The 144,179-nt window shown below is 48.8% G+C and overlaps 1 protein-coding gene across 1 annotated transcript; it reads left to right on the top strand.

The window, feature by feature from the left end:
* Positions 1 to 29,349: 29,349 nt before the first annotated feature.
* Positions 29,350 to 137,197, top strand: IHH (Indian hedgehog signaling molecule). The gene is made up of 3 exons (XM_075332251.1): positions 29,350 to 30,788; positions 106,546 to 106,807; positions 135,669 to 137,197. Exons 1-3 carry the CDS (start codon positions 30,486 to 30,488, stop codon positions 136,334 to 136,336), a joined length of 1,233 nt encoding a protein of 410 aa, XP_075188366.1. The 5' UTR covers positions 29,350 to 30,485; the 3' UTR covers positions 136,337 to 137,197.
* The last annotated feature ends 6,982 nt before the right edge of the window (positions 137,198 to 144,179 follow it).

Genomic DNA, 144,179 nt, shown 5'->3' with positions numbered 1-144,179 from the left:
CAATGTATCTGTGGTGTATCCTGCACTGGGCGCCCTCTCAGTGATACAATGTATCTGTGGTGTATCCTGCACTGGGCGCCCTCTCAGTGATACAATGTATCTGTGGAGTATCCTGCACTGGGCGCCCTCTCAGTGATACAATGTATCTGTGGTGTATCCTGCACTGGGCGCCCTCTCAATGATACAATGTATCTGTGGTGTATCCTGCACTGGGCGCCCTCTCAGTGATACAATGTATCTGTGGTGTATCCTGCACTGGGCGCCCTCTCAGTGATACAATGTATCTGTGGAGTATCCTGCACTGGGCGCCCTCTCAGTGATACAATGTATCTGTGGTGTATCCTGCCCTTGGCGCCCTCTCAGTGATACAATGTATCTGTGGTGTATCCTGCACTGGGCGCCCTCTCAGTGATACAATGTATCTGTGGTGTATCCTGCACTGGGCGCCCTCTCAGTGATGCAATGTATCTATGGTGTATCCTGCACTGGGCGCCCTCTCAGTGATACAATGTATCTGTGGAGTATCCTGCACTGGGCGCCCTCTCAGTGATACAATGTATCTGTGGTGTATCCTGCACTGGGCGCCCTCTCAGTGATACAATGTATCTGTGGAGTATCCTGCACTGGGCGCCCTCTCAGTGATACAATGTATCTGTGGAGTATCCTGCACTGGGCGCCCTCTCAGTGATACAATGTATCTATGGTGTATCCTGCACTGGGCGCCCTCTCAGTGATACAATGTATCTGTGGAGTATCCTGCACTGGGCGCCCTCTCAGTGATACAATGTATCTGTGGTGTATCCTGCACTGGGCGCCCTCTCAGTGATACAATGTATCTGTGGAGTATCCTGCACTGGGCGCCCTCTCAGTGATACAATGTATCTGTGGAGTATCCTGCACTGGGCGCCCTCTCAGTGATACAATGTATCTATGGTGTATCCTGCACTGGGCGCCCTCTCAGTGATACAATGTATCTGTGGTGTATCCTGCACTGGGCGCCCTCTCAGTGATACAATGTATCTGTGGAGTATCCTGCACTGGGAACCCTCTCAGTGATACAATGCATCTATGGTGTATCCTGCACTGGGCGCCCTCTCAGTGATACAATGTATCTGTGGAGTATCCTGCACTGGGAGCCCTCTCAGTGATACAATGCATCTGTGGTGTATCCTGCACTGGGCACCCTCTCAGTGATACAATGTATCTGTGGAGTATCCTGCACTGGGTGCCCTCTCAGTGATACAATGTATCTGTGGTGTATCCTGCACTGGGCTCCCTCTCAGTGATACAATGTATCTGTGGTGTATCCTGCACTGGGCGCCCTCTCAGTGATACAATGTATCTGTGGAGTATCCTGCACTGGGCACCCTCTCAGTGATACAATGTATCTGTGGTGTATCCTGCACTGGGCACCCTCTCAGTGATACAATGTATCTGTGGTGTATCCTGCACTGGGCACCCTCTCAGTGATACAATGTATCTATGGTGTATCCTGCACTGGGCGCCCTCTCAGTGATACAATGTATCTGTGGTGTATCCTGCACTGGGCGCCCTCTCAGTGATACAATGTATCTGTGGAGTATCCTGCACTGGGCACCCTCTCAGTGATACAATGTATCTGTGGTGTATCCTGCACTGGGCGCCCTCTCAGTGATACAATGTATCTGTGGTGTATCCTGCACTGGGCTCCCTCTCAGTGATACAATGTATCTGTGGTGTATCCTGCACTGGGCGCCCTCTCAGTGATACAATGTATCTGTGGAGTATCCTGCACTGGGCACCCTCTCAGTGATACAATGTATCTGTGGTGTATCCTGCACTGGGCACCCTCTCAGTGATACAATGTATCTGTGGTGTATCCTGCACTGGGCACCCTCTCAGTGATACAATGTATCTATGGTGTATCCTGCACTGGGCGCCCTCTCAGTGATACAATGTATCTGTGGTGTATCCTGCACTGGGCGCCCTCTCAGTGATACAATGTATCTGTGGTGTATCCTGCACTGGGCGCCCTCTCAGTGATACAATGTATCTGTGGTGTATCCTGCACTGGGCGCCCTCTCAGTGATACAATGTATCTGTGGTGTATCCTGCACTGGGCGCCCTCTCAGTGATACAATGTATCTGTGGTGTATCCTGCACTGGGCGCCCTCTCAGTGATACAATGTATCTGTGGTGTATCCTGCACTGGGCGCCCTCTCAGTGATACAATGTATCTGTGGTGTATCCTGCACTGGGCGTCCTCTCAGTGATACAATGTATCTGTGGTGTATCCTGCACTGGGCGCCCTCTCAGTGATACAATGTATCTGTGGTGTATCCTGCACTGGGCGCCCTCTCAGTGATACAATGTATCCGTGGTGTATCCTGCACTGGGCGCCCTCTCAGTGATACAATGTATCTGTGGAGTATCCTGCACTGGGCACCCTCTCAGTGATACAATGTATCTGTGGAGTATCCTGCACTGGGCGCCCTCTCAGTGATACAATGTATCTATGGTGTATCCTGCACTGGGCGCCCTCTCAGTGATACAATGTATCTGTGGAGTATCCTGCACTGGGCGCCCTCTCAGTGATACAATGTATCTGTGGTGTATCCTGCACTGGGCGCCCTCTCAGTGATACAATGTATCTGTGGTGTATCCTGCACTGGGCGCCCTCTCAGTGATACAATGTATCTATGGTGTATCCTGCACTGGGCGCCCTCTCAGTGATACAATGTATCTGTGGAGTATCCTGCACTGGGCGCCCTCTCAGTGATACAATGTATCTATGGAGTATCCTGCACTGGGCGCCCTCTCAGTGATACAATGTATCTGTGGTGTATCCTGCACTGGGCGCCCTCTCAGTGATACAATGTATCTGTGGTGTATCCTGCACTGGGCACCCTCTCAGTGATACAATGCATCTATGGTGTATCCTGCACTGGGCGCCCTCTCAGTGATACAATGTATCTGTGGTGTATCCTGCACTGGGCGCCCTCTCAGTGATACAATATATCTGTGGTGTATCCTGCACTGGGCGCCCTCTCAGTGATACAATGTATCTGTGGAGTATCCTGCACTGGGCGCCCTCTCAGTGATACAATGTATCTATGGAGTATCCTGCACTGGGCACCCTCTCAGTGATACAATGTATCTGTGGTGTATCCTGCACTGGGCGCCCTCTCAGTGATACAATGTATCTGTGGTGTATCCTGCACTGGGCGCCCTCTCAGTGATACAATGTATCTGTGGAGTATCCTGCACTGGGCGCCCTCTCAGTGATACAATGTATCTGTGGTGTATCCTGCACTGGGCACCCTCTCAGTGATACAATGTATCTGTGGAGTATCCTGCACTGGGCGCCCTCTCAGTGATACAATGTATCTGTGGAGTATCCTGCACTGGGCGCCCTCTCAGTGATACAATGTATCTGTGGTGTATCCTGCACTGGGCGCCCTCTCAGTGATACAATGTATCTGTGGTGTATCCTGCACTGGGCGCCCTCTCAGTGATACAATGTATCTATGGTGTATCCTGCACTGGGCGCCCTCTCAGTGATACAATGTATCTGTGGTGTATCCTGCACTGGGCGCCCTCTCAGTGATACAATGTATCTGTGGTGTATCCTGCACTGGGCGCCCTCTCAGTGATACAATGTATCTATGGTGTATCCTGCACTGGGCGCCCTCTCAGTGATACAATGTATCTATGGTGTATCCTGCACTGGGCGCCCTCTCAGTGATACAATGTATCTGTGGTGTATCCTGCACTGGGCGCCCTCTCAGTGATACAATGTATCTATGGTGTATCCTGCACTGGGCGCCCTCTCAGTGATACAATGTATCTGTGGTGTATCCTGCACTGGGCGCCCTCTCAGTGATACAATGTATCTGTGGTGTATCCTGCACTGGGCGCCCTCTCAGTGATACAATGTATCTGTGGTGTATCCCGCACTGGGCGCCCTCTCAGTGATACAATGTATCTGTGGTGTATCCTGCACTGGGCGCCCTCTCAGTGATACAATGTATCTGTGGTGTATCCTGCACTGGGCGCCCTCTCAGTGATACAATGTATCTGTGGAGTATCCTGCACTGGGCGCCCTCTCAGTGATACAATGTATCTGTGGTGTATCCTGCACTGGGCGCCCTCTCAGTGATACAATGTATCTGTGGTGTATCCTGCACTGGGCGCCCTCTCAGTGATACAATGTATCTGTGGAGTATCCTGCACTGGGCGCCCTCTCAGTGATACAATGTATCTGTGGTGTATCCTGCACTGGGCGCCCTCTCAGTGATACAATGTATCTGTGGTGTATCCTGCACTGGGCGCCCTCTCAGTGATACAATGTATCTGTGGTGTATCCTGCACTGGGCACCCTCTCAGTGATACAATGTATCTGTGGAGTATCCTGCACTGGGCGCCCTCTCAGTGATACAATGTATCTGTGGTGTATCCTGCACTGGGCGCCCTCTCAGTGATACAATGTATCTGTGGTGTATCCTGCACTGGGCGCCCTCTCAGTGATACAATGTATCTGTGGTATATCCTGCACTGGGCACCCTCTCAGTGATACAATGTATCTGTGGTATATCCTGCACTGGGCGCCCTCTCAGTGATACAATGTATCTATGGTGTATCCTGCACTGGGCGCCCTCTCAGTGATACAATGTATCTGTGGTGTATCCTGCACTGGGCGCCCTCTCAGTGATACAATGTATCTATGGAGTATCCTGCACTGGGCGCCCTCTCAGTGATACAATGTATCTATGGTATATCCTGCACTGGGCGCCCTCTCAGTGATACAATGTATCTATGGAGTATCCTGCACTGGGCGCCCTCTCAGTGATACAATGTATCTATGGAGTATCCTGCACTGGGCGCCCTCTCAATGATACAATGTATCTGTGGAGTATCCTGCACTGGGCACCCTCTCAGTGATACAATGTATCTATGGTATATCCTGCACTGGGCGCCCTCTCAGTGATACAATGTATTTATGGTATATCCTGCACTGGGCGCCCTCTCAGTGATACAATGTATCTGTGGTGTATCCTGCACTGGGCGCCCTCTCAGTGATACAATGTATCTATGGTGTATCCTGCACTGGGCGCCCTCTCAGTGATACAATGTATCTATGGTGTATCCTGCACTGGGCGCCCTCTCAGTGATACAATGTATCTGTGGTGTATCCTGCACTGGGCCCCCTCTCAGTGATACAATGTATCTATGGTGTATCCTGCACTGGGCGCCCTCTCAGTGATACAATGTATCTATGGAGTATCCTGCACTGGGCGCCCTCTCAATGATACAATGTATCTGTGGAGTATCCTGCACTGGGCGCCCTCTCAGTCATACAATGTATCTGTGGAGTATCCTGCACTGGGCACCCTCTCAGTGATACAATGTATTTATGGTATATCCTGCACTGGGCGCCCTCTCAGTGATACAATGTATCTATGGAGTATCCTGCACTGGGCGCCCTCTCAATGATACAATGTATCTGTGGAGTATCCTGCACTGGGCGCCCTCTCAGTGATACAATGTATCTGTGGAGTATCCTGCACTGGGCACCCTCTCAGTGATACAATGTATCTATGGTGTATCCTGCACTGGGCGCCCTCTCAGTGATACAATGTATCTATGGAGTATCCTGCACTGGGCGCCCTCTCAATGATACAATGTATCTGTGGAGTATCCTGCACTGGGCGCCCTCTCAGTGATACAATGTATCTGTGGTGTATCCTGCACTGGGCGCCCTCTCAGTGATACAATGTATCTATGGTGTATCCTGCACTGGGCGCCCTCTCAGTGATACAATGTATCTGTGGTGTATCCAGCAGAGTGAAGGCAGATAGCCGTAACGTACATGACTGAGGCAGTGATAGATCCAGGAAAGGGTTAAGGAGTAAGGGATGGGGGGTTTTACCTAAGGAATGTGGTGGTGGGCGAGCGAGCAGGAGGAGAGACGGGGGGCAGGGGCCATATAAGAAATAGGTCCCATGTTAAGGTGTCATTCCTTTGTCCTGGACTCAAAGACTGAACCAGCAGTATGGATGCCTTGCTGAAGAGCGTTCAGGCCGCGGCTTTGACATGTAGGCCCGAATGGATTCAGGCCCAGCTAGACGAATTGCTGAAGAGTGCCCGGGATACAGCATCTGTGCCTTCTGAACTTTCTGAACATCAAACTCTAAGAAGATCAAGACCTCCTGAGAGACTAACTTCTGAAATGGCCAATAGGACTCACAATAGGATCATAAGTCCTTCCGTTACTTCTAGGAAAAGAGCAAAGCGTAGCACGGCCTCTGATCCTGCTTACAAACCAGGAAGGAAACTACAGTACAAGAATAACAAAGGACAGAGAAAAGAGCCAGACCATCTAACCAGAGAGACACCAAGAAGTGCAAGGAGAAAGTCCAGCTCTACTGATGTGCCAGCCAGAGAAGCAGCCACACAAGCTACAACTGACGTGACCACAGCCCACGATGGATCCTTAGAACTTCCTCAACAAACTTTGCATCATTCTAGAGGACATCATACGGCCTCACCCCAGGAAATAAACCAACACGGGGGGATGGGCTTAGGACACACAACATTTCCGGATCCGGGTTCTCATTACACGAGGAGTGGTAGGAATCCAAAAAGACAACTGCGCAAAAGTACTTTAACCAGACAAAGACTTCGTCGGCCGACTCAGGATTGGAGTCACGCAATAAATCTACAGCTACAAGACTCAGAAGAGATTCCAGACAATGACTATGACACAGATAACGACTCCCCACTAGAGGGCAGCAGCACGCAGCACTTCAATAATGGAGGGGCTGTAGAGACTATAACTAATACGTCACGGACGGCTGGTCAACCTAGGACGCAGCCAGGTATTGGTGAGAACACTTTTTCTTGTCCTATATCTAGTGTAACAACACCCGTAATGAATCCAGTGGGCGCAGTTGGGGGTACAGGTCCCGGCAATGTAGGATGGGATCTTAATTCAGTAGTACAGCAATTAGTGTCAGGGGTTAAGGAGGCTTTGAGTCAGTCTAGCTTACCCATAACTTCTTCTCCTATTGCTGCATGGTGTGGGAATGGTCGCCGGACATCGGAGGTGGTAAGTCAGTCGTGTGCTGATCCAGACACACAGGAGGACGCAGTAATTTCACAAGGGGTTCCATTATCTGATGCAGCAAAAGGAGAATTATATGTATGTTTTGAGGGTCCTCTAGGAATTCATTTGAAACAGGAGGTTAGGGAGAAGATTTGGGCCGACGAATATGTGGAAATATTTTCATTATTGCCCTTAGAAAAATATAACTTGGATAGAGTAAGGTTTGATGAGAGGAAAAGAGGGATTCGTTGGGATCACAAAGATATTAGTTTATGGATGCGTCTCATGACAGCGCCACGTGGGGTTAATCAGCCCTTTCAGGGCTATGTCGGCAGATCATCAGCAATCGGATTGTCGGCAGCAAACAGAAAAGGTTGCTGCTGGCAGTTCAATGATAGCCAGTGCAGATTCGGAAACACATGCAGGTACAGACATGAATGCAGCTTCTGTAGTGGAAACCATAGCCTATCCAAATGCTTTAAACGAAATAACACCCCAACAGCAGAGATTAACCAAAAAGGGGGAAACCCCAATTAGACTCGGGGAGATGGTGGGCTATCTAAGCAGGTACCCAGATAGAAAAGCAGCACAATTGCTGGGGGAGGGTTTCTCAGAAGGTTTTAAGATCCCATCTACTTCAGGCCCATTAACCTGTTCTCGTAACCTTGCTTCAGCTTATACATATTCTCACATTGTCTCCACAAAACTAAACAAAGAAATTGACCTGGGCCGCATGGCAGGTCCATTCCCCAAAATGCCAATAGAAAACTTAAGGGTCTCTCCATTGGGGGTGGTCCCAAAGAAGGAACCCAATAAGTTTAGGCTGATCCATCATCTGTCCTTCCCTCATGGAAGCTCAGTTAATGATGGAATCGATCAGGAACTTTGCACAGTCTCGTATACTTCATTTGATACAGCGATTGCATGGGTTCAGAAGTACGGCAGAGGAGCTTTAATGGCAAAAACAGACATTGAAGCTGCCTTTAGACTCTTACCAGTCCATCCAGAAAGCTTCCATCTCTTGGGTTGTCAGTGGCAGGGAATGTTTTATGTAGACTTGTGTTTCCCCATGGGCTGCTCCATCTCATGCTCCTTGTGTGAATCATTTAGCACATTTTTGGAGTGGGTAGTAAAGAAGGAAGCCGGCGTGCGTTCTGTCCTGCATTATCTAGATGATTTCCTATGTATTGGTCCACCAAAGTCATTTGTTTGTGCTTCATTATTGGCAGCGATTCAGTCGGTTTTTAAGCGTTTCGGAGTACCGTTAGCATCAGATAAAACAGAAGGCCCGTCTACACTTATCAAGTTTTTAGGAATTTTGATTGACAGTGAGACAATGGAGTGCAGATTACCGGATGACAAGGTCAGTGATCTGCTGGAGGCAGTCAGAGAAGCTAGATCTCACCGTAAGATCAGATTAAAGGATCTACAATCACTGTTAGGGAAAATGAACTTTGCGTGTCGCATTATTCCAATGGGTAGAGTTTTTTGTAGGCGCCTAGCTGCAGCTACCTCAGGCATAACCTTTCCACATCACTTTGTGCGGCTGGCTAGAACATTAAAGGACGATCTGGCGGTATGGGAACAGTTCTTAATGGAGTTTAATGGGAGGTCATTGTGGATCAGACCACCGGTTTCAAATTTTGATCTAGACATCCACACTGATGCAGCGGGGTCAACTGGTTTTGGTGCATATTGTTCGGGACAGTGGTGTGCAGATAGGTGGCCAGAGAGTTGGAGAAACAATGGGTTAACACGAAACTTAGTACTCCTTGAATTGTTCCCCATAGTGGTTGCTTGTGAAATTTGGTGCAATATTTTCCAAAACCGAAAAGTGAGATTTCATTGTGATAACTTGGGAGTTGTAGAAGTCATCAACAAACAATCAGCGTCTTCCCTGCCTGTTGTTACGTTGCTGCGTCATCTAGTGCTGCGCTGTTTAAAGTCACATTGTCAGATTACAGCTGTGCATGTCCCCGGTGTTTGCAATTCTGTGGCTGATGCTCGGGCTCGTTTTCAGTGGGACAGATTCCGTTCGTTAGCCCCGATGGCAGAGGTACAAGGCAAGAAGTGTCCGGATTTTCTGTGGTCACTGCCAGTGACACCGCATACGCTCTGATAGAACGGTCTGTGGGTGTAAGCACATGGCAGAGGTACCAGTCAGCATGGAGGGAATGGGAAGACTTGTGTGCTCTAGTGGGACATGATGCCAGGTTACATGATAATGTTTCCTTGTTGTTATTTTACATTAGCAGGGCCTTTGTGGATGGTACTTCATTGTCCAGTATTGATAGTAAAATGTCTGGATTAGCTTTTTGGTTTAAGTTGCTCGACTTCACTGATTACACAAAGCATTTTTTAGTTAAGCAGGCCCTAAAGGGTTACAGGAAAAGTTGTAAGAAGACCAGAGATAAACGGCGTCCGATTTCTTTCCAGTTATTGCAGCAGATGCTGAGTGTACGAGGCCGAGTCTGGAGCAGTCCCTTTGAAGTGTTTCTCTTTAGTTGTGCATTCACACTGGCCCTTTTTTGGCGCTTTTAGAATCAGCGAGTTGGTGGCGAGTAGCTCCACCAGAAGTGGGGGTCTACAAGACGAGGACGTGCATCAGTACACAGACAGAGGGGGTCTACAAGACGAGGACATGCATCAGTACACAGACAGATTGGAATGTTTTCTAGCAAAGTCAAAAACTGATCAACAGGGTAGAGGAAAATGGATCACATTGTTTCCTTTAAGCGGTTCCAGGGCCGGCCCGGTCATCTGTTTTAGAAACTATGTCTCAAGAAGGCCAAATATCCAAGGTTCATTACTAATTCATGAGGATTGTAAGTCATTGTCACAATTTCAATTCACAGCAATTCTTAAAAAATGCCTGACAATATTGGGAGAGTCTCCAAATGCATTCACTTCACACTCATTTAGGATAGGAGCAGCCACAGAAGCTGTAGATGGGGCTTAGAGCCTGACATAGTTAAAAAAATCGGGAGATGGGAATCGAGCAGATTTAAGAGCTACATTAGATTACATTTATTATAAATGGCGTACATGTATATATATGTGTACATTTTGGTAATCCTATAGTAGTTGTGTCTTCATTTAGATAATTGCGTGATAATTGTGTTTTTGTTTTTTGTTTTAGCTGAACAGCAATGCCTGGTTTGGATCATGGGACATTCATTTGTTTTTTGGGGGGCCTTACGTGCAGCAGTCAGGCCTAATGGCAAACAGTTGGGGTTGCCCAGTTCCTTGGCACAGGTGACATGGATAGGAAAGAGGGGAATGCAGTGGCATCAGCTGTTAAAAGAAATCCAGTATCATGTGGAGTTCTACCGCCCCCCGGACGTCTTACTTATCCATTTAGGTGGTAATGATTTAGCAATAAGAACATCAAGACATTTAGTTAGGAACATAAAGCTTGATATGTTGAATTTATGGAGGTCTTACCCAGAAACAGTGGTGGTCTGGTCGGATATAGTAGCTAGACAAATGTGGAGAACAGCGCGATCAGTGGCTCGCATCAATAATACAAGGATAAAGGTTAATAAAAAAATAACAAAATTTGTGTTGGAAAACGGAGGGGTGGCCATACGTCACCAGATGCTGGAAAATACAAAGGAACATTTTTGGAGAGATGATAAGGTACATCTTAATGACATTGGCATTGATATATGGATGTTGGGAATACAAGAAGGAGTAGAACGAGCCATTAAGTTGTGGAGGAACTCACTCTTGTAAGGTGTCACAAGAGCGAGTCTTGGCGGGATGTGGTTGTTTAAACCCCCTCTTTGTTGGTTGGAGAATTATGTTTTTAATGGGGTCCCTGGGCCAGAGCTCAGCGGACAGTGGAATATGGGTCCCTGGGGAGGAGCTCAGTGGACAGTGGAATAGATGGGTCCCTGGGGAGGAGCTCAGCGGACACAAGGAAAATGATCAAGGGGTATACCCAGATTCCCCCTTGAGCTAGGTGTACACGGCGGAGGGGGATATGGGGCTGGGATTTATAACAACCACATCTCTGGGCCGATAATCTTGTTTTTTCTTGTTGATGTTTTTTCTTATTAAAAATAAAGGGCTGCTGTGGCCAAAATTTTAATCCATGTCACGCAGTGTGTGGTGTCTTATTTATTAGGTTACCAGGAGCGCAATTCACTAGTCCATCAGTCAAGCAGAGTGAAGGCAGATAGCCGTAACGTACATGACTGAGGCAGTGATAGATCCAGGAAAGGGTTAAGGAGTAAGGGATGGGGGGTTTTACCTAAGGAATGTGGTGGTGGGCGAGCGAGCAGGAGGAGAGACGGGGGGCAGGGGCCATATAAGAAATAGGTCCCATGTTAAGGTGTCATTCCTTTGTCCTGGACTCAAAGACTGAACCAGCAGTTGTCCCACCCACCCTCCCTATAATGAAGGGCAATGTATCAATATCAGGACTTTGCAACACTGTCAATATTCTAACAATGTTATTGGTATTCAACATCATCGGTATTTTATCAACATTATTAGTATTGTATCGTATTGTATCAATTGTTATCAGTAATGTATCCAAATTGACAATGTCATATCAACATATTAATATTGTATTAACATTTTAATATTGTATGTTACAGCAGCATTTGGCGGCGGCGGGATGTGGTTGTTTAAACCCCCTCTTTGTTGGTTGGAGAATTATGTTTTTAATGGGGTCCCTGGGCCAGAGCTCAGCGGACAGTGGAATATGGGTCCCTGGGGAGGAGCTCAGTGGACAGTGGAATAGATGGGTCCCTGGGGAGGAGCTCAGCGGACACAAGGAAAATGATCAAGGGGTATACCCAGATTCCCCCTTGAGCTAGGTGTACACGGCGGAGGGGGATATGGGGCTGGGATTTATAACAACCACATCTCTGGGCCGATAATCTTGTTTTTTCTTGTTGATGTTTTTTCTTATTAAAAATAAAGGGCTGCTGTGGCCAAAATTTTAATCCATGTCACGCAGTGTGTGGTGTCTTATTTATTAGGTTACCAGGAGCGCAATTCACTAGTCCATCAGTCATGCACTGGGCGCCCTCTCAGTGATACAATGTATCTGTGGAGTATCCTGCACTGGGCGCCCTCTCAGTGATACAATGTATCTGTGGTGTATCCTGCACTGGGCGCCCTCTCAGTGATACAATGTATCTATGGAGTATCCTGCACTGGGCACCCTCTCAGTGATACAATGTATCTGTGGTGTATCCTGCACTGGGCGCCCTCTCAGTGATACAATGTATCTGTGGTGTATCCTGCACTGGGCGCCCTCTCAGTGATACAATGTATCTGTGGAGTATCCTGCACTGGGCGCCCTCTCAGTGATACAATGTATCTGTGGTGTATCCTGCACTGGGCACCCTCTCAGTGATACAATGTATCTGTGGAGTATCCTGCACTGGGCGCCCTCTCAGTGATACAATGTATCTGTGGTGTATCCTGCACTGGGCGCCCTCTCAGTGATACAATGTATCTATGGTGTATCCTGCACTGGGCGCCCTCTCAGTGATACAATGTATCTGTGGTGTATCCTGCACTGGGCGCCCTCTCAGTGATACAATGTATCTATGGTGTATCCTGCACTGGGCGCCCTCTCAGTGATACAATGTATCTGTGGAGTATCCTGCACTGGGCGCCCTCTCTATGATACAATGTATCTGTGGAGTATCCTGCACTGGGCGCCCTCTCAGTGATACAATGTATCTGTGGAGTATCCTGCACTGGGCACCCTCTCAGTGATACAATGTATCTGTGGTGTATCCTGCACTGGGCGCCCTCTCAGTGATACAATGTATCTATGGTGTATCCTGCACTGGGCGCCCTCTCAGTGATACAATGTATCTATGGTGTATCCTGCACTGGGCGCCCTCTCAGTGATACAATGTATCTGTGGTGTATCCTGCACTGGGCGCCCTCTCAGTGATACAATGTATCTATGGTGTATCCTGCACTGGGCGCCCTCTCAGTGATACAATGTATCTGTGGTGTATCCTGCACTGGGAGCCCTCTCAGTGATACAATGTATCTGTGGTGTATCCTGCACTGGGCGCCCTCTCAGTGATACAATGTATCTGTGGTGTATCCTGCACTGGGCGCCCTCTCAGTGATACAATGTATCTGTGGTGTATCCTGCACTGGGTACCCTCTCAGTGATACAATGTATCTGTGGTGTATCCTGCACTGGGCGCCCTCTCAGTGATACAATGTATCTGTGGTGTATCCTGCACTGGGCGCCCTCTCAGTGATACAATGTATCTGTGGAGTATCCTGCACTGGGCGCCCTCTCAGTGATACAATGTATCTGTGGAGTATCCTGCACTGGGCGCCCTCTCAGTGATACAATGTATCTGTGGTGTATCCTGCACTGGGCGCCCTCTCAGTGATACAATGTATCTGTGGAGTATCCTGCACTGGGCGCCCTCTCAGTGATACAATGTATCTATGGTGTATCCTGCACTGGGCGCCCTCTCAGTGATGCAATGTATCTGTGGAGTATCCTGCACTGGGCGCCCTCTCAGTGATACAATGTATCTATGGTGTATCCTGCACTGGGCGCCCTCTCAGTGATACAATGTATCTGTGGAGTATCCTGCACTGGGCGCCCTCTCAGTGATACAATGTATCTGTGGAGTATCCTGCACTGGGCGCCCTCTCAGTGATACAATGTATCTGTGGTGTATCCTGCACTGGGCACCCTCTCAGTGATACAATGTATCTGTGGAGTATCCTGCACTGGGCGCCCTCTCAGTGATACAATGTATCTGTGGTGTATCCTGCACTGGGCGCCCTCTCAGTGATACAATGTATCTGTGGTATATCCTGCACTGGGCACCCTCTCAGTGATACAATGTATCTGTGGTGTATCCCGCACTGGGCACCCTCTCAGTGATACAATGCATCTATGGTGTATCCCGCACTGGGCACCCTCTCAGTGATACAATGCATCTATGGTGTATCCCGCACTGGGCACCCTCTCAGTGATACAATGTATCTATGGTGTATCCTGCACTGGGCGCCCTCTCAGTGATACAATGTATCTGTGGTGTATCCTGCACTGGGCGCCCTCTCAGTGATACAATGTATCTGTGGTGTATCCTGCACTGGGCACCCTCTCAGTGATACAATGTATCTGTGGTGTATCCTGCACTGGGCGCCCTCTCAGTGATACAATGTATCTATGTTGTATCCTGCACTGGGCGCCCTCTCAGTGATACAATGTATCTATGGTGTATCCTGCACTGGGCGCCCTCTCAGTGATACAATGTATCTGTGGAGTATCCTGCACTGGGCGCCCTCTCAGTGATACAATGTATCTGTGGTGTATCCTGCACTGGGCGCCCTCTCAGTGATACAATGTATCTATGTTGTATCCTGCACTGGGCGCCCTCTCAGTGATGCAATGTATCTATGGTGTATCCTGCACTGGGCACCCTCTCAGTGATACAATGTATCTGTGGAGTATCCTGCACTGGGCGCCCTCTCAGTGATACAATGTATCTATGGTGTATCCTGCACTGGGCGCCCTCTCAGTGATACAATGTATCTATGGTGTATCCTGCACTGGGCACCCTCTCAGTGATACAATGTATCTGTGGTGTATCCTGCACTGGGAGCCCTCTCAGTGATACAATGTATCTGTGGTGTATCCTGCACTGGGCACCCTCTCAGTGATACAATGTATCTGTGGTGTATCCTGCACTGGGCGCCCTCTCAGTGATACAATGTATCTATGGTGTATCCTGCACTGGGCGCCCTCTCAGTGATACAATGTATCTGTGGAGTATCCTGCACTGGGCGCCCTCTCAGTGATACAATGTATCTATGGTGTATCCTGCACTGGGCGCCCTCTCAGTGATACAATGTATCTATGGTGTATCCTGCACTGGGCGCCCTCTCAGTGATACAATGTATCTGTGGTGTATCCTGCACTGGGCGCCCTCTCAGTGATACAATGTATCTATGGAGTATCCTGCACTGGGCGCCCTCTCAGTGATACAATGTATCTATGGTATATCCTGCACTGGGCGCCCTCTCAGTGATACAATGTATCTATGGAGTATCCTGCACTGGGCACCCTCTCAGTGATACAATGTATCTATGGTATATCCTGCACTGGGCGCCCTCTCAGTGATACAATGTATTTATGGTATATCCTGCACTGGGCGCCCTCTCAGTGATACAATGTATCTGTGGAGTATCCCGCACTGGGCGCCCTCTCAGTGATACAATGTATCTATGGTATATCCTGCACTGGGCGCCCTCTCAGTGATACAATGTATCTATGGAGTATCCTGCACTGGGCGCCCTCTCAGTGATACAATGTATCTATGGAGTATCCTGCACTGGGCGCCCTCTCAATGATACAATGTATCTGTGGAGTATCCTGCACTGGGCACCCTCTCAGTGATACAATGTATCTATGGTATATCCTGCACTGGGCGCCCTCTCAGTGATACAATGTATTTATGGTATATCCTGCACTGGGCGCCCTCTCAGTGATACAATGTATCTATGGAGTATCCTGCACTGGGCGCCCTCTCAATGATACAATGTATCTGTGGAGTATCCTGCACTGGGCACCCTCTCAGTGATACAATGTATTTATGGTATATCCTGCAAAGGGCGCCCTCTCAGTGATACAATGTATCTATGGAGTATCCTGCACTGGGCGCCCTCTCAATGATACAATGTATCTGTGGAGTATCCTGCACTGGGCGCCCTCTCAGTGATACAATGTATCTGTGGTGTATCCTGCACTGGGCACCCTCTCAGTGGTACAATGCATCTATGGTGTATCCTGCACTGGGCGCCCTCTCAGTGATACAATGTATCTGTGGTGTATCCTGCACTGGGCACCCTCTCAGTGGTACAATGTATCTGTGGAGTATCCTGCACTGGGCACCCTCTCAGTGATACAATGTATCTATGGAGTATCCTGCACTGGGTGCCCTCTCAGTGATACAATGTATCTATGGAGTATCCTGCACTGGGCACCCTCTCAGTGATACAATGTATCTATGGTATATCCTGCACTGGGCGCCCTCTCAGTGATACAATGTATCTATGGAGTATCCTGCACTGGGTGCCCTCTCAGTGATACAATGTATCTATGGTTTATCCTGCACTGGGCGCCCTCTCAGTGACACAATGTATCTGTGGTGTATCCTGCACTGGGCACCCTCTCAGTGGTACAATGCATCTATGGTGTATCCTGCACTGGGCGCCCTCTCAGTGATACAATGTATCTGTGGTGTATCCTGCACTGGGCGCCCTCTCAGTGATACAATGTATCTGTGGTGTATCCTGCACTGGGCACCCTCTCAGTGATATAATGCATCTATGGTGTATCCTGCACTGGGCGCCCTCTCAGTGATACAATGTATCTGTGGAGTATTCTGCACTGGGCGCCCTCTCAGTGATACAATGTATCTGTGGAGTATCCTGCACTGGGCACCCTCTCAGTGATACAATGTATCTGTGGTGTATCCTGCACTGGGCTCCCTCTCAGTGATACAATGTATCTATGGTGTATCCTGCACTGGGCACCCTCTCAGTGATACAATGTATCTGTGGTGTATCCTGCACTGGGCACCCTCTCAGTGATACAATGTATCTGTGGTGTATCCTGCACTGGGCGCCCTCTCAGTGATACAATGTATCTGTGGTGTATCCTGCACTGGGCACCCTCTCAGTGATACAATGTATCTGTGGTGTATCCTGCACTGGGCACCCTCTCAGTGATACAATGTATCTGTGGTGTATCCTGCACTGGGCACCCTCTCAGTGATACAATGTATCTATGGTGTATCCTGCACTGGGCGCCCTCTCAGTGATACAATGTATCTATGGTGTATCCTGCACTGGGCGCCCTCTCAGTGATACAATGTATCTGTGGTGTATCCTGCACTGGGCGCCCTCTCAGTGATACAATGTATCTGTGGTGTATCCTGCACTGGGCACCCTCTCAGTGATACAATGTATCTATGGAGTATCCTGCACTGGGCACCCTCTCAGTGATACAATGTATCTGTGGAGTATCCTGCACTGGGCGCCCTCTCAGTGATACAATGTATCTGTGGAGTATCCTGCACTGGGCGCCCTCTCAGTGATACAATGTATCTATGGTGTATCCTGCACTGGGCGCCCTCTCAGTGATACAATGTATCTGTGGAGAATCCTGCACTGGGCGCCCTCTCAGTGATACAATGTATCTGTGGTGTATCCTGCACTGGGCGCCCTCTCAGTGATACAATGTATCTGTGGTATATCCTGCACTGGGCACCCTCTCAGTGATACAATGTATCTGTGGAGTATCCTGCACTGGGCACCCTCTCAGTGATACAATGTATCTGTGGTGTATCCTGCACTGGGCGCCCTCTCAGTGATACAATGTATCTATGGTGTATCCTGCACTGGGCGCCCTCTCAGTGATACAATGTATCTGTGGTGTATCCTGCACTGGGCGCCCTCTCAGTGATACAATGTATCTGTGTGTATCCTGCACTGGGCGCCCTCTCAGTGATACAATGTATCTATGGTGTATCCTGCACTGGGCGCCCTCTCAGTGATACAATGTATCTGTGGTGTATCCTGCACTGGGCACCCTCTCAGTGATACAATGTATCTGTGGTGTATCCTGCACTGGGCACCCTCTCAGTGATACAATGTATCTGTGGTGTATCCTGCACTGGCACCCTCTCAGTGATACAATGTATCTGTGGTGTATCCTGCACTGGGCACCCTCTCAGTGATACAATGTATCTATGGTGTATCCTGCACTGGGCGCCCTCTCAGTGATACAATGTATCTGTGGTGTATCCTGCACTGGGCGCCCTCTCAGTGATACAATGTATCTGTGGTGTATCCTGCACTGGGCGCCCTCTCAATGATACAATGTATCTGTGGTGTATCCTGCACTGAGCGCCCTCTCAGTCATACAATGTATCTATGGTGTATCCTGCACTGGGCGCCCTCTCAGTGATACAATGTATCTATGGTGTATCCTGCACTGGGCGCCCTCTCAGTGATACAATGTATCTATGGTGTATCCTGCACTGGGCGCCCTCTCAGTGATACAATGTATCTATGGTGTATCCTGCACAGGGCGCCCTCTCAGTGATACAATGTATCTATGGAGTATCCTGCACTGGGCGCCCTCTCAGTGATGCAATGTATCTGTGGTGTATCCTGCACTGGGCGCCCTCTCAGTGATACAATGTATCTATGGTGTATCCTGCACTGGGCACCCTCTCAGTGATACAATGTATCTATGGAGTATCCTGCACTGGGCGCCCTCTCAGTGATACAATGTATCTATGGAGTATCCTGCACTGGGCGCCCTCTCAGTGATACAATGTATCTGTGGAGTATCCTGCACTGGGCACCCTCTCAGTGATACAATGTATCTGTGGAGTATCCTGCACTGGGCACCCTCTCAGTGATACAATGTATCTGTGGAGTATCCTGCACTGGGCGCCCTCTCAGTGATACAATGTATCTGTGGTGTATCCTGCACTGGGCGCCCTCTCAGTGATACAATGCATCTATGGTGTATCCTGCACTGGGCGCCCTCTCAGTGATACAATGTATCTATGGTGTATCCTGCACTGGGCGCCCTCTCAGTGATACAATGTATCTGTGGAGTATCCTGCACAGGGCGCCCTCTCAGTGATACAATGTATCTGTGGAGTATCCTGCACTGGGCGCCCTCTCAGTGATACAATGTATCTATGGTGTATCCTGCACTGGGCGCCCTCTCAGTGATACAATGTATCTGTGGTGTATCCTGCACTGGGCGCCCTCTCAGTGATACAATGTATCTGTGGTGTATCCTGCACTGGGCACCCTCTCAGTGGTACAATGTATCTGTGGAGTATCCTGCACTGGGCACCCTCTCAGTGATACAATGTATCTGTGGTGTATCCTGCACTGGGCGCCCTCTCAGTGATACAATGTATCTGTGGTGTATCCTGCACTGGGCGCCCTCTCAGTGATACAATGTATCTATGGAGTATCCTGCACTGGGCGCCCTCTCAGTGATACAATGTATCTATGGAGTATCCTGCACTGGGCGCCCTCTCAGTGATACAATGTATCTATGGTGTATCCTGCACTGGGCACCCTCTCAGTGATACAATTTATCTATGGAGTATCCTGCACTGGGCGCCCTCTCAGTGATACAATGTATCTATGGTGTATCCTGCACTGGGCACCCTCTCAGTGATACAATGTATCTGTGGTGTATCCTGCACTGGGCGCCCTCTCAGTGATACAATGTATCTATGGTGTATCCTGCACTGGGCACCCTCTCAGTGATACAATGTATCTGTGGTGTATCGTGCACTGGGCGCCCTCTCAGTGATACAATGTATCTGTGGTGTATCCTGCACTGGGCGCCCTCTCAGTGATACAATGTATCTATGGTGTATCCTGCACTGGGCACCCTCTCAGTGATACAATGTATCTATGGTGTATCCTGCACTGGGCACCCTCTCAGTGATACAATGTATCTGTGGTGTATCCTGCACTGGGCGCCCTCTCAGTGATACAATGTATCTGTGGTGTATCCTGCACTGGGCGCCCTCTCAGTGATACAATGTATCTGTGGTGTATCCTGCACTGGGCGCCCTCTCAGTGATACAATGTATCTGTGGTGTATCCTGCACTGGGCGCCCTCTCAGTGATACAATGTATCTGTGGTGTATCCTGCACTGGGCGCCCTTTCAGTGATACAATGTATCTGTGGTGTATCCTGCACTGGGCGCCCTCTCAGTGATACAATGTATCTGTGGAGTATCCTGCACTGGGCGCCCTCTCAGTGATACAATGTATCTGTGGAGTATCCTGCACTGGGCACCCTCTCAGTGATACAATGTATCTATGGAGTATCCTGCACTGGGCGCCCTCTCAGTGATACAATGTATCTATGGTGTATCCTGCACTGGGCGCCCTCTCAGTGATACAATGTATCTGTGGTGTATCCTGCACTGGGCGCCCTCTCAGTGATACAATGTATCTATGGTGTATCCTGCACTGGGCGCCCTCTCAGTGATACAATGTATCTGTGGTGTATCCTGCACTGGGCGCCCTCTCAGTGATACAATGTATCTGTGGTGTATCCTGCACTGGGCGCCCTCTCAGTGATACAATGTATCTGTGGTGTATCCTGCACTGGGCGCCCTCTCAGTGATACAATGTATCTGTGGTGTATCCTGCACTGGGCGCCCTCTCAGTGATACAATGTATCTGTGGTGTATCCTGCACTGGGCGCCCTCTCAGTGATACAATGTATCTATGGTGTATCCTGCACTGGGCGCCCTCTCAGTGATACAATGTATCTGTGGTGTATCCTGCACTGGGCGCCCTTTCAGTGATACAATGTATCTGTGGTGTATCCTGCACTGGGCGCCCTCTCAGTGATACAATGTATCTGTGGTGTATCCTGCACTGGGCACCCTCTCAGTGATACAATGTATCTGTGGTGTATCCTGCACTGGGCACCCTCTCAGTGATACAATGTATCTGTGGTGTATCCTGCACTGGGCGCCCTCTCAGTGATACAATGTATCTATGGTGTATCCTGCACTGGGCGCCCTCTCAGTGATACAATGTATCTGTGGTGTATCCTGCACTGGGCGCCCTCTCAGTGATACAATGTATCTGTGGTGTATCCTGCACTGGGCGCCCTCTCAGTGATACAATGTATCTATGGTGTATCCTGCACTGGGCGCCCTCTCAGTGATACAATGTATCTGTGGTGTATCCTGCACTGGGCGCCCTTTCAGTGATACAATGTATCTGTGGTGTATCCTGCACTGGGCGCCCTCTCAGTGATACAATGTATCTATGGTGTATCCTGCACTGGGCGCCCTCTCAGTGATACAATGTATCTGTGGTGTATCCTGCACTGGGCGCCCTCTCAGTGATACAATGTATCTGTGGTGTATCCTGCACTGGGCGCCCTCTCAGTGATACAATGTATCTGTGGTGTATCCTGCACTGGGCGCCCTCTCAGTGATACAATGTATCTGTGGTGTATCCTGCACTGGGCGCCCTCTCAGTGATACAATGTATCTGTGGTGTATCCTGCACTGGGCGCCCTCTCAGTGATACAATGTATCTGTGGTGTATCCTGCACTGGGCGCCCTCTCAGTGATACAATGTATCTATGGTGTATCCTGCACTGGGCGCCCTCTCAGTGATACAATGTATCTGTGGTGTATCCTGCACTGGGCACCCTCTCAGTGATACAATGTATCTGTGGTGTATCCTGCACTGGGCGCCCTCTCAGTGATACAATGTATCTGTGGTATATCCTGCACTGGGCACCCTCTCAGTGATACAATGTATCTGTGGTGTATCCTGCACTGGGCGCCCTCTCAGTGATACAATGTATCTATGGTGTATCCTGCACTGGGCGCCCTCTCAGTGATACAATGTATCTGTGGTGTATCCTGCACTGGGCGCCCTCTCAGTGATACAATGTATCTGTGGTGTATCCTGCACTGGGCGCCCTCTCAGTGATACAATGTATCTGTGGTGTATCCTGCACTGGGCGCCCTCTCAGTGATACAATGTATCTATGGTGTATCCTGCACTGGGCGCCCTCTCAGTGATACAATGTATCTATGGTGTATCCTGCACTGGGCGCCCTCTCAGTGATACAATGTATCTGTGGAGTATCCTGCACTGGGCGCCCTCTCAGTGATACAATGTATCTATGGTGTATCCTGCACTGGGCGCCCTTTCAGTGATACAATGTATCTGTGGTGTATCCTGCACTGGGCGCCCTCTCAGTGATACAATGTATCTATGGTGTATCCTGCACTGGGCGCCCTCTCAGTGATACAATGTATCTATGGTGTATCCTGCACTGGGCGCCCTCTCAGTGATACAATGTATCTGTGGTGTATCCTGCACTGGGCGCCCTCTCAGTGATACAATGTATCTGTGGTGTATCCTGCACTGGGCACCCTCTCAGTGATACAATGTATCTGTGGTATATCCTGCACTGGGCACCCTCTCAGTGATACAATGTATCTGTGGTGTATCCTGCACTGGGCGCCCTCTCAGTGATACAATGTATCTGTGGTGTATCCTGCACTGGGCGCCCTTTCAGTGATACAATGTATCTGTGGAGTATCCTGCACTGGGCACCCTCTCAGTGATACAATGTATCTATGGAGTATCCTGCACTGGGCGCCCTCTCAGTGATACAATGTATCTGTGGTGTATCCTGCACTGGGCACCCTCTCAGTGATACAATGTATCTATGGTGTATCCTGCACTGGGCACCCTCTCAGTGATACAATGTATCTATGGAGTATCCTGCACTGGGCGCCCTCTCAGTGATACAATGTATCTGTGGTGTATCCTGCACTGGGCACCCTCTCAGTGATACAATGTATCTGTGGTGTATCCTGCACTGGGCGCCCTCTCAGTGATACAATGTATCTGTGGTGTATCCTGCACTGGGCGCCCTCTCAGTGATACAATGTATCTGTGGTGTATCCTGCACTGGGCGCCCTCTCAGTGATACAATGTATCTGTGGTGTATCCTGCACTGGGCACCCTCTCAGTGATACAATGTATCTGTGGAGTATCCTGCACTGGGCGCCCTCTCAGTGATACAATGTATCTGTGGTGTATCCTGCACTGGGCGCCCTCTCAGTGATACAATGTATCTGTGGAGTATCCTGCACTGGGCGCCCTCTCAGTGATACAATGTATCTGTGGTGTATCCTGCACTGGGCGCCCTCTCAGTGATACAATGTATCTGTGGAGTATCCTGCACTGGGCGCCCTCTCAGTGATACAATGTATCTGTGGTGTATCCTGCACTGGGCGCCCTCTCAGTGATACAATGTATCTGTGGTGTATCCTGCACTGGGCGCCCTCTCAGTGATACAATGTATCTATGGAGTATCCTGCACTGGGCGCCCTCTCAGTGATACAATGTATCTGTGGTGTATCCTGCACTGGGCGCCCTCTCAGTGATACAATGTATCTGTGGAGTATCCTGCACTGGGCACCCTCTCAGTGATACAATGTATCTGTGGAGTATCCTGCACTGGGCGCCCTCTCAGTGATACAATGTATCTGTGGTGTATCCTGCACTGGGCGCCCTCTCAATGATACAATGTATCTGTGGAGTATCCTGCACTGGGCGCCCTCTCAGTGATACAATGTATCTGTGGTGTATCCTGCACTGGGCGCCCTCTCAGTGATACAATGTATCTATGGAGTATCCTGCACTGGGCGCCCTCTCAGTGATACAATGTATCTGTGGAGTATCCTGCACTGGGCACCCTCTCAGTGATACAATGTATCTGTGGTGTATCCTGCACTGGGCGCCCTCTCAGTGATACAATGTATCTGTGGAGTATCCTGCACTGGGAGCCCTCTCAGTGATACAATGTATCTGTGGAGTATCCTGCACTGGGCACCCTCTCAGTGATACAATGTATCTGTGGAGTATCCTGCACTGGGCGCCCTCTCAGTGATACAATGTATCTGTGGTGTATCCTGCACTGGGCGCCCTCTCAGTGATACAATGTATCTGTGGAGTATCCTGCACTGGGCGCCCTCTCAGTGATACAATGTATCTGTGGAGTATCCTGCACTGAGCGCCCTCTCAGTGATACAATGTATCTGTGGAGTATCCTGCACTGGGCGCCCTCTCAGTGATACAATGTATCTATGGTGTTTCCTGCACTGGGCGCCCTCTCAGTGATACAATGTATCTGTGGAGTATCCTGCACTGGGCACCCTCTCAGTGATACAATGTATCTGTGGTGTATCCTACACTGGGCGCCCTCTCAGTGATACAATGTATCTGTGGAGTATCCTGCACTGGGCGCCCTCTCAGTGATACAATGTATCTATGGTGTATCCTGCACTGGGCGCCCTCTCAGTGATACAATGTATCTGTGGAGTATCCTGCACTGGGCGCCCTCTCAGTGATACAATGTATCTGTGGTGTATCCTGCACTGGGCGCCCTCTCAGTGATACAATGTATCTGTGGAGTATCCTGCACTGGGCGCCCTCTCAGTGATACAATGTATCTATGGAGTATCCTGCACTGGGCGCCCTCTCAGTGATACAATGTATCTGTGGTGTATCCTGCACTGGGCGCCCTCTCAGTGATACAATGTATCTGTGGTGTATCCTGCACTGGGCACCCTCTCAGTGATACAATGTATCTGTGGTGTATCCCGCACTGGGCGCCCTCTCAGTGATACAATGTATCTGTGGTGTATCCTGCACTGGGCGCCCTCTCAGTGATACAATGTATCTGTGGAGTATTCTGCACTGGGCGCCCTCTCAGTGATACAATGTATCTGTGGAGTATCCTGCACTGGGCGCCCTCTCAGTGATACAATGTATCTGTGGTGTATCCTGCACTGGGCGCCCTCTCAGTGATACAATGTATCTATGGTGTATCCTGCACTGGGCGCCCTCTCAGTGATACAATGTATCTATGGTGTATCCTGCACTGGGCACCCTCTCAGTGATACAATGTATCTGTGGTGTATCCTGCACTGGGCGCCCTCTCAGTGATACAATGTATCTATGGTGTATCCTGCACTGGGCACCCTCTCAGTGATACAATGTATCTGTGGTGTATCCTGCACTGGGCGCCCTCTCAGTGATACAATGTATCTGTGGTGTATCCTGCACTGGGCGCCCTCTCAGTGATACAATGTATCTGTGGTGTATCCTGCACTGGGCGCCCTCTCAGTGATACAATGTATCTATGGTGTATCCTGCACTGGGCGCCCTCTCAGTGATACAATGTATCTGTGGTGTATCCTGCACTGGGCGCCCTCTCAGTGATACAATGTATCTGTGGAGTATCCTGCACTGGGCGCCCTCTCAGTGATACAATGTATCTGTGGTATATCCTGCACTGGGCGCCCTCTCAGTGATACAATGTATCTATGGTGTATCCTGCACTGGGCGCCCTCTCAGTGATACAATGTATCTATGGTGTATCCTGCACTGGGCGCCCTCTCAGTGATACAATGTATCTATGGTGTATCCTGCACTGGGCGCCCTCTCAGTGATACAATGTATCTGTGGAGTATCCTGCACTGGGCGCCCTCTCAGTGATACAATGTATCTATGGTGTATCCTGCACTGGGCGCCCTCTCAGTGATACAATGTATCTGTGGAGTATCCTGCACTGGGCGCCCTCTCAGTGATACAATGTATCTGTGGAGTATCCTGCACTGGGCGCCCTCTCAGTGATACAATGTATCTGTGGTGTATCCTGCACTGGGCGCCCTCTCAGTGATACAATGTATCTGTGGTGTATCCTGCACTGGGCGCCCTCTCAGTGATACAATGTATCTATGGTGTATCCTGCACTGGGCGCCCTCTCAGTGATACAATGTATCTATGGTGTATCCTGCACTGGGCGCCCTCTCAGTGATACAATGTATCTGTGGAGTATCCTGCACTGGGCGCCCTCTCAGTGATACAATGTATCTGTGGTGTATCCTGCACTGGGCGCCCTCTCAGTGATACAATGTATCTGTGGTGTATCCTGCACTGGGCGCCCTCTCAGTGATACAATGTATCTATGGTGTATCCTGCACTGGGCGCCCTCTCAGTGATACAATGTATCTATGGTGTATCCTGCACTGGGCGCCCTCTCAGTGATACAATGTATCTGTGGTGTATCCTGCACTGGGCACCCTCTCAGTGATACAATGTATCTATGGTGTATCCTGCACTGGGCGCCCTCTCAGTGATACAATGTATCTATGGTGTATCCTGCACTGGGCACCCTCTCAGTGATACAATGTATCTATGGTGTATCCTGCACTGGGCACCCTCTCAGTGATACAATGTATCTATGGTGTATCCTGCACTGGGCGCCCTCTCAGTGATACAATGTATCTGTGGTGTATCCTGCACTGGGCACCCTCTCAGTGATACAATGTATCTGTGGAGTATCCTGCACTGGGCACCCTCTCAGTGATACATTGTATCTGTGGTGTATCCTGCACTGGGCGCCCTCTCAGTGATACAATGTATCTGTGGTGTATCCTGCACTGGGCGCCCTCTCAGTGATACAATGTATCTGTGGTGTATCCTGCACTGGGCGCCCTCTCAGTGATACAATGTATCTATGGTGTATCCTGCACTGGGCGCCCTCTCAGTGATACAATGTATCTATGGTGTATCCTGCACTGGGCGCCCTCTCAGTGATACAATGTATCTGTGGTGTATCCTGCACTGGGCACCCTCTCAGTGATACAATGTATCTGTGGAGTATCCTGCACTGGGCGCCCTCTCAGTGATACAATGTATCTGTGGTGTATCCTGCACTGGGCGCCCTCTCAGTGATACAATGTATCTATGGAGTATCCTGCACTGGGTGCCCTCTCAGTGATACAATGTATCTGTGGTGTATCCTGCACTGGGCGCCCTCTCAGTGATACAATGTATCTATGGTGTATCCTGCACTGGGCACCCTCCAAGGCTGCTTTCACACCTCCGGTTTCTGCAATGCAGCACAATCCGGCACTTTGCAGGAAAATCGCAACCGTTTTTTTTTGCTGCCGGTTGCGTTTTTTCTGCATAGACTTTAATTAGTGCCGCATTGTGCCGCATGGCCTTGCGTTCTATCCGGTTTTTGCCGCATGCGGCAGATTTAGCCGATGCGGCGGCCGGATGGAACGTTGCCTGGCACGTTTTTTCGTGCGGCAAAAAAAAAACGCATCGCGCTGCATTCAGCCGATGCGGCGCATTTTTCAATGCATGCCTATGGCGGCCGGATGCGGCAATAACCGGACTGGCCGCAAAGGAAAAACTTATGCAAAGGATGCGGTGTGTTCACCGCATCCGTTGCATAGCTTGCACAGCCGGATTGAGCCGCAGAGCTCAAGCCGGATGTGTGAAAGCAGCCTAAGTGATACTTGTTACTTTTTGTAAAGGAATGAACATTGTATTTGTGAAGTGTAAAATATAAATCTGATAATTGTGATGTGCATTTTTATTCAGTCCCCTGTACTCTGGTTGCCCTAAATAAAATTATGAGTGACCAGTTGCCTCCAGAGGTCTCCGCATTAATAATGGAGTCCACTTGTGTGTGATTTATTCCCAGCAGGGGCGGAATGTTTGAGGTTGTAGGGATTGCGATCGCGACTCGGGATACAAGGGGCCTGCCGACACCAGCTTACTTTTCAGCTGAATGTGCGTCCGAAGGCACACATCCAGCTGCAATGCATTGCAGCACAGAGACCTGTTGGGTTCCTGCACTGCAATGTGCTGTTCATTAATTAAGGATATGAATATTCACTGCTCCCCACACCCATAATCCAGCCCACCTCTGTGCACTGAAGCCCGAGCTGAGAGGTGGTAGGGATTATGGGCTGTGAATATCCATATTCATTCATAGTGACACACGTGACTGCCCGCCAGCTGCTGGGTAATCATGTGTGCTGCTATTAAAGAACATGAATATTCACTGCTCCCCACACCCATAGTCCAGCCTACCTGTCTGCACTGAAGTTGGAGCTGAGAGGTGGGCAGGATTATAGGAGTAGGGAGCAGTGAATATTCATGTTCTTTAATAGCAGCACACGTCATTACCCAGCAGCCGGCTTCCTGCAGCTGGTGGGCAGTCACGTGTGCCACTATGAATGAATATGGATATTCACTGCTCCTCACGCCAATAATCCTTGGTGTGTGGAGCAGCAAATATGCTGGTATAAGACGGCGGTGTAAGTGGGCATGCATGACAGTGACACCATGCACTGCGCCGCTTACACGCTGGGGTCAGTTGCTGGCATGACAGCAGGAAGGTGAGTATAATTGTTTGGGTTTTTTTTTTTACGGTGTGGTGTGATGGAGGATCATATGTACCAGGATGGGGCAAGGATGTGGACATATATACTCTGATGGGGCCATATACTGTATATCAGGCTATAGCCATGATGGGGGCCATACACCATGATGGGGACATATATACCAGGTTGTGACATGAGGAGGACATATAAACCAGGATGGAGCCATGGTGGGGACATACTGTATATACCAGGATGGGGCCATGATGGGGACATACTGTATATACCTGGATGGGGCCATGATGGGGACATATACCAGAATATAGGTATAATGGGGAAATATACCAGGATGGAGCCATGATAGACCATCAGTATGGGACTATTATTATGGCATCTGATTTGTACAGATACATTACAATTCTTTAATATGGGAAACTGTAAATAGTCTTGTAAAAGATTAATAGCTGCAGAGTGAAAAAACGGATTGTACATGGACAGCTGTGGGGAGGCTTTTCTTCAGCAGGGGCAGGGAAGCTGTCAGACGTGATGGGAAGATAGATGGAGCTAAATACAGGTCAGTCCTGGAGGAAAACCTGTTAGAGGCTGCAGAAAACCTGAGACCAGGCATAGTTTCACCTTCCAGCAGGACAACGACCCTCAACATCCTGCAGATCTACAATGGAGGGTTCAGATCAGAGCATATTCCTGTGTGTGAGCGGCCGAGTCACAGCCCAGACCCAAATCCACCGAGAATCTGTGACAAGACGGGAAAATCACTGATCACAGACGTCTCCATCCAATCTCACTGAGGAGAGAAGAAGGGGAAAATGTCACCTCTAGATGAGCAAAGCTGGAGAGACCCCAAAACACAGAGAAAGGTGGTCCTACAAAGTACTGACTCCGGGGGCTGAATACTAATGCAAGACAGAGGAAGGTGGTCCTACAGAGTACTGATCAGGGTATCGTTTCCTTTACACTTCACAAATACTTGTACTTAGTGTTGGTGTCATATAAAATCCCAATAAAACAAATTTAAGTTTGTGTGTAATGTGGGGAAAAAAATCATGGGGTATGAATACTTTTGCAATACACTGCATCCGTGGTATTTCCTGTATTGATACAATATATCAGGGTATTGCATTAGTGATATATGAGGTCAGAGCTGGATCCAGGGCCCCTCTGTGTGACCCAGAAGCAGATGACATGTAAAGGGCCATGGAATAAATAGCGTAATAATAATAATAATAATAATAATAATAATAATAATAATAATAAAAAAAATAATAATAAGAATAATAATTAATAAAGAAATAGATAAATACATACATAAATAATAAATAAAATAATATCCTCTGGGTGCCGGCCGCTGTGTGTGAGGCAGATCGGGGCCATCAGCTGCGCTCAGCCCCATCAGTGCACAGGCTGTAGGTGTGTCCCGCTGCCCCCTCCTTGGCACACATGTGGCAGGCACACACTGACAGCTCTGAGTGACAGCTCAGTGACATCCCGTCTTGCCTGCTGCTGCTGATGCTGGAGCCGCCCTGCAGAGGTGACCGGGCGCTGCACTGATTGCTCTAGGTGACGGGTGAGAGGCAGCAGTGGGCGTGAGAGTGAGTGCGAGCTCCGCAGACCCCGGTATAAGGCGCCCCCTCCTCCCAGTGAGATCCAGGTGCCAAAACAAACCGCCTGAACTATTTATTACGGGGGACAGTGCAGAGCGCCGCACAGTGCAGAGCACAGCCCGACCTGCGGACACAGCACAGCCCGACCTGCGGACACAGCACCGCCCGACCTGCGGACACAGCACAGCCCGACCTGCGGACACAGCACAGCCCGACCTGCGGACACAGCACAGCCCGACCTGCGGACACAGCACAGCCCGACCTGCGGACACAGCACAGCCCGACCTGCGGACACAGCACCGCCCGACCTGCGGACACAGCACAGCCCGACCTGCGGACACAGCACAGCCCGACCTGCGGACACAGCACAGCCCGACCTGCGGACACAGCACAGCCCGACCTGCGGACACAGCACCGCCCGACCTGCGGACACAGCACAGCCCGACCTGCGGACACAGCACAGCCCGACCTGCGGACACAGCACCGCCCGACCTGCGGACACAGCACCGCCCGACCTGCGGACACAGCACAGCCCGACCTGCGGACACAGCACAGCCCGACCTGCGGACACAGCACAGCCCGACCTGCGGACACAGCACAGCCCGACCTGCGGACACAGCACAGCCCGACCTGCGGACACAGCACCGCCCGACCTGCGGAGCGCCAACCTGCGGACACAGCACAGCCCGACCTGCGGAGCGCCAACCTGCGCAGTCCCGGAGTTACACACCAGCTTGGAGCGCGGACCCCGGAGAGGACACCTAGGGGAGCGGACCCCGGAGAGGACACCTAGGGGAGCGGACCCCGGAGAGGACACCTAGGGGAGCGGACCCCGGAGCGCAGGGCAGAGCCCTCTGGACTTAGCGCCGGACGCACAGACTGCGCCAGTGATCGCTGCGGGAGGCGCCTGCACTGGGACTGTCCCGGGGGCTGCAGCGGCGGATGGAGCTCCCGTGATCAGCCCCAGGGAGCACCGGACGCCCCATGCAGCTGCCCCCCCTGATCGTGCTGCTGCTCTGCGGCGCTGCGCTGCTCCTGAGCCCGGCGGTGCGCGGCTGTGGGCCGGGCAGGGTGGTGGGCAGGAGGCGCAGACCTGCCAAGCTCAGCCCGCTCTCCTACAAGCAGTTCAGTCCCAATGTGCCCGAGAAGACGCTGGGGGCCAGCGGGAGGTACGAGGGCAAGATCGCCCGCAACTCGGAGCGCTTCAAGGAGCTCACCCCCAACTACAACGCGGACATTATCTTCAAGGACGAGGAGAACACGGGGGCAGACAGACTCATGACACAGGTGAGGGGCACAGGTGTGAGGGGGGCAGAAATAAGCCATGAGACTGGCACAGGTGAGGAGAGTGGCATAGAGAAGATTGGCACAGGTTAGGAAAATGGCACATAGGGAGAATGGCACAGAGAAGACTGGCACAGGTGAGGAGACTAGCACAGGTGAGGAAAATGGCACAGAGGAGACTGGCACAGGTGATGAGAATGGCATAGAGAAGATTGGCACAGGTGAGAATGGGCTATGAGACTAGCACAGGTGAGGAGAGTGGCACAGGTGAGGGAGAATGGCATAGAGAAGATTGGCACAGGTGAGGAGACTGGCACAGGTGATGAGAATGACATAGAGATGATTGGAACAGGTGAGAATGGGCTATGAGACTAGCACAGGAGAGGAAGAGAATGTCACATAGGAGACTGGCACAGGTGAGGAGGAGAATGGCACAGAGGAGACTCGTACAGAGCAGATTGGCAAAGGTGAGGTGGAGAATGGCACAGAGGAGACTGGTACAGAGGAGATTGGCACAGGTGGGGAGAATGGCACAGAGGAGACTGGCACAGGTGAGGAGGAGAATGTCACATAGGAGACTGGCACAGGTGAGGGAGAATGGCACAGGTGAGAAGGAGAATGGCACAGAGGAGACTGGTACCGAGGAGATTGGCACAGGTGAAAATGGCACAGAGGAGATTGGCACAGGTGAAAATGGCACAGCGGAGATTGGCACAGGTGAGGGAAAATGGCACAGAGGAGACTGGCACAGGTCAGGAAGAGAATGTCACATAGGAGACTGGCACAGGTGAGGGAGAATGGCACAGAGGAGACTGGCACAGGTGAGGAAGAGAATGTCACATAGGAGACTGGCACAGGTGAGGGAGAATGGCACAGAGGAGACTGGTACAGAGGAGATTGGCACAGAGGAGACTGGCACAGGTGAGGAGAATGGCACATATGAGGGAAAATGGCACAGAGGAGACTGGCACAGGTGAGGAAGAGAGTGGCACAGAGGAGACTGGCACAGGTGAGGGATAATGGCACAGAGGAGACTGGCACAGGTGAGGAAGAGAATGTCACATAGGAGACTGGCACAGGTGAGGGAGAATGGCACAGAGGAGACTGGTACAGAGGAGATTGGCACAGAGGAGAATGGCACAGGTGAGGAGAATGGCACAGAGGAGACTGGCACAGATGAGGGAAAATGGCACAGAGGAGACTGGCACAGGTGAGGAAGAGAGTGGCACAGAGGAGACTGGCATAGGCAAGGGAGAATGGGCCATGAGACTGGCACAGTTGAGGGAGAATGGCACAGAGGAAACTGGCACAGGTGAGGAGGAGACTGGCACAGGTGAGGGAAAATGGCACAGAGGAGACTGGCACAGGTTAGGGGATGACAAGAAGGGGTACAATGGCACTTATAATGGAGCGCAGGTGGAAAGTTCAAAAGTTCAGACTGGCATGGGTCAGGGGCACAGGTGAGGGGTGAGAACATTGGGACATATTCTGTGATACCCTCAGTCTCATAAGTGATGAGACTGGGACAGGTGAGGGGCGCCAAAGATGGGGGAGAATGGTGGCACTTGTGATGTAGTGATGGTAGAACAAGGGAAGGGATGAGATTGGCAAAGGTGGGGAGATGAAGGGCACAAGCAATGGTGGGTTCAGGGTACAGATAAGAACAAGAGGTTGAGACTGGCACAGGTGTGTGGTGACGAGTGATGGGAGAAGGCAGACATGATGTCCTGATAATAGCAGAGGCACAAGTGGGATGATGAGGGACACAGATAAAGAAGGGTTCAAGAGAAGAGTGAGATTGGCACAGGTGAAGGGGACGCTACTATGGCAAGTGGGGCATGAATGGGGCTTAGTCTACAGGTGACTATGGAAGATACAGGTGGTGAGGTCCTAGGAAAGGTGATGTGAGGGTGGGCACAGGGGACATAGGTAAGGTGGGCACAGGTGACAGATAAGGATGTACACAGGTGACATAGGTAAAGGTGGGCATAGGTGACAGATAAGGGTGGGCACAAATGTCATAGGTAAAGGTGGGAATAGGTGACAGAGGTAAGAGTAGGCACAAGTGACAGATTAGGATGGGCACAGGTGACATAGGTAAGGGTGGGCACAGGTGACATAGGTAAGGGTGGGCACAGGTGACATAGGTAAGGGTGGGCACAAATGTCATAGGTAAAGGTGGGAATAGGTGACAGAGTTAAGAGCGGGCACAAGTGACAGATTAGGATGGGCACAGGTGACATAGGTAAAGGTGGGCACAGGTGACAGATTAGGATGGGCACAGGTGACATAGGTAAGGGTGGGCACAGGTGACATAGGTAAGGGTGGGCACAGGTGACATAGGTAAGGGTGGGCACAGGTGACACAGGTAAGGGTGGGCACAGGTCAGGACCAGCAGATGATGTGGTAAATTCTTCACATGGGTGAGATCATAAAAGGATAATATTGAGGTGAAGGAGAGCAGGTGCCATGGAAGAACCCAGGTGACAGGCAGCGAGTGATGATGCATCTGGGCTGAGTTGTGGGCTGATGACAGGTGCAGAAATGTGGGAGAAGCTGCGCCCAGCGTCTGGGTACAGGTAATGGCAGCGGGTGAAGATTATGGGGTCAGTGTCAGGAGCTGCCATTGGGCATCTCACAGGTGATTGCAGACACCGGCAGCTCTGCTCAGTCCAGCGAGAAGGCTCAGATGCTACTGGTGAATGCACAGTAATTATAGGGTCGGGTTCAGGCGTCCTATATGATGAGGGGTCTTCTAGCTGCTGACTGGTTATTTTGGGATTTAATTGCAGTTTGACAGAAAGTATGGAATAGTGTCTGCAATGTAAAGCTGTAATGTCTCCCCTGTGATGTCACTGTATGATCTCCCCTGTGATGTCACTGTATGGTCTCCCCTGTGATGTCACCGTATGGTCTCCTCTGTGATGTCACTGTACGGTCTCCCCTGTGATGTCACTGTATGGTCTCCCCTGTGATGTCACCGTATGGCCTCCCCTGTGATGTCACCGTATGGCCTCCCCTGTGATGTCACCGTATGGCCTCCCCTGTGATGTCACCGTATGGTCTCCCCTGTGATGTCACTGTATGGTCTCCTCTGTGATGTCACCGTACGGTCTCCCCTGTGATGTCACTGTATGGTCTCCCCTGTGATGTCACCGTATGGCCTCCCCTGTGATGTCACCGTATGGCCTCCCCTGTGATGTCACTGTATGGTCTCCCCTGTGATGTCACTGTATGGTCTCCCCTGTGATGTCACTGTATGGTCTCCCTTGTGATGTCACTGTATGGTCTCCCCTGTGATGTCACTGTATGGTCTCCCCTGTGATGTCACTGTATGGCCTCCCCTGTGATGTCACTGTAGGGTCTCCCCTGTGATGTCACTGTATGGTCTCCCCTGTGATGTCACTGTATGGTCTCCCCTGTGATGTCACTGTACGGTCTCCCCTGTGATGTCACTGTACGGTCTCCCCTGTGATGTCACTGTACGGTCTCCCCTGTGATGTCACTGTACGGTCTCCTCTGTGATGTCACTGTACGGTCTCCCCTGTGATGTCACTGTACGGTCTCCCCTGTGATGTCACTGTATGGTCTCCCCTGTGATGTCACCGTATGGCCTCCCCTGTGATGTCACTGTACGGTCTCCCCTGTGATGTCACCGTATGGCCTCCCCTGTGATGTCACTGTACGGTCTCCCCTGTGATGTCACCGTATGGCCTCCCCTGTGATGTCACTGTACGGTCTCCCCTGTGATGTCACTGTATGGTCTCCCCTGTGATGTCACTGTATGGTCTCCCCTGTGATGTCACCGTATGGCCTCCCCTGTGATGTCACCGTATGGTCTCCCCTGTGATGTCACCGTATGGCCTCCCCTGTGATGTCACCGTATGGTCTCCCCTGTGATGTCACCGTACGGCCTCCCCTGTGATGTCACCGTATGGTCTCCCCTGTGATGTCACTGTACGGTCTCCCCTGTGATGTCACCGTACGGTCTCCCCTGTGATGTCACTGTACGGTCTCCCCTGTGATGTCACTGTATGGTCTCCCCTGTGATGTCACTGTATGGTCTCCCCTGTGATGTCACCGTATGGCCTCCCCTGTGATGTCACCGTATGGTCTCCCCTGTGATGTCACCGTATGGCCTCCCCTGTGATGTCACCGTATGGTCTCCCCTGTGATGTCACCGTACGGCCTCCCCTGTGATGTCACCGTATGGTCTCCCCTGTGATGTCACTGTACGGTCTCCCCTGTGATGTCACCGTACGGCCTCCCCTGTGATGTCACTGTACGGTCTCCCCTGTGATGTCACTGTATGGTCTCCCCTGTGATGTCACTGTATGGTCTCCCCTGTGATGTCACCGTATGGCCTCCCCTGTGATGTCACCGTATGGTCTCCCCTGTGATGTCACCGTATGGCCTCCCCTGTGATGTCACCGTATGGTCTCCCCTGTGATGTCACCGTACGGTCTCCCCTGTGATGTCACTGTACGGTCTCCCCTGTGATGTCACCGTACGGCCTCCCCTGTGATGTCACCGTACGGTCTCCCCTGTGATGTCACCGTACGGTCTCCCCTGTGATGTCACCGTACGGTCTCCCCTGTGATGTCACTGTACGGTCTCCCCTGTGATGTCACCGTATGCTGTTTCACTACAAATCCCAGCAAGTGTCTCACTAGAGTGTTCTGCGGCCAGTGTCTCCAGCTGTAATTCCTGGCAACTCCCAATGTGGTGTTTTTACATCTTCAGACTTTTGAGCCTTGTGCTGGGAGGTGTAATCTGCCTCCAGCAGAGACCCTCAGATGGGGACAGAGGAGTCACGTGTCACTGAGCTGTCCGGATGGGAGTTGTAGTTCCCAGCAGCTGCCAATCACTGCGATGTAATTACATTGATGGTCATTTTCTGCATTATCAGTAATTAGTGGAGTTAAATGGTGTTACATGGGACTGCTTTTTTTTTCTTAGTTCAAGTGCATAGAGATGGGGTTTATGGCATTATGGTCAGATCAGGTCCATATCTCTGACACCCTTATATCTGTGACCCCCTTAAATCTGTGACCCCCTTGGATAAAGGGCGCACAATCTTCTCTATCCTGATCGATTCACTGATCACCTACTAACTGAATCCAGATACAAGCAGATCTGCAGGTGGAAGAATTGGCCACAAATTGTCTGAGATCTGATTGTCACGTGGACTTTGCTCTGGTTGTAAATCGCCAGCAGCAGGTTCACTCCGGGAGGTGACAGGAGCCGAGGATAGGAACTTTCTAGAAAGAGGTCACAACTATCCGGGTGTCATAAGCCCGAGGAGGCTGCGATCTATGGGGGACCCTCTGCGGAACCAAACAGCCCCCAATATCTCCGCTTCCTCCAGACTCCTGCAGCTGCGTCCCCCTGTTCCCGTGCAGTGTAAAGCTGTGTTTTTTCTTTTTGTGATTATTAAATCTGTTGCATTTATCAGTTAATTCAGAGTGGATCTGATGCCATTGTGCATGCACCTTCCCTGCTGAATTGTGCGTTTTTGGAGCGTTTTTGTTACTTTATAGACTTCTATGTGGAGCCGGAAAAAGGCTGGTAACAATGCAATTAGATAAGTGCAAAGTCCTCGTGTTTCTGCACTAAAAATGCAAAATAAAAAAAGAAAAAAGGCATAAAAAAAAATTGCATCAGAAACACAATAATCAGAGCGGATGGGTGTAGGGTATTTTGAGGAAAGAAGCAGCATTTTTACTCACGTGACTTTAGTGTTTGCAAACAGATTAAGCGATGGTTTCCTTCTGCGGGATCCTGGGGTGGATGATGGGGGTTATGTTTTTCAAAAAGTGCGTTACACAAAATGCTGAGTGTCTGATGAGCCGGCGGTTTTGGCGATCCTCGACATCTTGTACAGTCATGGCCAATAGTTTTGAGAATGACACCAAAATGATATTTTCACATGATCTGTTGCCCTCTGGTTTTTAATTGTGTTTGTCTGATGGTTACATCACATACAGAAATATAATTGCAATCATATTATGAGACCAGAAGGTTCTATTGACAGTTAGAATGAGTTAATGCAGCAAGTGAATATTTGCAGTGTTGCCCCTTCTTCTTCAGGACCTCTGCAATTCTCCCTGGCAGCTCTCAATCATCTTCTGGAGCAAATCCTGACTGATCGCTGTCCATTCTTGCATAAGCAATGCTTGCATTTTGCCAGAATTTGTTGGTTTTTGTTTGTCCACCCGTCTCTTGATGATTGCCCACAAGTTCTCAATGGGATTAAGATCTGGGGAGTTTCCAGGCCATGGACCCAAAATCTCTATGTTTTGTTCCATGAGCCATTTAGTGATCCCCTTTGCTTTATGGCAAGGTGCTCCATCATGCTGGAAAAGGCATTGTTGGGCGTCAAACTGCTCTTGGACAGTTGAGAGAAGTTGCTCTTGGAGGACATTCTGGTGCCATTCTTTATTCATGGCGGTGTTTTTAGGCAAGACTGTGAGTGAGCCGATTCCCTTGGCTGAGAAGCAACCCCACACATGAATGGTTTCCGGATGCTTCACAGTTGGCATGAGACAAGACTGGTGCTAGCGCTCACCTCCTCTTCTCCTAATAAGCTGTTTTCCAGATGTCCCAAACAATCGAAAAGGGGATTCATCTGAGAAAATGGCTTTACCCCAGTCCTCAGCAGTCCACTCCCTGTACCTTTTGCAGAATATCAGTCGGTCCCTGATGTTTTTCTGGAGAGAAGTGGCTTCTTTGCTGCCCTCCTTGAAACCAGGCCTTGCTCCAGCAGTCTCCGCCTCACAGTGCATGCAGAAGTCCTCACACCAGCCGCTGCCATTGCTGAGCTAGCTCGCCACTGTTGGTAGTCCCATCCCGCAGCTGAAACAGTCTTAAGATACGGCGTTTGCTGGTCCTTCTTGGGCGCCCTGGAGCCTTTTTGGCAACAATGGAAGCTCTCTCCTTGAAGTTCTTGATGATGCGATAGATTGTTGACTGAGGTGCAATCTTTGTAGCTGCGATACTCTTCCCTGTTAGGCCATTTTTGTGCAGAGCAATGATGGCTGCATGTGTTTCTTTAGAGATAACCATGGTTAACTGAAGAGAAACAATGATACCAAGCACCAGCCTCCTTTTAAAGTGTCCAGTGGTGTCATTCTTACTTAATTATGACTGATTGATCGCCAGCCCTGTCCTCATCAACACCCACACCTGTGTTACTGGAACAATCACTACAACAATGTTAGCTGCTTCTTTTAAGGCAGGAATGCAATGATGTTGAAATGTGTTTTGGGGGTTAAAGTTCATTTTCTTAGCCAATATTGACTTTGCAAGTAATTGCTGTTAAGCTGATCACTCTTTATGACATTCTGGAGTATATGCAAATTGCCATTTGAAAAACTTAAGCAGTAGACTTTGTAAAAATTAATATTTGTAGCATTCTCAAAACTTTTGGCCATAACTGTAGACTTGGAACAGAGCAGATCTGCGCATGCAGCAAAGAGGAATAGGGGCAGGCTACTAATTGTGGGGGTTCCCAGTAATCAGGTATGTCACCTAGCCAGCAGAGTTATGGAAAACCCCTTTAAATAAGTCAATGCAAATGTATAAAAAGTGATGGCTCAGGAGGCGCAAGTCATCCTAATCTAGAGGATTAGCATGGATTTCTGCACTGCTGTCTGTGCTGTGACCAAGGAGCACAAGAGGTTTTTGGTATCTTTTAGGCTACGTTCACGCAACAGTTTTTTTTCCCATCAGACACAATACAGTTTGTGCCTGATGTGATGAATCCGTCACAGATTGTGGCAAAACTGATGTGACTGATCCGGTAAAAAAACAGATCCATCTTAGCATTTTTATTTTCCTTTCCATATGCATTTTAAAGGAGAGAGAGAGGAGAGGGAGAGAGAAGAGAGAGGAGAGAGAGGAGAGAGAAGAGAGAGAGAGAGGAGAGAAGAGAGAAAAGAGAGAGAGAAGAGAAGAGAGAGAAGAGAGAGGAGAGAGAGAGAGGAGAGAGAAAAGAGAGAGAGAGAAGAAGAGAGAGAAGAGAAGAGAGAGAAGAGAGAGAAGAGAAGAGAGTGAAGAGAGAGAGAGAGAAAAGAGAGAGAGAGAGAAAAGAGAGAGAAGAAGAGAGAGAAGAGAGAAGAGAAGAGAGAGAAGAGAGAGGAGAGAGAGAGAGGAGAGAGAAAAGAGAGAGAGAGAAGAAGAGAGAGAAGAGAAGAGAGAGAAGAGAGAGAAGAGAAGAGAGAGAAGAGAGAGGAGAGAGAGAGAGAGAAGAGAGAGAGAGAAGAGAAGAGAGCGCGAAAGAGCGAGCGAAAGAGCGAGAAGAGAGAGCAAGAGAGAGAGGAGAGGTAGAGAGAGAAGAAGAGAGAGAAGAGAAGAGAGAGAGGAGAGGGAGAGAGAGAAGAAGAGAGAGAAGAGAAGAGAGAGAAGAGAAGAGAGAGAGAAGAGAAGAGAGAGGAGAGAGAGAGAGGAGAGAGAAAAGAGAGAGAGAGAAGAGAGAGGAGAGAGAGAGGAGAGAGAAAAGAGAGAAGAAGAGAGAGAAGAGAAGAGAGAGAAGAGAAGAGAGCGCGAAAGAGCGAGAAGAGAGAGCAAGAGAGAGAGGAGAGGGAGAGAGAGAAGAAGAGAGAGAAGAGAAGAGAGAGAAGAGAAGAGAGAGAGAAGAGAAGAGAGAGAAGAGAGAGAAGAGAAGAGAAGAGAGAGCGAAAGAGAGAGAGAGAGAGGAGAGAGAGAGAGAAGAGAGAGAGAGAAGAGAGAGAGAGAAGAAGAGAGAGAGAGAAGAGAGAGAGAGAGAGGAGAGAGAAGAGAGCGCGAAAGAGCGAGCGAAAGAGCGAGAAGAGAGAGCAAGAGAGAGAGGAGAGGGAGAGAGAGAAGAAGCGAGAGAAGAGAAGAGAGAGAAGAGAAGAGAGAAGAGAGCGCGAAAGAGAGAGCGAGAGAGCGAGAAGAGAGAGCAAGAGAGAGAGAAAAGAGAGAAAAGAGAGGAGGGAGAGAAGAGAGAGAGAGAACGAGAGAGAAAGAGAGAAAGAGAAAGCGGAGAGAGAGAGATATTTTTGTGATTAGAAGTGAATTCACACAAGTTCGGGGCATGACCAGAAACAAAAAACGCATCCGTCGCCTGATAATAATAATATTAATAATAATAATAATATGTATTCATTTATATAGCGCTGTTCATTCCACAACACTTTACATACATCAGGAACACTGTCCCCATTGGGGCTCACAATCTAGAGTCCCTATCTGTATGTCTTTGGAGTGTGGGAGGAAACCAGAGAACCCGGAGGAAACCCACGCAAACACGGGGAGAACATACAAACTCCTTGCAGATGGTGTCATTGGTGGGATTTGAACCCAGGACCCCAGCGCTGCAAGACTGCAGTGCTAACCACTGAGCCACCACAAGACTGCAGTGCTAACCACTGAGCCACCACAAGACTGCAGTGCTAACCACTGAGCCACCACAAGACTGCACTGCTAACCACTGACCCACCACAAGACTGCAGTGCTAACCACTGAGCCACCACAAGACTGCAGTGCTAACCACTGAGCCACTACAAGACTGCAGTGCTAACCACTGAGCCACTACAAGACTGCAGTGCTAACCACTGAGCCACCACAAGACTGCAGTGCTAACCACTGAGCCACTACAAGACTGCAGTGCTAACCACTGAGCCACTACAAGACTGCAGTGCTAACCACTGAGCCACCACAAGACTGAAGTGCTAACCACTGAGCCACTACAAGACTGCAGTGCTAACCACTAAGCCACTACAAGACTGCAGTGCTAACCACTGAGCCACTACAAGACTGCAGTGCTAACCACTAAGCCACTACAAGACTGCAGTGCTAACCACTGAGCCACTACAAAACTGCAGTGCTAACCACTGAGCCACCATCTTTTTATGGATGACGACAGATACGGCGCCCCTAGGCTTCAATTGTACAAAAAGACAGACGGTGCCGGATCCGTTGTCTTCCGTTTTTTTGCCGGTCACAAAAACGTTGCTTGGGACGTTCCTTCCGGTGGCCGCAGAGACAAATTTCGCCATCTGTGCGAGGTTTGCTTCAGAAAAAAGGAGCAATGATTGTGATAAAGAATAATGAAGGGAATCAATAAATAATGCTGCACACGACTCTGCACAGATCAGAGAACACGGATCAATCAGAGTAATAAGTGATCAACAAATGACTCCTGTACTGACCCGGCTTCTGTCAATGCAGGTTTCATTTTTAAGTATATTGCTTCTTATCTTCATTTATAAATCTAAACCTGTGGAATTTCTGCTTCTTCCATCAAAAGTGTCCTCAAGACAAAAGTCCACAAACAAGAGGGATTTCTTTGTATCGTCTATAGTCACACAATATTCAACAATCTACTGTAATTCTTTAATGTAAAAAAATCCCTAGAGTTACCTCCTGTATTATGCTCAAGAGCTGCACTCACTATTCTGCTGGTGCAGTCACTGTGTACATACATTGCATTACTGATCCTGAGTTACCTCCTGTATTATACTCTAGAGCTGCACTCACTATTCTGCTAGTGCAGTCACTGTGTACATACATTACATTACTGATCCTGAGTTACCTCCTGTATTATGCTCAAGAGCTGCACTCACTATTCTGCTAGTGCAGTCACTGTGTACATACATTGCATTACTGATCCTGAGTTACCTCCTGTATTATACTCTAGAGCTGCACTCACTATTCTGCTGGTGCAGTCACTGTGTACATACATTGCATTACTGATCCTGAGTTACCTCCTGTATTATGCTCAAGAGCTGCACTCACTATTCTGCTAGTGCAGTCACTGTGTACATACATTGCATTACTGATCCTGAGTTACCTCCTGTATTATGCTCAAGAGCTGCACTCACTATTCTGCTAGTGCAGTCACTGTGTACATACATTGCATTACTGATCCTGAGTTACCTCCTGTATTATACTCTAGAGCTGCACTCACTATTCTGCTGGTGCAGTCACTGTGTATATACATTGCATTACTGATCCTGAGTTACTGCCTGTATTATACTCCAGAGCTGCACTCACTATTCTGCTGGTGCAGTCACTGTGTACATTCATTACTGATCCTGTACTGATCCTGAGTTACCTCCTGTATTATACTCCAGAGCTGCACTCGCTATTCTGCTGGTGCAGTCACTGTGTACATACATTACTGATCCTGAGTTACCTCCTGTATTATACTCCAGAGCTGCAGTCACTATTCTGCTGGTGCAGTCACTGTGTACATACATTACATTACTGATCCTGAGTTATATCCTGTATTATCCTCCAGAGCAGTACTCACTATTCTGCTGGTGCAGTCACTGTGTACATACATTGCATTACTGATCCTGAGTTACCTTTTGTATTATACTCTAGAGCTGCACTCACTATTCTGCTGGTGCAGTCACTGTGTACCTACATTACATTACTGATCCTGAGTTACCTCCTGCATTATATTCCGGAGCTGTGCTCACTATTCTGCTGGTGCAGTCACTGTGTACATACATTACATTACTGATCCTGAGTTACCTTTTGTATTATACTCCAGAGCTGCACTCACTATTCTGCTGGTGGAGTCACTGTGTACATACATTACATTACTGATCCTGAGTTACCTCCTGCATTATATTCCGGAGCTGCGCTCACTATTCTGCTGGTGCAGTCACTGTGTACATACATTACATTACTGATCTTGAGTTACCTCCTGTATTATACTCCAGAGCTGCACTCACTATTCTGCTGGTGCAGTCACTGTGTACCTACATTACATTACTGATCCTGAGTTACTTCCTGCATTATATTCCGGAGCTGCACTCACTATTCTGCTGGTGCAGTCACTGTGTACATACATTACATTACTGATCCTGAGTTACCTCCTGCATTATATTCCGGAGCTGCGCTCACTATTCTGCTGGTGCAGTCACTGTGTACATACATTACTGATCCTGAGTTACTTCCTGCATTATATTCCGGAGCTGCACTCACTATTCTGCTGGTGCAGTCACTGTGTACATATATTACCTATCCTTAGACAATGAATGGAGTGGAGGCTGCACTATATTCTTCTTTAATGTCTGATCTTGTGCTGTTAATTTGCATTCTTGGAAGTCTTGTCATTGGTTTTAGGAAAAGCTGTCCCCTGCATTATGGGAGTTGGGCTCAGCTGTGGTGTCTGGTGACAGGCTTGCTGACTGTTTCCAATAGCATGTATCAAAATGGATTCCCAGCTGTATACAGTGTGTAAGGGGTCTGTGGGTGACCCTTGTGGCAGCAGCAATGGCCGTGTTACCTGTGGGTGACACCCTGCTGCGGGAGTTGCTGCATGCAGTGGTTGTCGCGGCTTTTCCGGTAGATTCCAGTGCGGGGTGATGGCGGAGTGTCGGGACACTGGATCTCTGCAGATCTTCCCAGGTTAGGAATTCCCCTGATTAGCGCAGCGAGCGGCTGGAGCAGAACAATCGCTCCCATTGGAAGATATTAGTGATACATTTTTTAATGTTTTGTTGCTGCAGAACAATCCAGGGCGCGGCGTGGCTCTGCGTCCCCCTGCACTCTCGTCGCGAGGTGTGGACACTGGAGGGGGCTTATACTGACAGAGGTATGTGAAATATTTATTTGACACTGTAAAATTCACAAGTGCAGCGAGACTCTTCTCACATCGGCTAATTACCGTGCACAGAGAAAATAGACGTCCGGAGTCGTCTCTGATCCTGGGAAAGCTGGGTCACAACCAAATTAACCCCATTACCCCTTCTAAAGGGATTGTCACCCATATTTCCAAAAGTCCGCATGACACATTTGTATAATTATGAGTGACACATTCCCGGTCTGTGGATTTCTGCATAAAAAACCCAGATCTGCCACTCCGGAGCATTCAAGAGGGTGAGCTGCCATGTCTGTGGTCACCCAGCTTTCCCAGGAGCAGATACAGCTAAGAATGAACGGAATATACTCAGAAACTGCCGCTAATTCCTGCCGTGTCTGTGAATGTTTGGGTGACTGGTGATAGGGGGACACTTCTGGTCCTTGGGGCTAAAATGTTTACTGTGGAGGCTCATGGGAAAAACTATAAATGGGGCGCTTTTTTGGAAGCTGGGAATGAGTTACCAATCACCTCAGGATCCAGAAAAAGAACTGCCATACAGTGCTCTAATAACTCCACATATATAACAAACCCTCATAATAACAACTCACTAAAGTCCTAAATTACTGTGCCATACAGTGCTCAATAACTCCACCACTATACAGTGCTCAATAACTCCTCCATACAGTGCTCAATAACTCCACCGCTATACAGTGCTCAATAACTCCACTGCTATACAGTGCTCAATAACTCCACCACTATACAGTGCTCAATAACTCCACGCTATACAGTGCTCAATAACTCCACCACTATACAGTGCTCAATAACTCCACTGCTATACAGTGCTCAATAACTCCACCACTATACAGTGCTCAATAACTCCACTGCTATACAGTGCTCAATAACTCCACCACTATACAGTGCTCAATAACTCCACCGCTATACAGTGCTCAATAACTCCACCACTATACAGTGCTCAATAACTCCTCCACTATACAGTGCTCAATAACTCCACGCTATACAGTGCTCAATAACTCCACCACTATACAGTGCTCAATAACTCCTCCATACAGTGCTCAATAACTCCACCGCTATACAGTGCTCAATAACTCCACCACTATACAGTGCTCAATAACTCCACCACCATACAGTGCTCAATAACTCCACCGCTATACAGTGCTCAATAACTCCACCACTATACAGTGCTCAATAACTCCACGCTATACAGTGCTCAATAACTCCACCACTATACAGTGCTCAATAACTCCACCGCTATACAGTGCTCAATAACTCCTCCACTGTACAGTGCTCAATAACTCCACGCTATACAGTGCTCAATAACTCCACCGCTATACAGTGCTCAATAACTCCACCACCATACAGTGCTCAATAACTCCACCACTATACAGTGCTCAATAACTCCACCGCTATACAGTGCTCAATAACTCCACCACTATACAGTGCTCAATAACTCCTCCACTATACAGTGCTCAATAACTCCACGCTATACAGTGCTCAATAACTCCACCACTATACAGTGCTCAATAACTCCTCCATACAGTGCTCAATAACTCCACCGCTATACAGTGCTCAATAACTCCACCACTATACAGTGCTCAATAACTCCACCACTATACAGTGCTCAATAACTCCACGCTATACAGTGCTCAATAACTCCACCACTATACAGTGCTCAATAACTCCACCACCATACAGTGCTCAATAACTCCACCACCATACAGTGCTCAATAACTCCACCACTATACAGTGCTCAATAACTCCACCACTATACAGTGCTCAATAACTCCACCACCATACAGTGCTCAATAACTCCACCACTATACAGTGCTCAATAACTCCACCACCATACAGTGCTCAATAACTCCACCACCATACAGTGCTCAATAACTCCACCACCATACAGTGCTCAATAACTCCACCACCATACAGTGCTCAATAACTCCACATATATAACAAACCCTAATAATAACAACTCAGTAAAGTCCCAAATTACTGTGCCATACAGTGCTCAATAACTCCACCACTATACAGTGCTCAATAACTCCACCACCATACAGTGCTCAATAACTCCACATATATAACAAACCCTAATAATAACAACTCAGTAAAGTCCCAAATTACTGTGCCATACAGTGCTCAATAACTCCACCACTATACAGTGCTCAATAACTCCTCCATACAGTGCTCAATAACTCCACCGCTATACAGTGCTCAATAACTCCACCACCATACAGTGCTCAATAACTCCACCACCATACAGTGCTCAATAACTCCACCACTATACAGTGCTCAATAACTCCACCACTATACAGTGCTCAATAACTCCACCGCTATACAGTGCTCAATAACTCCACCACTATACAGTGCTCAATAACTCCACCACCATACAGTGCTCAATAACTCCACCACTATACAGTGCTCAATAACTCCACCACCATACAGTGCTCAATAACTCCACCGCTATACAGTGCTCAATAACTCCACCGCTATACAGTGCTCAATAACTCCACCACCATACAGTGCTCAATAACTCCACCACCATACAGTGCTCAATAACTCCACCACCATACAGTGCTCAATAACTCCACCACTATACAGTGCTCAATAACTCCACCGCTATACAGTGCTCAATAACTCCACCACCATACAGTGCTCAATAACTCCACCACTATACAGTGCTCAATAACTCCACCACCATACAGTGCTCAATAACTCCACCGCTATACAGTGCTCAATAACTCCACCACCATACAGTGCTCAATAACTCCACCGCTATACAGTGCTCAATAACTCCTCCATACAGTGCTCAATAACTCCACCGCTATACAGTGCTCAATAACTCCACCGCTATACAGTGCTCAGTAACTCCACCGCTATACAGTGCTCAATAACTCCACCGCTATACAGTGCTCAATAACTCCACCACTATACAGTGCTCAATAACTCCACCACCATACAGTGCTCAATAACTCCACCACCATACAGTGCTCAATAACTCCACCACCATACAGTGCTCAATAACTCCACCACCATACAGTGCTCAATAACTCCACCACCATACAGTGCTCAATAACTCCACCACTATACAGTGCTCAATAACTCCACCGCTATACAGTGCTCAATAACTCCTCCATACAGTGCTCAATAACTCCACCACCATACAGTGCTCAATAACTCCTCCACCATACAGTGCTCAATAACTCCACCACCATACAGTCCTCAATAACTCCTCCATACAGTGCTCAATAACTCCACCACTATACAGTGCTTAATAAATCCCCCATACAGTGCTCAATAACTCCACCACTATACAGTGCTCAATAACTCCACCGCTATACAGTGCTCAATAACTCCACCACCATACAGTGCTCAATAACTCCACCACCATACAGTGCTCAATAACTCCACCACCATACAGTGCTCAATAACTCCACCACCATACAGTGCTCAATAACTCCACCATACAGTGCTCAATAACTCCTCCATACAGTGCTCAATAACTCCCCCATACAGTGCTCAATAACTCCACCACTATACAGTGCTCAATAACTCCACCATACAGTGCTCAATAACTCCACCACCATACAGTGCTCAATAACTCCACCACCATACAGTGCTCAATAACTCCACCGCTATACAGAGCTCAATAACTCCACCACTATACAGTGCTCAATAACTCCACCACCATACAGTGCTCAATAACTCCCCCATACAGTGCTCAATAACTCCACCACTATACAGTGCTCAATAACTCCACCACCATACAGTGCTCAATAACTCCACCACCATACAGTGCTCAATAACTCCACCACTATACAGTGCTCAATAACTCCACCGCTATACAGTGCTCAATAACTCCTCCATACAGTGCTCAATAACTCCACCACCATACAGTGCTCAATAACTCCTCCACCATACAGTCCTCAATAACTCCTCCATACAGTGCTCAATAACTCCACCACTATACAGTGCTTAATAAATCCCCCATACAGTGCTCAATAACTCCACCACTATACAGTGCTCAATAACTCCACCACCATACAGTGCTCAATAACTCCACCACCATACAGTGCTCAATAACTCCTCCATACAGTGCTCAATAACTCCCCCATACAGTGCTCAATAACTCCACCACTATACAGTGCTCAATAACGCCACCATACAGTGCTCAATAACTCCACCACCATACAGTGCTCAATAACTCCACCACCATACAGTGCTCAATAACTCCACCGCTATACAGTGCTCAATAACTCCACCGCTATACAGTGCTCAATAACTCCACCACCATACAGTGCTCAATAACTCCACCACCATACAGTGCTCAATAACTCCACCATACAGTGCTCAATAACTCCACCATACAGTGCTCAATAACTCCACCACCATACAGTGCTCAATAACTCCACCACTATACAGTGCTCAATAACTCCACCACTATACAGTGCTCAATAACTCCACCACCATACAGTGCTCAATAACTCCACCACTATACAGTGCTCAATAACTCCACCACTATACAGTGCTCAATAACTCCACCATACAGTGCTCAATAACTCCACCACTATACAGTGCTCAATAACTCCACCACTATACAGTGCTCAATAACTCCACCACTATACAGTGCTCAATAACTCCACCATACAGTGCTCAATAACTCCACCACTATACAGTGCTCAATAACTCCACCACTATACAGTGCTCAATAACTCCACCACTATACAGTGCTCAATAACTCCACCATACAGTGCTCAATAACTCCACCACTATACAGTGCTCAATAACTCCACCACTATACAGTGCTCAATAACTCCACCACCATACAGTGCTCAATAACTCCACCACTATACAGTGCTCAATAACTCCACCATACAGTGCTCAATAACTCCACCACCATACAGTGCTCAATAACTCCACCACCATACAGTGCTCAATAACTCCACCATACAGTGCTCAATAACTGACCTACTATACAGTGCTCAATAACTCCACCACCATACAGTGCTCAATAACTCCACCATACAGTGCTCAATAACTGACCTACTATACAGTGCTCAATACCTCCCATATACAGTGCTCAATAACTCCACCACTATACAGTGCTCAATAACTCCACCACTATACAGTGCTCAATAACTCCACCACCATACAGTGCTCAATAACTCCACCACTATACAGTGCTCAATAACTCCACCACTATACAGTGCTCAATAACTCCACCGCTATACAGTGCTCAATAACTCCACCATACAGTGCTCAATAACTCCACCACTATACAGTGCTCAATAACTCCACCACCATACAGTGCTCAATAACTCCACCACTATACAGTGCTCAATAACTCCACCACTATACAGTGCTCAATAACTCCACCACCATACAGTGCTCAATAACTCCACCATACAGTGCTCAATAACTCCACCATACAGTGCTCAATAACTCCACCATACAGTGCTCAATAACTCCACAACCATACAGTGCTCAATAACTCCACCGCTATACAGTGCTCAATAACTCCACCACTATACAGTGCTCAATAACTCCACCATACAGTGCTCAATAACTCCACAACTATACAGTGCTCAATAACTCCACTGCTATACAGTGCTCAATAACTCCACCACTATACAGTGCTCAATAACTCCACCACTATACAGTGCTCAATAACTCCACCACCATACAGTGCTCAATAACTCCACCACTATACAGTGCTCAATAACTCCTCCATACAGTGCTCAATAACTCCACCATACAGTGCTCAATAACTCCACCATACAGTGCTCAATAACTCCACCATACAGTGCTCAATAACTCCACCATACAGTGCTCAATAACTCCACAACCATACAGTGCTCAATAACTCCACCACCATACAGTGCTCAATAACTCCACCATACAGTGCTCAATAACTCCACAACTATACAGTGCTCAATAACTCCACCGCTATACAGTGCTCAATAACTCCACCATACAGTGCTCAATAACTCCACCATACAGTGCTCAATAACTCCACCATACAGTGCTCAATAACTCCACAACCATACAGTGCTCAATAACTCCACCGCTATACAGTGCTCAATAACTCCACCACTATACAGTGCTCAATAACTCCACTGCTATACAGTGCTCAATAACTCCACCACTATACAGTGCTCAATAACTCCACCACCATACAGTGCTCAATAACTCCACCACTATACAGTGCTCAATAACTCCACCGCTATACAGTGCTCAATAACTCCACCACTATACAGTGCTCAATAACTCCACCACTATACAGTGCTCAATAACTCCACCACTATACAGTGCTCAATAACTCCACCACTATACAGTGCTCAATAACTCCACCACCATACAGTGCTCAATAACTCCACCACCATACAGTGCTCAATAACTCCACCACTATACAGTGCTCAATAACTCCACCGCTATACAGTGCTCAATAACTCCACCACTATACAGTGCTCAATAACTCCACCATACAGTGCTCAATAACTCCACAACTATACAGTGCTCAATAACTCCACTGCTATACAGTGCTCAATAACTCCACCACTATACAGTGCGCAATAACTCCACCACCATACAGTGCTCAATAACTCCACCACCATACAGTGCTCAATAACTCCACCACCATACAGTGCTCAATAACTCCACCACTATACAGTGCTCAATAACTCCACCACTATACAGTGCGCAATAACTCCACCATACAGTGTGATAAAGCCGAGTTAAAAATGCTAAACAGTGAACAAAGCATACCGCCATATGGTGCAAAAATAACAGTGCCATAAAGTACACAAATAATGCTACCATAATGTTAAAAAAGAGCAGTTTGAAGTAGTTTTTGTCCTTATTTTACCTTTATGTCAGTACACAAATGATGTAATATTTTATATTTTACGGTGCGTGCGTCTCTTTGTCGTTGGGCTGAATTTATTGTTCTCTGCTAGAGATGAGCGGACGCACAGATAACCGGCATCAGCGGGTCCCTGATATATTTTTTTTTAATCTGGTTCCAGTCTGGAATCTGGTCCCCATATAAGGTCTATGGGGAACAGAATCCAGATATTACAAATGTTGCTAGAAGGGATATGTGTATAGGAGCGTGCACGCTGCACTTACCTACTTACCGTCATGGCAGCACGCTGCTTCCGGGTCGCACATTCACTCCCAGTGCTGCACATTAGGCTCATGCATATGCACCGCTTTCCTCGCCCACCGGCCGTCCTGGCATCTGTGATTGGTTGCAGTCAAACGCGCCCCCAGCCTGTGTGAGAGCGTCCGCCTGCAACCAATCACAGGCGCCGTCTGCGGGTCAGTGCGTATTATGATAACCAGCACAGATAAAGCATATGGCTACAGGCTGCAGCCACTAAGTCCTAGATTAGTAATGGCAGGCGTCTCTGAGACCCCCCATCACGAATTTGTAATTAAAAGTAAATAAACACAAACACCAAAAAAAATCATTTATTTGGAAAAAAAAATAAAAAAAAGCACTCTCTTTCACCCCTTTATTAACCCTGAAACACCCCTGCAGGTCCGACGTAATCCACACAAGGTCCCACGACGATTCAGCTCTGCTACATGTAATTTACAGTGAATGTCTATAGAACAGTGACTGCCCGCTGTGACAACAGACAGAGACTGATCCGCGCTCAGTGGCGACGTCACTCCGGTGATTTGCGGTCACAGGTGGGGATGTCCAGCTGTGGCCTCGGCTAACCTGGGTGCCGTCACTACTGCTCGCGGCTCAGTCTCTGTCTGCAGTCACAGCGGGCAGTCATCGTTCTATGGTGTTTTTTGTTATTTTCTTTCCACATAAAGGATTTTTTGGTGTTTGTGTTTATTTACTGTCACGTACAGATTAGTGTGGTGTGCCTTGGTATGTATGAAGCACTCGCTTCAATCTCCTTTTATTTTTCTTCTAAATTTCTCGAGTGCCGGAAACGGCGCAGCACCTGGAATCCCGGGCGCAGCACCTGGGTATCTATGAAACCGCGCAGATCCGGACTTTTACAGTCGGAGTCCGCTCATCACTGCTATCTGCGTCTTTGCCATGCTCTTTGCTGGTGCTCGCAGGGTGTTTGCTGTGTAGTCTCGGTGCAGGCAGCGTCAGCGACCGGCGTCTGGCAATATAAATTGCCTTTCTAATCATTTTGTGCTGTAATTTATCCTCCAGTCACATCCCAAGCAAGGCTGTATGCCCACACAAATCTGTATGCCAATACTTATGCCAGTTCACAGAAAAAACTCACCAGAAATAAAGCCACCAGCCAAAAAAAAATAAAAAAAAAAATAAAAAAAAAATCGATCTTTTATAGGCACTCTGCACCTGTGAAATTCCAACCTTTAGCATGGGGGGCCGTATGCATCGTGCATGTGCTTTTGCCATTATTTGACCATTTTTTTGGCTGGTGGCTTTATATCTGGTGAGTTTTTTCTGTGAACTTATTTTGATTATGTCCTTTGATGAGCTTTTTTGATGTAGTTAGGGACTCGTAAGCGCGGGGACCCTTGAAGTATGGGTTAGGAGCTTATATATTCTATCCTTAGGCTATGTGCGCACTAGAAAAGTGATTTTTCTCAAGAAAATTTCTTGAGAAACTTCTGGGAGTTGAAGATTACCGCACCTACGGTAAAAAAACGCACTAAAACCGCGGGAAAACCGCGTGCGTTTTTGCCGCGGTTTTTCTGCAGGTTGGTCCGTGCGGTTTTTTATGCTGTAACTGCAATAAATAATATAGATAATCGATAGATAAATAGACAGACAGATAATGGATAGAGGGAAAGATGGATAGGTGAATAGATAGATAATAGATGAGAAAGACCTATATAATGTCCCACCTCCCTGCATATTCTAAGCTGGCACCCTTTAGTGACTTTCATGTGGCACTAAAGGGTGCCTAGCCTTGCATTTAGCCAAAAAATAAATAAATAATTAAAAAAAAACGATGTGAGGTCCCCCATATCTTTTGTTGCCACCTAGGGTAAAACAGACGGCTGCAGCCTGCAGACCACAGCTGGCAGCTTCACCTTGGCTGGTAATCCAAAACAGAGGGCACCCCACGCTGTTATTTTACATTAAATAAATCATTTAAAACAAAAAACGTGGGGTGCCCCCCAAATTGGATCACCAGCCAAGGTAAAGCGGACAGCCGTGGTCTGGTATTCTCAGACTAGGGAGGTCCACTGTTATTGGACACTCCCCAGCCTAAAAATAGCAGGCCACAGCCGCCCCAGAAGTTGCGCATCCATTAGATGTGCCAATCCTGGTGCTTCGCCCCAACTCATCCCGTTGCCCTGGTGCGGTGGCAAACAGGGTAATATATGGGGTTGATGCCAGATGTGTAATGTCACCTGGCAACAGGCCCTGGGGTTAGTGATGTCAAGCGTCTATCAGATACCAGACATCACAACCCAGTCAGTAATAAAAAAAAAAAAATAGGCAACAAAAAAAGTTTTATTTGTTAAAAACACTCCCCAAAACATTCCCTCTTTCACCAATTTATTGAAAAGAACAATCAATTCCAGGTCCGGCGTAATCCAATAAGGGGGTCCCACGACGATCCATACCATAGTCACTGTCCCAGTCAATGAAGAACAGAAGGTTCCCCATTGGCTGGGAGAGTAATGCAGTGACTTGAGCTAACATTTCTTTGCAGATTTGGTGCAGAATATAACCTGCAGGATGTCAATTCTTGGTGTGTTCTTGCAGCGTTTTTCAGACCTTCCACTCATTGATTTTATTATAAAAAACCTCATGGAAAAAAACGCATTCAAAAAGGCACCAAAAACACGGCAAAAACCCACCACGTTTTTTGTGCATTTTTCTGCAAAAAGATGTAGATTTGGTGCAGAAAATGTAGCTCCAAACTCCGCAATGTGATGCAATTTGATGTTTTTCCTTGCACTGAAGTTATATTGAGCCGTATTTATGGTGGAAAGTCAATAAAAGGGGCGTCTCCTAATTACTCGCCGCGCGGACTTTGACACATTGTTGACTGTTCTACACTGTGCGCGATCCCAGGCACACATCAAATAGGAGGCCGAGCCTTGTGTGCGGAGGCCGCACGCTCCTGTGAGGCAAAAAACAAGATGCACGGTGCAGAATTTGCTCTTAATACATGACTTATTGCACAGGCAGCGGCGGCCCCGTCATGACATGGTCACATGTCACAACTTAAAGGGATTCTCCGGTGTTATGTAAATGAAGCTTAATCGCTGCAGAATGAGAAGATCTGCAACTTTCTCATATAGTTTGTGTATTAATTCCTTGTCTTTTTCTAGTCCGTGAATAGAAACATTCTTGTAGGTTTCGCTTCTGGTGATTTACAACAATTGTATCCATTGTAGACAATCCGGTGTGAGCGACTCCAGATACAATGGATCAGCGCAGAATGTAACAAACCCTTATTTCACGGCCGTTATTGCTCTGTTTGTGGGAGTAGTGTTTTACAGCCTGATCTGCTAATGCCGCGGTCAGTAATGGGCGCCCCCATATCCCACCCCATAATGTTGTTATTGTAGCTGGCAGCCTAGTGAAGACCCCAGTGAAGACCCCCTTATTAGAGGAATACAATGGCTGCATCGATGATGTGACATGTACAGGACCTGCCGCAGGCGTGTGATTGGGGTATTGTGCACTTGTCTGTTTTTTTAATGACCTTGACAACAAAAAGTGGAATAAAGAGCAATGAAGAAGTTGTATAAACCCCAAAATGGTGCCAATAAAAACAAGCTCTATAATGATTAATAATGGTTTTTAGAATGCAGGGGTGAAGGCGGGTATTTGCATTTAGTGCGGATATTTTGGGGTGTCAGGACGGGCGGTCCCTGCAGTTCATCCTGTTTTCGGACTCTTCTTGTCGCACCCTTGACGTCTCTGGATTACCACTCGTAGAAGAAGCCATCCTTTAATTTGGGTTGGAAACATCTCAGCTTTTTTTTTTTTTTTAGACGCAGCTAAATTTAGAGGGGGATTCTAGGAATGTGGTGTGGGAAATTACAGGCTCATTTTCAGGGTTCACCCAGTGATATTTGACAGGTCTCTGCAGCCACTGGGAGATATAAACGGGGGGAGGTCCAGACACCACGTACCCCGATATTATCATTACCACCATTTATATTGTGCTGCTTACAGGGGCGCAGGTATATTGGCCCATTGGAGCCTTAATTGGATCTCTAACCTTTGCTGTTGGGTCGTGAGAATCTGGACACATCACTAGTGAATAGAACATGATCTAAAAATGCCAAGAAGAGTAAATCCGGGCACCATAATGGGAACCGTGCCGGGTCTGTGCTACGCGAACTCCGACCACTAAACCAATCCTGACCTCAAACCCTACAGATGTGACCTCTAAATAGAGACCCCCTCAGAAAATAGACATACGTACTATTTTTCTTTGCTGACAATTGTGGGCTCGGCTTTGGGGGGACCTGGCTTTGATGCAGCCCATTTAGCGGGACCTCTGCTTATACCCCGGGCACTAGTCTGAGGCCAAATCCTCTACTGGATGCTTCATGGTTGTAGGGGAAGGCTTGGAGTGGAGTCTGGTGAGATTGTGATGTCATTACTTTCCAGCCAGGATGGACTTGTGATGTCATAGCACGTCCTGGCTCATGTACTGACATCATACTGTCTGACTGGTGGAGTGTGAAGTTGCGCGGACCCCTTTTTTCCCTCATTATATGGGGACAGCTCCTCGGTATCACAAGTTTTGAGCCTTATGACTGAAACCTGAGCTGCATTTATCTGTGATCTTTTTATAAGCAGCAATTAATTCTGATTTTAGAACAAGTTGAAAAAAAACAACAGCTATTGATCTTCCCTGTCGGGTCGATACGACACTGCTGTAAAATGCTGCAGAGTGTGAGGTTCTTCAGGGTCACCGCCACTGAGAAGCTCCCGGCTCTGCTAATGCAGCAAATGTGGCCGCGTAGAGCCATCGTCTACTGAGGATGACATCACGTGCCGCGGTCTATGACATCACACTGTATGGAGGCACTGCATAACACGGATATTCCGGCAGTCAATGGACACAGCAAAAGTATATGGCATATAGGACTGCATAGGATGTAGCACACTACATATTTTATGGTAGTTATTTTAACACTGTATGGAGGTACCAGAGAGTAGGATGCCACAGACAATACACACTGTGCACTGTATGGGCCTAGTGGATAACACAGTATATAATGTATATTGTATAGCACTGTATGGCAGTATTATGTCATCCTATATAAAGGTCACACAGTATGATATATAGTATATATGGTACTATTATTTGGGTACTGCATGGAGGTTACATAGTACATGGTTCACAGCACTGGATGGCACTATTATTGTGAGCCTGTATAGAGGGAGCACAAAAATAGCACTGTTATTTGGGTAGTATATGGAAGTAGCCCAGTAAACAGCATGCAAGACTATATGGCACTATTATTGTGACCTAGTATAGAGGGAGCACAGTACATGGTATATGGCACTGTTATTTGGGTACTGCATGGAGGTTACACAGTACATGGTTCACATCACTGGATAGCACTATTATTGTGACCCGACATAGAGGGAACACAGTACATGGCACTGTTATTTGGGCATTGTATGGGCATATATGGTGCTGTTTGGGCACTGTATGAATGTAGCCTAGTACACTGCATACAGCACTATATGGCACTATTATTTGACTGTACAGAAGGAGCACAGTACATGGTATATGGCGCTGTTATTTGGGCACTGTATGGATGTAGCCCAGTACACAGCATTCATCACTATATGGCACTATTATTGTGACCCTGTATAGAGGGAGCACAGTACATGGTATATGGCACTGCTATTTGGGCACTGTATGGCCGTAGCCCAGTACACAGCATAGAGCACTATATGGCACTATTATTGTGACCCTGTATAGAGGGAGCACAGTACATGGTATATGGCGCTGTTATTTGGGCACTGTATGGATGTAGCCCAGTACACAGCATTCAGCACTATATGCCACTATTATTGTGACCCTGCTGTTTAGCATTCCGAATCTTACAAGTGATAGATTGGGGACAATATCTCTGGTTTTATAGTAGACGCCTCTTTCCAAGATGGCTGCCGCCGCTGTACTTCGCCCCTTCTGTATTTGGCTGCCGCCGCTGTACTTTCTCCCGACGCCCCTTCTGTATTTGGCTGCCGCCCCTGTGCTTTGTCCGGACGCCCCTTCTGTATTTGGCTGCCGCCCCTGTGCTTTCTCCCGATGCCCCTTCTGTATTTGGCTGCCGCCCCTGTGCTTTGTCCGAACACCCCTTCTGTATTTGGCTGCCGCCCCTGTGCTTTCTCCGGACACCTCTTCTGTATGTGACTGCCGCCGCTGTACTTTGTCCGGACGCCCCTTTCCAAGATGGCTGCCGCCGCTGTACTTTCTCCTGACGCCCCTTTTGTATTTGGCTGCCGCCGCTGTACTTTCTCCTGACGCCCCTTTTGTATTTGAGTGCCGCCGCTGTACTTTCTCCCGACGCCTCTTCTGTATTTGGCTGCCGCCCCTGTGCTTTGTCCGGACGCCCCTTCTGTATTTGGCTGCCGCCCCTGTGCTTTGTCCGGACGCCCCTTCTGTATTTGGCTGCCGCCGCTGTACTTTCTCCCGACGCCCCTTCTGTATTTGGCTGCCGCCCCAGTGCTTTGTCCGGACGCCCCTTCTGTATTTGGCTGCCGCCGCTGTACTTTCTCCCGACGCCCCTTCTGTATTTGGCTGCCGCCCCTGTGCTTTGTCCGGTCGCCCTTTCTGTATTTGGCTGCCGCCCCTGTGCTTTGTCCGGACGCCCCTTCTGTATTTGGCTGCCGCCGCTGTACTTTCTCCCGACACCCCTTCTGTATTTGGCTGCTGCCCCTGTGCTTTGTCCGGATGCCCCTTCTGTATTTGGCTGCTGCCCCTGTGCTTTGTCCGGATGCCCCTTCTGTATTTGGCTGCTGCCCCTGTGCTTTGTCCCGACGCCCCTTCTGTATGTGGCTGCCGCCCCTGTGCTTTGTCCGGACGCCCCTTCTGTATTTGGCTGCCGCCCCTGTGCTTTGTCCGGACGCCCCTTCTGTATTTGGCTGCCGCCCCTGTGCTTTGTCCGGATGCCCCTTCTGTATTTGGCTGCCGCCCCTGTGCTTTGTCCGGACGCCCCTTCTGTATTTGGCTGCCGCCCCTGTGCTTTGTCCGGACGCCCCTTCTGTATTTGGCTGCTGCCCCTGTGCTTTGTCCGGACGCCCCTTCTGTATTTGGCTGCCGCCCCTGTGCTTTGTCCGGATGCCCCTTCTGTATTTGGCTGCTGCCCCTGTGCTTTGTCCGGATGCCCCTTCTGTTTTTGGCTGCCGCTCCTGTGCTTTGTCCGGACTCCCCTTCTGTATTTGGCTGCCGCCCCTGTGCTTTGTCCGGACGCCCCTTCTGTATTTGGCTGCCGCCCCTGTGCTTTGTCCGGACACCCCTTCTGTATTTGGCTGCTGCCCCTGTGCTTTGTCCGGACTCCCCTTCTATATTTGGCTGCCGCCCCTGTGCTTTGTCCGGACGCCCCTTCTGTTTTTGGCTGCCGCTCCTGTGCTTTGTCCGGACTCCCCTTCTATATTTGGCTGCCACCCCTGTGCTTTGTCCGGACGCCCCTTCTGTATTTGGCTGCCGCCCCTGTGCTTTGTCCGGACGCCCCTTCTGTATTTGGCTGCCGCCCCTGTGCTTTATCCGGATGCCCCTTCTGTATTTGGCTGCCGCCGCTGTACTTTCTCCCGACACCCCTTCTGTATTTGGCTGCTGCCGCTGTACTTTCTACCGACGCCCCTTCTGTATTTGGCTGCCGCCCCTGTGCTTTGTCCGGATGCCCCTTCTGTATTTGGCTGCTGCCCCTGTGCTTTGTCCGGACTCCCCTTCTGTATTTGGCTGCTGCCCCTGTGCTTTGTCCGGATGCCCCTTCTGTATTTGGCTGCCGCCCCTGTGCTTTGTCCGGACGCCCCTTCTGTATTTGGCTGCCGCCCCTGTGCTTTGTCCGGATGCCCATTCTGTATTTGGCTGCCGCCCCTGTGCTTTGTCCGGACGCCCCTTCTGTATTTGGCTGCCGCCCCTGTGCTTTGTCCGGACGCCCCTTCTGTATTTGGCTGCTGCCCCTGTGCTTTGTCCGGATGCCCATTCTGTATTTGGCTGCCGCCCCTGTGCTTTGTCCGGATGCCCCTTCTGTATTTGGCTGCTGCCCCTGTGCTTTGTCCGGATGCCCATTCTGTATTTGGCTGCTGCCCCTGTGCTTTGTCCGGACGCCCCTTCTGTATTTGGCTGCTGCCCCTGTGCTTTGTCCGGACGCCTCTTCTGTATTTGGCTGCCGCCGCTGTACTTTCTCCCGACGCCCCTTCTGTATTTGGCTGCCGCCCCTGTGCTTTGTCCGGATGCCCATTCTGTATTTGGCTGCCGCCCCTGTGCTTTGTCCGGACGCCCCTTCTGTATTTGGCTGCCGCCCCTGTGCTTTGTCCGGATGCCCCTTCTGTATTTGGCTGCCGCCCCTGTGCTTTGTCCGGACGCCCCTTCTGTATTTGGCTGCCGCCCCTGTGCTTTGTCCAGACGCCCATTCTGTATTTGGCTGCCGCCCCTGTGCTTTGTCCGGACGCCTCTTCTGTATTTTGCTCACAATCATGGCTTCTTTCCTGGTCCAAGTTTATGACTTCCAAAACCAGGAAAAAAAAAACAAAAACATTGGCATGGAGCCAAAAAAAATAATTTCCATTTGCCCTGTGGGCGACGCGTCTTTTGAACGCTGCATTGAATATTTTGTGAATGTGATAATTCCTTGTAACCAAAATGTGCAGTTAAAAAGAAATTCATCAAAAAGTGATTAGGACGTCGCAGCCGCCGAGGCTTTGATCTGCTGCTCTTGGTGCAGGTTCAGGGCAATTAAGCATAATATATGCGGAGGTGACGCGCTCCAATGTCATGTGATACAACGTCTCGTGTCGCGAGGTCACACGAGTCCGTCACCTGCACCGCGCGCCGCTCCCTCCAATGTCCCTGCACTGTCCCCAATCACCTGTTTGGTGGGAATTGTATTCACGTGGATTATTAAACAATTCACAGAAGCTTCTCTATAGATCAGGGTCTCACTTCATCACTATTTCTAAGACCTCTGCTTGCTGTCAGTGAAGAATAACATTTACAACGCTGCAAAATTGCACAATGTAATGAAAGGTGTTCATGGTGGATATGGACAAGTGCAGTGTAAGAAGATCCCAGCAGATGATCCAGCCCCGGGATCTCTCCGAATCAGCCATCATTGTGGTGGCAGCTACAGGCGCCTACGTCTCATATACTCTGTGTCATATACTCCCTGTCGCCACTTACCCTCCTATGTCACCATATACCCTTCTATATCATTATATATCCTCCCGTTTCATGATATACCCTCATGTGTCATCTTGTACCTTCACGTGTCCCCATATACCCTCCCGTGTTACTATATACTCTCGGAGAGTATATAGTGACACGGGAACTCTCCTGTATTGACATATAACTTCCTGTGTCATCATATACCTTTCCCGTATCATTATATGTCTTCCCATGTCACTGTATACCCTCCCGTGTCATCTCGTGTCCCTATATACTTTCCTGTGTAAATATATATCCTCCCGTGTCGTTACATACCTACCATGTCACCATATACTGTGACATTACATACCCTCCCGTGTCACCATATACTCATATACCCTCCTGTGTCTCCATATACCTTCGCAAGCCACCATATACCCCTCCTGTATCATTATACAGTGCCTACAAGTAGTATTCAACCCCCTGCAGATTTAGCAGGTTTACACATTCGGAAGTAACTTGGCATTGTGACATTTGGACTGTAGATCAGCCTGGAAGTGTGAAATGCAGCAAAAAAGAATGTTATTTGTTTTTTTATTTATTTTTTTTAAATTGTGAAAAGTTTATTCAGAGGGTCATTTATTATTCAACCCCTCAAACCACCAGAATTCTGTTTGGTTCCCCTAAAGTATTAAGAAGTATTTCAGGCACAAAGAACAATGAGCTTCACATGTTTGGATTAATTATCTCTTTTTCCAGCCTTTTCTGACTAATTAAGACCCTCCCCAAACTTGTGAACAGCACTCATACTTGGTCAACATGGGAAAGACAAAGGAGCATTCCAAGGCCATCAGAGACAAGATCGTGGAGGGTCACAAGGCTGGCAAGGGGTACAAAACCCTTTCCAAGGAGTTGGGCCTACCTGTCTCCACTGTTGGGAGCATCATCCGGAAGTGGAAGGCTTATGGAACTACTGTTAGCCTTCCACGGCCTGGACAGCCTTTGAAAGTTTCCTCCCGTGCAGAGGCCAGGCTTGTCCGAAGAGTCAAGGCTAACCCAAGGACAACAAGGAAGGAGCTCCGGGAAGATCTCATGGCAGTGGGGACATTGGTTTCAGTCAATACCATAAGTAACGTACTCCACCGCAATGGTCTCCATTCCAGACAAGCCCGTAAGGTACCTTTACTTTCAAAGCGTCATGTCAAGGCTCGTCTACAGTTTGCTCATGATCACTTGGAGGACTCTGAGACAGACTGGTTCAAGGTTCTCTGGTCTGATGAGACCAAGATCGAGATCTTTGGTGCCAACCACACACGTGACGTTTGGAGACTGGATGGCACTGCATACGACCCCAAGAATACCATCCCTACAGTGAAGCATGGTGGTGGCAGCATCATGCTGTGGGGCTGTTTCTCAGCCAAGGGGCCTGGCCATCTGGTCCGCATCCATGGGAAGATGGATAGCACGGCCTACCTGGAGATTTTGGCCAAGAACCTCCGCTCCTCCATCAAGGATCTTAAGATGGGTCGTCATTTCATCTTCCAACAAGACAACGACCCAAAGCACACAGCCAAGAAAACCAAGGCCTGGTTCAAGAGGGAAAAAATCAAGGTGTTGCAGTGGCCTAGTCAGTCTCCTGACCTTAACCCAATTGAAAACTTGTGGAAGGAGCTCAAGATTAAAGTCCACATGAGACACCCAAAGAACCTAGATAACTTGGAGAAGATCTGCATGGAGGAGTGGGCCAAGATAACTCCAGAGACCTGTGCCGGCCTGATCAGGTCTTATAAAAGACGATTATTAGCTGTAATTGCAAACAAGGGTTATTCCACAAAATATTAAACCTAGGGGTTGAATAATAATTGACCCACACTTTTATGTTGAAAATTTATTAAAATTTAACTGAGCAACATAACTTGTTGGTTGTAAGATTTATGCATCTGTTAATAAATCCTGCTCTTGTTTGAAGTTTGCATCTTATCAAACCTGCTAAATCTGCAGGGGGTTGAAGACTACTTGTAGGCACTGTATACCCTCCCGTGTCACTGTATACGTTCCTGTGTCATCATATACCCTCCTGTATCATCATATACCCTTCCGTATCATTATATACCCTCCCATGTTATTATACACCCTCCCGTATCACCATATACCCTCCTGTATCATTATACACCCTCCCGTGTCACCATATACCCTCCTGTATCATTATACACCCTCCCGTGTCACCATATACCCTCCTGTATCATTATACACCCTCCCGTGTCACCATATACCCTCCTGTATCATTATACACCCTCCCGTGTCACCATATACCCTCCTGTGTGATTACATCGCCTCCTCTGTCATTCCATAGCCCCCCGGACTGTCACTTTTCGGCAGGTTGTACCCTCCCGTCCGGCCGCAGGGGGGGGGGGGCGCAGCGGAGCTGTTGCTCGTTTCCAGCTCTCGATGTGATTAGGGGAAAACCCATGAAATTTTACAATGTTTAATCCTGGAGTTGCGATTTTCCTGAAGGAAGCGCTGAGTGTGTCACTGCAGAAATAACGCCTTCACCATGTCTCAGTGTTTGCTCAGGGAAGTCTTAAAAAGTGTAATAGTGTCTTGGCCGCCGCCGTGCCCGAGCGACAGCAGCTCCTTAAAAATAATAACATTTATTTAGAGACGTCACCTGCGGAAATAGCAAAAAAACACAAAAAGCGCCAAGTTCTTCTTGCATCTGGTAATACACGGTCAGAAGCCTCCGCGCTTGTGCTGCGGTCGCGCGGCGCGGACCAGATGTAATGATCCAGTTATTTTAGGGTTTGTAGATTTTTCTTTCACAAGGGGGCGGATTATGGGCGAATCCGGGCGACATTTACTCCCAAAATAGAAATATCACAGGCAAATAAACATGGGTCTCTTCTCTTACATTGTGTTTGGAAGGATGTTTTTTTCTGGGAAAATTGCATAACAAGCAATATGGTGTCTAGGGCATGTGCCACGGTATGGCCACACGTCAGTGCCCGGCGTAAGAGTGGCTCCATAGTGCGGTGCAGAAGCTGTGCCACGTGGTGCACTATGGAGGTATTATACCGATAAGCAGTTTAGCACGTTTTATGGAATCCAGTAGAGCGTGGCACAGCGTGAACTCCAGGGCAGAGGGGCAGTCGGGCCACGCTTGGCACCTCCTGGAGAAGAACCTCTGCAACTCTTGGCCCTGGTTGTGCTCCTTTTCCAGTTCTCCTCCCTGAAGGTGCTAGGGCACAAGAAGCCTTCCGGATATGCTGCCTTGCAGAACGTAAGTCTCAAAGGCTCCTCCAAGAGTCCACGCAGTCTTCCATTTTTCCTAGAGCCACCAGGACATCCGGAGCATGAGTAGGGGCCGGTAGACAGTATAGTTTAGCCTCGTAGACTTCTTTGGGAGCCCTGAAATGGCTCTGGCTGTATGGAGCTATAATCTGGCCGTGTGAAACCCTCAGTGACACTCAGCAGAAAAGAACAGATCTGACCGAAAACAATACGACCGAAGACGATGACTAAAGAAACACGAAACCTAGAAGTGAATGATACAAAGACACAGAAGCTTATATTGCTCTTTATCCTATTGCATAAAGGAAAAAAGGGAGAGGCTCCTGCTGCAGCCAGTTGCCTTAAAGCCAGACAGGGATGACTAAGGAAACACTAAACCTAGAAGTCAATGATATAAATACACAGAAGCTTATATTGCTTTTTGTCCTATTGCATAAAGGAAAAAGGGGAGAGGCTCCTGCTGCAGGTAGTTGCCTTACAGCCAGACAGAGATGACTAAAAGAAAAACCAAACATAGAAGTGAATGATACAAATACACAGAAGCTTATATTGCTCTTTATCCCATTGCATAAAGGAAAAAGGGGAGAGGCTCCTGCTGCAGCCAGTTGCCTTACAGCCAGACAGAGATGATTAAAGAAACACTAAACCTAGAAGTGAATGATACAAAGACACAGAAGCTTATATTGCTCTTTATCCTATTGCATAAAGGAAAAAAGGGAGAGGCTCCTGCTGCAGCCAGTTGCCTTACAGCCAGACAGGGATGACTAAGGAAACACTAAACCTAGAAGTCAATGATATAAATACACAGAAGCTTATATTGCTTTTTGTCCTATTGCATAAAGGAAAAAGGGGAGAGGCTACTGCTGCAGGTAGTTGCCTTACAGCCAGACAGAGATGACTAAAAGAAAAACCAAACATAGAAGTGAATGATACAAATACACAGAAGCTTATATTGCTTTCTCCCATTGCATAAAGGAAAAAGGGGAGAGGCTCCTGCTGCAGCCAGTTGCCTTACAACCAGACAGAGATGACTAAAGAAACACTAAACCTAGAAGTGAATGATACAAATACACAGAAGCTTATATTGCTCTTTATCTTATTGCATAAAGGAAAAAGGGGAGAGGCTCCTGCTGCAGCCAGTTGCCTTACAGCCAGATAGAGGAGAGTTAGGACAAGCAACATCATTGATCTCCTGGGACACGTTAAGATGATATTTTTTATAAATTCCTCATTTTTATTATAATATGAGACAATGGGAGCAAATTAATGATTTGGATATTTTGCCATTGTCCTACTGTCACTGGATGGATCTCCTTGGCATGGCATAACTTGTTACACAGCTTCTTACATTACTACAGTTTTGTTTAAAGGGGTATTCCCAAGTTTGGAAGTTATCTCCTATCCATGGGAATGGGGAGAAGTTCCTGATCGCTGGGTGTTCAAAGCTGGGACCTCCACAATCCTGAGAACCGAGGTGCTGGAGCGCCCCCCGGAGAATGGAGCGGTGGTCCATCACGTGCTGCTGCCTCATTAATTCTCAGGGGAACTGCCGAGCGCAGGGGTCAGCTGATCTATGGCATTCCCATAGGAATGAATGGATGTGCTCCTGATCTGAGTCCTGTTCTCAGGATTGGTGGGGGCCCCAGCGGTCGGACCCCCAGTGATCAGGAATTTGCACCCTATCCCATGGATCTAAACTTGCAAATACCCCTTTAAGTAAAAGATGTGGCTGAGGACCACTTTAAATTCTAGGTTTGCTCCTGAGGGGGGGCAAAGTATTTTTGGACGATTTCAGACCCTATAACTGGAGCGGTGCGGCTGCGCCCAGAGATTGTTCGGGTTGTGACGTCCGTGTCATTGTGTCGGTGAATGAGCGGTCATTACTCATTTCCTTCCATCGACGCCATCGCGGTATTTTCTGCTCGTTTCTCTTATCTCTGAGAAGACATTAATTACCAGACGACTTTTCCCCGTTTTCACCTCTCCACATTTCAGCAGCCGTAACCACAAGTCTGTACGGGGCCTTATTGTGTGTTATTTCAGGCGCCGTCTGCGGGGTCATATACATTACGCTGCAATTCATATCATTACTTTTCAGGGTGTAAATATATACAGAAAAAAAGTTTGGACACACCTTCTCATGCAAAGAGTTTTCTTTATTTTCATGACTCTAAAAATTGTAGATTCACATTGAAGGCATCAAACTATGAATTAACACATGTGGAATGAAATACTTAAAAAAGTGTGAAACAACTGAAAATATATCTTATATTCTAGGTTCTTCACAGTAGCCACCTTTTGCTTTGATTACTGCTTTGCACACTCTTGGCATTCTCTTTATGAGCTTCAAGAGGAAGTCACCAGAAATGGTTTTCCAACAGTCTTGAAGGAGTTCCCAGAGATGCTTAGCACTTGTTGGCCCTTTTGCCTTCACTCTGCGGTCCAGCTCACCCCAAACCATCTCGATTGGGTTCAGGTCTGGTGACTGGAGGCCAGGTCATCTGGCGTAGCCCCCATCACTCTCCTTCTTAGTCAAATAGCCCTTACACAGCCTGGGGGTGTGTTTGGGGACATTGTCCTGTTGAAGAATAAATGATGGTCCAACTAAACGCAAACCGGATGGAATAGCACGCCGCTGCAAGATGCTGTGGTAGGCATGCTGGTTCAGTATGCCTTCAATTTTGAATAAATCCCCAACAGTGTCACCAGCAAAGCCCCCCCACACCATCACACCTCCTCCTCCTCCATGCTTCACGGTGGGAACCAGGCATGTAGAGTCCATCCGTTCACCTTTTCTATAAAGACACGGTGGTTGGATCCAAAGATCTCAGATTTGGACTCATCAGACCAAAGCACAGATTTCCACTGGTCTAATGTCCATTCCTTGTGTTCTTTAGCCCAAACAAGTCTCTTCTGCTTGTTGCCTGTCCTTAGCAGTGGTTTCCTAGCAGCTATTTTACCATGAAGGCTGCTGCACAAAGTCTCCTCTTAACAGTTGTTCTAGAGATGAGAAGGTGTGTCCAAACTTTTGGTCTGTACTGTATATAGAAAAAAAGTTTGTTTTCGTTTATATTTATCATATTGTTCACAATTCAAGCTAAATAAGTTGAATACATTCCTATTTAGGTTTTTGTTTTGGAGATAGTGTATGTGCAATAAAAAAGGGTTTTGGTGTTAAATAGTATTTTTTGTTATTTTATATAGCTAGCCCTGCCCTCTGCTGTATCCAGTGCAGACAATGCTCTGTGAGCTCCACAGCCCAATACATTGTATCCGCCCGGCAGAGGGATCTGTGCAGCTCACAGAGCATTGGGTAGATGGGATACAAATGTATCCACTTCTCGGCTCTGCCAGGATTAGCTGTGTACAGCATTGGGCTATGTGCGCACACTGCGTCTTTTTGACGCTGCGTTTTTGTGTGTTTTTGGCCCCTAAAACGCACAAAAACGCACCTGCGTCGAAAAAACGCATAAAAAACGCATGCGTTTTTACCGCGATTTGGTGCGTTTTTGGCTGTGTTTTGCTGCGTTTTTGATCTCTGCGTTTTGCTGCGTTTTTCCAATGCATTGCATGGGCGGAAAACGCAGAAAAACGCAGGAAAGAATTGATATGTCCATTTTTTTTTTCAAGCTCAAAAACGCAGCTTAAAAAAACAGTTGTGTGCGGACAGCAAAAATGAAAACTCATAGACTTTGCTGGGGAAGCAAAGTCATGCAGTTTTGAGGCCAAAAACGCACCTGAAAAACGCCGCGAAAAACGCACTGTGCGCACATAGCCTGCCCCAAATGGGAACAAAAAGGTTCTTTCACTTGACGGCAAATGCAGATCTTGAAATTGTAATAAACTTTTTTATTTTAACTTCAAAGTTTAAAAAGATCTCAAGGATTGGGCTTCATTGGAAGAGCTTGTCATATTTCAAAGATTATTATTGCAAAGCCTGAGGGACGCAAAATGCCCACAATCACCCCCCAAAACCAAGCGTCTACTCACACCTCTCAGGGTCCAGGGCTTGCTCTAGTCTTTGCTTGGTGGCTTCTACATTTGAAAGGGCTGCTGAGCTCAGTGTCTGGCTGCAGTGTTTAAATGGAGACTTCACTGCTGCAGTCGATCAACGTAGCCTGGAGCACCGGTGAGAGGCAGCGATGAACTCAAAGAGTAGAGTACCGGTGAGAGGCAGCGATGAACTCAAAGAGTAGAGTAACGGTGAGAGGCTGCGATGGACCCAAAGAGTAGAGTACCGGTGAGAGGCAGCGATGGACCCAAAGAGTAGAGTACCGGTGAGAGGCAGCACTGGATCCAAAGACCAGAGCACTGGTGAGAGGGCAGCACTGGGCCCAAAGAGCAGAGCACCGTCGAGAGGCAGCGATGAACTCAAAGAGCAGAGCACTGGTGAGAGGCAGCACTGGGGCCCAAAGAGCAGAGCACCGTCGAGAGGCAGCGATGAACTCAAAGAGCAGAGCCTTGAGGAGAAGCAGGTACTGGACCCAAAGAGCAGAGCACCAATGAGAAGCAGCACTGGACCCAAAGACCAGAGCCTTGAGGAGAAGCAGTACTGGACCCAAAGAGCAGAGAACCAGTGAGAGGCAGCACTGGACCCAAAGACTGGAGCCCAGAGGAGAGGCTGCACTGGTCCCAAAGTCCGGAGCCCAGAGGAGAGGCAACACTGGACCCAAAGTCCGGAGCCCGGAGGAGAGGCAGCACTGGACCCAAAGACCGGAGCCCGGAGGAGAGGCAGCACTGGACCCAAAGACCGGAGCCCGGAGGAGAGGCAGCACTGGACCCAAAGACTGGAGCCCAGAGGAGAGCTGCGCTGGACCCAAAGAGTAGAGCACTGGTGAGAGGCAGCACTGGACCCAAAGACCGGAGCCCGGAGGAGAGACAGCACTGGACCCAAGACCGGAGCCCGGAGGAGAGGCAGCACTGGACCCAAAGACCGGAGCCCGGAGGAGAGGCAGCACTGGACCCAAAGACCGGAGCCCGGAGGAGAGGCAGCACTGGACCCCAAAGACCGGAGCCCGGAGGAGAGACAGGCACTGGACCCAAAGACCGGAGCCCGGAGGAGAGGCAGCACTGGACCCAAAGACCGGAGCCCGGAGGAGAGGCAGCACTGGACCCAAAGACCGGAGCCGGAGGAGAGGCAGCACTGGACCCAAAGACCGGAGCCCGGAGGAGAGGCAGCACTGGACCCAAAGTCCGAGCCCGGAGAGAGGCAGCACTGGACCCAAAGACCGGAGCCCCGGAGGAGAGGCAGCACTGGACCCAAAGACCGGAGCCCGGAGGAGAGACAGCACTGGACCCAAAGACCGGAGCCCGGAGGAGAGGCAGCACTGGACCCAAAGACCGGAGCCCGGAGGAGAGGCAGCACTGGACCCAAAGTCCGGAGCCCGGAGGAGAGGCTGCACTGGACCCAAAGACTGGAGCCCAGAGGAGAGGCAGCACTGGACCAAAAGACCGGAGCCCGGAGGAGAGGCAGCACTGGACCCAAAGTCCGGAGCCCGGAGGAGAGGCTGCACTGGACCCAAAGACTGGAGCCCGGAGGAGAGGCTGCACTGGGACCCAAAGACTGGAGCCCAGAGGAGAGGCAGCACTGGACCCAAAGACCGGAGCCCGGAGGAGAGGCAGCACTGGACCCAAAGACCGGAGCCCGGAGGAGAGGCAGCACTGGGACCCAAAAGACCGGAGCCCGGAGGAGAGGCAGCACTGGACCCAAAGACCGGAGCGACCGGAGCCCGGAGGAGATTCAGCACTGGACCCAAAGACCGGAGCCCGGAGGAGAGGCTGCACTGGACCCAAAGTCTGGAGCCCGGAGGAGAGGCAGCACTGGACCCAAAGACCGGAGCCCGGAGGAGAGGCAGCACTGGACCCAAAGACCGGAGCCCGGAGGAGATTCAGCACTGGACCCAAAGACCGGAGCCCGGAGGAGAGGCTGCACTGGACCCCTCTCTAAACCTTTATAGCAATATAATGGTTGAAATAGAACAACCCCTTTTAATTAAACTGTGAACCCCTCTCTAATCTTCTTTGAGTTTCCTCTGGTGGGAATCTGTCCCGTTAGTTGTAACATTCGGTTGTTGTTGTCTTGGGATATGTTAATGGTGAGTTTGACCTTTTTGGGGCACTGCAAATATTAAAGTCACTCCGTCTCCACCCTGCGCCATTACTGGACTAATCCCGCAGATAACGGCGCTGTTCTGTCAATAACCTGATGTTGAGGAATTGCCATTTAAGCTCTTATCTATCAAAGGACTCAGACTGGCCTCATCGTCATAGTCTCGATGGTTCCTTCCAAGATGTCTGCATTTCCTCCAGTGTCTTCTGGGTCCTGGGCCCAGAGGCGTCTCATTGTGTAAGAGGGCACTGGGTGAACTGCACCTTGGGGAGGCAAATATTATTTCTAGTCAGTAAACAGTCTGATGGGCGCTTTTTCCATTCAGACGCATTGAGGAAGGTGAACATTTTTTTCTTCTGTTTACTTTGTTTCCGCTCAGCTTGAAAAACACCAATTCTAGGTGAAAAGTGTCCGTCGTCAGTGTGTGTGCTCAGGGGGCCGGCTCCAGGTCAGCAGAAGAGTAACGAGCCCGCCCGGGCCTTACTGTTCCACCTGACGCTGCAGCCGGGGCCTTACTGGACCACCTGACGCTGCAGCCGGGGCCTTACTGTTCCACCTGACGCCGCAGCCGGGGCCTTACTGTTCCACCTGACGCTGCAGCCGGGGCCTTACTGTTCCACCTGACTGTGTAGCCGGGGCCTTACTGTTCCACCTGACGGTGCAGTCGGGCCTTACTGTTCCACCTGACGCTGCAGCCGGGGCCTTACTGTTCCACCTGACGGTGCAGCCGGGGCCTTACTGTTCCACCTGACGCTGCAGCCGGGGCCTTACTGTTCCACCTGACGCTGCAGCCCGGGCCTTACTGTTCCACCTGACTGTGTAGCCGGGGCCTTACTGTTCCACCTGACGCCGCAGCCGGGGCCTTACTGTTCCACCTGACGCTGCAGCCGGGGCCTTACTGTTCCACCTGACGGTGCAGCCGGGGCCTTACTGTTCCACCTGACGCCGCAGCCGAGGCCTTACTGTTCCACCTAACGCTGCAGCCGGGGCCTTACTGTTCCACCTGACGCCGCAGCCGAGGCCTTACTGTTCCACCTGACGGTGCAGCCGGGGCCTTACTGTTCCACCTGACGGTGCAGCCCGGACCTTACTGTTCCACCTGACGCCGCAACCCGGGCCTTACTGTTCCACCTGACGCTGCAGCCGGGGCCTTACTGTTCCACCTTACAGTGCAGCCCGGGGCCTTACTGTTCCACCTGACGCCGCAGCCAGGGCCTTACTGTTCCACCTGACGGTGCAGCCCGGGTCTTACTGTTCCACCTGACGGTGCAGCCCGGGTCTTACTGTTCCACCTGATGCTGCAGCCGGGGCCTTACTGTTCCACCTGACGCTGCAGCCGGGGCCTTATTATTCCACCTGACTGTGCAGCCGGGGCCTTACTGTTCCACCTGACGCTGCAGCCCGGGCCTTACTATCGTGCATCCTCATAAAGGGTTAAGAAGCATAGCATCTGTTATCTCTGCTGTGCAGGTCAATGCACTCTGTTGTTCCCTGTTATCAGCTGCAGTAGTGTTCTCTAATGGAACAAGTGGAAGATTAATTTCTTGCTATGCAAGAAATCAGCTATATACCCCGCACATTTCTGTAAATATTTTATTATATCCTTTCATGGGACAGCGCTGAAGATCTGACCCTGTGTTACAATGTACAGTGTCAGTGTGCAGCTTGTATACAATGTACAGTGTTAGTGTGCAGCTTGTATACAATGTGCAGTGTCAGTGAGCAGCTTGTATACAATGCACAGTGTCAGTGTGCAGCTTGTATATAATGTACAGTCAGTGCACAGTTTGTATACAATGTACAGTGTCAGTGTGCAGCTTGTATATAATGTACAGTCAGTGCACAGTTTGTATACAATGTACAGTGTCAGTGTGCAGCTTGTATATAATGTACAGTGTCAGTGTGCAGCTTGTATATAATGTACAGTGTCAGTGTGCAGCTTGTATACAATGTGCAGTGTCAGTGCGCAGCTTGTATACCAGTGTAAATAACTCAACACAGCCATTAATGTCTAAACCGCTGGCAACAAAAGTGAGTACACCCCGTAAGTGACAATGCCCAAATTGTGCTAAAACAGTGAATATTTTGTGTGGCCACCATTATTCTCCAGCACGGCCTTACATCTCTCAGGCCTGGTGGTCACTAGAGCTTCACAGGAGCCTCTGGATCCTCTTCATCCTCCATGGCGACATACCGGAGCTGGTGGATGTTACAAACCTTGCAATCCTCCTCCTTCCGTGTGAGGAGACCCCACAGATGCTCCATAAAGTTTAGGTCTGGAGACGCTCAGTGGGTCCAGTACCTTTATCCTCAGTTTCTTTAGCACGTCAGTGGTGTCTTGGAGGTGTTTGGGGTGGTTATCATGTTGGAATATGAAGGGAGGGGATCCTGTTCTGCTTCAGGATGTCACAGGACATGTTGGCATTCATGGTTCCCTTAATGATCTGTAGCCCCCACAGCCGGCAGCACTCATGCAGCCCCAAACTATGACCCTCCACCACCATGCCTGACTGTAGGCAGGACATTATTTTTTTTGTCCTTCTCACCTAGTGCCGCCACACGCTGACACAATCTGAACCAACTAAGTTTATCTTGGTCTCATCAGACCCCAGGATGGTTGCAGTAATCCATGTCCTTAGTCTGCTTGTCTTCAGCAAACGGTTTGTGGCTTTCTTGTGCAATGTCTTTAGAAGAGGCTTCCTTCTGGGACAACAGCCATGCAGACCAATGTGCAGAATATTGTCTGAGCACTGACAAGCAGACCCCCCCAGCCCTGCAACCTCTGCAGTGTGCAACAAATGGTCTGAGCACTGACAGGCGGACCCTCCACCCCTGTAACCTCTGCAGTGTGCGCTGTATGGTCTGAGCACTGACAGGCGGACCCTCCACCCCTGTAACCTCTGCAGTGTGCGCTGTATGGTCTGAGCGCTGACAGGCGGACCCTCCACCCCTGTAACCTCTGCAGTGTGCGCTGTATGGTCTGAGCGCTGACAGGCGGACCCTCCACCCCTGTAACCTCTGCAGTGTGCGCTGTATGGTCTGAGCGCTGACAGGCAGACCCACTCAGTACCCCAGAATGGCCACTACTAAGAGAATGGAGGGGTGACCCAGGCTCCATAAACTGTTTACTCTCAACCATGCAACCTACGAACAGCGGAGCGGTGGGAAAGCCGGTTATCACACTTTATCAATTCAATATTGAGGACCTATTGTGTGGATGGGTCATCAGTATCAAAGTCCTGGAGGATCTGAAACAGGTGCTCACAAGAATGAGTGCGATCAGCCGATGAACAAATAAGATGCCTATTTGAAGGCTGAATGCATTTGCTTATCGGTTCCGGTTCCTAAATATCAGTTTCCGCTGATTTTTAGCAGCTGAATCCTCCGGCGATCATCGGATACGGATATGAAAAGATACAGAATTCTCTGGCAGCGGCCACTACTGGAGAAATAAGGTATTACATGGTGCCCTCCAAGGTGGGAGCCAACCACTGCAGCAACTGTCGGGTTTAGTTTAATATTATCATTAATAATTATGTAGCAGATGAGATAATGCAGAGAAGCTTCACCTCCTGATGTGCGCAGAGATTGGGATTTGGACAATTTATCATTAATATGGGCGGCACAGTGGCTCAGTGGTTAGCACTGCAGTCTTGTGGTGGCTCAGTGGTTAGCACTGCAGTCTTGCAGCGCTGGGGTCCTGGGTTCAAATCCCACCAAGGACACCATCTGCAAGGAGTTTGTATGTTCTCCCTGTGTTTGCGTGGGTTTCCTTCAGGTTCTCCGGTTTCATCCCACACTCCAAAGTCATACAGATAGGGACTCCAAATTGTGAGCCCCAATGGGGACAGTTGCCATTGTATGTAAAGCGCTGCGGAATTAATAGCGCTATATAAATGAATAAAATTATTATTATTATTAATAAACTCATTAGTTATCAAGCGCAAGCACATCCCGGGTCATGTCCACAGCTCAGGCCGTCAGAAACAGTCACAGTCACTGCTCCTCCTGGGAACATGTGATCTGCTAAACAGAGATAGCAGCAGGGAGGTCATAACCACAATCTGTACAACGTCAGCACTCACAGGATCGGGAATTAATAATGACAATAGTTTACAATTAGAGATGAGCAGACCCAAACTTTAAAGCTGTGCTCGGGTACACTCGGTGATCGGGTACGCTCGGTGATCGGGTACGCTCGGTGATCGGGTACGCTCGGTGATCGGGTACACTCGGTGATCGGGTACACTCGGTGATCGGGTACACTCTGTGATCGGGTACACTCTGTGATCGGGTACGCTCGGTGCTCGGCCAAGTGTGAGCCGTTTGCGGAGTGTGAATGCCTTGCACTGGGAGTAACAACAGCATGATCGGACGTAGTGTGCACCAAACAAAAAATAAATGAAAAACCCCGTCCACCTGCCCCCGGAAGTGATCTGTTCCTGGCTGGCTGCATGTGAGCGGAGACCCCAACTGCCCAATAAGTGACTTCCAGTGAGGTTCACATCTGGTCTTGGTTCAGAACAGAACCTTATCTAAAGTCCGGATGGACCCACCGAACCGAACTTCTACAGATCCACTCCTCTCTATTTATAAATAAAAATGACATAGTTGTATTATTATTAATCCTCAGGCCTTAAAATACTTATCCTAAAATGTATGTACACAGTGTCTGCACCAGCAGAATAGTGAGTGCAGCTCTGGAGTATAATACAGGAGGTAATTCAGGATCAGTAATGTATGTACACAGTGACTGCACCAGCAGAATAGTGAGTGCAGCTCTGGAGTATAATACAGGAGGTAACTCAGGATCAGTAATGTAATGTATGTACACAGTGATTGCAGCTCTGGAGTATAATACAGGAGCTAACTCAGGATCAGTAATGTAATATATGTACACAGTGACTGCGCCAGCAGAATAGTGAGTGCAGCTCTGGAGTATAATACAGGATCAGTAATGTAATGTATGTACACAGTGACTGCACCAGCAGAATAGTGAGTGCAGCTCTGGAGTATAATACAGGAGGTAACTCAGGATCAGTAATGTAATGTATGTACACAGTGACTGCACCAGCAGAATAGTGAGTGCAGCTCTGGAGTATAATACAGGAGGTAACTCAGGATCAGTAATGTAATGTATGTACACAGTGATTGCAGCTCTGGAGTATAATACAGGAGCTAACTCAGGATCAGTAATGTAATGTATGTACACAGGGTTTAAACTTTTTATGTAAATAACATCTATAAATAAACTGCAATATGGTGTTCAAAGGTCCTCACCCAACCCCAGAAGGAAATCCAGAGTCTCCTATTTTAGAAATTTACTGCACATTTCCCAGTCTGAGTGTCACCTTCTTTGCAAGTTATTTTGTCAAATAAAAAAGGTGATGTGTATCTGATGAATAGATGGTGACCCCTGTGCTGTAGGCAGAAGTTTTTAATAAGATGCCAGGCAAAAAAACCCATCATGTTCCTGACGTTGTTAAGTAGCAGCTTATTTTTTGTGAATAGTGTCTGGAGCTCCGGGCACTGCGCATGCTCCCGGGATGTCACGTCGCTGCAGGACACGGCTGTCATCAGGTGGACGGGGCCGCGCTGCCGGTATCGATCAGCCGCTCGGATTCCTCGGACTGAGCTCGGCGCTGAACCAGGTGGACTTTTGAACCTCAATGAGGAGTTGACATGGAGAAGGCTGTTATTAGCGGCGGCCATGGGGTTTCTAGGTGGATCTCCAGCTTTAAATAAAGAGCAAACATTGGGCCGCATTCCAGAAGAATCACTCAGCAGTGGGGTGGGGAGGTCCAAGGAGCTGACCTGTTAACCCCTTCACTTACAGGGGGCAGAAACGCTCACAAATTACTTTACCCATTGTAGAGATCCTAGGACGTGAAAACACACTATGATCCATGGATCAGATAATGGATCGTGATGGTATAACCTGGGAATCCCCTCTAAATAATAATATATATACCATAGTATAACCTGGGAATCCCCTCTAAATATTAATATATATACCATAGTATAACCTGGGAATCCCCTCTAAATATTAATATATATACCATAGTATAACCTGGGAATCCCCTCTAAATAATAATATATATATAGCGTGGTATAACCTGGGAATCTCCTCTAAATAATAATATATAGCATGGTATAACCTGGGCATCTCCTCTAAATAATAATATATATACCATAGTATAACCTGGGCATCTCCGCTAAATAATAATATATATAGCGTGGTATAACCTGGGAATCTCCTCTAAATAATAATATATATAGCATGGTATAACCTGGGAATCCCCTCTAAATAATAATATATATAGCGTGGTATAACCTGGGAATCCCCTCTAAACAATAATATATATATAGCGTGGTATAACCTGGGAATCTCCTCTAAATAATAATATATAGCATGGTATAACCTGGGCATCTCCGCTAAATAATAATATATTTACCATAGTATAACCTGGGAATCCCCTCTAAATAATAATATATATAGCATGGTATAACCTGGGAATCTCCTCTAAATAATAATATATATACCATAGTATAACCTGGGCATCTCCGCTAAATAATAATATATATACCATAGTATAACCTGGGAATCCCCTCTAAACAATAATATATATACCATAGTATAACCTGGGCATCTCCGCTAAATAATAATATATATACCATAGTATAACCTGGGAATCTCCTCTAAATAATAATATATATACACCATAGTATAACCTGGGAATCCCCTCTAAACAATAATATATATACCATAGTATAACCTGGGAATCTCCTCTAAATAATAATATATATACCATAGTATAACCTGGGAATCTCCTGTAAATAATAATATATTTACCATAGTATAACCAGGGCATCTCCTGTAAATAATATATATACCATAGTATAACCTGGGAATCTTCTTTGTAGAATTATATACAGAGCCTTGAAAAAAGTATTCATACCGCGTGGACTTTTCTACATTTTTTTCATGTTACACCCAAAAACGTAAATGTATTTTATTTCCATTTTATGTGATATACCGAAGCTAAGTAACAATGTAAAGGAAATGATACAGGGTTTTCTAAATATTTGTAAAATATAAATCTGAAAATTGTGACGTGCATTTGTATTCAGCCCCCTGATACACCATTATCGCTTCAAGTCCTTTGGGCTTCTGGGAGACGTCTATCAGCTTTGCACATCTAGAGGAGACATTTTTGCTACTTCTTTGTGTCGCGGGCGGAGGAGGGGACGCCGCGCTCTCCCTCTGCTCGGGTCCGGCTGCCGCTGCGACCTGCTGCTGCTCGGTGGCTCGAGCGATGGGCCGGATCCCGGGGACTCGAGCGGCGCTCCTCGCCCGTGAGTGAAAGGGGATTGGGATTTGGGATGGTTTATTGTCCGTGACGCCACCCACGGTTGTGGTGATTAAGTGGACACCACCGCTGCTCTTTCTGGGGAGCCCGGGAGTGATGGTACGGAGCAGCCAGTTGTTGATTTGCCCCTCTGTGGGTAGGGGTCTTGGTGCTCCCGGGGCCCAGTGATGGGGTTGGTATGGTGGACAGGCGGGTATGGGGCCTGTGGAGGTGCAGGGGCAGCGCTGTGCCGCACGGCACGGAGGTACTCACTCAGCCAGTAAACACGACACAGTTCTCGGTAAACAAACGGCTGGTTGGACGGGTCCCTCGGACGGTTACGGTGCTGCGGTTCCCTGCAGTTAGCGGTGACGGTCTCTTCCCTGCACCTATGTAAAGTCTTTTTGGTAGCGATGGGTTCCCACCGGTTACCCACTCCTCGGCTTCAATCTGGGCCGAAGGAGCCCTACTTTGCCCACAGGCGCTGGCCCTGGGAAACTGGTGCCCTGGCGGTGGCGGTGTCTCCCCTTCACGGTCGGGCTGTTGCCTTCAATCGGGACTTGGTTGTTAGGAGACAGACGTCCCCTTCACTGACGGATTTGGCAAATTATGGCGACTCCTAGCCTTGCCGGGATCCGAAAGGCCCCTGCCCTGGTGCTGACTGTTCTTCGTATACTGCTCCGGTACCGCCGGGTCACCACCCGTCCACGGTCCTTCCAGCAACCTCCAAACAGTCCCCCTGCAGACTATCACCGCCGTCTGCTGACCTTGCTGTCACAGTCCGGGGCACACACCCGGACCAACTTCAGGCTTTCTTAACCCCTTCAGCCCCCGGGCACTTTCCGTTTTTGCGTTTTTGTTTTTTGCTCCCCTTCTTCCGAGAGGCGTAACTTTTTTATTTTTCCATCAATCTTGCCATATGAGGGCTTGTTTTTTGCGGGACGAGTTGTACTTTTAAATGAAACCATAAGTTTTACCATATAGTGTACTGGAAAATGGCAAAAAAATTCCAAGTGCGGAAAAATTGCAAAAAAAGTGGGATTGTACAATAGTTTTTGGGATATTTTATTCACCGTGTTCACTATATGGTAAAACTGATGTGTGGGTATGATGCCTCAGGTCGGTGCGAGTTTGTAGACACCAAACATGTATAGGTTTACTTGTATCTAAGGGGTTAAAAAAAATTCACAAGCTTGTCCAAAAAACGTGGCGCACGTTTTGCGCCATTTTCCAAAACCCGTAGCGTTCTCATTTTTCAGGATCTGAGGCTCAGTGATGGCTTATTTTTTGCGTCTCGACCTGACGTTCTTAACGGTACCATTTTTGCGCAGATGCTACGTTTTGATCGCCTGTTATTGCATTTTGCGCAAAATTTGCGGCGACCAAAAAACGTAATTTTGGCATTTGGAATTTTTTTGCCGCTACGCCGTTTACTGATCAGATTCATTGATTTTATATTTTGATAGATCGGGCATTTCTGAACGCGGCGATACCAAATATGTGTGTATTTTTTATTTTTTTAACCCTTTAATTTTCAATGGGGTGAAAGGGGGGTGATTTGAACTTTTAGGTTTTTTTATTTTTTTTAAATTTTTTAAAACTTTTTTTTTATTTTACTAGTCCCCCTAGGGGGCTATTGCGATCAGCAATCCGATCGCTCTGCACTAACTGCAGATCTCAGCTACAGAGCTGAGAACTGCAGATTTGCTGCTTCACTTTCAATGCCGGCTGTATTCCGGCATTGAGAGGAAGTGACTCATGTTAGCTACAGGCGTCATCACATGACCCTGTGCTACCATGGCAACCGCCGAAAGTCACGTGATCATGTCACGTGACTTCCGGTGGGGGCGGGGTAAGTCACTGTCATGGCGGCGCCCATGTACATATCGCTGCCAAGACTTTGGCAGCGAAATGTAAGGGGTTAATGGCCGCGGGTGGAAGCGATTCCACCCGCGGCTAGCAGGCACACATATCAGCTGTTGATAACAGCTGATATGTGCGCCGATCGCCGCCGCCCGCCGGCGGCAGGGGGCGGGGCTTACCGGCACACGATCCATGACGTATCTAGTACGTCATGGGTCATTAAGGGGTTAACTGTCACTTTCTGTCGCCACTCTTACTGTCCTCCTTTACCACTTCACTGTTTACTCCTTCACTTCCCTAGCTGGACTCTGTTCTCAACTCATCTCTGTTCTGCCTGGTTCTCCCGCCTCCAGGGCTGTGTACTCCTCGGTGGGCGGAGCCAACCGCCTGGCCCACCCCCTGGTGTGGACATCAGCCCCTGGAGGAAGGCAACAAGGATTTTAGGTTAGCTTGGTGTTCCTGCAGGAAATGTGGGGTGCGTGTGAGGTTGTGACCTGTGACCCCTGGCTTGCCCAGGGCGTCACATTTGCAAAATAGCTCTAGCTCCACACACAGTGGTTTGTATGTAGCACAAAAAGATCTGCTTTGGTCTCATAAGAGCTGAGTAGTTTCTCCCACAAGCTCGCTGTGCCCCCTACATGACATGTGGAAGAAGGTCCTCTGCTCAGATGAGACCAAAGTAGATCTCTTTGGACTAAATGCAAAACACTATGTGAGGCAGAAAATGAACACTGCACCTTACCCTGAAAACACCATCCCCACCATCACACATGGTGGAGGCGGCATCCTGCTGGGGGAGCCTATTCTTCAGCAGGGGCAGAAAGCTGGTTGGAGGTGATGAAAAAATGGATGGAGCTAAATACAGGGCAATCCTGGAGGAAAACCTGGTAGAGGCTGCAAAATATATGAGTCCGGGGCGTAGGTTCACCTTCCCCCAAGACAACAACCCTAAACATTCTGCAGATCTACAATGGAGGGTTTAGATCAGAGCATATTCCTGTGTGTGAGCAGCCAAGTCACAGCCCAGACCCAAATCCACCGAGAATCTGTGACAGGACGGGAAAATCACCGATCACAGACGTCTCCATCCAACCTCACTGAGGAGAGAAGAAGAGGAAAATGTCACCTCTAGATGAGCAAAGCTGGAGAGACCCCAAAACACAGAGAAAGGTGGTCCTACAGAGTATAGATCAGGGGGCGGAGTACAAATTCATGGCACATTTCAGAAATATAATTTTTAATTTTAAAAATTTTAGAAAACTAGGTATCATTTCCTTTATACTTCACATCTCCTGTATATAATTATATATGTACAGCTGGTATAACCTGGGCATCTCCTGTATATAATTATATATGTACAGCCGGTATAACCTGGGCATCTCCTGTATATAATTATATATGTACAGCCGGTATAACCTGGGCCTCTCCTGTATATAATTATATATGTACAGCCGGTATAACCTGGGCATCTCCTGTATATAATTATATATGTACAGCTGGTATAACCTGGGCATCTCCTGTATATAATTATATATGTACAGCCGGTGTAACCTGGGCATCTCCTGTATATAATTATATATGTACAGCCGGTATAACCTGGGCATCTCCTGTATATAATTATATATGTACAGCTGGTATAACCTGGGCATCTCCTGTATATAATTATATATGTACAGCCGGTATAACCTGGGCATCTCCTGTATATAATTATATATGTACAGCCGGTATAACCTGGGTATCTCCTGTATATAATTATATATGTACAGCCGGTATAACCTGGGCATCTCCTGTATATAATTATATATGTACAGCCGGTATCACCTGGGCATCTCCTGTATATAATTATATATGTACAGCCGGTATAACCTGGGAATCTCCTGTATATAATTATATATGTACAGCTGGTATAACCTGGGCATCTCCTGTATATAATTATATATGTACAGCCGGTATAACCTGGGCATCTCCTGTATATAATTATATATGTACAGCTGGTATAACCTGGGCATCTCCTGTATATAATTATATATGTACAGCCGGTATAACCTGGGCCTCTCCTGTATATAATTATATATGTACAGCCGGTATAACCTGGGCATCTCCTGTATATAATTATATATGTACAGCCGGTATAACCTGGGCATCTCCTGTATATAATTATATATGTACAGCTGGTATAACCTGGGCATCTCCTGTATATAATTATATATGTACAGCCGGTATAACCTGGGCATCTCCTGTATATAATTATATATGTACAGCCGGTATAACCTGGGTATCTCCTGTATATAATTATATATGTACAGCCGGTATAACCTGGGCATCTCCTGTATATAATTATATATGTACAGCCGGTATCACCTGGGCATCTCCTGTATATAATTATATATGTACAGCCGGTATAACCTGGGAATCTCCTGTATATAATTATATATGTACAGCCGGTATAACCTGGGCATCTCCTGTATATAATTATATATGTACAGCCGGTATAACCTGGCCATCTCCTGTATATAATTATATATGTACAGCTGGTATAACCTGGGCATCTCCTGTATATAATTATATATGTACAGCCGGTATAACCTGGGCATCTCCTGTATATAATTATATATGTACAGCCGGTATAACCTGGGCATCTCCTGTATATAATTATATATGTACAGCCGGTATAACCTGGGCATCTCCTGTATATAATTATATATGTACAGCTGGTATAACCTGGGCATCTCCTGTATATAATTATATATGTACAGCCGGTATAACCTGGGCATCTCCTGTATATAATTATATATGTACAGCCGGTATAACCTGGGCATCTCCTGTATATAATTATATATGTACAGCCGGTATAACCTGGGCATCTCCTGTATATAATTATATATGTACAGCCGGTATAACCTGGGCATCTCCTGTATATAATTATATATGTACAGCTGGTATAACCTGGGCATCTCCTGTATATAATTATATATGTACAGCCGGTATAACCTGGGCATCTCCTGTATATAATTATATATGTACAGCTGGTATAACCTGGGCATCTCCTGTGTATAATTATATATGTACAGCCGGTATAACCTGGGCATCTCCTGTATATAATTATATATGTACAGCTGGTATAACCTGGGCATCTCCTGTATATAATTATATATGTACAGCCGGTATAACCTGGGCATCTCCTGTATATAATTATATATGTACAGCCGGTGTAACCTGGACATCTCCTGTATATAATTATATATGTACAGCCGGTATAACCCGGGCATCTCCTGTATATAATTATATATGTACAGATGGTATAACCTGGGCATCTCCTGTATATAATTATATATGTACAGCCGGTATAACCTGAGCATCTCCTGTATATAATTATATATGTACAGCCGGTATAACCTGGACATCTCCTGTATATAATTATATATGTACAGCCGGTATAACCTGGGCATCTCCTGTAAATAATTATATATGTACAGCTGGTATAACCTGGGCATCTCCTATATATAATTATATGTGTACAGCTGGAACCTGGGCATTTCCTGTATATAGACAAAAGTCTGCAGTCAGTCTATGTGATTCAAAACTGCTGAATCCTAACAGCATGCATTGTACACGCTATCATAATTCTCTTGCATTCCCAGCGCAGGAGAGTATTCACGTGACCTTATGTTAGTGTTTTACATACTTAGAGTAAGTGTCAATTAAACTCCTATGCTACTCAAAAAAGAGCAGAAGTGTAGTGATCACCCGCTGGCACCGGGAATACCGGGAAATTGTGACAGTGTGCACATGAAACACTGTCACAACTCAGTGGTCTGAAGTCACACAGAGTCGCTGCATACTTTTGTCCCAAGATGGGACAACCCCTTTAAAAGCTCTGTGTTAAATGCAAATTTTGCTACATTTAGTCAGATACATTTGTATTAGGAAATAAAGCGCACAATGAGGCTATAGTGTTAGACATAACAGATCGTCCCAGGAATGCAGACAAGTCACTGGAAGAGCAGATGGACCTTTATCAGTTGTATCAATTGTGTATTTCTGAGCTCTGTAATCAGCTGAAGGAACGCAGCAAAGAAACCCAGAATTGGAACGTTTTCCTCTCATTTCAAGTCCATATTATTGTACAGAGAGGGCGGTAATATTGTAATTGTAGTTATATTCTTGTACATAGGGGGAAGTATTATAGTAGTTATATTCTTGTACATAAGGGCAGTATTATAGTAGTTATATTCTTGTACATAGGGGCAGTATTATAGTAGTTATATTCTTGTACATAGCGGGCAGTATTATAGTAGCTATATTCTTGTACATAGGGGCAGTATTATAGTAGTTATATTCTTGTACATAGGGACAGTATTATGGTAGTTATATTCATGTACATAGAGAGCAGTATTATAGTAGTTATATTCTGGTACATAAGGGGCAGTATTATAGTAGTTATATTCTTGTACATAGGGGCAGTATTATAGTAGTTATATTCTTGTACATAGGGGGCAGTATTATAGTAGTTATATTCTTGTACATAGGGGGCAGTATTATAGTAGTTATATTCTTGTACATAGCGGGCAGTATTATAGTAGCTATATTCTTGTACATAGGGGCAGTATTATAGTAGTTATATTCTTGTACATAGGGACAGTATTATGGTAGTTATATTCATGTACATAGAGAGCAGTATTATAGTAGTTATATTCTGGTACATAAGGGGCAGTATTATAGTAGTTATATTCTTGTACATAGGGGCAGTATTATAGTAGTTATATTCTTGTACATAGGGGGCAGTATTATAGTAGTTATATTCTTGTACATAGGGGGCAGTATTATAGTAGTTATATTCTTGTACATAGGGGCAGTATTATAGCAGTTATATTCTTGTACATAGGGGGCAGTATTATAGTAGTTATATTCTTGTACATAGGGGGCAGTATTATGGTAGTTATATTCTTGTACATAGGGGGCAGTATTATAGTAGTTATATTCTTGTACATAGGGGCAGTATTATAGCAGTTATATTCTTGTACATAGAGGGCAGTAATATAGTAGTAGTTATATTCTTGTATATAGGGGGCAGTATTATAATAGTTATATTCTGGTACATAGGGGGCAGTATTATAGCAGTTATATTCTTGTACATAGGGGGCAGTATTATAGTAGTTATATTCTTGTATATAGGGGGCAGTATTATAATAGTTATATTCTGGTACATAAGGGGCAGTATTATAGCAGTTATATTCTTGTACATAGGGAGCAGTATTATAGTAGTTATATTCTTGTACATAGGGGGCAGTATTATAGCAGTTATATTCTTGTACATAGGGACAGTATTATGGTAGTTATATTCATGTACATAGAGAGCAGTATTATAGTAGTTATATTCTGGTACATAAGGGGCAGTATTATAGTAGTTATATTCTTGTACATAGGGGCAGTATTATAGTGGTTATATTCTTGTACATAGGGGGCAGTATTATAGTAGCTATATTCTTGTACATAGGGGACAGTATTATAGTAGTTATATTCTTGTACATAGGGGCAGTTATATTCTTGTACATAGGGGCAGTATTATAGTAGTTATATTCTTATACATAGGGGCAGTATTATAGTAGTTATATTCTTGTACATAGGGGCAGTATTATAGTAGTTATATTCTTGTACATAGGGACAGTATTATGGTGGTTCTATTCTTGTACATAGGGGCAGTATTATAGGAGTTATATGTTTGTATATAGGGGCAGTATTATAGTATTGATACAGTGTGATACGGTAGTTGATTGTTTCTTGAACATTTTTTTTATAATACAACATAGGATATTTCCTGTCGGTTAATCGGGAAATGCTGGAGCCAATATTCATTTTTTTAGGATTTGGGACAGAAAAAAAATGCAAAAACAAAACATGAAAAAGCTTTCAAGTCCAAGGGTTTAGTGTCGGGAATGTCATTTCCCGGGAAGGACACTGTTCTATCTTATCAAATAAGGCACTGATTTTCCTTGCAGCTGTGTTTGAATTCCGAGGCCTTGATAACGTTGTGTGCAGAAGATTCTTTACCTTTGGCTGGGACTGCAGAGCAATCGCCACAGTGTAGCAGCCGCCAATCTGATGCGTTACATTACACCAAATTACACCGCAGCGCAAACCGCAACGATGAAACGTTCAAAGTCAGTTCCCCACATGTCTGACATATAATACACGTGATTTGAGTGGAGTCTCATGAAATGCTTAAAGGGGTATTCTCACCTCCAAGATTCTATCACAATATGTAGTGGGAATAATAATAATAATAATAATAATAATAATAATAATAGCAAATACTTCCACTATGAAATGTAGTTCTCCTGAAATAGCCATGTATCTTACCTCATGTGCAGGGTATTGCAACTTAGGTATCCATGGTTATGAGCAACTAACTGTCACTATGAGTGGTCATCATAACCATGGATACCTAAACTGCAATGCCCAGCACATGAGGTATGTGACATGGCTGTATCAGGAGAACTATACTACATTTCTAATTGGAGGTATTGGCTATTATTATTATTAATATTATTATCACTACACCTACTACATATTAGGACAGGATCCTGGGGATGGGAATACACCTTTAATGAATAATCAATTATACTTTGTTGTCATCCAGGCTGGAACATTTTGCTTTCCATTTTTTATTGAGATTGGTCAGATCTCAAGATCCACATTATTCCATAATTCCCAGCTTCATCAAGTGTCTGTCCCTTATGTTTATCTCCAGGAGAGAGTCTATTGTGGCAAGAAATCATCATAGCTGTATGTGAAGGGGGCTGGCTGGCTTATTCATCAGCAGTGATGGAAAAAGGGCTAGATTAGCAATTCAAATGAGGCAGCCAGCCGGCCCCCTTCATATACAGTTCTGTCAGCCGGCCCCCTTCATATACAGTTCTGTCAGCCGGCCCCCTTCATATACAGTTCTGTCAGCTGGCCCCCTTCATATACAGTTCTGTCAGCCGGCCCCCTTCATATACAGTTCTGTCAGCCGGCCCCCTTCATATACAGTTCTGTCAGCCGGCCCCCTTCATATACAGTTCTGTCAGCTGGCCCCCTTCATATACAGTTCTGTCAGCCGGCCCCCTTCATATACAGTTCTGTCAGCCGGCCCCCTTCATATACAGTTCTGTCAGCCGGCCCCCTTCATATACAGTTCTGTCAGCCGGCCCCCTTCATATACAGTTCTGTCAGCTGGCCCCCTTCATATACAGTTCTGTCAGCCGGCCCCCTTCATATACAGCTCTGTCAGCCGGCCCCCTTCATATACAGTTCTGTCAGCTGGCCCCCTTCATATACAGTTCTGTCAGCCGGCCCCCTTCATATACAGTTCTGTCAGCCGGCCCCCTTCACATATGGCTCTGTCAGCCGGCCCCCTTCACATATGGCTCTGTCAGCTGGCTCCCTTCACATACGGCTTTGTCAGCCGGCCCCCTTTGAATACGGTTCTGTCAGCCGGCCCCCTTCACATACAGTGCTGTCAGCCAGGTTCCTTCACATATGGCTCTGTCAGCCAGCCCCCTTTACATATGGCTTTGTCAGCCGGCCCCCTTCACATGTGGATCTGTCAGCTGGCTCCCTTCACATAAGGCTTTGTCAGCCGGCCCCCTTTGAATACGGTTCTGTCAGCCGGCCCCCTTCACATACAGTGCTGTCAGCCAGGTTCCTTCACATATGGCTCTGTCAGCCAGCCCCCTTTACATATGGCTCTGTCAGCCGGCCCCCTTCACATGCGGATCTGTCAGCCGGCCCCCTTCACATGCGGATCTGTCAGCCGGCACCCTTCACATGCGGATCTGTCAGCCGGCACCCTTCACATGCGGATCTGTCAGCCGGCACCCTTCACATGCGGATCTGTCAGCCGGCCCCCTTCACATGCGGATCTGTCATCCGGCCCCCTTCACATGCGGATCTGTCAGCCGGCACCCTTCACATGCAGATCTGTCATCCGGCCCCCTTCACATGCAGATCTGTCATCCGGCCCCCTTCACATGCGGATCTGTCAGTCGGCCCCCTTCACATGCAGATCTGTCAGCCGGCCCCCTTCACATGCAGATCTGTCATCCGGCCCCCTTCACATGCGGATCTGTCAGTCGGCACCCTTCACATGCGGATCTGTCAGCCGGCCCCCTTCACATGCGGATCTGTCATCCGGCCCCCTTCACATGCGGATCTGTCAGCCGGCACCCTTCACATGCAGATCTGTCATCCGGCCCCCTTCACATGCAGATCTGTCATCCGGCCCCCTTCACATGCGGATCTGTCAGTCGGCCCCCTTCACATGCAGATCTGTCAGCCGGCCCCCTTCACATGCGGATCTGTCAGCCGGCACCCTTTGCATACAGTTCTGTCAGCCGGCCCCCTTCATATACAGTTCTGTCAGCCGGCCCCCTTCATATACAGTTCTGTCAGCCGGCCCCCTTCATATACAGTTCTGTCAGCCGGCCCCCTTCACATATGGCTCTGTCAGCCTACCCCCTTCACATATGGCTCTGTCAGCTGGCTCCCTTCACATACGGCTTTGTCAGCCGGCCCCCTTTGAATACGGTTCTGTCAGCCGGCCCCCTTCACATACAGTGCTGTCAGCCAGGTTCCTTCACATATGGCTCTGTCAGCCAGCCCCCTTTACATATGGCTTTGTCAGCCGGCCCCCTTCACATGTGGATCTGTCAGCCGGCCCCCTTTACATATGGCTCTGTCAGCCGGCCCCCTTCACATGTGGATCTGTCAGCCGGCACCCTTTGCATACGGTTCTGTCAGCCGGCCCCCTTTGCATACGGTTCTGTCAGCCGGCCCCCTTTGCATACGGTTCTGTCAGCCGGCCCCCTTTACATATGGCTCTGTCAGCCGGCCCCCTTCACATGCGGATCTGTCATCCGGCCCCCTTCACATGCGGATCTGTCATCCGGCCCCCTTCACATGCGGATCTGTCAGCCGGCACCCTTTGCATACGGTTCTGTCAGCCGGCCCCCTTTACATATGGCTCTGTCAGCCGGCCCCCTTAACATGTGGATCTGTCAGGCGGCCCCCTTCACATGTGGATCTGTCAGGCGGCCCCCTTCACATGTGGAACTGTCAGCCGGCACCCTTCACATGCGGATCTGTCAGCCGGCACCCTTCACATGCGGATCTGTCAGCCGGCCCCCTTCACATGCGGATCTGTCAGCCGGCCCCCTTCACATGCGGATCTGTCAGCCGGCCCCCTTCACATGTGGATCTGTCAGGCGGCCCCCTTCACATGTGGAACTGTCAGCCGGCACCCTTCACATGCGGATCTGTCAGCCGGCACCCTTTGCATACAGTTCTGTCAGCCGGCCCCCTTCACATGTGGATCTGTCAGCCGGCCCCCTTCACATGTGGATCTGTCAGCCGGCCCCCTTCACATGTGGATCTGTCAGCCGGCCCCCTTCACATGTGGCTCTGTCAGCCGGCCCCCTTCACATGTGGATCTGTCAGCCGGCCCCCTTCACATGTGGATCTGTCAGGCGGCCCCCTTCACATGTGGATCTGTCAGCCGGCCCCCTTCACATGTGGATCTGTCAGCCGGCCCCCTTCACATGTGGCTCTGTCAGCCGGCCCCCTTCACATGCGGATCTGATGATAATGTTGGTACAGATAATGTATTTTGTGAAGTACAAGCCAATAACGGAGTGTATATATGGGATTAAATGTCCTGAATTTTCACTTTGACATATTGCAGCTTCTTACTGATTGCATGGTAGGAAGAGGTCGGTGGCAAATGTCTGCAGGATCTGACCACACGGCCTGCGTTTGTGTCTTGTACCTTGGAGACGCCTTGTCCTGGATGGGAGGGGATGTTACATGAAGACTGTTTGCTAATTTCCGGAGCCATTCTATTAATGTACGGCTGCATTATTTTATGAGTTTATAGAGATGAGAGCGACACAATCCAATGTGAGATTATGCTTAAAGGGAATCCGTTTCTACTTATGTAAGTATCTTAAGCAGGGAAACCTCCAATAGGCAACCATATTTAAGGCAATGAGCAGGTAAGCAGTGTAGCTGCAACCATTGCCAACAACTCTGATATACAAAAACACCGGAGGACAAAGAGTTAATAGAACAATTTCATTTATTAAGGCAAAAAGTGACACAATGAAAAAAACAGACATAGACGTAACAGGTGGCCTTGCAAAAAAGATCTCATGTCAGAATGGGTCGATGCACAAAAATGGCACTGATGTAGCACAGAACAGAATAAGATAAAGAATGGGTAAAACAGCCTGAAATATATACTCGGTCAAAAAAGTACCATTAACAAGGGGAAACAACTCCTGTGGAAGAACCCATTCTAAAGTGCTGATGTGCTAGTAAAAAGTGCCAAGTGCAGAACCAGCAAAGTGACGAATGCATAGACCATCATGGACCTGTAAACAATCCCCCCATCGTCCTACCTACGTACGTTTCGCTTTGCTGTGGAGGGAAACCACAGCCAGGCTTCTTCAGGGAAGGAGAGGGGTATGCAGAGCCTCCTCAATCCTCCATTCTTTATACAAGTAGTGCGGATACTTCCGCATTCCTAATCCCTCCACGTGACCCTACATCCCACAGGCCGGCGTCATGGTGTGGGCGGATCTCACCGTCAGGTGATCGCAAACATAGGAGAGGCGGGGACGTACCAGCACGATCACGTGCCTACGCGAACACCATGACGGCCGGACGTGTACCAAGGGACGCCCTAATACCCAACACCACGCCCGCCAATGCCATAGCGCGGGCAGAGCCCACCGTCAGGTGGCCGCACACACGCGAAGAGCGGGGACGCGTCATCCCGCTCCCGCGCGTGCACCATAGTGACGGCGAGCACGCCCACACCAGACGGGGCAAGCGCGGCGCACAACATAGGGTATATATAAATCAATTGAATATTCTTAATAATAAAACACGGCATAGAATGTGAGGATGTTTAGTAACAATATGTGATCACAGGGCTGCAAAAAATGTGCTTTGCTTTCTCTTTCTTGAAAGAAGGGCGTTCCAGGGATGGGCTCACTGAAACGGAGGGGTACAAGACATGCGCTTCCAGGATGTAATTGAATCCTAAAGATGGCAAAAAAGGGGGGTAACAATCAATATTATGAAAATTGCACAAGCAAAAAGGGGAAGAGGAGGAGGAGGAGGAATGATGTGGGGAAAGAGTAAAGGGAACAATAAAAGATAAATAAAACAAAACATAAACATTAAAAACCCTAAAAATGTCTAGAGTAAATTAAAAACCACCAGCAATAACGAGGGTACCCACCGGAAGGAAAGGAAGAGGGGACCGCGGAATCGGAGAAGGAAATCAGAGGAACGGGGCAAAACTGAGTGTCTCATTTAGTCCCTTGGGTACTAGTGTGTCCAGGGTGTGGATCCATTTGGTTTCACACTGTGCTAATTTTTTCTTTAGGTTGCCACCCCTAGAACCTCCACTAATACTCTCGATGCCCCGCACCTCGAGTACAGAGGGGTCGCATTTATGGTGCGCCTTGAAATGCCTCGGTAAAGTTTTAAGGAGGGTAGTATCGTCAATAGTTTTAGCCGCCTCTATGTCTCGGACGTGCTCCCTGACCCTAACGCGGAACTCACGGGATGTGAGCCCCACGTAGATCAGGGAGCACGGACACCGCGCATAATATATCACGTAAGAAGTATTACACGTGATATATTGTCTGATGTCGAACGATCTAGACCCATCAGAAGTGGAAAAAGACTTGCTGCGTATTATGTTTTTGCACGCAAGACAATGGCCACATTTGTAGCACCCAGTCAGGCGGTCCCTCATATCAAATAAATTCGGGACAGGAGATACGTGGTGGCTCTCAACCAAAATGTCCTTAAGATTTCTTGCACGCCGTGCTGTCATTAGGGGAGTGGCAGTGAGAAAGTCAGATAACACTGGGTCTGTCATCAAGACAGGCCAGTGTCTCTTAAGACTTTCCCGCATGGCATCCCACCCGTGGTTATAGGTACCAATGAATCGTGGGCCGGACTCTGAAGGTGTTCCCTTGGAGGCATATGAGAGCAGCTGAGGCCTGGGAGTGTGTTTGGCCCGTAAATATCCTTTCTTAATGGACCGATTGCTGTAACCTCGGTCCTGAAAGCGGCATCTGAGGTCGGCAGACTGATGTTCAAAGGCGGCCTGGGAAGAGCAGATCCGCCTCATCCTCAGAAACTGGCCAGTCGGTATGGCTCGGATGGTGGCAGGGGTATGAAATGACGAAGCATGCAGTAGTGCGTTGACAGATGTATCTTTCCTGAATACGTCGGTTGTAATAATGCGTCCAGGTCCAACCGTAACCTTGACGTCCAGGAAGTCAACGCAACTACTGCTATGCTGATAAGTCAATTTGATATTAAATTTGTTCTTATTAAGTATCCCCATAAATCTCTCGAGTTGCTCCGCCGTGCCCTGCCAAAAGAATAAAACATCATCTATATATCTCAGCCAGCACTGCACATGGGCGCTGGCCTCCACGCCCCCGTCACCAAAAACCAACCTCTCCCAGAAACCCAGGAAGAGGTTGGCGTACGAAGGCGCACAGGCCGCGCCCATCGCAGTGCCGCGCCTCTGGAGATAAAACCTATCTTTAAACAGAAAAAAATTATGCGTAAGGGCAAAGCGGAGCAACTCGAGAATAAGATCCCCCATCCTGCCACACCGACTGTCCGCTCCGAGGAAGAAACGGACCGCCGCCAGGCCATCCTCATGACTAATGCTCGTATAGAGACTCTCAACGTCCGCAGTAACAATAAATACATCCTCTTCCACAAAGATCCCGTCTATCCGGTTGAGGACGTCCGTTGTGTCCTTGACATAAGAGGGGAGTGTTTCTACTATTGGTTTTAAGAAGTAGTCAATCAATTTACAGATTGGCTCACATAACCCCTCCATGCCGGACACAATCGGACGCCCCGGGGGGTCGACGGGATCCTTGTGGATCTTGGGCAGTAGATAGAAAGTAGGAATTTTTGGCGTTTTGTTGAGAAGTCCCCCGAGCATGTTTTTGTCAATGATGCCTCCCTCAAATGCCGCCTCAAGAATACGGGTCAATTCTAGAGAGAAGCCAGAGAGAGGATTCCCTGGTAGCTTTATATAGGTCTCTCTATCCCTCAGCTGCCTCATTGCCTCCCTCTCATATTTATCAACCGCCCAGACCACCACGTTGCCGCCCTTGTCCGCTGCCTTAATGACTACGTCCTTGTAGGATTTAAGTTCCTCCAAGGCATGGCGTTGTAGAGATGTCAGGTTGTCTCTGCTCCTTCTAGTGGAGATCTGTTTAAAGTCATGCGTGACTAGTTTTGTGAAAACCTCCAGGGCAGGGCAGAGGGACAAGGGCGGGAACCTGGTGGAACGGGGCAAGAGAGAATTGGGGAACGTACCTTGCTCATTAGCAGTCTGCTCCTGTAGTAGGTCCTCCAGAGTCTGGAGTGCCTCCTTTTCTGCTGGAGTTTCGACCCACGTGTGCGTTTTATGGTGGAATTTTTGCAATAGAATCTTCCTGGCAAAGAGGTTAAGATCTTTTACTGCGGAGAAAAGGTGGAAATTACTGACAGGTGAAAATGATAGTCCCTTCGAAAGTACCTCAATTTGGGCATCCGAAAGGACTCGGTCAGAAAGATTAATAACCTGTAATTTATTACTGGCGTACTTAGTTTTTTTCCCGCCTGATTGTTGGATGCGTCGACCTTTCACCCTGGCACCAACACTCCCTTCCATGTCCACTGTGCCTCCAGATACTTCAGAGGAAGACCCATCGCCTGATGTGTATGATGCCACAGAAGCAAGCCTATCCCGGGGCTGATTAGTGGAATTGGAACCACCACGTCGTCCCCTATAACTAGACCGCCACCTATATGCCATTCGTGAAGAATAATCGGTGGTGTCACGGTTAAATTTCTTCAGTTTATAGTCCTTAATTTCCTTCTCCAATCCGACAAGCTCCAATTCAATTTCCTCGTTTAATTTCAAAATCCTCTCAGGTGAACAGCTCTCCTTAACGTCCCTCTCTATGCCCTCCAATTCTGCCTCCATAGTGGCAAGGGAGCAGGTGTTATGTTCCCTCAACAGGGATAAAAAACCTTTGGAACATGTCTGAGCCAGATCTTCCCATCTTTTTTTGAAGCCATCATCGTCAATGGCAAAAGACGGGAAGATCTGGACTCTGAGGCCGCGAGGGACCATGTCCATCTCAATATAACGCGTGAGAAGCGCCTTATTCCAGGACAATCTCAGTCTTCTCTTAAGGAGCTCCTTATATTTTGATATTAGAGGTTCCAGAGAGGGACCCCCACTGCTGGTGGAACCAGTGTCACTTGACTTATTGAAAGTATCTTCAAACCTATTGAGCCACGCTTGGTCACGTGCTCTAAAGTCCATGTTGGCCTGAAGGGTAGCTGTGAAAAACACTTCTCAACAAAACGCCAAAAATTCCTACTTTCTATCTACTGCCCAAGATCCACAAGGATCCCGTCGACCCCCCGGGGCGTCCGATTGTGTCCGGCATGGAGGGGTTATGTGAGCCAATCTGTAAATTGATTGACTACTTCTTAAAACCAATAGTAGAAACACTCCCCTCTTATGTCAAGGACACAACGGACGTCCTCAACCGGATAGACGGGATCTTTGTGGAAGAGGATGTATTTATTGTTACTGCGGACGTTGAGAGTCTCTATACGAGCATTAGTCATGAGGATGGCCTGGCGGCGGTCCGTTTCTTCCTCGGAGCGGACAGTCGGTGTGGCAGGATGGGGGATCTTATTCTCGAGTTGCTCCGCTTTGCCCTTACGCATAATTTTTTTCTGTTTAAAGATAGGTTTTATCTCCAGAGGCGCGGCACTGCGATGGGCGCGGCCTGTGCGCCTCCGTACGCCAACCTCTTCCTGGGTTTCTGGGAGAGGTTGGTTTTTGGTGACGGGGGCGTGGAGGCCAGCGCCCATGTGCAGTGCTGGCTGAGATATATAGATGATGTTTTATTCTTTTGGCAGGGCACGGCGGAGCAACTCGAGAGATTTATGGGGATACTTAATAAGAACAAATTTAATATCAAATTGACTTATCAGCATAGCAGTAGTTGCGTTGACTTCCTGGACGTCAAGGTTACGGTTGGACCTGGACGCATTATTACAACCGACGTATTCAGGAAAGATACATCTGTCAACGCACTACTGCATGCTTCGTCATTTCATACCCCTGCCACCATCCGAGCCATACCGACTGGCCAGTTTCTGAGGATGAGGCGGATCTGCTCTTCCCAGGCCGCCTTTGAACATCAGTCTGCCGACCTCAGATGCCGCTTTCAGGACCGAGGTTACAGCAATCGGTCCATTAAGAAAGGATATTTACGGGCCAAACACACTCCCAGGCCTCAGCTGCTCTCATATGCCTCCAAGGGAACACCTTCAGAGTCCGGCCCACGATTCATTGGTACCTATAACCACGGGTGGGATGCCATGCGGGAAAGTCTTAAGAGACACTGGCCTGTCTTGATGACAGACCCAGTGTTATCTGACTTTCTCACTGCCACTCCCCTAATGACAGCACGGCGTGCAAGAAATCTTAAGGACATTTTGGTTGAGAGCCACCACGTATCTCCTGTCCCGAATTTATTTGATATGAGGGACCGCCTGACTGGGTGCTACAAATGTGGTCATTGTCTTGCGTGCAAAAACATAATACGCAGCAAGTCTTTTTCCACTTCTGATGGGTCTAGATCGTTCGACATCAGACAATATATCACGTGTAATACTTCTTACGTGATATATTATGCGCGGTGTCCGTGCTCCCTGATCTACGTGGGGCTCACATCCCGTGAGTTCCGCGTTAGGGTCAGGGAGCACGTCCGAGACATAGAGGCGGCTAAAACTATTGACGATACTACCCTCCTTAAAACTTTACCGAGGCATTTCAAGGCGCACCATAAATGCGACCCCTCTGTACTCGAGGTGCGGGGCATCGAGAGTATTAGTGGAGGTTCTAGGGGTGGCAACCTAAAGAAAAAATTAGCACAGTGTGAAACCAAATGGATCCACACCCTGGACACACTAGTACCCAAGGGACTAAATGAGACACTCAGTTTTGCCCCGTTCCTCTGATTTCCTTCTCCGATTCCGCGGTCCCCTCTTCCTTTCCTTCCGGTGGGTACCCTCGTTATTGCTGGTGGTTTTTAATTTACTCTAGACATTTTTAGGGTTTTTAATGTTTATGTTTTGTTTTATTTATCTTTTATTGTTCCCTTTACTCTTTCCCCACATCATTCCTCCTCCTCCTCCTCTTCCCCTTTTTGCTTGTGCAATTTTCATAATATTGATTGTTACCCCCCTTTTTTGCCATCTTTAGGATTCAATTACATCCTGGAAGCGCATGTCTTGTACCCCTCCGTTTCAGTGAGCCCATCCCTGGAACGCCCTTCTTTCAAGAAAGAGAAAGCAAAGCACATTTTTTGCAGCCCTGTGATCACATATTGTTACTAAACATCCTCACATTCTATGCCGTGTTTTATTATTAAGAATATTCAATTGATTTATATATACCCTATGTTGTGCGCCGCGCTTGCCCCGTCTGGTGTGGGCGTGCTCGCCGTCACTATGGTGCCCGCGCACGCGCGGGAGCGGGATGACGCGTCCCCGCTCTTCGCGTGTGTGCGGCCACCTGACGGTGGGCTCTGCCCGCGCTATGGCATTGGCGGGCGTGGTGTTGGGTATTAGGGCGTCCCTTGGTACACGTCCGGCCGTCATGGTGTTCGCGTAGGCACGTGATCGTGCTGGTACGTCCCCGCCTCTCCTATGTTTGCGATCACCTGACGGTGAGATCCGCCCACACCATGACGCCGGCCTGTGGGATGTAGGGTCACGTGGAGGGATTAGGAATGCGGAAGTATCCGCACTACTTGTATAAAGAATGGAGGATTGAGGAGGCTCTGCATACCCCTCTCCTTCCCTGAAGAAGCCTGGCTGTGGTTTCCCTCCACAGCAAAGCGAAACGTACGTAGGTAGGACGATGGGGGGATTGTTTACAGGTCCATGATGGTCTATGCATTCGTCACTTTGCTGGTTCTGCACTTGGCACTTTTTACTAGCACATCAGCACTTTAGAATGGGTTCTTCCACAGGAGTTGTTTCCCCTTGTTAATGGTACTTTTTTGACCGAGTATATATTTCAGGCTGTTTTACCCATTCTTTATCTTATTCTGTTCTGTGCTACATCAGTGCCATTTTTGTGCATCGACCCATTCTGACATGAGATCTTTTTTGCAAGGCCACCTGTTACGTCTATGTCTGTTTTTTTCATTGTGTCACTTTTTGCCTTAATAAATGAAATTGTTCTATTAACTCTTTGTCCTCCGGTGTTTTTATGTAAGTATCTGTATTGCTATCAATGATGAGAAATCTAATGTAAAAGACATATGTAAATCAGTCTGGAGGTGCACTGGGGGCGTGTCAGTGCACTTAGACTTCCAGGATTACTGACACACCCCCGTGCACTAGACATCTTCTTCCAGCAGTAATGACAAGCCCCCGTGCACTAGACGTCTTCTTCCAGCAGTACTGATGCCAGTGCACTAGACGTCTTCTTCCAGCAGTACTGACACGCCCCCGTGCACTAGACGTCTTCTTCCAGCAGTACTGACACGCCCCCGTGCACTAGACGTCTTCTTCCAGCAGTACTGACACGCCCCCGTGCACTAGACGTCTTCTTCCAGCAGTACTGACACGCCCCCGTGCACTAGACACCTTCCAGCAGTACTGACACGCCCCCGTGCACTAGACACCTTCCAGCAGTACTGACACGCCCCCGTGCACTAGACACCTTCCAGCAGTACTGATGCCCCCGTGCACCAGACGTCTTCTTCCAGCAGTACTGACACGCCCCCGTGCACTAGACGTCTTCTTCCAGCAGTACTGATGCCCGTGCACTAGACGTCTTCTTCTAGCAGTACTGACGCGCCCCCGTGCACTAGACGTCTTTTTCCAGCAGTACTGATGCCCCGTGCACTAGGCGTCTTCTTCCAGCAGTACTGACACGCCCCCGTGCACTAGACATCTTCTTCAGCAGTACTGATGCCCCCGTGCACTAGACGTCTTCTTCCAGCAGTACTCACACGCCCCCGTGCACTAGACGTCTTCTTCCAGCAGTAATGACACGCCCCCGTGCACTAGACGTCTTCTTCCAGCAGTACTGATGCCTCCGTGCACTAGACGTCTTCTTCCAGCAGTACTGATGCCCCCGTGCACTAGACGTCTTCTTCCAGCAGTACTGACACGCCCCCGTGCACTAGACATCTTCTTCAGCAGTACTGATGCCCCCGTGCACTAGACGTCTTCTTCCAGCAGTACTCACACGCCCCCGTGCACTAGACGTCTTCTTCCAGCAGTAATGACACGCCCCCGTGCACTAGACGTCTTCTTCCAGCAGTACTGATGCCCCCGTGCACTAGACGTCTTCTTCCAGCAGTACTGATGCCCCCGTGCACTAGACGTCTTCTTCCAGCAGTACTGACCCCCCCCGTGCACTAGATGTCTTCTTCCAGCAGTAGAGACGCCCCCGTGCACTAGACGTCTTCTTCCAGCAGTACTGACACGCCCCCGTGCACTAGACGTCTTCTTCCAGCAGTACTGATGCCCCCCGTGCACTAGACGTCTTCTTCCAGCAGTACTGACACACCCCCGTGCACTAGACGTCTTCTTCTAGCAGTACTGACGTCCCCGTGCACTAGACGTCTTCTTCCAGCAGTACTGACCCCCCCGTGCACTAGATGTCTTCTTCCAGCAGTAGACACGCCCCCGTGCACTAGACGTCTTCTTCCAGCAGTACTGATGCCCCTGTGCACTAGACGTCTTCTTCCAGCAGTACTGACACCCCCCCGTGCACCAGACATCTTCTTCAGCAGTACTGATGCCCCCGTGCACTAGACGTCTTCTTCCAGCAGTACTGACACCCCCCCATGCACCAGACGTCTTCTTCCAGCAGTACTGACACGCCCCCGTGCACTAGACGTCTTCTTCCAGCAGTACTGATGCCCCCGTGCACTAGACGTCTTCTTCCAGCAGTACTGATGCCCCCGTGCACTAGACGTCTTCTTCCAGCAGTACTGATGCCCCCGTGCACTAGACGTCTTCTTCCAGCAGTACTGATGCCCCCCGTGCACTAGACGTCTTCTTCCAGCAGTACTGACACGCCCCCGTGCACTAGACGTCTTCTTCCAGCAGTACTGATGCCCCCCGTGCACTAGACGTCTTCTTCCAGCAGTACTGATGCCCCCGTGCACTAGACGTCTTCTTCCAGCAGTACTGACCCCCCCGTGCACTAGACGACTTCTTGAGTACTGACGCCCTCGTGCACTTCAAGCCGGATTTACTTGTAGCTTCTCAGTAGATTTCTTATGACTGGCACATCGGATCTGTGCAGAGGTCGTCAGTTTTTTGGGGGAGACAAGTGGCCATACTACCATACCGATACTTTCATGTGCAGAAACATGCCGACAAGCTCCATTCTGCTGCCAGTACCTGTGCACGGCGGATAAGCACGCTGCATTGTTCTAGGGCGCCATTAACAATCAGCTGCAGGGAGGATGATACAAAGAGCATGAAAGTGAAGTGCAATGGTCCGTGACACTCGGCAAATGAAAGTCCAATTAAATCTCTGGAATTAAAGATAAAAAATGGAGCATTTACAAGAAGCTGAAGAACGTCTGTGATTGCAGCTGGAAATACGCCTCGTTATGTCCCCCTCCTGATACTCGGCTTTTCCTTAGCTATATCTCTGGCAGATGATATGACCAACAGGAATCGTCACACAACTTTCCCAGACGTGTGCTGGATTACTGATGCAGGAATGAAGGAAAGTGATGCAAGTTTTGTAGCTATGTAAGGGTGGGACCAGGGAAAGCGCCTGGTGCTGGGGAGGGGCCTGAGAGCTGGGGAGGGGCCTGAGAGCTGGGGAGGGGCCTGAGAGCTGGGGAGGGGCCTGAGAGCTGGGGAGTGGGGAGGTGCCTGCATGCTGGGGAGGGGCCTGAGCGCTGGTAAGGGGCCTGAGGGCTGGAGATCGGCCTGAGTGCTGGGGAGGTGCCCGAGTGCTGGGGAGGTGCCCGAGTGCTGGGGAGGTGCCCGAGTGCTGGGATAGGGACCTGAGTGCTGGAGATCGGCCTGAGTGCTGGGGAGGTGCCAGAGTGGTGGGATAGGGGCCTGAGTGGTGGGATAGGGGCCTGAGTGGTGGGATAGGGGCCTGAGTGGTGGGATAGGGGCCTGAGTGGTGGGATAGGGGCCTGAGTGGTGGGAGAGGGGCCTGAGTGGTGGGAGAGGGGCCTGAGTGGTGGGAGAGGGGCCTGAGTGGTGGGAGAGGGGCCTGAGTGCTGGAGAGGGGCCTGAGTGCTGGAGAGGGGCCTGAGTGCTGGGGAGGGGCCTGGGAAGGGGGCTGAGCACTGGGGAGCAGCTTGAGTGCTGGAGATCGGCCTGAGTGCTGGTGAGGTGCCAGAGTTCTGGGATAGGGGCCTGAGTGCTGGGGAGGGGCCTGAGTGCTGGGGAGGGGCCTGAGTGCTGGGGAGCGGCTTGAGTGCTGGGGAGGGGCCTGAGTGCTGAAGAAGTTTCTGAGTTCTGGGGAGGGGCCTAAATCCTGGAGAGGGGCCTGAATTCTGAGGAGGAGCCTGAGTGTTGGGAAGGGACCTGAATGCTGGGGAGGGACCTGAATGCTGGGGGGGGGCCCTGAATGCTGGGGAGGGGCCTGAGTCACATATATCCACCTCGGAGTGCAGTCACTACATACAAGCGGGCAGAGGTGTGAAGGCTCAAGACACACATGGATGCTCACATATGCACGCTCAGCACATGCAGAGATTCCAGTGTGCGCTCATCATGTTCTGTAAGTGGACACTAGAAGCAAAGCGCAGCGAAATCCAGGAGCTGAAATAGGGAAGGATCAGGCACTGGGGCAAAATCCCTCCATATACATTAATATACAGACACAAGAGGCTCAGAGCTCAGCACCAACTGCGCTCCATCCCACTCATATCTGCAGCAGGCGCGGATTGCTGCACATGCTGCGGCTCGTCCTGAAGTTACTGTGCATGTGACTGATATAATCAGTTATATCAGGGGAAAATGTCCCATCTTCTATCTACCTGCCCAGGATCAATACATACCGCGGCCATTAATGTGTAATATCGATCTCAGCTTATTGTCCTCCACATTGTGCTGAATTATAATCGGTAATAACAAGGTCAGAAAGCAAGAAAGCCCGAGTACCGTATATACGCCGTCATATCACATATATAGTACAACTGCCACACACAATGCGGATAACACAGGGGCGGACATATCATTGGAGCAGCTGGTGTGTGTGTGTGTGTGTGTGTGTGTCTCTGAGATTCTGCACTTCCATCTTTATCACATTTTCTATCGCTTTTGCTCCAGCGTCTGACTAATAAGTAAAACTTTGCTGATCTTCTTGTAGCTTTCACTTTTCTTGTATAAGGAAATTGTTTCATTTTTCAGTTTTTAGACATTTCTCTTCCATGTGGTGCCATTGCATGAAATGGGCAGGGGATTTCTTTGTAAAGTATTACCCCTCTCATAGTCACCATCTGCTGGAGATCCGTGTAATGAAGAGTTAGACCTGGGGTTCAATTCTTGTTCATTAGAATATTGTAGTCTAAACTTTAGTTTTGCTCCTAAGACTTTCATTGGGGTGTACTCATTTTTTGCAACATGGTCTTGAATGAGTTTGTTAGGAAAATTACTTTTGTGTGTGCAAAATAACAAATCTTGTTTGCAATTAATGGCTGATATTTGTGGGAGCATTTTGTAGTATATGGGATCCAATAGAAAATAATGATCATGAAAGGAAACTAAAGGTTTTTAGACAAATCTGTTGGGGTGCACTCACTTATGTTGTAATATGTGGCCATCTTGTACATTCCAAGGCTAGAAGACTTGGTGCTCCCCTTAAAAATCACGGAGGTCGTACAAAATACTGGATGTAGAGGTTTTCGATGTGGGGTGTACTTACTTTTGCATCAATTATTTTAAGTAAAAGTGAAGATTTTATAATGATATTTTTCTTATTAACATTACTGTCATGTTAAGGGATAAAAAAAGTTTTATAAAATTCAGTCTTGTAAGTATATCGGTAATTCTTGTCAGTATATCGGTAATTCTTGTCAGTATATCGGTAATTCTTGTCAGTATATCGGTAATTCTTGTCAGTATATCGGTAATTCTTGTCAGTATATCGGTAATTCTTGTCAGTATATCGGTAATTCTTGTCAGTATATCGGTAATTGTTCTTGTGTTCAGTGAGATATTGATTATAATCAGCACAGACACCACGCGGTGCGGTATACCACAGAGCGTGCGATGATACACGGAAGCGAGCGATTGTTACAATGTATCAGGACTGCAGATTACATGCGACGGTGGTCCTGTGCGTGGCGGGAGAGCAGATTACATGTAACAATGGTCCTGTGCGTGGTGGGAGAGCAGATTACATGTGACGGTGGTCCTGTGCGTGGCGGGAGAGCAGATTACATGTGACGGTGGTCCTGTGCGTGGCGGGAGAGCAGATTACATGTAACAATGGTCCTGTGCGTGGCGGGAGAGCAGATTACATGTGACGGTGGTCCTGTGCGTGGCGGGAGAGCAGATTACATGTGACTGTGGTCCTGTGCGTGGCTGAGATAGGAGATTACATGTGACAGTGGTCTTGTGCGTGGCGGGAGAGTGGATTACATGTAACAATGGTCCTGTGTGTGGCTGAGATAGCAGATTACATATGACAGTGGTCCTGTGCGTGGCCAGGAGAGTGGATTACATGTGACGGTGGTCCTGTGCGTGGTGGAAGAGCATATTACACGTAACAATGGTCCTGTGCGTGGCGGGAGAGCAGATTACTTGTGACTGTGGTCCTGTGCGTGGCTGAGATAGCAGATTACATGTGACAGTGGTCCTGTGCGTGGCTGGGAGAGCGGATTACATGTAACAATGGTCCTGTGTGTGGCTGAGATAGCAGATTACATGTGACGGGGGTCCTGTGCGTGGCCGGGAGAGTGGATTACATGTGACGGTGGTCCTGTGCGTGGCCGGGAGAGTGGATTACATGTGACGGTGGTCCTGTGCGTGGCCAGGAGAGTGGATTACATGTGACAGTGGTCCTGTGCGTGGCCAGGAGAGTGGATTACATGTGACGGTGGTCCTGTGCGTGGTGGGAGAGCAGATTATATGTGATGGTGGTCCTGTGCGTGGCGGGAGAGCAGATTACATGTGACGGTGGTCCTGTGCGTGGTGGGAGAGTGGATTACATGTGACGGTGGTCCTGTGCGTGGCGGGAGAGTGGATTACATGTGACGAGGGTCCTGTGCGTGGCCGGGAGAGCGGATTACATGTGACGGTGGTCCTGTGCGTGGTGGGAGAGCGGATTACATGTGACAGTGGTCCTGTGCGTGGCCGGGAGAGTGGATTACATGTGACGGTGGTCCTGTGCGTGGCCAGGAGAGTGGATTACATGTGACAGTGGTCCTGTGCGTGGCCAGGAGAGTGGATTACATGTGACGGTGGTCCTGTGCGTGGTGGGAGAGCAGATTATATGTGATGGTGGTCCTGTGCGTGGCGGGAGAGCAGATTACATGTGACGGTGGTCCTGTGCGTGGTGGGAGAGTGGATTACATGTGACGGTGGTCCTGTGCGTGGCGGGAGAGTGGATTACATGTGACGAGGGTCCTGTGCGTGGCCGGGAGAGCGGATTACATGTGACGGTGGTCCTGTGCGTGGTGGGAGAGCGGATTACATGTGACGGTGGTCCTGTGCGTGGTGGGAGAGCGGATTACATGTGACGGTGGTCCTGTGCGTGGCGGGAGAGCAGATTACATGTGACGGTGGTCCTGTGCGTGGCCGGGAGAGCGGATTACATGTGACGGGGGTCCTGTGAGTGGTGGGAGAGCAGATTACATGTGACGGTGGTCCTGTGCGTGGCGGGAGAGCGGATTACATGTGACGGGGGTCCTGTGCGTGGTGGGAGAGCAGATTACATGTGACGGTGGTCCTGTGCGTGGCCGGGAGAGCGGATTACATGTGAAGGTGGTCCTGTGCGTGGTGGGAGAGCAGATTACATGTGACGGTGGTCCTGTGCGTGGTGGGAGAGCAGATTACATGTGACGGTGGTCCTGTGCGTGGTGGGAGAGCGGATTACATGTGACGGGGGTCCTGTGCGTGGTGGGAGAGCAGATTACATGTGACGGTGGTCCTGTGCGTGGCCGGGAGAGCGGATTACATGTGAAGGTGGTCCTGTGCGTGGTGGGAGAGCAGATTACATGTGACGGTGGTCCTGTGCGTGGTGGGAGAGCAGATTACATGTGACGGTGGTCCTGTGCGTGGTGGGAGAGCGGATTACATGTGACGATGGTCCTGTGCGTGGTGGGAGAGCAGATTACATGTGACGGTGGTCCTGTGCTTGGTGGGAGAGCAGATTACATGTGACGGGGGTCCTGTGTGTGGTGGGAGAGCAGATTACATGTGACGGTGGTCCTGTGCTTGGTGGGAGAGCAGATTACATGTGACGGGGGTCCTGTGTGTGGTGGGAGAGCAGATTACATGTGACGAGGGTCCTGTGCGTGGCGGGAGAGCAGATTACATGGGACGGGGGTCCTGTGTGTGGCGGGAGAGCAGATTACATGTGATGGTGGTCCTGTGCGTGGTGGGAGAGCAGATTACATGTGGCGGGGGTCCTGTGCGTGGCGGGAGAGCAGATTACATGTGATGGTGGTCCTGTGCGTGGTGGGAGAGCAGATTACATGTGACGGGGGTCCTGTGCGTGGTGGGAGAGCAGATTACATGTGACGGGGGTCCTGTGCGTGGTGGGAGAGCAGATTACATGTGGCGGGGGTCCTGTGCGTGGCCAGGAGAGCAGATTACATGTGGCGGGGGTCCTGTGCGTGGTGGGAGAGCAGATTACATGTGACGGTGGTCCTGTGTGTGGCGGGAGAGCAGATTACATGTGATGGTGGTCCTGTGCGTGGTGGGAGAGCAGATTACATGGGACGGGGGTCCTGTGTGTGGCGGGAGAGCAGATTACATGTGATGGTGGTCCTGTGCGTGGTGGGAGAGCAGATTACATGTGACGGGGGTCCTGTGCGTGGCGGGAGAGCAGATTACATGTGACGGGGGTCCTGTGTGTGGCAGGAGAGCAGATTACATGTGACGGGGGTCCTGTGTGTGGCGGGAGAGCAGATTACATGTGACGGGGGTCCTGTGCGTGGCGGGAGAGCAGATTACATGTGATGGTGGTCCTGTGCGTGGTGGGAGAGCAGATTACATGTGACGGGGGTCCTGTGCGTGGTGGGAGAGCAGATTACATGTGACGGGGGTCCTGTGCGTGGTGGGAGAGCAGATTACATGTGGCGGGGGTCCTGTGCGTGGCCAGGAGAGCAGATTACATGTGGCGGGGGTCCTGTGCGTGGTGGGAGAGCAGATTACATGTGACGGTGGTCCTGTGTGTGGCGGGAGAGCAGATTACATGTGATGGTGGTCCTGTGCGTGGTATCGTGTCCTGGGACGTGTAGTGTGTGACTGGTGCGGACCCTCGCTGGGCACGGGCGGCCGCTGCTTGTGTTTTCTTCTTGCTCAGCTCATTGGCACCTTCAGGTTTGTAAACATTACCGCATGGCATGAAACATTAATGAGGCATCCATATTTTATAAGTGTAGCTGTGCGCGGGCAGACAGCCTGATGCTGGCACTGAAGACGCCTCCCCGGAGGGAGATAAAACCATCTATTACAGGCGATCTGCATCCTGACAGCACTGGGCAGGGAAGGGAAAGCATGGAGGGCAGGATCGCACTATGGTGGGCACATGAGATCAGGAGGCTTCTGCACTATACATGGATCCTATCGGGTGGGACATAAACACATATGGGGGGACACAAGGCGGGGAGCCACACGAACTCTGTACATAAGGAGGAGGAATAATAATAATAATAATAATAATAATAATAAAAAACAACATTTATTCATTTATATAGCGTTGTTAATTCCACAGCGCTTTACATACATCAACAACTCTGTCCCCATTAGGGCTCACAATCTAAATTCCCTATCAGTCTATGGAGTGTGGGAAGAAACCGGAGGAAATCAACACAAACACGAGAAGAACATACAAACCCCTTGCAGATGGCGTCTTTGGTGTGATTTGAACCCAGGACCCCAGCGCTGCAGGACTGCAATGCTAACCACTGAGCCACAATAAGACTGCGGCGCTAACCACTGAGCCACCACAAGACTCCAGTGATAACCACTGAGCCACCACAAGACTCCAGTGATAACCACTGAGCCACCACAAGACTCCAATGATAACCACTGAGCCACCACAAGACTGCAGTGCCAACTACTGAGCCACCACAAGACTGCAGTGCTAACCACTAAGCCACCACCAAGCCGCAGTGCTAACCACTGAGCCACCACCAGGCTTCAGTGCTAACCACTGAGCCACCACCAGACTGCAGTGCTAACTACTGAGCCACCACCAGACTGCAGTGATAACCACTGAGCCATCACCAGGCTGCAGTGCTAACTACTGAGCCACCACAGGACTGAAGTACTAACCACTGAGCCACAATAAGACTGAAGTGCTAACCACTGACCCACCACAATACTGCAGTGCAAACCACTTAGCCACCTGATCAGGCATAAGGTATCTGGGTCCCTGGCGGACACGGCAGACAACCCCCTTTTTTGAAGAGAATATGATATGCTCTACTAGCGCCTTTTCGAGCTCTCATGCTTCCTTTCAGATGACCGTAGGCCTCCTTATCTCCGGACCCCTCCTTCTAGGGTTCTCTACAATCTGTAGGGCCTGATAAGTAGCCCTGGCTTGTATGATTATGTCTCTTAAAGGGGATGTTCTATTTAAACAGCACCTTCTGGGAATGAAGCCGCACCATGATCACTGGATTGCTGAAATGTGGCTGCTATAAGGCTGGAGATACACAACTGATAGCTATTGGCAGATCCAGTAACTGGCGTCACCTAACACATGTATGCTCAGGTTGGCCGGGCGTGCATGTGTGTCCAGTAATAAAAGGGGAGAAAGTAGCTACTAAACTAGTTCTTGTGGAGGTAAAAGCTGTACAGTCAGGGGAGAGGAGGGCGGTCATCTAATATATTAGATGGTATAGAAACTTCTGCCAGTGTGTGCCCACCTGTGATACCCGGCGTGGGCACAGTATTGGGGTCCGCTGATGGGACTATTTGCACAATGGGATCAGCGGTTGTTATCTGAGCGGAGATGTGAGCGGTGCACAGGTGTCGGCAGGGCGAGTCCCGGCACGGTCCACCTGGCACAGCCCATGAGAAGTCACTATGCCCACTGTTTGCTGTAACATCTGATACCATGTGTTGTAGGTCTGTGGTCACGAGCAGGCGGCGTCCTCTCCCATTCGCCTTTGAAGTCGGGTTTATCGATGACGCCATTTGATATCGGAGCGTAGTGAATGCCTGTGGTATACCGGGCAGCAGTGTCACGTATCAGCCACTCCCCGGGCATCACAGGGGGCATCTGACGAGTAAACCCCACAGAGGAGACCCCCACAGAGGAGACCCCCCACTAAGGAGACCCCCTAAAAGTAGACCCCCACTAAGGAGACTCCTCACACAGAGGAGACCCCACACAGAGGAGACCCCCACACAGGAAACCCCCACAGGGGAGACCCCCACTAAGGAGACCCCCACTGAGGAGACCCCCACTGAGGAGACCCCCACTGAGGAGACCCCCCCACACAGAGGAGACCCCCACAGAGGAGACCCCCACAGAGGAGACCCCCACTAAGGAGACCCCCACAGAGGAGACCCCCCACAGAGGAGACCCCCACTAAGGAGACCCCCACAGAGGAGACCCCCCCACAGAGGAGACCCCCCCACAGGGGAGACCCCCCCACAGAGGAGACCCCCCCACAGAGGAGACCCCCCACAGAGGAGACCCCCCACAGAGGAGACCCCCACGATCAGCAGAGCTTCGCTTCAAAAGCAAATAAGTATTGAACCATCTCCCGCGGCTCCATTGCAGATAACTGCGTTCCATTACGGAATCGCCTCCTCGTAATGAATCCATTCAAGCGGTGACCGAGCGCAGGGTTTTCCCCAAAATAAGACAGGGTCTGATATGATGTTTTGCTCTGAATGATGCGCCAGGGCTTATTTTTCCCCCCTGAATAATAAGGTTTTGCTGCGTCTTGCATCTCACATCTGGTCTTTTGTCCTTTCACAGCGCTGCAAAGACCGTCTGAACTCGTTGGCCATCTCTGTCATGAACCAGTGGCCGGGCATTAAGCTGCGAGTGACTGAGGGCTGGGACGAGGACGGCCATCATTCTGATGAATCCTTGCATTATGAGGGGCGAGCGGTGGACATCACCACCTCGGACAGGGACCGGAATAAATACGGGATGCTGGCCCGGCTGGCGGTGGAGGCTGGATTTGACTGGGTGTACTATGAATCTAAAGCGCATATCCACTGCTCCGTCAAGTCAGGTAAGAAGACTGCTTATATAGGATTACTCCTTACAGCATATGTGTGCAGCTTCTAGCCTGTCCTCTGTATACCATCACTGTTATAGGGGCCCTTGGTAATAAAGAATCAAGCACTGACTTGTACCCTCCGCTTTCCATTATGCTGTTGTAGCATTTACCGCCCTTCACCACTGGGGGGAGCTCAATGCATAGAGACTTTACAGCTATTGAGTATAGCTGTATAAATACATATGCAAATAGCTCCCTCTAGTGGTGGCCGCATGCAGCCAAACTTTAAGTACATAAATCCCACAGGATCTGAGTGGTAATAACAGAACTTATCTCTGGTTCTCTGTATCTCTACTGCCCCCTCTGGTTACAGCTCATCTTAGCATTAACCCTTGCAAAAGACTCTGCCTCTTCATCATCTTTCCAGACATCTCTCTTCTAAGAAACTTTCTTGTGAAAGAATTAACCAGGCAGTTGACACCTGATTGTGGCCATAATAAAGCATTTTGTTTATTTTTAATTTAGGAATTCAATTTTATTAATGTGTGCAATATTAAAGTTTAGGAACTATATCCATCAGGCAGGGCAAAAAGAGCATTTTTCTGTCTGGAGGACCAGCATTGTGTAATACTTCCTTTCTCCTGCGGAGGCGCTGCAAGAAGATGTAACACTTGCCAGATCACACCGAATCACGGGGGATGCTAGATTCTCATATGATGGATGCACCCTTCAAAGAGCAATTCTACAATGGACAAACTGTGCAGAATAATAGAGCGTTGTGCAGATGTGGATACTTTACTATGGATAGGACATGATGCAGAATGGCTGCCATGCTGTATGTCTGACGAGTCACTGTCATTGCTTCCTGATCCCTTCCCGATACTGTACCAGCCATCAGATTAAGTTATTTATCTGCTATTGATCTAGGTTACAACCCGTCTTGTTACATCTCCCTTTCCTCTTAGGATAGATCAATAAGTAATCAATACAGCACTTTTCTTTGGAGGACTAGTAAATCAAACATGCTCTAATTGGAAATGCGCTAAAAATAAAAGATGTCGGAGGGAGTCACCTGAAAAAAAAAAAAAAAGAAAAAAAAATGTAAAGTTATCTGCAGCCGCATCCAATTGCAAAGAGCAAAGCTGCAAAAAGTTTCCTTGCCAGATATAGGCTATGTGCGCACGTAGCGTTCTGTCCCTGCAGAAATTTCTGCAGCGATTTGAACAGCACACGTGCGCTTCAAATCGCTGCAGAAAGAGTCCGTAATTAAGAAAAAAAAAAAAAAAGCCGATTTCATGCGCTCTGAGTGCAGCCCCTCCCATAGACAGAGCGGGGGCTGCATGCAGAGCGCACGGAACAAGTGACATGTCACTTCTTAAAACGCGCGCTTCGGGCAGCAGCCGAAGCGCTGCGCTCTAATACGCCACGTGCGCACGTCTCCTGCATAATCTTCATAGATTATGCTGGGGACGCAGGACGCATGCAGTTACGCTGCGGTGCAGAACGCAGCGTAACTGCATGCAAATACGCAACGTGTGCACATAGCCATATGGGGTATTAAAGGGATGGTTCTAATATGTATGGAAAAATATATAAAGGGATTTGAAACTATGAAAGGGTTAATTTTTTTGTTTTTTCTACACAGTCTATGAGGGTTGGAAAAACAGCAATATAAGTGTGAGTTGTAAAAGTTGTGCCCCGGTGGCCATAAGTGGTACTGCAGAATTTGTACTGTGCAATGTTGGAAATGCACGGATAATACAAGTGTGAATGTAAAGTCTGCAAATGGCATAAAAAAGAATGTGGAAAAATGAAAAGTTTGTGCAGGAGACAATCATACAAATCCTGTCCTAGATTAGCTCTCCATCTGCAGAGTGTAATCTGTGCTCCGCTGGAAAAGCTCTGCCCCGGTGGCCATAAGTGGTAATGCAGAATTTGTATTGTGCAATTTTGGAAATGCACAGACAATACACGTGTGAATATAAAGTCTGCAAATGGCCTAAAAAAAGAATGTGGAAAAATGAAAAGTTTGTGCAGGAGACAATCATACAAATCCTGTCCTAGATTAGTTCTCAATCTGCAGAGTGTAATCTGTGCCCCGCCCTGGTGGTCAAGAATGGTACTGCAATTTGTACAATGCATTTCATATACACGTATCAAGGAGATACATAATAGCAGCACGGACCCTTGTGACCGTCCTCTCCATCTATAGGATTTGTGCAAATTATTTCCTTCACTGCATCGAAAATGGAAACCAAAAGCCGGTGTCTGAAATTCCTCCGGGCCGCAGCGTTCTTCGTGGCAGCCCTGTTATTACAGGTTTTCTCATTACCGTGCCTCACTTACTCGGTTTTAAAGCCCATTTGCCTCGAGATTTCCTTTGTAAAATTAAAAAACAAACATTCCCGGCAAATATTTGCAGTTTGATCTGGCAGGGCTTGTACATAGCTCACTAGACCATTCGAGATGTTTGCACAATGCGATCTACCCCCCGGGGTTTGACACCGCGCCGTCGTGCAGCCGGAGGTGAAGATTGGCAATCTGCGCTACTGTTCAGTTTTTGGATCACGGTCCACGAGTAAAAAAAAAAATTGCAAGAATTCTGCCAAAAAGAAATGAGAGGGGAGTGGGGATTATGTTCTTGAATTCCGTCTGCGAGAGCCGACAGTCCGGTGTGTGAATGACAAGTGCTATGGGACGCAGGATATCTGTGCGCCCCCTTCCCTCGACTTGGGGTGTCCAACAGTTTTTGGGTTTTTATTTTTTTGTATGGTGCTCGTCACAGGGGTTCATGGTTGAAGATGGTCCCCTTTGCCTTGGTAAGTATCATTTGGTTCAATGTCTTTATATATTTTTGGTTATGGCCAGCTGACTGTGTGTGGTTTATGGCACTCTTTGTGTTTTCTCGGCAGACCACGGATATCCACCGATTGTCCCTCAGGACCATGCCTGGAGGTCTTCCATTGACAAAAGCAGAGCGGAAGAAGCCCAAGATCCGCACTCTGTGTGGAGAACACAGGGGGCTGCAGACGTGGAAGCGGAAGGGGGCAACAACCCTTGGGACAACCACCTAAGGTAATGCCCATGGGGGGGGGGTCTGATTGTTACAGTATACCACCCATCATAAACAAGTCTCTGAATTTTCAGAGCCATGATCCATAGGTTCACTGGTCACTATATGCCACATACAGTGGGTACGGAAAGTATTCAGACCCCTGAATAAAACCTTTTACTCTTTGCTCCATTGCAGCCATTTGGTAAATTCAAAAAAGTTCATTTTTTCTCATTAATGTGCACTCTGCCCCCATCCCCCATCTTGACAGAACCCCCCCCCCCCCAGAAATGTAGAAATATTTGCAAATTTATTAAACAAGAAAAACTGAAATATCACATGGTTATAGGTATTCAGCCCCTTTGCTCAGAAACTCATATGTAAGTCCCATGCTGTCCATTTCCTTGTGATCCTCCTTGAGATGGTTCTCCTTCATTGGAGTCCAACTGTGTGTAATTAAACTAATAGGACTTGATCTGGAAAGGCGCACACCTGTCTATATAAGACCTCACAGCTCACACTGCATGTCACACCAAATGAGAATCATGAGGTCAAAGGACCTGCCCAAGGAGCTCAGAGACAGAATTGTGGCAAAGCACAGATCTGGCCAAGGTTACAAAAGAATTTCTGCAGTACTCAAGGTTCCTAAGAGCACAGTGGCCTCCATAATCATTAAATGGAAGAAGTTTGGGACCACCAGAACTCTTCCTAGACCCGGCTGTCCAACCAAACTGAGCAATCGTGGGAGAGCCTTGATGAGAGAGGTAAAGAAGAACCCCAAGATCACTGTGGCTGAGCTCCAAAGATGCAGGAGGGAGATGAGAGAAATTTCCACAAAGTCACCTATCACTGCAGCCTCCACCAGTCAGGCCTTTATGGCAGAGTCCGACGGAAGCTTCTCCTCAGTGCAAGACATATGAAAGCCACATGGAGTTTGCAAAAAAACACATGAAGGATTCCCAGACTATGAGAAATAAGATTCTCTGGTCTGATGAGACGAAGATAGAACGTTTTGCTGATAATTCTAAGCGGTATGTGTGGAGAAAACCAGGCACTGCTCATCACCTGCCCAATAAAATCCCCACAGTGAAACATGGTGGTGGCAGCATCATTCTATGGGGGCAGGGACAGTACAACTGGTTTCAATTGAAGGAAAGGTGAAGTACAGAGATATCCTGGAAGAAAACCTCCTCCAGATGCTCTGGACCTCGAACTTGGCTGAAGGTTCACCTTCCAACAAGACAATGACCCTAAGCACCCAGCTAAAATAACAAAGGAGCGGCTTCAGAACAACGTGACCATTCTTGACCCAGCCAGAGTCCTGACCTAAACCCAATTGAGCATCTCTGGAGAGACCTGAATATGGCGTCCACTGACGTTCACCATCCAACCTGACGGAACTGGAGAGGATCTGCAAGGAGGAATGGCCGAGGATCCCCAAATCCAGGATCCAAAGAAGACTCATGGCTTTACTAGCTCAAAAGGGAGGGTGCCTCTACTCAATACTGAGCAAAGGGGCTGAATTCTTATGACCATGTGATATACGGAGCAAAGGGGCTGAATACTTATGACCATGGGATATTTCAGGTTTATTTTTTTTAATAAATTTGCAAATATTTCTACATTTGTTTTTTTTCTGTCAAGATGGGGGGATGGGAAGATGGGGGATGGGAAGATGGGGGATGGGGGCAGAGTGCACATTAATGACAAAAAAAAATGAACTTTTTGAAATGACCAAATGGCTGCAATGAAACAAAGAGTGAAAAATGTAAAGGGGTCTGAATACTTTCCGTACCCACTGTACAGTATATAGGTCAATTTAAAGGGACATTTTACACCTTGGTTTCCATTGAAGTAATGAGCTGAGGCGTGGCTTAATTAAAGAGGCAGGGCTAAACTATGTTTTTTGGCAGGGTCGATAAAAGCAATACAAGACAGATCCTATCTCTCAGCCAGAAACAAATCTCTCTGATTTCTCCAGAATGATCACCAAGAGGGGAGATAAAATAGAAAAGTATTATGTTACTGTTGCTTTAAAAGAGAGACCGTTTCAAAGTAGCAACATTTATATAAAAACATAAAATTCTTGGGTTTATTCCCCTTCAAATCATTTAAAGGGGCATTGCCTCTTAGTGTCAGGGAATGAGACTTATTGAAAACACATCTATTTTATGTCCATAAAAAACTGCAACAATCCCAATGATTTCAGCTTCTCTGCTCTGGTGCCCCTATGACAACACTTCCTGCCTGAGCGAGTGCCTTGTAATAGAGTTTCTGTGTTGATCCAAATCCCCCTCCGTATGAACGTGCAACAGAATTCAGGCCCGGATGTCGATATTGAGGAGGTTTACTATGGCAAATGCACTGGGATTATGATGCAGATTGGACCAAAGAGGCACCAGATTAGTTACATGTTACAGAATATTAAATATTATTGTTCTAAAATGGGGAACTCCAACCTGCGGCTCCTGAGCGGGTGCAAACTACAACTCCCAGCACATCCTGACAGCCACGTACATCAGGGCATGCCAGGAGTGGTTTTCAGTCTGGAGATCATTGCCCTAGAGGTCGTGCATTCATTGTGCAATACACCCTCTGCACCAGGTCCATCCGTCCAGCTCCGAGCCCTCTGCACCAGGTCCATCCGTCCAGCTCCGAGCCCTCTGCACCAGGTCCATCCGTCCAGCTCCGAGCCCTCATCACCAGGTCCATCCGTCCAGCTCCGAGCCCTCTGCACCAGGTCCATCCGTCCAGCTCCGAGCCCTCTTCACCAGGTCCATCCGTCCAGCTCTGAGCCCTCTGCACCAGGTCCATCCGTCCAGCTCCGAGCCCTCTGCACCAGGTCCATCCGTCCAGCTCCGAGCCCTCTGCACCAGGTCCATCCGTCCAGCTCCGAGCCCTCTGCACCAGGTCCATCCGTCCAGCGCTGAGTCACTGGAAACTTGGGATGTTACTGAGGCTCAGAGTTCCTTGGAATATTCGTGTGGAGGTGACGACATATACGAATGTTGTAAATGCTTCACCTAACAAGAAAGTGCAAGCAGGAAATCATCCATGAAGTTCTTAGGTGCTGCTGACACAACCAGATCTGCTATATCATTGTATGTAAAGGCAGCACTGGAGGTAGTGTAACGTGTTATTCCAGGAAAGAGGCAAACATCCCAGGTCATTACTGAGACTACGATTCCATAGCACTGGAGACCGTACAAGGTCTAAGCTTCATAGTACTGGAGACCATACAAGGTCTAAACTTCATAGCACTGGAGACCGTACAAGGTCTAAACTTCATAGCACTGGAGACCATACAAGGTCTAAACTTCATAGCACAGGAGACCATACAAGGTCTAAACTTCATAGCACTGGAGACCGTACAAGGTCTAAACTTCATAGCACTGGAGACCGTACAAGGTCTAAGCTTCATAGCACTGGAGACCATACAAGGTCTAAGCTTCATAGCACTGGAGACCGTACAAGGTCTAAGCTTCATAGTACTGGAGACCGTACAAGGTCTAAACTTCATAGCACTAGAGACCATACAAGGTCTAAGCTTCATAGTACTGGAGACCGTACAAGGTCTAAGCTTCATAGTACTGGAGACCGTACAAGGTCTAAACTTCATAGCACTGGAGACCATACAAGGTCTAAGCTTCATAGCACTGGAGACCATACAAGGTCTAAGCTTCATAGCGCAGGAGACCATACAAGGTCTAAGCTTCATAGCACAGGAGACTATACAAGGTCTAAGCTTCATAGCACTGGAGACCATATAAGGTCTAAGCTTCATAGCACAGGACACCATACAAGGTCTAAGCTTCATAGCACAGGAGACCATACAAGGTCTAAGCTTCATAGCACTGGAGACATTACAAGGTCTAAGCTTCATAGCACAGGAGACCATACAAGGTCTAAGCTTCATAGCACAGGAGACATTACAAGGTCTAAGCTTCATAGCACAGGAGACCATACAAGGTCTAAGCTTCATAGCACTGGAGACCATACAAGGTCTAAGCTTCATAGCACAGGAGACCATACAAGGTCTAAGCTTCATAGCACAGGAGACCATACAAGGTCTAAGCTTCATAGCACTGGAGACCATACTAGGTCTAAGCTTCATAGCACTGGAGACCATACAAGGTCTAAGCTTCATAGCACTGGAGACCATACTAGGTCTAAACGTCATAGCACTGGAGACCATACTAGGTCTAAGCTTCATAGCACTGGAGACCATACTAGGTCTAAGCTTCATAGCACTGGAGACCATACAAGGTCTAAGCTTCATAGCACAGGAGACCATACTAGGTCTAAGCTTCATAGCACTGGAGACCATACTAGGTCTAAGCTTCATAGCACTGGAGACCATACAAGGTCTAAGCTTCATAGCACTGGAGACCATACAAGGTCTAAGCTTCATAGCACAGGAGACCATACAAGGTCTACGCTTCATAGCACAGGAGAACATACTAGGTCTAAGCTTCATAGCACAGGAGACCATACTAGGTCTAAGCTTCATAGCACAGGAGACCATACAAGGTCTAAGCTTCATAGCACAGGAGACCATACTAGGTCTAAGCTTCATAGCACAGGAGACCATACTAGGTCTAAGCTTCATAGCACAGGTGACCATACAAGGTCTAAGCTTCATAGCACAGGAGACCATACAAGGTCTAAACGTCATAGCACTGGAGACCATACAAGGTCTAAACGTCATAGCACTGGAGACCATACAAGGTCTAAACGTCATAGCACTGGAGACCATACAAGGTCTAAACGTCATAGCACTGGAGACCATACTAGGTCTAAGCTTCATAGCACAGGAGACCATACAAGGTCTAAGCTTCATAGCACAGGAGACCATACAAGGTCTAAACGTAATAGCACTGGAGACCATACAAGGTCTAAACGTCATAGCACTGGAGACCATACTAGGTCTAAGCTTCATAGCACTGGAGACCATACTAGGTCTAAGCTTCATAGCACAGGAGACCATACAAGGTCTACGCTTCATAGCACAGGAGAACATACAAGGTCTACGCTTCATAGCACAGGTGACCATACTAGGTCTAAGCTTCACAGCACAGGAGACCATACTAGGTCTAAGCTTCATAGCACAGGAGACCATACAAGGTCTAAGCTTCATAGCACAGGAGACCATACTAGGTCTAAGCTTCATAGCACAGGAGACCATACAAGGTCTAAGCTTCATAGCACAGGAGACCATACTAGGTCTAAGCTTCATAGCACAGGAGACCATACTAGGTCTAAGCTTCATAGCACAGGAGACCATACAAGGTCTAAGCTTCATAGCACAGGAGACCATACAAGGTCTAAACGTCATAGCACTGGAGACCATACAAGGTCTAAACGTCATAGCACTGGAGACCATACAAGGTCTAAACGTCATAGCACTGGAGACCATACAAGGTCTAAACGTCATAGCACTGGAGACCATACTAGGTCTAAGCTTCATAGCACAGGAGACCATACAAGGTCTAAGCTTCATAGCACAGGAGACCATACAAGGTCTAAACGTCATAGCACTGGAGACCATACAAGGTCTAAACGTCATAGCACTGGAGACCATACTAGGTCTAAGCTTCATAGCACTGGAGACCATACTAGGTCTAAGCTTCATAGCACAGGAGACCATACAAGGTCTACGCTTCATAGCACAGGAGAACATACTAGGTCTAAGCTTCATAGCACAGGAGACCATACAAGGTCTAAGCTTCATAGCACAGGAGACCATACTAGGTCTAAGCTTCATAGCACAGGAGACCATACTAGGTCTAAGCTTCATAGCACAGGAGACCATACAAGGTCTAAGCTTCATAGCACAGGAGACCATACAAGGTCTAAACGTCATAGCACTGGAGACCATACAAGGTCTAAACGTCATAGCACTGGAGACCATACAAGGTCTAAACGTCATAGCACTGGAGACCATACAAGGTCTAAACGTCATAGCACTGGAGACCATACTAGGTCTAAGCTTCATAGCACAGGAGACCATACAAGGTCTAAGCTTCATAGCACAGGAGACCATACAAGGTCTAAACGTAATAGCACTGGAGACCATACAAGGTCTAAACGTCATAGCACTGGAGACCATACTAGGTCTAAGCTTCATAGCACTGGAGACCATACTAGGTCTAAGCTTCATAGCACAGGAGACCATACAAGGTCTACGCTTCATAGCACAGGAGAACATACAAGGTCTACGCTTCATAGCACAGGTGACCATACTAGGTCTAAGCTTCACAGCACAGGAGACCATACTAGGTCTAAGCTTCATAGCACAGGAGACCATACAAGGTCTAAGCTTCATAGCACAGGAGACCATACTAGGTCTAAGCTTCATAGCACAGGAGACCATACAAGGTCTAAGCTTCATAGCACAGGAGACCATACTAGGTCTAAGCTTCATAGCACAGGAGACCATACTAGGTCTAAGCTTCATAGCACAGGAGACCATACAAGGTCTAAGCTTCATAGCACAGGAGACCATACAAGGTCTAAACGTCATAGCACTGGAGACCATACAAGGTCTAAACGTCATAGCACTGGAGACCATACAAGGTCTAAACGTCATAGCACTGGAGACCATACAAGGTCTAAACATCATAGCACTGGAGACCATACAAGGTCTAAACGTCATAGCACTGGAGACCATACTAGGTCTAAGCTTCATAGCACAGGAGACCATACAAGGTCTAAGCTTCATAGCACAGGAGACCATACAAGGTCTAAACGTCATAGCACTGGAGACCATACAAGGTCTAAACGTCATAGCACTGGAGACCATACTAGGTCTAAGCTTCATAGCACTGGAGACCATACTAGGTCTAAGCTTCATAGCACTGGAGACCATACAAGGTCTACGCTTCATAGCACAGGAGAACATACTAGGTCTAAGCTTCATAGCACAGGAGACCATACAAGGTCTAAGCTTCATAGCACAGGAGACCATACTAGGTCTAAGCTTCATAGCACAGGAGACCATACTAGGTCTAAGCTTCATAGCACAGGAGACCATACTAGGTCTAAGCTTCATAGCACAGGAGACCATACAAGGTCTAAGCTTCATAGCACAGGAGACCATACAAGGTCTAAACGTCATAGCACTGGAGACCATACAAGGTCTAAACGTCATAGCACTGGAGACCATACTAGGTCTAAGCTTCATAGCACTGGAGACCATACTAGGTCTAAGCTTCATAGCACAGGAGACCATACAAGGTCTAAGCTTCATAGCACTGGAGACCATACAAGGTCTAAACGTCATAGCACTGGAGACCATACAAGGTCTAAACGTCATAGCACTGGAGACCATACAAGGTCTAAACGTCATAGCACTGGAGACCATACAAGGTCTAAGCTTCATAGCACTGGAGACCATACAAGGTCTAAGCTTCATAGCACAGGAGACCATACAAGGTCTAAACGTCATAGCACTGGAGACCATACAAGGTCTAAACGTCATAGCACTGGAGACCATACAAGGTCTAAGCTTCATAGCACTGGAGACCATACAAGGTCTAAGCTTCATAGCACAGGAGACCATACTAGGTCTAAGCTTCATAGCACTGGAGATCATACAAGGTCTAAGCTTCATAGCACAGGAGACCATACAAGGTCTAAGCTTCATAGCACAGGAGACCATACAAGGTCTAAGCTTCATAGCACAGGAGACCATACTAGGTCTAAGCTTCATAGCACTGGAGACCATACTAGTTCTAAGTTTCATTGCACAGGAGACCATACTAGGTCTAAGCTTCATAGCACTGGAGACCATACTAGGTCTAAGCTTCATAGCACTGGAGACCATACTAGTTCTAAGTTTCATTGCACAGGAGACCATACTAGGTCTAAGCTTCATAGCACTGGAGACCATACTAGGTCTAAGCTTCATAGCACAGGAGACCATACTAGTTCTAAGTTTCATTGCACAGGAGACCATACTAGGTCTAAGCTTCATAGCACTGGAGACCATACAAGGTCTAAGCTTCATAGCACAGGAGACCATACTAGGTCTAAGCTTCATAGCACTGGAGACCATACTAGTTCTAAGTTTCATTGCACAGGAGACCATACTAGGTCTAAGCTTCATAGCACAGGAGGCTGTAAACAGTCTCATTAAAGAGAATCGGTCACCAGGCTTTTGCCACCTATTTTGAAAGCAACATAATGTAGACCGCGTGCCCCTGATTCCTGCAATGTCGACCGCTTTCACACCGCGTTATAATCTACATTCACTGGTCCCATCAGAACTTCCATCTGAACTCCCCAGCATAACGGGTTTCGGACGCATGCGCCGACAGGGCCATTTACTATAATGGTGTAGGCAGAGACACCGTGTACTCTGTGTTGCCCCATTTTCGTGTGTATGCGCTTTCTGCAGACGGACTGCATCTGGGTGTCCACCTGCAGAAAGTGTAAATGTCCAAAAATGATGCAAGACCGAGCACACGGTGACTCCGTCTGCACCAGTGTTTTGGGGGGCGGGGGTTCGGATGGAAGCTCCAATAGGACCAGTGAATGTAGGTTATAACACAGTGTGAAAGCAACCTTACCATTCATGAGTGCTGTATAACTCCCCCCACCATCACCCCCACTGATTGGCAGCTTTCTGCCTATGCACAGTGTACACCGAAAGCTCCAACTCGGTGGTATTGGCAGGGTTGTGCAGAAAATTGGTAGGACTGCAGGAGATAAAACAGAGAGTGTATCACAACTGTAATAAGCAACCCAGTAAGTGACACATCACTGGAATCAGGGTCTCTGTGCCTACATGATCATGTCTCCGATGGGGTAACAGAAACCTGGTTACAGATTGCCTTTAAAACTTAAAGAGATTCTGTCCACACAAAATTACTTTTTAAACCAAGCACGGGCTCTCGGTGCACCCTTGGCATGCCCAAATAGTTTCATGCGCCTTCCCACCTACTTGTTTTGCATTTGTTTTTTCCCCTCTATTCTTTGATTGACAGCTGAGTATTTACAGCAGCCAGAGAAGGGTGCAAATAGATGGGAGACAAGTAGGGGAAAAGTTCATGTAACTGTTTGGTCACACTAAGGGTGCACTGATCGACTATGCTGGAATTGAAGAGTCATTTTGTACTCACACACGTCCTTTAAGTGGTCAGTAGGTTCTCGCTGGTCATAGCCCTGTAAGTTTGTCCTATTGCCCATAGATCAAGCGTACGTTCACAGAATATGTGTTACATCACCACCGGAGTCCGCTCCATTGACTTCTGCTCCGATCGCCAGGTGACGCCGTGTTCCTGCCATGGATGGTGCTGGTGATGGGAGAGGAGTCGATGCCAGCGGCGCCGGTGGGTGCAGGCTCCATTCATCCACTTGTCTGGGTTTCCTGGGGATCTGCAGTGCCACTGGCTGACTGTAGGTGGCGGGTGTCTCCCAGCTGAGGTACCATCAGCCTATGGGAAGACACCACACCCTTTCTAATTCCCCTCCTGTCTGCTGACCTCTGCCAGAGATAGTTCTGAGAATTCTGGCTCCTGTTTCGTCCTGTGATTTCGTGTGCTGATTACCGCTTGTTTCCTGACTACCCTCGGGCTGCCTGCTGTTTTTGTACCTCGCTGCCCGTTCCGGTTTTGACCTCTGCTTGTTTCTGATTACGTCCTTGCCTGCCGATTCTGTCCCTGTTCCGCAATTCCTGGTTTGACCCTGCCTGACGACTACTCTCTCAGACTGCAGCCTTCCACAGGTAGTGATCTCCAGGGCCCTGTGTAATTCCAAATCCCTGTATTGGGGTTAAAGGGTTTCAGGGTTCTGGGGGTCCTGCTTGGCGAGCGGCTTCCCTCTAGCCTCCCCTTTACAGCCCATCTGAGTCTGTGGATCCAGGCAGGCGTTACAATATGAAATCATTGCAAATCTGAGTAAATTGTAAAGATGTAATGATTTTACATTTAGCTGTGGGGAATTTTCATGTATTATAAGTCTGCATGGTGGGATAGCCATTAATGTCCTTTTTTATTTCCTTTCAGGTCACATGGAGCTGAAGAATTAGGATCTACTAGCTTCAAAGGACTAAACAAAAAGAAGAAAAAAGGTGAAAGAAAGTACAGAAAAGAAAAGAAAGGGAAAACTCCAGGAGGTGACGAGAAAAAAGTCAAGAAAAGAAAAAATGAAGGAAAAAATGCAAGTGACAAAGCCTCACGGAAGGGAAGGAAGGAAGGAAAGGGAAGGGTGACGAAGGAGAACTGAAGAAAGAAAGATACTGATTGACACACAAGAGAAAGTTAGTGGTGGAATAGTGCAAAGAAATGGAGAGAAGAAGCTAATGAACTGGAAGACAAAACCTTCCAAACCCAGGGCACCGCCATGGGCACGGCAATGGGCCCTAAACAAGCACAAACCTAGGAGAAAAAGGAACAATATGTTTATAGAAACAATAAGGAAATAAAAGAAAAATAATCACTGGAGATGTGAGAAAATATGAAGCATGATATAAAGCAAAGCATAACTGATCGACCAATGAAAATGAGTGTAATATTATATGTTAAGTTATACATTCAGATATATACTGGGCCAGTCATTTCTAGAAAATACACTGCTGAGCTATCGTAGAATATACAGCAGTGTAGCTAACTCGTCTAATTCACTTGTAACAAAAAAAGGATATTATATGTGAATGGTACAATGAAGCAGCTTCTAGATGTATTGTGAAGGACTTGCGCTTTCTGAAGCAATTGTCACATTGGTGTTGCCAAAAAAGGTATTTCAAGGTAGAATTGTTATTTATAATGAATATATTACGTGCTGATTAAGACAAGGACCACAAGCTGACTTAACAAATATGCAAAACATTATTGTTTTTTGTATATTTTTAAGACAAAGACTCCACATATGGGGTTAGTGCAATATAAATGACTTTAAAAAAATAATATACTGGGCAATTCTCATGCATTTAATGGAAATATTAGCAATGATAGCATGGTAAGAACATGAGGACAGAACACTGTATGGGGTCACTGGCACTTTAGACGGAAGGTCTGTTGCAGGACCTCGGAAATTGTCTATGGCAGGTCCTTTGGGGGCATCTGAGCATGAGGAACTTTACTCAGTGCTCTGCATAAGGCTTCATTTTTCGTGCCACATTACTTTTACCGTAGTCAGGGGATGGGTACTACACCATTGTAATGGGCGAATGCAAGAATGGAGCTATCCCAATCTATAGTAAGAAAGGAATTGAATGCCCCCATTGTGACTGTGAGCTACGGCAGGCAGAACTCCGACAGCAAAAGGAGCAAGAACCTCTAGGGTTCCCCATCGTTTTGGCTTTAATGGTATAGCGTTGAAATTGCAGTTTGTGCACAAAGGATCTGACGTAAAACGCGTAACTGACCGCGAATATCATGTGGAACTTAAACAAGAAAACTGTGAGATTCTGAAGAAAGGGCATTACTGATCTTAGTTCTTAAGTTTACGTCAGGGTCTCCTGTAGTCATTGAAATGGTTATGGTGCACGTGTTGATCCTCATGGATTACGGTAGGTAGAGAAAGCCACTTAGCAAAATTGAAAAGGGCTTCATGATACGGACCCTCCACTGCTCCCATACTCTCCTGTCCCCCGTTCCCACACTTTTCCGCTGCCACACTGTCCTATCCCCCGTTTCCTGTCCCCCTTCTCCCACACTTTCCTGTCCCCCCTTTCTCCCACACTTTCCTGTCCCCCCTTTCTCCCACACTTTCCTGTCCCCCCTTTCTCCCACACTTTACTGTCCCCCCCTTTCTCCCACACTTTCCTGTCCCCCCTTTCTCCCACACTTTCCTGTCCCCCCTTTCTCCCACACTTTCCTGTCCACCCTTCTCCCACTTTCCTGTCCCCCCTTCTCCCACACTTTCCTGTCCCCCCTTCTCCCACACTTTCCTGTCCCCCCTTCTCCCACACTTTCCTGTCCCCCCTTTCTCCCACACTTTCCTGTCCCACCTTCTCCCACACTTTCCTGTCCCCCCTTCTCCCACACTTTCCTGTCCCCCCTTCTCCCACACTTTCCTGTCCCCCCTGTTCCCACACTTTCCTGTCCCCCCTGTTCCCACACTTTCCTGTCCCCCTTCTCCCACACTTTTTGTACCCCCTGTTCCCACAGTTTCCTGTCCCCCCACTTTCCTGCCCCCCCCCCGTTCCCACACTTTCCTCTCCCCCCTTTCTCCCACACTTTCCTGTCCCCCCTTCTCCCACTTTCCTGTCCCCCCCTTCTCCCACACTTTCCTGTCCCCCCTTCTCCCACACTTTCCTGTCCCCCCTTCTCCCACACTTTCCCATCCCCCCTGTTCCCACACTTTCCTGTCCCCTCTGTCCCCACACTTTCCTGTGCCCCCTGTCCCCACACTTTCCTGTCCCCCCTGTCCCCACACTTTCCTGTCCCCCCTGTCCCCACACTTTCCTGTCCCCCCTGTCCCCACACTTTCCTGTCCCCCCTGTCCCCACACTTTCCTATCCCCCCTGTCCCCACACTTTCCTGTCCCCCCTGTCCCCACACTTTCCTGTCCCCCCTGTCCCCACACTTTCCTGTCCCCCATGTTCCCACACTTTCCTGTCCCCCCTGTTCCCACACTTTCCTGTCCCCCCTGTTCCCACACCTTCTTGTCCCCCCTGTTCCCACACTTTCCTGTCCCCCCTGTTCCCACACTTTCCTGTGCCCCCTGTCCCCACACTTTCCTATCCCCCCTGACCCTACACTTTCCTATCCCCCCTGTCCCCACACTTTCCTGTCCCCTCTGTCCCCACACTTTCCTGTGCCCCCTGTCCCCACACTTTCCTATCCCCCCTGTCCCCACACTTTCCTATCCCCCCTGTCCCCACACTTTCCTGTCCCCCCTGTCCCCACACTTTCCTGTCCCCCCTGTCCCCACACTTTCCTGTCCCCCCTGTCCCCACACTTTCCTGTCCCCCGTCCCCACACTTTCCTGTCTCCCCTGTCCCCACACTTTCCTGTCCCCCCTGTTCCCACACTTTCCTGTCCCCCCTGTTCCCACACCTTCTTGTCCCCCCTGTTCCCACACTTTCCTGTCCCCCCTGTTCCCACACCTTCTTGTCCCCCCTGTCCCCACACTTTCCTGTCCCCCCTGTTCCCACACTTTCCTGTCCCCCCTGTTCCCACACCTTCCTGTCCCCAATGTTCCCACACCTTCCTGTCCCCCATGTTCCCACACTTTCCTGCCCCCCCTGTTCCCACACTTTCCTATCCCCCCTGACCCTACACTTTCCTATCCCCCCTGTCCCTACACTTTCCTATCCCCCCTGTCCCTACACTTTCCTGCCCCCCCTGTTCCCACACTTTCCTATCCCCCCTGTCCCTACACTTTCCTATCCCCCCTGTCCCTACACTTTCCTGTCCCCCCTGTTCCCACACTTTCCTGTCCCCCCTGTTCCCACACTTTCCTGTCCCCCTCACTGCAGGACTGTGAATACTGTGACAGTGGTAACAAAGTGTCAGTTTCGGTCATTGGGAATGTATCTTAGTTTCCGATGTCTATGGTTTACATTGTATCTTATGACCCGTCTGTTGGGAACAGAGAGATCAGAGCCCGGCATTATTCACGACCTTGTCTTCATCAGCACGTAATATAAAATATCTCATTAAAGGGGTGGTCCTATTTAGGCAGCCCCCTCTCTAATAATGGCCACTGCAGTGATTTAGCGGATCGGCTGTACATTTCTGTAGGGGAAATATAGAAGTACTCTCTGGGCAAAGAGTTTTCTACCATGCAACGCAGGGCGCTGGGGTCTCCAGAGCGGGGGTCACTTTCTGCTCCAGTTTAGATCGGGGTTCCCAAATTGAGAAGCTAAATGTTAAAAGGGACACAAGATGCGGTCAGACCAGGACCTTGGAGGAAGCAGATATATCCCTCTGCCACATATGAGGCGCCGGTACTAGACATTGTGGGACAGGTTGGGGGTCCTGTTGCAGATTGGGCATTTGGGTTTGCAAAACTTAAGGGGAACCTGTCAGGTTGTACATAAAGTCTGATTTGTGGACAACATGGAAGAGAAGATGAGCAAAATGAATGGGGTTTGTTTTGAAAGTTTCAATATAACTTGTATTTTATTATTTGACATCCTTGCTGTCTGTATGGCGAGGAGTCCAGTGGGCGGAGCGACTCAGTGATTGACAGTGTTGACATTATGACTGTGCATGCGGATATATCTGTCAATCACTGAGTCGGACCGCCCACTGGACTCATTGCTGTACAGACAGCAGGGATGTCAATAACATACAAGTTGCACTGAAACCTTTCCCATACACATGTCCATCAGTCTGGTCAGCGCCTGCGTATAACACCCTGTCTGCAGAGCAGATACCATTTACGGCAGGACAGGTTCCATTTAAGGAGGATTCACTTTGCTTTTTAGGCTAGGGCCCCACTTTGCGTTTTGAACCTGCGTTTCGGCAGCGTTTTTAGCAGCAGCGTTTTATGGCCAAATGGCTTGCGTTTTGGTTTTCCATGTTATCCTATGGAAATTGTGAAATTTCTGACCCCACTTTGCGTTTTAAAACGCTGAAGTTTAATTTGCATATTTTGTGGCAAAATCCATGCGTTCAAAGAAGCAGCATGTCAATTGTTTTTGCCATTTTGGGTGCGTTTTGCTAACATTGAAGTCAATGACATGCGTTTTGGACTTCAAAATAATGATTTCATATGTCCCTTTACACACACACATAGTCCGACAATTAAAAATAAGAATTTTAATAAATTATTGCTATTTTTCCATTAAATATCTATTACCGCTATAATTTCATTAAATTAATCTATTTTCATTATTTTTCACAAAAATATAGATTTGTTTCTTTTTTTCATTGAGTTTGACATATTAATCTTTATTTAGCAGTGTCTTGATGTTCAAAACGCATCTATCAAAACGCAGGTGGAAAAGCATGTAAAAAGCGCTAAAAACACATCAAAAACGCGGTAAATACGCATGCGTTTTTAGCGCTAAATTTCTGAAAAAGGCAACTTTGGTCAAATCAATTAAGCCCAAAACGTGCGTTTAGAACTGCAAGTAGGAGAACGCAAAGTGGGGCCCTAGCCTTAGGTTACTCTCAGTTTCTTCATTGGGGCTTGGCCCTGGAAAACCAGATTTCGACGTTTCCTCTGAAGGGGCCATTGGCTGTAATGATGCAGACGGGGGTCACATGGTGCACTGTTGGACATCATTTTGGGGTGTATACTCCTGTTTGAGATGGGCACCAAGTTGCAGATGACCATGTTTTGGTGCGCACCTGTAATAGTCCGGTACTGAGGGACAGGGCAGATGTGACCCCGTCTGCATCATTACAGTCAAACATCCAAATCCCGTTTTCCAGGGCTTTTGACGCAAGGCCCTGACGGAGCCTTAAACACAATGTGAACCCCCCTAACTCGTCCGGCCCACTTCAATTAAACCCGAATGCGCTCATAGAACATGTGGACAGGGGTTGTCTTTATAAGCAGGTGCCTAAAAAGGTTCCTGTCATTAGGTTTTATCCTTCTAAACTGCTCCCACCACGGTCCAAAATTTCTTTCTAAAGTTCGAGCTATTACTCCGCATTAGTGCTGCGTACCCCAAATAGTTTGATTATCTCTCAAGTCATATGCAAAGTAGCGCACTCTTGTCTGCTGCCATTGCAAGTTTCCTGATCAGTTCCACTTTGCCAGCCTCTCCGCCATTCTACATCGTGTGATCACAGAATTGGCGCATGCGCAGAACAGGATTGATTTCTCTGCCGAGAACATGGAAAAAGCACAGCGATGGCCACGGATCTGCTGTACTGTGCAAGCGCTAGGCCTAGGGGTGTCATCGCAGTAATAAGAGGGGCTGGATCATCACCGGTTCTTGCAACCTCCGGATACACCCAGCGGACACTTGAGCACTACCTTCTATAAGACACAAAAAAGTACTTTTACAAAACTTTTAAGTTTAATGGGGACAAGTCCTAACTTTAGAAGGTTATTTCCGGGGCGGTTGTGGCAGATCAGAGGGGTAAATCCCACCGACAGGGTCCCTATAACTTATTTCCATGACTGTCCTACTTTAAGTCAATGTGACGACAGAAGAACCTGACCCCGCAGCAGGGGTGCAGCTACTCACTGAACTATTTACATGAAGAGCTAATTTATTACTGTAAGCGATTTCTATTTTTTTATTTCCGTACGGTCGTTTTTGGTACTACGGTGATTGTAGAGTGTATATTTTGCTTCTGTGAAATTGTACGATATATTTAAAATAAACTGATCTGTGACAATCCAATCTGGGTGCGCTTCATTTTTTTAATATCTCAGCTTCTGAGATCCCTGCGAGTGCGGGGGATGGATCCCTGCGAGTGCGGGGGACGGAACCCTGCGAGTGCGGGGGACGGATCCCTGCGAGTGCGGGGGATGGATCCCTGCGAGTGCGGGGGGACGGATCCCTGCGAGTGCGGGGGGACGGATCCCTGCGAGTGCGGGGGGACGGATCCCTGCGAGTGCGGGGGGACGGATCCCTGCGAGTGCGGGGGGACGGATCCCTGCGAGTGCTGGGGACGGATCCCTGTGAGTGCGGGGGACGGAACCCTGCGAGTGCGGGGGACAGATCCCTTCGAGTGCGGGGGATGGATCCCTGCGAGTGCGGGGGAGACGGATCCCTGCGAGTGCGGGGGATGGATCCCTGCGAGTGCGGGGGAGACGGATCCCTGCGAGTGTGGGGGGGACGGATCCTTGCGAGTGCGGGGGATGCAGGATATAAGAGGAAATCAACTATAATAAATGTTGGTTGAAGATTTGCAAACTTCTGGATCAATGACGGGATGGAAGGAATGGCGCCCCCCTCCACAAAGAGCAGCGACAACAAGTTACAAAGGGGTTTGGAGCATCGAAATTACGTGAAATCTGCGTCCTGTATGGGCAACCTCGCCCCCGGCTTACAGGCACCGCTGTCTATGACTGTGTTCAATGTTCACACTCTGGCATGGAACATGTTAAAAGCATTCGCCGCTGAGACTGTTAAAATGGCAGAGACCCATCAAAATGTGTAATAACATTTCTGCCCCATTACTATTATTCTGATGGATTTCACAGGATGACACAAAACAATCCCGGGTCTGTGAGTGACAAGCACCGGAGTGCACAAGATCAACGCACTGCGTTCCTGAAATACTCTGTGCTGCTGGGCACCCTGCTCAATCAACCAGTCTGTGATCTCTGCCAGTATTGGGGCGTACAAGATCAATGCACCATTCTCCTGAAATACTCTGTGCCGCATGGCACCCTGCTTGTTCTACCAGTCTGTGGTCTCCACCAGCACCGAGGTGCATAAGATCAATGCATCGCTCTCCTGAAATACTCTGTGCCGCTGGCACCCTGCTGATTCTTCCAGTCTGTGATCTCTGCCAGCACCGGGGTGCACAAAATCCACAAGATCAATGCACCATGTTCCTGAAATACTCTGTGCCGCTGAGCGCCCTTCTCAATCCACCAGTCTGTGATCTCTGCCAGTATTGGGGCGCACAAGATCAATGCACCGCTCTCCTGAAATACTCTGTGCTGCTGGGCACCCTGCTGATTCTTCCAGTGTGTGATCTCTGCCAGCACCGGGGTGCACAAAATCCACAAGATCAATGCACCGCGTTCCTGAAATACTCTGTGCTGCTGAGCGCCCTGCTCATTCTACCAGTCTGTGATCTCAAACTTTCCTATAATATAATGATACTGCCCCATGAAATGAATGGATCGGTCATTGGACCCCCCCCCCACTTCTTCCCTAAAACACTCTGTGCTGCTGATATTCTGCTGCTCTTATGGGTGCGCTTGTGGACTCCTGCCTCACACAATGACACTGTCCTCACTAACATCATTATATCAGGTCATGGCTGCCCCACGTAAGCCACAAATTCACTTTAAGGCCTAAAATACGGCAAAATCTAAAGATAATTAAAAGGGGGGTTGGACAGGACTGGAAAAGCATGGTTGTTTTCTTCTGTGAACAGCGCCGCATCTGTCCAAAAGTTAACGTCAATGGAGCTAAATTACAATATTAACAAAAACAGCGCCTCCCCATGTCAGTGGCAGCCTCTGGTATTGCAGCTATGCCCCATTATCTGGCTGATTATATTTAGACTTCCATGTATCCGCAGGCCGCTCGGCCCAGGAGAGGGTTAAGTGGAGCTTAGCGCAGTGTGACAGAGGTGAGTGCTGTCACGTTGTGCCATATCCGGTACACTTCAGACAATGGTATTGGAAATGTAGACGATTTTTGCATATCTGGATTTTTTTTTAGCAATTAGTGGTTAATGATTAGACACGGCTCTCCTGACACTGTGCAGGAGCGAGCTGGTCCCGGCAGGTCCCATCCTGCTCCACACCCCTCGCTGGGACTTCATATTGCCTGTTTGGGTCAGGTACTCAATGACCGAGCAGGAAATGCTGCTGAGAGCGCCAGACCACGGGGACACGGAGCGCGTGGGTCACAGAGCGCATGGGTACAGAGCGCGTGAGGCACAGAGCGCGTGGGATACAGAGCACGTGGGGCACAGAGCGAGTGGGCACAGAGCGCGTGGGTACAGAGCGCGTGAGGCACAGAGCGCGTAGGACACAGAGCGCGTGGGGCACAGAGCGCGTGGGGCACAGAGCGCGTGGGGCACAGAGCGCGTGGGGCACAGAGCGCGTGGGGCACAGAGCGCTGTCACAAGATCCGGGATTTTCCCAAGTTTAGTTACTGTAAATCTGTAATGAATTCTAGAAATTGTGACTTTTCAACATTTAAGTTGTTATTATAACCGCCCCACCCCCTCAATATTTGCATCCCCTCCAGCATCAAGAGGTACTTCTCCATGTATGCAGATACAGATTGGATTTTTTTATTTTTCAGTACAGATTTATACAGTCACCACTAGAGGGAGCTCACTACATACAGATTTATACAGTCACCACTAGAGGGAGCTCACTACATACAGATTTATACAGCTACCACTAGAGGGAGCTCACTACATACAGATTTATACAGTCACCACTAGAGGGAGCTCACTACATACAGATTTATACAGCCACCACTAGAGGGAGTTCACTACATACAGATTATACAGCCACCACTAGGGGGAGCTCACTACATACATATTTATACAGCCACCACTAAAGGGAGCTCACTACATACAGATTTACACAGCCACCACTAGGGGGAGCTCACTACATACAGATTTATACAGCCACCACTAGGGGGAGCTCACTACATACAGATTTATACAGCCACCACTAGGGGGAGCTCACTACATACAGATTTATACAGCTACCACTAGAGGGAGCTCACTACATACAGATTTATACAGCCACCACTAGGGGGAGCTCACTACATACAGATTTATACAGTCACCACTAGGGGAGCTCACTACACACAGATTTATACAGCCACCACTAGAGGGAGCTCACTACATACAGATTTATACAGCCACCACTAGAGGGAGCTCACTACATACAGATTTATACAGTCACCACTAGAGGGAGCTCACTACATACAGATTTATACAGTCACCACTAGAGGGAGCTCACTACATACAGATTTATACAGCTACCACTAGAGGGAGCTCACTACATACAGATTTATACAGTCACCACTAGAGGGAGCTCACTACATACAGATTTATACAGCCACCACTAGAGGGAGTTCACTACATACAGATTATACAGCCACCACTAGGGGGAGCTCACTACATACATATTTATACAGCCACCACTAAAGGGAGCTCACTACATGCAGATTTATACAGCCACCACTAGAGGGAGCTCACTACATACAGATTTATACAGCCACCACTAGGGGGCGCTCACTACATACAGATTTATACAGCCACCACTAGGGGGAGCTCACTACATACAGATTTATACAGCCACCACTAGGGGGCGCTCACTACATACAGATTTACACAGCCACCACTAGGGGGAGCTCACTACATACAGATTTATACAGCCATTACTAGAGGGAGCTCACTACATACAGATTTATACAGCCACCACTAGGGGGAGCTCACTACATACATATTTATACAGCCACCACTAAAGGGAGCTCACTACATACAGATTTATACAGCCACCACTAGAGGGAGCTCACTACATACAGATTATACAGCCACCACTAGAGGGAGCTCACTACATACAGAGTTATACAGCCACCACTAGAGGGAGCTCACTACATACAGATTTATACAGTCACCACTAGAGGGAGCTCACTACATACAGATTTATACAGCCACCACTAGAGGGAGCTCACTACATACAGATTTATACAGTCACCACTAGAGGGAGCTCACTACATACAGATTTATACAGTCACCACTAGAGGGAGCTCACTACATACAGATTTATACAGGCACCACTAGAGGGAGCTCACTACATACAGATTTATACAGCCACCACTAGAGGGAGCTCACTACATACATATTTATACAGCCACCACTAGAGGGAGCTCACTACATACAGAGTTATACAGCCACCACTAGAGGGAGCTCACTACATACAGATTTATACAGCCACCACTAGAGGGAGCTCATTACATACAGATTTATACACTACATACAGATTTATACAGCCACCACTAGGGGGAGCTCACGGCATACAAAAAGTGTGTGATATCACTCAGCGCCCCCTAGTGGTGTCAGAATCATAACATACAGATTTAGCTGTGGGATGGAAAGCAGAGGATATGGAGATATGTATCAGAGTATTAAGAAGTAGAGCAGCTATGGGTATGGGGCTCTGAGTGAAGGACACTGCAGGTTATTTGCTGGTTTTTTTTATAGCAGAAGGAAGAATAAGCGGCAGCTCACCGGCGGTGATGTCAGTCCAGATAAAGAGCTCCGGTATCAATATGAAGGTGACGAGCCAGGAAGTCACAGCCATTAGTGAACTCTTACAAATAGCAAAGAGGGGAGGAATAAGGAGGTTACTTAGGGACAGAGGGACCGTGAAAGGAAAGAGTGAACAGGAGGACAAGGTAGCATAGGACGGAGGTGAGCGGAGAGCGGAGGAGAGCGCAGGCCCCCGTAGAGCTGACGACTGCCAGACTGCTCCCCATCGTGGTTACACGCAGCATCTGAAACCCACATCCCCAGACCACAGAGAACACACAGAGCCGCCCAGCAAAACAAGACGGATATTAAAAATAATCACAGTAAGGTCCTTGGAAAAGTTCAAAACGACCTAATCACCTATATATAAACCAAAAGCAAACAGGGGTCTGAGGCTGGGAGGCGGGTGTGCCCGAGGGGGGCCGGGGACAGGACCACTCATAATAGACCGTTTACTGACCAGAGGGCAACAAGACATAAAGATGACTACTCATGTTTAGTATACAGGGATGGATGGATGGATGGATGGATAGATGGATAGACGGATGGATGGATGGATGGATGGATAGATGGATAGACGGATGGATAGATGGATGGATAGACGGATGGATAGATGGATGGATAGACGGATGGATAGATGGATGGATGGATGGATGGATGGATGGACGGATGGATGAATGGATGGATAGACGGATGGATGGATGGATAGACGGATGGATGGATGGATAGACGGATGGATGGATGGATAGACGGATGGATGGATGGATAGACGGATGGATAGACGGATGGATGGATGGATGGATGGATGTATGGATGGACGGATGGATAGACGGATGGATAGATGGATGGATAGACGGATGGATAGATGGACGGATGGATGAATGGATGGATGGATAGACGGATGGATGGATGGATAGACGGATGGATGGATGGATAGACGGATGGATGGATGGATGGATGGACGGACGGATGGATGGACGGATGGATGAATGGATGGATAGATGGATGGATAGATGGATGGATGGATGGAAAGACGGATGGATGGATAGATGGATGGATAGACGGATGGATGGATGGACGGATGGATGAATGGATGGATAGACGGATGGATGGATGGATAATGTGCACCCTCCACATCCACCTACGGGGGCTTCTCTGATCTCCATCCATAGACTTAATATGGCGTCGTCCCCTCTGCAGATATAACGGCTCCGCTCTTCTATTTCTGCAAGATTTTGGAGGCATCTGTGGGATTTTTCCTCCTTCATCCAGGAACATTTGTGGGGTGACCCTGATATTGGGGGAGGCCGGGGTTACAATCTCCATTATAGGATGGTGCTGGGGTCCGGGCTCTGTGCAGCATCTTGTTCTCCCCCCTCCATGTCTGTATGGAGCTTGTGCACTGGGCACATGGGGAACAGAGAAGGGTCTTCCATAAACTGTTCCCACAAAGATGGAAGCTAAAATTGTCCACAATGTCTTGTGCTGAAGATTAAGATTTCCCATCACTGGAGCTAAGAGGCCGCGGCCGCCCCCTGATAACAGCCCGGAGCATCATCATCATCATCCTCCTCCACCATCTGTACAGCGGGCACAGAGCAGTCAGGGGGTAACGTCCTCCATCACCAAAGCCAGACTCCTCCATCACACGCAGATAGAGATAAGAGATCCGTCACTGCACAGAACACGTCTCCTCCAGAGTCCAGTGGTGAAGGCTTTACATCGCTCCATCTGTTGCTCGGCATTGTGCTTGGTGATGTACAGCTCGGTATTGTGCCTGGTGATGTACGGCTCGGCATTGTGCTTGGTGGTGTACGGCTCAGCATTGTGTTTGGTGATGTACGGCTCGGCATTGAGCTTGGTAGTGTACGGCTCGGCATTGTGCCTGGTGATGTACGGCTCGGCATTGAGCTTGGTGGTGTACGGCTCGGTATTGTGCTTGGTGATGTACGGCTCGGCATTGAGCTTGGTGGTGTACGGCTCGGCATTGTGCCTGGTGATGTACGGCTCGGCATTGTGCTTGGTGATGTACGGCTCGGCATTGTGCTTGGTGATGTACGGCTCGGCATTGAGCTTGGTGATGTACAGCTCAGCATTGTGCTTGGTGATGTATGTCTCGGCATTGTGCTTGGTGATGTACGGCTCAGCATTGTGCCTGGTGATGTACGGCTCGGCATTGTGCCTGGTGATGTACGGCTCGGCATTGTGCCTGGTGATGTACGGCTCGGCATTGTGCCTGGTGATGTACGGCTCGGCATTGTGCCTGGTGATGTACGGCTCGGCATTGTGCTTGGTGATGTATGGCTCGGCATTGTGCTTGGTGATGTACGGCTCAGCATTATACTTGGTGATGTACGGCTCGGCATTGTGCTTGGTGATGTACGGCTCGGCATTGTGCTTGGTGAGGTATGGCTGTACAGCTCGGCATTGTGCTTGGTGATGTTTGGCTCTGCGTTGTGCTTGGTGATGTACGGCTCTGCATTATACTTGGTGATGTACGGCTCGGCATTGTGCCTGGTGATGTACGGCTCGGCATTGTGCTTGGTGAGGTATGGCTCGGCATTGTGCTTGGTGATGTACGGCTCGGCATTGAGCTTGGTGATGTACGGCTCGGCATTGTGCTTGGTGATGTATGGCTCTGCGTTGTGCTTGGTGATGTACGGCTCTGCGTTGTGCTTGGTGATGTACGGCTCTGCATTATACTTGGTGATGTACGGCTCGGCATTGTGCTTGGTGATGTACGGCTCGGCATTGTGCTTGGTGATGTACGGTTCGGCATTGTGCCTGGTGATGTACGGCTCGGCATTGTGCCTGGTGATGTACGGCTCGGCATTGTGCTTGGTGATGTATGGCTCGGCATTGTGCTTGGTGATGTACGGCTCAGCATTGTGCTTGGTGATGTACGGCTCGGCATTGTGCTTGGTGATGTACGGCTCGGCATTGTGCCTGGTGATGTACGGCTCGGCATTGTGCCTGGAGATGTACGGCTCGGCATTGTGCCTGGTGATGTACGGCTCGGCATTGTGCTTGGTGAGGTATGGCTCGGCATTGTGCTTGGTGATGTACAGCTCGGCATTGTGCTTGGTGATGTATGGCTCTGCGTTGTGCTTGGTGATGTACGGCTCTGCATTATACTTGGTGATGTACGGCTCGGCATTGTGCTTGGTGATGTACGGCTCGGCATTGTGCTTGGTGAGGTATGGCTGTACAGCTCGGCATTGTGCTTGGTGATGTATGGCTCTGCGTTGTGCTTGGTGATGTACGGCTCTGCATTATACTTGGTGATGTACGGCTCGGCATTGTGCCTGGTGATGTACGGCTCGGCATTGTGCTTGGTGAGGTATGGCTCGGCATTGTGCTTGGTGATGTACAGCTCGGCATTGAGCTTGGTGATGTACGGCTCGGCATTGTGCTTGGTGATGTACGGCTCGGCATTGGGCTCGGTGATGTATAGCTCGGCATTGTGCTTGGTGATGTACGGTTCGGCATTGTGCTTAGTGATGTACGGCTCTGCGTTGTGCTTGGTGATGTACGGCTCTGCGTTGTGCTTGGTGATGTACGGCTCTGCGTTGTGCTTGGTGATGTACGGCTCGGCATTGTGCTTGGTGATGTATGGCTCGGCATTGTGCTTGGTGATGTACGGCTCGGCATTGTGCTTGGTGATGTATGGCTCGGCATTGTGCTTGGTGATGTACGGCTCGGCATTGTGCCTGGTGATGTACGGCTCGGCATTGTGCTTGGTGATGTATGGCTCAGCATTGTGCTTGGTGATGTACGGCTCGGCATTGTGCCTGGTGATGTACGGCTCGGCATTGTGCTTGGTGATGTACGGCTCGGCATTGTGCTTGGTGATATACGGCTGCAGCTGCTCGGCCATGAAGCTCCCGGGGGCGCAGTGTTTGTGCTGATGTTACCAGAGGAGGTCTGGACTCTGCAGTTATGGGGTCAGCAGAGCGGTGGGGACTTTTCTGTCCTCTGCTCCTCAGCACTTGGCCCCCCGCTCTGTAACGTTTTGGGGTCTTCACTCCGTGGCTGAGTTGCTGCGGCTCCTTCCATGTCTCAGTAATATCACTCACAGGTGATGGGGACACTACACTGGAGCAATGTAGACGTCTGATCAATGATGGAGTTGTGCGGCCTTCACCGTCTCCGTACAGTGTAGACAGGGATAGGTGAGCAGTGAATACATGGACAGGTTTGTTTGTGCTCGCGGTGACATTCCTGGAGTCCTGTCCGGCAGGGAAGAGGTGGACCCGGCGGGGCTGACGCTCTGTGTGCTCTGTTCTGAGAAATCTCATTGATGAAGACCTCGGAGAAACCAGATCAGCAGGCAGCGCAGCGCGCCTGGCACCGGGTCCCCGCCGCAGCCGCTCTGTGCCCAGCTCAATATTTGTGATTGAGTTTATTTGTGGCTTGTGGTCTGCGGGCAGCGACCATCCCTGGGGTGGATCTATTTGTACGCGCCCGTGGCCAGCGCTGTTTATCCTGTCCCGTCCCTCTCCGGGTCTTCGCTTAAATTTAGGCTAAGGGTAAACATGGGACTATTTCGGCCATGTTTCCCCTAAATGGCTTAAAAAAAAAAAATGACAATGACTAATAAGACAAATCTACATACTCTGCAGTGCCGGCCGCAGAGCGAAAGCAGAAAACACCATATAGATGCAGCGCACATCACACTCTATTCACTGACTGCAATAATGTAGCTGTGAAGTGCATAGTGAAATGGCGCCCCCTGTGGCCATGACACTGGGTTGCACCTCCAGGCGGGTGGCAGCCCCTCGGCGTCCTCCTATTTGCCTACATTGGTGTAATGGGGCTGCTGTCCAGGTTTGGCTTTGGTGCAGTACCAGGCACAACCACTGGCCATGTGTGGCGCTGTTTCCGGCATTGACCTTCGTTCATTGACAGCAAGCAGAGATCTGTAGCCTGTAATAATGTTTATGTTCATCCTCATAATGAGATTCATTTTTCCTAACATTTTTTTTTTCTTCTTTTTATCTAGAACATTCTGCTGCGGCAAAGACCGGCGGCTGCTTCCCGGGGACGGCAATGGCCACCTTATCCTCCGGGGACAAGATTCCCGTCTCAGAACTTGTGCCTGGCATGACAGTCCTGGCCATGGGCAGCGATGGCCGTGCCACCTTCAGTGACTTTGTGACCTTCCTGGATCGGGACCCCAGATCTCGGCATCTGTTCCAGGTGATCAGGACAGAGGACCCCCCTCGAAGGCTTTCCCTCACCCCAACTCATCTCATCTTTGTAGCGGACAATGCTTCCACCCCGGCTTTTGGGTACAAGGCTATATTTGCCGGTCAGGTCAGACCTGGTCAATATATCCTGGTGTCTGGAGCTCCGGGACTGGTCCCGGCCAGAGTGACCTCAGTCAGTACGGACATAGACACTGGGGTTTTTGCTCCACTCACCCAACATGGGACCATTTTGGTGGATGATGTTGTCGTTTCCTGTTTTGCCCTGGTACAAAAACAGAGGCTGGCACAGATCGCCTATTGGCCTCTACGGGTACTATATGGTCTAGGAGCAATGGTGGGAAATGAGACATCTCAGCAGGTGGGAATCCACTGGTATAGTCAGTTCCTCTACCAGTTGGGTCGAAGGATCTTGGACAAGGACGAGTTCCATCCTCAGGGGATTCTCCAACTGGAAAGTTGAACTTCAGGGTTGAGGACTTACCAGTGAGATGACCCTGAGGTGCGTCCTACCAGGGTTGACCGACCGCCGTCCACTGAACTCCGAGAAGAGGTCTACACAGGAGAACACGACCGGTCCTTTGTCTGATGTCCATCAGCCATGATGAAGAAAGACTGTCCTCCGAACATCTCATGAGCTTTAAGGTACCATGAAGTCCTCTCGGTGGAGAACGTTCCTTCGGCAGGACTTATCTAGACAAAACTGGGGCATTACCAGAACCTTCTCATCACTGGCCCATGAGGTCTTCATGTAGAACATTAGGAGAACCCGGAGATTTGGGCATCCGATGTCCATAATGGTACTAATCCGAGCCTTGTTTACCCAAAACTGGACCTGGACTTTCCACCTTCAGACCCAGATGAGACTCCAAACCGTACAGATATTGTGCATTGGTACAAAAAGACACCTAGAGAGGGGGCAAGTGATGGCATTAACCCATTGTATGCTTCTAGTCTACAGACGGAACGTCTTATGATAAGATGAACTCAAGGGCGTCTGCGGGGGAAGAATTACCGGGCAGGACCGACAATTACCGTCTTCCAGGGAGACGTTGTAAGGCATCGCGTGCCCCGCCTCCCCGCCGCCATATTTATTTTATTATTATGTATCTGTGTATTATAGGTGTATAAATGTTTCCTGTTTATATATATATAAATCTATAAGACAAAGTTATTAATATTATATTCCTGCCAGGTCTTAGAGGGAGGGAAAGGGTCAGGTAGTAGAAGCTCTGCGGGGGCGGGCGACAGGCGGGATTACAGCACACCTTCCCCCCGGGAACGCAACGATTCAAGCACATCTTCAGCTCAGGTCTTCCAATAAAAGAACATTCTGATTATACCGGCTGTCGTCTCTTTCTAGAAACGATCAAACGGGGGGATTTAAAGGGGATTCACAGTAAATACGAAGCTCGGATGTTATAGAGGAAAGGTGCTGCAGCTTTCTGATACATTTCCTGTTTCAGTTTCTGATTATTTGCAGGATCTCAGCTTTTCATCAGTAAATTGTTTAGAAAACGAGAATCTTTCAGTTTTTTTACCTCTGGAAGTAAAGAACAAAATGCTAAAACAAAGGAAGCGATGAAGTCGAGAGTGATGAGACCTCGTACTTCTCACAGCTGAAGGTTTGCTACAATGTTATCCTGACTGATAATCTAATACAATGTAACAAACTAGCAGGATGGAGGATTGTGCTTAGGGAACAGCGGATTGGCCTGACTGGATAACATTGTAGCAAATCCTCAGCTGTGAGAAGGCTTAGGTCTGTGCAGATTTGCAGCTTCTGGCTCCTGTATACTCACAGCAAGCAGAGATCTTTCCAGTGGTGAAGAACTGAAGCATAAAGTATATTTAGAAGTTTTATACTGAAACCTTCTGCAATGTTCAGTCCCATGTATATAACCTACGGCTCGCCACTTGCTGCAAAACTACTATTCCCATCATTGCCCAGCATGGTGGGATTTGGAGGGGAAGCCATTGCGTTATTGATCATGATGACTGATTCTATAAGACGACAGCGGATTTTCTTCAGAGACCCGGACAGTGTCGGTGACAGCTCAGATCTCGGGGACCGGTGACCGCTCGCCGTGTCCTCAGGTGCAGCCACTGTCTCACCGATTTTACCATTGCAAGGACTTTACTGCCATCTTGTGGCGCTCACTGGTATTACAAAACAACACAGGGACTCACATTTCACTACTTAATAATAATAATAATAATAATAATAATAATAATTTTATTCACTTATATAGCGCTATCAATTCCACAGCGCTTTACATACATACATCATACTTGTTTTATGTCATTTACCAACAAATCCAAGATTAACAGAAACAGGAGTGATAAAGTCATGTAACGCCTCAATGTGTCACACGTGTGCGCCAAATATATAAACTATTAGTGACATTTACACAAAAACCCCTCTGGCTCCATGGAGATAAATAGTGGCCGATTATCCCATAATATCACATATGATTATCACAATCATATAATCACATTAGCTGCAGTGTCACATTGTGCAGGGTTTATTGCCACGTTTCATGTGTGGATGAGATTTCATGCAGCCATAATATTACAACTGCAAAAAGGTCCAAACACTGCAGATCTCAGGATTCGGCCATGTGCGCACATTGCAGATCGCAGGATTCGGCCATGTGCGCACGTTGCAGATCGCAGGATTCGGCCATGCGCGCACGTTGCAGATCGCAGGATTCGGCCATGCGCGCACGCTGCAGATCGCAGGATTCGGCCATGCGCGCACGCTGCAGATCGCAGGATTTGGCCATGTGCGCACACTGCAGAACGCAGGATTCGGCCATGTGCGCACGTTGCAGATCGCAGGATTCAGCCATGTGCGCACGCTGCAGATCGCAGGATTCGGCCATGCGCACACGTTGCAGATCGCAGGATTCGGCCATGCGCGCACGTTGCAGATCGCAGGATTCGGCCATGTGCGCACGTTGCAGATCGCAGGATTCGACCATGTGCACACGCTGCAGATCGCAGGATTCGGCCATGTGCACACGTTGCAGATCGCAGGATTCGGCCATGTGCACATGCTGCAGATCGCAGGATTCAGCCATGTGCACACACTGCAGATCGCAGGAAAAGGCCATGTTCACACGTTGCAGAACGCAGGATTCGGCCATGTGCGCACGTTGCAGATCGCAGGATTCGACCATGTGCGCACGTTGCAGATCGCAGGATTCGGCCATGTGCACACGTTGCAGATCGCAGGATTCGGCCATGTTAGCACGTTGCAGATTGCAGGATTCGGCCATGTGCGCACGTTGCAGATCGCAGGATTCGGCCATGTGCGCACGTTGCAGATCGCAGGATTCGGCCATGTGCACACGCTGCAGATCGCAGGAAAAGGCCATGTTCACACGTTGCAGAACGCAGGATTCGGCCATGTGCACACGTTGCAGATCGCAGGATTCGGCCATGTGCGCACGTTGAAGATAGCAGGATTCAGCCATGTGCACACGCTGCAGATCGCAGGATTCGGCCATGTGCGCATGTTGCAGATCGCAGGATTCGGCCATGTGCGCACGTTGCAGATCGCAGGATTCGGCCATGTGCGCACGTTGCAGATCGCAGGATTCGGCCATGTGCACACGCTGCAGATCGCAGGATTGAGCCATGTGCACACGCTGCAGATCGCAGGATTCGGCCATGTGCGCACGTTGCAGATCGCAGGATTCGGCCATGTGCGCACGTTGCAGATCGCAGGATTCGGCCATGTGCACACGCTGCAGATCGCAGGAAAAGGCCATGTTCACACGTTGCAGAACGCAGGATTCGGCCATGCGCGCACGTTGCAGATCGCAGGATTCGGCCATGTGCGCACGTTGAAGATAGCAGGATTCAGCCATGTGCACACGCTGCAGATCGCAGGATTCGGCCATGTGCGCACGTTGCAGATCGCAGGATTCGGCCATGTGCGCACGTTGTAGATCGCAGGATTCGGCCATGTGCACACGCTGCAGATCGCAGGATTGAGCCATGTGCACACGCTGCAGATCGCAGGAAAAGGCCATGTTCACATGTTGCAGATCGCAGGATTCGGCCATGTGCGCACGTTGCAGATCGCAGGATTCGGCCATGTGCGCACGTTGCAGATCGCAGGATTCGGCCATGTGCACACGCTGCAGATCGCAGGAAAAGGCCATGTTCACACGTTGCAGAACGCAGGATTCGGCCATGTGCACACGTTGCAGAACGCAGGATTCGGCCATGTGCACACGTTGCAGAACGCAGGATTCGGCCATGTGCACACGTTGCAGATCACAGGAAAAGGCCATGTGCACACGCTGCAGATCGCTGGATTCGGCCATGTGCACACGTTGCAGATCGCAGGATTCGGCCATGTGCGCACGTTGCAGATAGCAGGATTCAGCCATGTGCACACGCTGCAGATCGCAGGATTCAGCCATGTGCACACGCTGCAGATCGCAGGATTCAGCCATGTGCACACGCTGCAGATCGCAGGATTCAGCCATGTGCACACGCTGCAGATCGCAGGAAAAGGCCATGTTCACACGTTGCAGAACGCAGGATTCGGCCATGTGCACACGCTGCAGATCGCAGAATTCGGCCATGTGCACACGTTGCAGATCGTTGGATTCGGCCATGTGCACACGTTGCAGATTTGCTTGCAGACATTCTGCATCTCCTAGCAGGAAGAATCCTGCAGCAAAAATGTGCGTTTTTGCTGCGGTCTTTAATGCTTTCAATGGTGAAAACACAAAGGATTTTAATGCAGCAGATTATTTCTGCAACTAATTCTCCAAGGAAAAACTCCTAAACGTGTGCACAGCACTTTAGAATTCTCATAGACTTTGCTGGATAAGGACAGACATGCAGATTTGTGAAAAGTTGCAAGCACATATGCAGGTAAACACGCAGCAAAAATGCACCGTGTGCACACAGCCTAGGGCCTCGGCTCCACTCCATAGCGGCCTGAGAAATAGCGGCCTGACTCACTCCCATACAAGTCTATGGGTTCGTGTGAAACATCAGACTACACTAATGTCATCTGAGAGCAGCGCAATAAGCGCAGAGACAGGCAGCGGAGGAGATGGAGAACGTGTCCCCCCCCCCCTCTCCTCCGTACCTGTGATCCGATCCGAAGATCACAGCAGAGCCTGAGCCGAGGGACATTAGCAGATTGCGATACACGTGGAGCCGAGGCCGTATACCGGTGCTGACGCTTTTACCCCACCTTCTGTGTTATATGCGCAGCTGCACCCCACACCCAAGATAAGCAATACAGGATACATATAGGATACTGGCCTCCACTGCAGACACCAAGGAAACATCGGCCAAGGATCAAGTGCAATACTAATGGCCACGTCCATCCCTCAGGACAGGACGACCTATTTATGGACCCCAATCCCTCTGCAAAGCTTGGAGAAGTCAGTGTCAAACCTGGAGGGAAATGAACCAAGCACTAACAATACTGACCAGCAGAGGGCAGCAGAGCACAGAACACTGCTCATACTGACCAGCAGAGGGCAGCAGAACACAGAACACTGCTCATACTGACCAGCAGAGGGCAGCAGAGCACAAAACACTGCTCATACTGACCAGCAGAGGGCAGCAGAACACAGAACACTGCTCATACTGACCAGCAGAGGGCAGCAGAGCACAGAACACTGCTCATACTGACCAGCAGAGGGCAGCAGAACACAGAACACTGCTCATACTGACCAGCAGAGGGCAGCAGAGCACAAAACACTGCTCATACTGACCAGCAGAGGGCAGCAGAACACAGAACACTGCTCATACTGACCAGCAGAGGGCAGCAGAGCACAGAACACTGCTCATACTGACCAGCAGAGGGCAGCAGAGCACAGAACACTGCTCATACTGACCAGCAGAGGGCAGCAGGTTACACAGCACTACTCATACTGACCAGCAGAGGGCAGCAGAGCACAGAACACGGCTCATACTGACCAGCAGAGGGCAGCAGAGCACAGAACACTGCTCATACTGACCAGTAGAGGGCATCAGAGCACAGAACACTGCTCATACTGACCAGCAGAGGGCAGCAGAGCACAAAACACTGCTCATACTGACCAGCAGAGGGCAGCAGGTTACACAGCACTACTCCTACTGACCAGCAGAGGGCAGCAGAGCACAGAACACTGCTCATACTGACCAGCAGAGGGCAGCAGAGCACAGAACACTGCTCATACTGACCAGCAGAGGGCAGCAGAGCACAGAACACTGCTCATACTGACCAGTAGAGGGCAGCAGAGCACAGAACACTGCTCATACTGACCAGCAGAGGGCAGCAGAGCACAGAACACTGCTCATACTGACCAGCAGAGGGCAGCAGAGCACAGAACACTGCTCATACTGACCAGCAGAGGGCAGCAGAGCACAGAACACTACTCATACTGACCAGCAGAGGGCAGCAGAGCACAGAACACTGCTCATACTGACCAGCAGAGGGCAGCAGAGCACAGAACACTACTCATACTGACCAGTAGAGGGCAGCAGAGCACAGAACACTGCTCATACTGACCAGCAGAGGGCAGCAGAGCACAGAACACTACTCATACTGACCAGTAGAGGGCAGCAGAGCACAGAACACTGCTCATACTGACCAGCAGAGGGCAGCAGAGCACAGAACACTGCTCATACTGACCAGTAGAGGGCAGCAGAGCACAGAACACTGCTCATACTGACCAGCAGAGGGCAGCAGAGCACAGAACACTGCTCATACTGACCAGCAGAGGGCAGCAGAGCACAGAACACTACTCATACTGACCAGCAGAGGGCAGCAGAGCACAGAACACTACTCATACTGACCAGCAGAGGGCAGCAGAGCACAGAACACTACTCATACTGACCAGCAGAGGGCAGCAGAGCACAGAACACTACTCATACTGACCAGTAGAGGGCAGCAGAGCACAGAACACTGCTCATACTGACCAGCAGAGGGCAGCAGAGCACAGAACACTGCTCATACTGACCAGTAGAGGGCAGCAGAGCACAGAACACTGCTCATACTGACCAGCAGAGGGCAGCAGAGCACAGAACACTGCTCATACTGACCAGCAGAGGGCAGCAGAGCACAGAACACTACTCATACTGACCAGCAGAGGGCAGCAGAGCACAGAACACTACTCATACTGACCAGTAGAGGGCAGCAGAGCACAGAACACTGCTCATACTGACCAGCAGAGGGCAGCAGAGCACAGAACACTGCTCATACTGACCAGTAGAGGGCAGCAGAGCACAGAACACTGCTCATACTGACCAGCAGAGGGCAGCAGAGCACAGAACACTGCTCATACTGACCAGCAGAGGGCAGCAGAGCACAGAACACTACTCATACTGACCAGCAGAGGGCAGCAGAGCACAGAACACTACTCATACTGACCAGCAGAGGGCAGCAGAGCACAGAACACTACTCATACTGACCAGTAGAGGGCAGCAGAGCACAGAACACTGCTCATACTGACCAGCAGAGGGCAGCAGAGCACAGAACACTGCTCATACTGACCAGTAGAGGGCAGCAGAGCACAGAACACTGCTCATACTGACCAGCAGAGGGCAGCAGAGCACAGAACACTGCTCATACTGACCAGCAGAGGGCAGCAGAGCACAGAACACTACTCATACTGACCAGCAGAGGGCAGCAGAGCACAGAACACTACTCATACTGACCAGCAGAGGGCAGCAGAGCACAGAACACTACTCATACTGACCAGCAGAGGGCAGCAGAGCACAGAACACTGCTCATACTGACCAGCAGAGGGCAGCAGAGCACAGAACACTGCTCATACTGACCAGCAGAGGGCAGCAGAGCACAGAACACTGCTCATACTGACCAGCAGAGGGCAGCAGAGCACAGAACACTACTCATACTGACCAGCAGAGGGCAGCAGAGCACAGAACACTGCTCATACTGACCAGCAGAGGGCAGCAGAACACAGAACACTGCTCATACTGACCAGCAGAGGGCAGCAGAGCACAAAACACTGCTCATACTGACCAGTAGAGGGCAGCAGAACACAGAACACTGCTCATACTGACCAGCAGAGGGCAGCAGAGCACAGAACACTACTCATACTGACCAGCAGAGGGCAGCAGAGCACAGAACACTGCTCATACTGACCAGCAGAGGGCAGCAGAGCACAAAACACTGCTCATACTGACCAGCAGAGGGCAGCAGAACACAGAACACTGCTCATACTGACCAGCAGAGGGCAGCAGAGCACAGAACACTACTCATACTGACCAGCAGAGGGCAGCAGAGCACAGAACACTGCTCATACTGACCAGCAGAGGGC

This window comes from Anomaloglossus baeobatrachus, unplaced genomic scaffold (genome assembly GCF_048569485.1).
Source record: "Anomaloglossus baeobatrachus isolate aAnoBae1 unplaced genomic scaffold, aAnoBae1.hap1 Scaffold_2659, whole genome shotgun sequence".
Classification (NCBI taxonomy): Eukaryota; Metazoa; Chordata; class Amphibia; order Anura; family Aromobatidae; genus Anomaloglossus; species Anomaloglossus baeobatrachus.
The sequence above is the reverse complement of the archived record's forward strand: the minus strand, read 5'-3'. Positions and strand labels throughout refer to the sequence as shown.

What these genes read in the sequence shown, in the direction of transcription:
- IHH (XM_075332251.1), top strand. Translation starts at nt 30,486, where the DNA reads ATGCAGCTGCCCCCCCTGATCGTGCTGCTGCTCTGCGGCGCTGCGCTG. An exon ending in CAGACAGACTCATGACACAG is followed by an intron (nt 30,789 to 106,545) that starts GTGAGGGGCACA and finishes GTCCTTTCACAG; the next exon opens with CGCTGCAAAGACCGTCTGAA. An exon ending in CCACTGCTCCGTCAAGTCAG is followed by an intron (nt 106,808 to 135,668) that starts GTAAGAAGACTG and finishes CTTTTTATCTAG; the next exon opens with AACATTCTGCTGCGGCAAAG.